The sequence below is a fragment of the Eucyclogobius newberryi genome, unplaced genomic scaffold, assembly GCF_026437365.1.
Source record: "Eucyclogobius newberryi isolate DKJ021-1_F unplaced genomic scaffold, fEucNew1.0.hap1 SCAF_6, whole genome shotgun sequence".
Taxonomy (NCBI): Eukaryota; Metazoa; Chordata; class Actinopteri; order Gobiiformes; family Gobiidae; genus Eucyclogobius; species Eucyclogobius newberryi.
In genome coordinates, this window is record NW_027316278.1 from 35,323,767 (window position 1) to 35,467,945 (window position 144,179).

The 144,179-nt window shown below is 44.2% G+C and overlaps 4 protein-coding genes and 1 non-coding gene across 5 annotated transcripts; 2 read left to right on the top strand and 3 right to left on the bottom strand.

Moving 5' to 3' along the window:
- Nucleotides 1-42,422: 42,422 nt before the first annotated feature.
- mak16 (MAK16 homolog (S. cerevisiae)) lies at nucleotides 42,423-52,492 on the bottom strand. Its single transcript, XM_072433458.1, has 10 exons — nucleotides 52,320-52,492; nucleotides 51,510-51,559; nucleotides 51,328-51,437; nucleotides 51,114-51,178; nucleotides 48,619-48,770; nucleotides 48,409-48,463; nucleotides 48,230-48,304; nucleotides 47,999-48,112; nucleotides 46,002-46,067; nucleotides 42,423-42,816 (listed from the first exon to the last, which is right to left on the bottom strand). Exons 1-10 carry the CDS (start codon nucleotides 52,332-52,334, stop codon nucleotides 42,574-42,576), a joined length of 945 nt encoding a protein of 314 aa, XP_072289559.1. The 5' UTR covers nucleotides 52,335-52,492; the 3' UTR covers nucleotides 42,423-42,573.
- Nucleotides 52,493-54,628: 2,136 nt separating this feature from the next.
- On the bottom strand, nucleotides 54,629-54,729 carry LOC140347646 (small nucleolar RNA U13). The gene has a single exon (XR_011924394.1). It is a non-coding gene; the product is annotated as a small nucleolar RNA U13 (small nucleolar RNA).
- Nucleotides 54,730-55,815: 1,086 nt separating this feature from the next.
- LOC140347349 (flavin-containing monooxygenase 5-like) lies at nucleotides 55,816-67,541 on the top strand. The gene is made up of 9 exons (XM_072433765.1): nucleotides 55,816-55,954; nucleotides 64,173-64,361; nucleotides 64,428-64,583; nucleotides 64,649-64,801; nucleotides 65,505-65,701; nucleotides 65,964-66,099; nucleotides 66,630-66,849; nucleotides 66,941-67,013; nucleotides 67,120-67,541. Exons 1-9 carry the CDS (start codon nucleotides 55,823-55,825, stop codon nucleotides 67,469-67,471), a joined length of 1,608 nt encoding a protein of 535 aa, XP_072289866.1. The 5' UTR covers nucleotides 55,816-55,822; the 3' UTR covers nucleotides 67,472-67,541.
- A 3,410-nt stretch (nucleotides 67,542-70,951) lies between these two features.
- LOC140346855 (spindlin-Z-like) lies at nucleotides 70,952-88,639 on the bottom strand. Its single transcript, XM_072433069.1, has 7 exons — nucleotides 88,509-88,639; nucleotides 86,260-86,611; nucleotides 83,881-83,929; nucleotides 83,237-83,334; nucleotides 80,674-80,829; nucleotides 79,597-79,830; nucleotides 70,952-73,437 (listed from the first exon to the last, which is right to left on the bottom strand). Exons 2-7 carry the CDS (start codon nucleotides 86,306-86,308, stop codon nucleotides 73,241-73,243), a joined length of 783 nt encoding a protein of 260 aa, XP_072289170.1. The 5' UTR covers nucleotides 86,309-86,611; nucleotides 88,509-88,639; the 3' UTR covers nucleotides 70,952-73,240.
- Nucleotides 88,640-100,200: 11,561 nt separating this feature from the next.
- LOC140346962 (hippocampus abundant transcript-like protein 1) lies at nucleotides 100,201-120,610 on the top strand. Its single transcript, XM_072433253.1, has 12 exons — nucleotides 100,201-100,446; nucleotides 102,789-102,875; nucleotides 104,716-104,778; nucleotides 106,049-106,176; nucleotides 110,839-110,953; nucleotides 112,351-112,557; nucleotides 112,689-112,802; nucleotides 113,235-113,306; nucleotides 114,065-114,177; nucleotides 119,291-119,388; nucleotides 119,598-119,734; nucleotides 120,370-120,610. Exons 1-12 carry the CDS (start codon nucleotides 100,390-100,392, stop codon nucleotides 120,577-120,579), a joined length of 1,401 nt encoding a protein of 466 aa, XP_072289354.1. The 5' UTR covers nucleotides 100,201-100,389; the 3' UTR covers nucleotides 120,580-120,610.
- Nucleotides 120,611-144,179: the final 23,569 nt, after the last annotated feature.

Here is a 144,179-nt window from a genome sequence, read left to right on the forward strand (position 1 = left end):
GGAAGAAGTACTGCTAAAGGATACAACAACAAAGACATCTCATGGCCTCATGGGCTTTGTGACACCTGAGTGGATCGGGGATGGAAGACGTTCTGGACGGCGTGGAGGAGCAGCCTTTTCTGCCTGCACGTGCCCGGAAACGTAAAAAGTCCCTTAGCTCGTCCGAGGGTTCTGGGAATGAGCAGCAGGATGAAGCTGAAGCTATTGATATCCGGGGTGAGAGCAGAGACTGTAAGGTGATCATAAAGCTTGCACAGGATAGTGCATCCTTTAAGGAGTGGAATTCAGTGGCATTGTCAAAGAGCCTAACTGTAGCTGTGGGAGTGATCAAGAGTGCGAGTGTCCTTAGAGATGGCTCGCTGCTGGTCGTGTGCAAGGACGCGGCTCAGCAACGGAAGGCGATTGGAACTAAACGTCTGGGTGGAAAGGACATTCTTGTGTCTAATGCTGAAAGAAACACGGTCAGAGGAGTTATCGTAGGTGTCCCTACGGCGACGTCTGTGGATGAAGTTAAGGAGAATTTGACGGGAGTTACGGTGGTGGACGCTAGGCGTTTGAAGGTGACCCGGTTTGGGGTAAGATGTGACAGCTTGTCGGTAATGGTAACACTTGAAGGGAGGTGCCTGCCTAGTAAGGTGTTCATTGGGTACATGTGCTATAGCGTCAGGCCATATGTTCCGCCGCCCCTGCGTTGCTTTAAGTGCCAGCGCTTTGGGCATATTGCAGCGGTCTGTAGAGGGAGGCAAAGGTGTGGTAAATGTGCAGGAGATCATGAGTATGGGAAGTGTGACGTGGGTGCAAAACTGAAGTGCTGTAACTGTGGGGAAGAACATAGCTCTGCCTACGGGGGATGCAGGTTTAGCAAAAGAGCTGCTGAGGTGCAGAAAATAAAGGTCTCTCAAGGTGTATCCTATGCAGATGCAGTCAAGAAAGTTTCAAGTAACGAGTTTAGAGTAAATATAGAGAGAGGAGCCAGCGCTGCTCCCAGCCAGGGCGAAATGAGAGAGGCCAGCGTGGCTCCCAAGAAGTGTGAAGGTTTCAAGAGTGGAGGTCCCAAGTGTGCAGGTTCCAGAATTAATGAGAATACCCTGGTTGTGGATAGAGAGGATTTTGTACTCTTTATGGTGGATGTTGTAAACTGTGCTGCTCAGACTCAAAGCAGAACTGAAAGGATCAGGATCATTGCTAAAGCTGCAGGGAGATTCCTTGGAACAAAGGAGCTTGATTGGGCAGATATAGAAAACAGGCTAAAGGCGCTAAATGGGAGTCGGAGTGATGGGGGTCTGCTTGTGGGGAGTCAGAGTGATCAGAGTGACGAGATGGGGGTGGGGGTGGTCTCCTGTCCTCGCCCAGTCTCGTAGACGCACGGCTACCAAGCGGCGACATCAGTGGACATATTAAAGCCTATAGAATGAAGCCTGAAGAATAAAGCTGTACGGTGGAAGCACCGAACGTCAAAGAAGGAGAGGAAGATGAAGAAGAGTCTCCCTGGAATAAAGCCGGTTGGTCTCTGAAACAACAACAACTATTCTAGTCACAAAGACATATCATGACCTCATGGGCTTTGTAACACCAAAGCGGAAGGAGTACTTTTACGGACTACGACAGTCTGAGGACTACGAAAAGTCTGAGGAATAAAGTCTGGCGGTAATGCAACAATTGGATGCCAACCGCCATAAAACAACAACAACAACAACAACTACGAAACGTCTGAGGAATAAAGTCTGGCGGTAATGCAACACTCGGATGCCAACCGCCATAAAACAACAACAACAACAACAACAACAACAACACTCGGATGACAACCGCCATAAAACACCAACAACAACAAGACTAAAGACATATATTAGGTGGCGCAAGGCCCCTGGAAAGTCCTGGCGAAGAAGAGTCAAGTAACGTAAAAGTCCCTTAGCTCGTCAGAGGGTTCTGGAAGTGAGCAGCAGGTTGAAGCTGCTGATATCATAAAGCTTGCACAGGATAATGTGTCCTTTAAGGAGTGGAATGCAGTGGCATTGACAAAGAGCCTAAATGTAGCTGTGGGAGTGATAAAGCATTCGAGTGTCCTTAGGGATGGCTCGCTGCTTGTCAGCAAAGGAATGCAATTGGAACTACACGTCTGGGTGGAAAGGACATTCTTGTGTCTGATGCTGAAAGAAGCACGGTCAGAGGAGTTATTGTAGGCGTTCCTACGACGACGTCTGTGGATGAAGTAAAGGGGAATTTGACTGGAGCTAAGGTGCTGGACGCTAGGCGGTTGAAGGTGACCCGGTTTGGGGTAAGATGTGACAGCCTGTCGATAATGATAAAAGTTGAAGGTAAATGCCTGCCTAGTAAGGTGTTCATTGGGTACATGTGCTATAGCGTCAGGCCATATGTTCCACCGCCCCTGCGTTGCTTTAAGTGCCAGCGCTTTGGGCATGGCAGCGGTCTGCAGAGGGAAGCAAAGATGTGGTAAATGTGCAGGAGATCACGAATATGGGAAAGTGTGACGAAGGAGCAAAACTGAAGTGCTGTAACTGTTGGGGAAGAACATAGCTCCTCTGCCTACGGAGGATGCAAGTTTAGCAAAAGAGCTGCTGAGGTGCAGAAAATTAAGGTCTCAAAGGAATATCCTATGCGGATGCAGTCAAGAAAGTTTCAAGTAATGAGGTTAAAGCAAATACAGAGAGACACACTCAAATACATTTGAAATAAATAATCTTGTTACATCAATGGAAAATAATGATTGTTAGTCATTTTTGTGTTTTGCTATGCAACTTATCAAATTGCTATACAAATGAACGGATTGTTTAGCAGCACTGCTATACAAGAGAAAATCCTTAATCTGAGCCCTGAGTGTTGGTCCATGCAGATCCATGGGCAGGAACGTGGGGGGAGAGGCAGCCTTTGCTTGCATGACAATGGGCCACACTGGACTCAATAGGTCACTGAATAGGATAGGCAAACATCCTACTGGTTTGTGTAATCACTGTTAAGAACCAGAAACTGTTGAGCATGTGCTGATTCACTGTACAGCATATGAAAGAGTGAGAACTGAATTGGTTTTATGGTTTCCAAAATAATTGGCAGGAATTAAATCTGCCGAATCTTCTTACAATCTAGTCACAGGGATCATGTAAGGCTATACAGTGAACCCTCGCTATAATGCGGTTCACTTGTCACGGTCTCGCTGCTTCACGGATTTGCATCATGCATTGTGTTCTGCATATTGGCTAAACAGTCTCTCCACGTCTTCTCTACCTGTGTGTCAATAACGTTATGGATTAATATGTACATGTACGTAAAACCGCTTGCCAAATTGAAGTTTGCGAGGCCGGTGAGAGCACGAAGGACGAAGACACGCAATGGGGCTCGTCAGGTTTAATGTACCAGCTGCTCACAGGAGGCACCGCAAGTTGTACTGTGTATATGAAAATAACAAGGGAACATCTCGAATCCTCCGCTTTATGCCTTCATTTGATCATAAGAAAAATGCGTGAACAAATGCGTGAACAGAATCCTCCGTTCTATGCCTTCATTTTATCATTAGAAATATGCGTGATCAGAATCCTCCACTCTATGCCTTCATTTGATCATAAGTATAGAAATGATATATGTATATATAGAAACGCGTGATCCGATCACCGTAGGATTGGTAGTCAAAAAGGAAATTCAGCTGGCCAAGACGGGAGTGTCTACAGAGCCACGGCGCGCGGCCAAATCTGCTGGGCTATTTGAGTTAATTCATTCATTAATAATACGATAAGGAGCTCAGGCTATGCACAGAAACAAGTCGGTTATAAAAAAAAACGTGAGTTTAATCATAAAAAGTGCATCAACACTAGAAAAGTCCAAAAAGCAGTGTGTGGGGCAAAGGGAGGCGAGGAGAGCCCGCTGCACGGAGACACAGTTTTGGTGAGGAGAGCCGCTGGTAGAGCCCGCTGCGCAGACTCACATCTTCGGATTCGTGAACCTTCGGACTAATGAACCTTCGGACTTGTGAACCTTAAAATTTCCGTGAAATTTTTTCAATTTCGGTGAAATTTCAGACTCATGAACCTTCGGACTAATACACCTTCGGACATGTGAACCTTAAAATTTCGGAATTTTTGGACTCGTGAACCTTCGGAACAGTAAACCTTCGGACTCGTGGGCAGCCACCGGCCGGTAAGAGCGGCGCGCATGAGCTTCAATGTTTTATGGAGTATTTCATAAAAAAATAAAGGTTTCTACTTCACGGATTTCGCCTATCGCGGGTTCTTTTTGGAACGTAACCCCCGCGATAAACGAGGGTTCACTGTAGTTACTTATATAGAGCTCATTCACCGACGTCAAAAAACCATGTGATCGCATACGTTGCCACCCCTTGTCCAGTGTTGCCTTTCTTTGCACTGATAGAGCGTGGAAAGTGATCTCAAACGTAAATTATGGAGCCCCCAGTGCTTTCAGATTCCACAAACTCCTTGGATGAGCTACACAGAGGTCGATATTTAGAAAAGCTGCAATCAATCAACTCAGATCCGTATTTTATGCCTAAATCACAGACTCTTCCAGATATCTCCAAGCCCACTGGTCCGATGGTTCACAAGTCCCAATTTTGAACAAAGGGTCTACGCCTAAATAAAACTTATGTTAATTCTACCGCGTTTATTCTCTGGAGCTCCAGCGCAGGTGGCAGTGCGTGAGTCTGCATGTCAGGGGTTCAGTCTCCTGCACCGGGCTGAACAGCTGTCAGCTCCCTGCGCCGCGCGAGTGAGTGACAACTGATAGAACTTCAGATCAATTATTAACATTATACAGCGGTGCGTGAGGCTGCATGCCCGGGGTTCGGTCACCTGCACGGGGCTGAACAGCTGTCAGGTCCGCCGCGCGCCGCTCCCGCCACGCGAGTGACAGCCATATATATTAGGGCTGGGCAAGTTAACGCGTTATTATCGCGTTAACTAATCACTTATTTAACGCGATCAATTATTTTAGCGCGCAGAATTTGAGCGCGTGTACATTAGAAAGACAAACGCACCGGACGCGTGTTCTCGACGCGCCGGACTCATGTCCGTAGAATACGCTCAGCAGCAGACGTGCGTCCGAGTCGTCGTCGAGTTGTGCTGTGTTGCTTTTCTCGTGGTGTAAATGGAGTTTAATGTTGGACCATGGCTTTGGTTTATACTTTACAAAGTCAGCGGCTAGGCTCCAGCCGAGGCAACCCGAATAAAAATGCTGATGCGCTTTACACTTCTTTTGAATTCATTTTGAATTTTGCACGTAAAAATGCGATTAATTGTGATTAATCAGGGAAATGATGCAATTAATCGCGATTAAAAATTGTAATCGTTGCCCAGGACTAATATATATATATATATATATATATATATATATATATATATGTATATATATATATATATATATATATATATATATATATATATATATATATATGTATATATATATATATATATTAGGGCTGGGCAACGATTACAATTTTTAATCGCGATTATATATATATATATATATATATATATATATATATATCCATCGCGCTCTTATTTCCGGGTTTCTCAGTATCCGATAGAACTTCTCTCCGTTTATCTTCCCGGTTGCTGCACCCAACTGCCACATATACCTTCACCATTTTGATTATAGTAAACGTGCGATATCATTAATGAGGTTTTGGGCCTTTTTGAACCGTGTTTCATCGTAAATCGAAGCAGACAGACTGCGGTATAGAATGGGCTTGTAGGGGGAGACACACCACTGAGGACGGACAACATGGCCAAAAGGGCCTGGGGGAGCCTGGAGGAGCGTGGGGGGGCGGTCATGTGACATCACGTGAATGACCTCAATAACACAGGGCTACTTACTCATATAACACAGGGTTAATTGGAAGATTATAGAGCTAGGTGTGTCGTCTGGTGTCGCGCTACAAAGGCTGATCTCCTGTCCACGCTCAACTGCCGGCTGCCAAGGAGAACGGCGACAACAACGAAAGTGACTTCCAAGAGTCACAACTACAGTGGGTGGCGGTAATGTAACACTATGGATACCAACCGCCATAAAACACCAGAGAACAAGAAGAAGAAGAATTTGTCTATTTGGGCGAGCGAGTGATCGATCAACAGGTCAGGGAGGAATCAGAGCAGAATCCGAGAAGGAGAAGGAAAGAAGGCAATCTGTGTGTGTGCCGGCGAGGCTCAATGAAGCTCCTGACCCGTCGCCGGGTCTCCTCATTCTCTTCACTCACCTGAACAAAAATGGCTGTCCTGACGCGACACCCTGCGTTGTTGGCTAACCAGTATACGAACATCTAAATATCGAGTTATTACAGTCCTCACTACACCCTGTTTCGACTTGTATTAAACCTGGTTAAATCCATGTTTCGACCTGATTTTGTCCTAGATTAATTCTTGTTTTAGCCCTGTTTTAGACCTGGTTAAATCCTGTTTTAGTCTTGGTTTAGAACACATCTTTTTACATGTTATATTAAAACAAGTTGAAAGATCCCATCAAAAAGGATATTATGTTTAATGATTGTTTGAGCGCAGATGATGAAATTCTGTCATGACTTTTCTGAAGACAAAAGCCCTTTTTCTTTTATTTAGATTATTTTTAAGATATAAAACTACGGAAATTAGTTGAAATATGGGTTTAACATGAACGCTATGCCTCCAACATGTTGTAAACAAAACCAAGGAAAAGTGTTTTCTCATCTTTCTCATCTTAACTTCACTTCACTTGGTTGTTGTATTTTTGGACAAAGAAGAGGCTAGAGCATGATTAAGTTCCACTCACTGGTCTCAAAGATTATCGAGAAGATCAATGATGTCTTCAGGTTACATTTTATACTTTGACTTTAGTTAGGGATCGTCTCAAAATGGGTTGAAGCTGAAAAGACGTAATATTTTTCGTCTTGGCGGGGGGTCGAACCTACATGTCGTCTTTTTGTTGCTTTGAAGCTTCAATACATCGTTGTGGCAGTAATTGTTTTGAAATGCTAAAAAACTATCAGCAACGAGCATTAGGCCAACATTAGGCGGCGAGTGCGTGCACGGGTGCGTGTGCGTACGGGAAGCACGGCGGGGAGCGGGGTGGGCGTCGCCGTCGCAGAAAAGTTGGAAAAGCTTTTTTGCGGCAAGACGTGGCGCAGCAAATGATCAAGAGATTTCGCTCTAGTAACGTGCCTACGCACTACCCGGAAGATGGACCAAATCACAGAAGACGTGAGATTCTCACTGAGACAAAAGCATGTGCACTGCTTCTGTCATTCTGACAGCATGTCTAGGTCTAAACACAGGCAATTGACAATTACAGGTTTTGACAAGAAACATTAGTTTCTCACTAGAGCATCCTCTTGAGACTATCTCAATGTGGCCATCTCACACGGTTGAATGGGATGGTCGTAGGGCCCGTGGACCATGTGGATTGAGTAAACAAACATGCGCGACAGGTGACATTATTTGGAGCGTTCATAACTTCTACTGATAAACATACCAAAGGATGTTCAGGGACTAGAGGTAAGCAGGGTCTATCAAGCTACTATTGTTTTATCAACGCGTAAAATTGTATGTGATGCCAGACTCTTTTTTTTTGTCTTTTGAAGGGGGGGGTCTTTTAAGGATCAACCTTTTTTTGATATTTTGATATGATCCCTTACACTTATTGCATGTTAGATTTGACCTTTAGTGTCTGTTTTTCCTTTATTTGCTATTTATTTTAATACTGTTAAACCAGGTCCAAAGGACTAAACTAGGATTAAACCAGGACTAAACCAGGATTAAACCATGATTCAAACCAGGATTTAAACCAGGACCAAAACCAGGATTCAAATCAGGACCAAACCAGGACTAAACCAGAATTTAAATCAGGATTAAACCAGGATTAATCCAGGCCTAAACCAGGGTTAAACCAGGACAAGACCAGAACTTAAACCAGGACAAAACCAGGACTAAAAAGGACTAAACTAGGTTCCTTTGCATATTCTTCATGCGGTCTTATCAGAACTATAAAGCCTGTGGCCTGACTCATCCGAGAGTCATTCTCAATCTGTGAATCAAGACCAGGAACTCAGATATTTATCCTACTCTGAGTGAGCCCCGCCCACCTCCTGATAAAGGGTGTTTTTGGTTTCACCAGAAACTAAACCTCTTTGTTTACTATCAGCTCTTTAATGGGCTATCAGCCACCTATTGTAGCCTGCCTTACTCTCCCTCCTCCCCGAGTGCCTGATTCCATTATAATGGAATTTCTATGCCTCCACCTCTGACTGGGGTGGATTGTTTTGGTGCATGTGCTTTTAACTCTTTACTGTGTGTCAGATTTCGGACCCCGGAAGATGAGGCCTCTGCTCCGGCCCCCAGGGAGACTCTGTTTCAGGCCATAAAGAAGGTGCTCACAGTGGACAAAATGGCATATGTAAGTACGAGACATTTTAACTGTCAAGTGCAAGTGTTTAAGGTGAATATTTCTGTAATTTCTGGACCTGTCCGTTAGACACAAGATGAATGTCTTATCTGTTCACAAGGTTCAATAAAAGCCATAGTTAGAGGCCCGTGCACTTTATCTGAAATGGGTTCTGCTTTCTGCAGGGGGGAAGTTCTGGGGCAGCTGCTGGACTGTCTCTGTCCACAAGAGGACTCTGAGGAGGCGCTGAGCCGAGCCCTGCATGTTGTGTCAGAGAGAGGACTCTTCCAGGAGGCACAAGTCCTGCTGCAGCATGAAGCCGATGTCAACTACTCCTGTGCGGACACACAAGGAGAGTTTTGGTGGTAATTGACTAAACATTTGTTATGCGCTCCAGAGGGAGCTCTAACTCTAACCTTAGCTGCGGCGAATGGACACACTGAGATGGTGAAGCTCCTGGTGCAACATGGAGCATACATTGAACATATGGTAAAGAGCCTACGATCAAGACTAATACCTGGCTCAGACTGAACAAGGCGCAGAGGCCGAAAGAATTCTCCAAAAATTTTAAATAGTGAGAGGAGCTCAGGCAGTCAGCAGATGCATTCATATATGTCACACTGCACCAAAACTGGTCCAACACAGCAGCTGCACCAGGTGTAGTCTGAGCCAGGCCTTTAACACTCTTAAACACACTGCAGCACAAAGCATCAGCTCCAACACCATGTCCTGCAGCCTTTTGGCTGTTAAAAGTCCATTATTACCCCCAGATTTCTAACTTGATTTTTAGGTTGTAGAGCGAGACTCTGGAGTTGACTGCTAACTCTTTCTCTTTGTTTCTGTGGGCCAAAGACATTGATTTTAGTCTTGTCTAAGTTCAGCTGGAGAAAGTTGTTTTGCATCCACACACTGATCTGTTGGATGCAGTGACAGAGTGAATCCACTGGTCCATATTCACCTGCCGACAGTGAAAGATAGATCTGAGTGTTGTCTGCAACACTCTCCTCCCTCCGAGTTCCCCTGTTGGAAGAGAAGTCCCGGGTCCTTTAACTTCTCTAGAGTTCCTGGGCATCACCCTCGACACAGTTAAATTCCAAGCGTCCCTCCCAACAGAGAAGCTGAACCGGATCTCCCTTCTTCTCAGTAACTTCGTCGCCGCCACATCATGCTCAAAACCGCAGCTCCTGTCCCTCCTTGGTCACCTCAACTTCGCCATGCACATCAGCTCCCAGGGGCGAGCATTCATCTCCCACTTCCTGAAATTAGCGTCTTCCGCCCAATCCGCACCACAGCGTCGTGATCCTCTGCGACTCAGACAAGTCAGAATTCCGCTTCTGGCACTCTCAAACTGGAATGGCATCACGCTCTTCTACCGAGACCTCATTTTAGCCCCAGTAGACCTCCATCTTTGCACAGACGTTGCACCATCAACCGATTTTGGGGGTGACTACGGTCACAGTTGGTTCTCTACCCCTGGCCCAACGAGTTTCTCCATTTCGTCCGCAAGTCCAGTCAGTCTTCCTCCGCCTTATTTGAGATTTGTCCCGTGATGATTGCTCCTCTCCTTTGGGGCCATTAGCCACTCCATGTGCGTGGCTATCCAATCCAACAACCTCACAGTTATCGATATTATCAACAAAGGTAGAAGCAATGCACTCTCCATTATGCCTTTCATTCGCCGTCTCACCTGGCTGTCGGTTACTCACTAGTTCATCCTCAGAGCTAAGTACATTGCCTTTCAGACATTCCACACCTGAGCCCCCCTCTGGGCAACCTCGTTCTAATCTTCCAATCAGCTATCCTGCACAGCTATGCTCCCAGGACGTTGTCTGGACTGGACTGGACTGCCTGGAACAGCTTTTGTTCCTTTCACTGTCACTTCAATCTGCCTTTCCCCTCCTTCGAGATTCTCTCTAACCAATTACATCTCGCTTGCCTTCACCTACCTAACTCTGACCCCTGGCACCATTAAAGCTTACCTGAGCGGCATCAACTTCTTCTCCAGGTTGCTCTCAGGCTCTGCTGTTCCCTTTCCGGTTCTCACACAAGCGATGATGGCCATCAAAGGCTTGCAAAGGCAGAGCCGCCCAGCGATCCGCAGGAGGTTCCACCTTACGAATGATCTCCTTCTTCGGTGCCTCATCACCATCTGGTCCAACTTCCTGCACCCTCACATCACCCGAACTCTAGAAGCCATGTTCCTTCTTGCCTTCTTTGCCCCGTCCACGTTCATCTGTGACCCTTCTCGGCACCCTTGTATCAAGGACCTCCAACTGGCGTCTAGTAATTGCTTAATTTTCCACATCAAACAAAGCAAGACGAACCACAGCAGTACCTCAACCCTGATTTCCCTATTCAAACTAAACTACGTCTTGACCCCCTTCGAAATCCTACAAGATTTCATCTCGTACTCATGACCCGTTCTTCACAACCGAACTTGGCCATATTCCGACCAGGTCATGGTTCATTCCACTTTTCAAGTCTGTTCGCTCAGTCCATCCGACCCAACTTCTTTTCCAGTCATTCTTTCTGCATTGGCACCGCTACTTCTGTCTCTAGTCGCAGAGTTCTCGACCGCTTCATTAAAATCATGGGACATTGGTCCACCTCGGCCTTCGAGGTCTACACCCGCCACAACCTCCATGACCTCCAGTCCACTCAGTCTCGCCTTTTTGAATATGTAATCCATTTTCACGTGCAACAATCACAGCCCGAACACACACAGTCTTTGTACAGAAAAGCACAAAGTAAAAGTATCGACTTTCCTTACCTTCAAGGCTCTGTATACGTCAAACTTCAATAGTTCCCCACAAGATTGGTCTCAATCCGTTCGTAATGGTCCAACGAATAAAATTCAGTAAAACAATTAGGTCCAATAATTATGTTTGATCCATGAAGGCCTCCATGTTGCAGAAAAAAAGTTGTTGTTGTTGTTGTTGTTTTATGGCGGTTGGCGTCCGAGTGTTGCATTACCGCCAGACTTTATTCCTTAGACTGCTGTTGCTGTTGTTATTGTTTTATGGCAGTCGACAGCCGAGTGTCGAATTACCGCCAGACTTTATTCCCCAGACTTTGTCGTTGTCCTAAAAGTTCCTCTTCCAGTGCTTTGACTTCCAGTGCTTTGACAAAGCCCAAGAGGTCATGAGATGCCTTTGTTATTGTAGGATAAAGTCCAACGAATACAGTCTGGCGTGGAAGAAGGCCAGCTGGAATAAAGTCTAAGGAATAAAGTCTGGCGGTAATGCAACACTTGGATACCAACCGCCATAAAACAAGAACAACAACAGTTGTTGTTGTTGTTTTATGGCGGTTGGTATCCAAGTGTTGCATTACCGCCAGACTTTATTCCTCAGACTTTGTCGTAGTCCAATAGAAGTTGTTGTTGTTGTTGTTGTTGTTGTTTTATGGCGGTTGGCATCCGAGTGTTGCATTACCGCCAGACTTTATTCCTCAGACGTTTCGTAGTCCTCAGACTCTGTCGTAGTCCGTAAAAGTACTCCTCCCATCGCTTTGGCGTTACAAAGCCCATGAGGTCATGATGTGTTTTTGTGACTAGAATAGTTGTTGTGTCAGAGACCAACCGGCTTTATTCCAGGGAGACTCTTCTTCACCTTCCTCGCCCTCTTTGACGTTCGGTGCTTTGGAAGTACAAAGCCCATGAGATCATGGGACGTCTTTGTTGTTTTACAAAGCCCATGAGGTCATGGGACGTCTTTGTCGTTTTATCCTTTAGAAGTCCTTCTTCCATCACTTTGGCGTTTCTAGGCCCATGAAGTCCAAGCGCGTTAGAACATCCTCTTGCTCCTCATCCTCGGCTCAGTCTCCAACACCCCCCACCTCTATAAACGTTTACCCAGCCCTGTGCTACATAAGTAAGCAACCACAGCCTGACACAAACCCTGTGACTGGATCGCCAGAACGTTCCGCAGATTGAACTCCCGCCCATTATTCCGAAACCACAAGGCCAACCCGGCCCTTTCCCTATCATAAGCCTCACAGCAAATCAGCACATGCTCGACAGTCTCTGGCACCCGACAGTGACCACACAGACCGGTCGGATGTTTGCCTATCCTACTCAGTGACCAATTGAGTCCAGTATGGCCAATCCTCATGCGGGCGAAGGCCCTTTCCTCCCACGCGTTCCTGCCCATAGACCCGCAAGGACCCACACTACCCTGTATGTGATAGAGATGCCGTCCAGTAACACAGTGGCTCCAAAATTCCTGCCAAAGGCCGACCACATGACTCTTGATAACAGGCTTGATTTCAGATTTGCTTAACTCAACCGCCACATCAATTGATGGCCGCCGAAGGGAACGTTTAGCCAGTGCATCAGCCATTTCGTTACCATCCACCCCCACATGCGCAGGGACCCAAATGAAGGAAACCCTCACATCCTTCCTGGACAGGGAGAGCATCAGACAGAAGATGCCATTCAACACATCCTGTCTGCAATCCGATTTCCCAGATTTAATGCTTTGCAATGCAGAAAGGCTGTCAGAGGCCACCACAATGCCGCAACACTGCAAAGCAGATTCCGCCCATTCCAACGCCAACCGTATCGCTATAAGTTCCGACGTGAAAACAGAAAGGCGATCTGTCAACCTCTTCTTGACCGCTAGCCCCAGGTCAGGCACAAAATAAGCGGCGCCAGTACGCCCACTCTCAGGATCCCTAGACCCGTCGGTATAAATAAACACATCACCTGAGTGCTTATCGATGAGCGCTTGAACGGCAAACTGCGGTGCCCTCCCAGCGACTCCTCTAAGCTTGCCATGCAAGCTAACATCAACAGGAGCCGGGACAAACTTCCACGGAGCTATAGCAGACAAAGCCACCGACGGGCTCACACGCAGATCACCAACCCCCGCAAGCCGCGCCTTCGCATTTCCTACCTGGCTGAAAATCATACCGCCAGCCTCACTCTGCCCCCCATCAACCCTGAGAAAGTCCCTCACCGGGTGAGAGCTCGTATGACCTTGCACATTCACCCAGTAAGCCAACAGAAGTTCTAGCCTCCGGAGCCGTAACGGCAATTCCCCCAACTCAACCTGCAGCGCCGAGACAGGGGAGGTCCTAAAAGCCCTACAGCAGATGCGCAAGGCCTGGGCTTGCTCCACATCAAGCTTCTTTAAGTTAGTCTCAGCCGCAGACATGTAGGCTATACAGCCATAATCAATAGCCGCCCTCATGACGGCCCGATAAATACCCAGGAGCGACCTTCTGCTGGCCCCCCAGTCCTGGCCGGATAGACAACGAAGCAAGTTATTCACCCTTTTGCATTTACCACTGACCTCATCAATGTGCCGACGCCAACTAAGCCTCTCGTCAAAGGTGACCCCCAAGAACCTCACCTCCCTGACCTGTTCGAGCACCTGCCCATGCAGTCGAAGGGAGACGTCCCTATGTCCATTGAAGAAACAGATCACTTGAGACTTCCGTACGGACAGTTTAAACCCCCACTTCAGGGTCCACTGCTCCACCTGCTGTATTGCCCTTTGCAGTTTCGCCTCGTAAAACCGGAGATTCCTCCCTCTCACCCATAGAGCGCCATCGTCAGCATAAAGGCTCCTCCCAACAGACCCATCCACGTCGTCAAAGATGTCCTTAATCATAACATTGAACAAGATAGGGCTACACACACTCCCCTGCGGGATCCCATTCTCCACCCCATAGACCCCAGAGTAAGCAGCGCCCACTCTGGTTTGGATACGCCGGCCAGACAGAAAGCTCCGGACCCAGTTAAACAGTTTACCCTTCACACCACACTTCCGCAGCTTAATGAGGAGCCCATCCTTCCAAACCATATCGTACGCCTTCTCCACATCAAAGAGCACCGCAATAACCTTTTCTTTCTGAGCCCTGGCCAGCTGGATATCAGATTCCAAACACAACACGGAATCCATGGTGTTCCTGCCCCTACGGAAACCACTCTGGTGCGCGGGAAGCAAACCCTGACTCTCCAAGAAGTAATCCAACCGCTCGGTAACCATGCGCTCCATCGTTTTCCCGAGCTGCGACGTCAAGGCAATCGGCCTATAACTTGAAGGGTCAGACGCCGGCCTACCCGGCTTCAGAACCGGCACCACCGTAGACTGTTTCCACGCAGATGGAACACAACCTGAATCCCAAACACGGTTGAAAAGACCCAGGACTAGCCCAAGCGTGTCATCAGTCAAATGAGAGAGCATGTCATAGCACACCTCATCTTTACCCGGGGCTGTCTGTTTCACCTTAGAAAGTGCTCTCCTTAGCTCAAACAAACTAAACGGAAGGTCAAGGTCATCTTGAGTCGAAGGCTGGTGCCCAATCAGCTCAGAATTCTGGGCCAAAGTACTCTCCCTGTAGTGCCTTTCCGCAGGTGAGAGATTGTCAGAGCTGTGCACCGACACAAAGGTGCTGGCCAACAGTTCAGCTTTGTCAACGTCGCTGACTGCTTCAACACCATTCAGTATTAGGACCGGGGTCCCACGACGGCGCTCAACCCCATGCATCCGCTTAATCATCCCCCAAACATCCCCGAGACGCGTTTCTCTCCCAATTTTGGAACAATACCGCCTCCAATAGGCACTCTTGGCCGTTCTCACAGTTTTCCGCACAACAGCGCGGGCCCTCTTGTAGTCAATGAGGGCACCCTCAGTGTGGGCAACCCTTAGCCGGCGAAACGCCGCATTTCTCGCCCTAACAGCATGACCACATGCTTCAGTCCACCACGGCACCCGCTTCCTATGTCCACTACCACCACTCTTAGGAATCGTGCCTACCGCTGACTGCGTGATGAGCGAGACAATTGCACTATTGAGATCATCCACCTGAGTCAATCCTCCTTCCTGCAGAACCCTAGAACCATCATCAGCTTTCCTCAGGAAAGCCCCCCAGTTCGCCCTTGCCAACTGCCACCTCTGGATCCTCGTCCCCCTGACCACACAGCTCCCAAAGCCAATCACGGTGCGGACTAGATAGTGATCGCTACCAAAAGAAAGATTACCAAGAACCTCCCAACTACAAACACCAGCTAACTCCAAGTTCTTCCTCCCCTCAGACTTTGTCGTAGTCCTTAAAAATTCTTGTTCCATTGCTTTGGAAGTACAAAGCCCATGAGGTCATGGGACGTCTGTTGTTTTACAAAGCCCATGAGGTCATGAGACGTCTTTGTCGTTTTATCCTTTAGAAGTCCTTCTTCCATCACTTTGGCGTTTCTAGGCCCATGAAGTCAAAGCGCGTTAGAACATCCTCTTGCTCCTCATCCTCGGCTCAGTCTCCAACACACCCCAACTCTATAAACGTTTACCCAGCCCTGTGCTATATAAGTAAGCAACCACAGCCAGAACGTTAGAGACTGAGCCGAGGATGAGGAGCAAGAGGATGTTCTAACGCGCTTGGACTTCATGGGCCTAGAAACGCCAAAGTGATGGAAGAAGGACTTCTAAAGGATAAAACGACAAAGACGTCCCATGACCTCATGGGCTTTGTAAAACAACAAAGACGTCCCATGATCTCATGGGCTTTGTACTTCCAAAGCACCGAACGTCAAAGAGGGCGAGGAAGGTGAAGAAGAGTCTCCCTGGAATAAAGCCGGTTGGTCTCTGACAACAACTACGAAACGTCTGAGGAATAAAGTCTGGCGGTAATGCAACACTCGGATGCCAACCGCCATAAAACAACAACAACAACAACAACAACACAACAACTATTCTAGTCACAAAAACACATCATGACCTCATGGGCTTTGTAACGACAAAGCAATGGGAGGAGTACTTTTACGGACTGCGACAGAGTCTGAGGACTACGAAACGTCTGAGGAATAAAGTCTGGCGGTAATGCAACACTCGGATGCCAACCGCCATAAAACAACAACAACAACAACAACAGAACGTTGTGGATAGAGAGGATTTTGTACTCTTTATGGTGGATGTTGTAAACTGTGCTGCTCAGACTCAAAGCAGAACTGAAAGGATCAGGATCATTGCTAAAGCTGCAGGGAGATTCCTTGGAACAAAGGAGCTTGATTGGGCAGATATAGAAAACAGGCTAAAGGCGCTAAATGGGAGTCGGAGTGATGGGGGTCTGCTTGTGGGGAGTCAGAGTGGTCAGAGTGACGAGATGGGGGTGGGGATGGTCTCCTGTCCTCGCCCAGTCTCGTAGACGCACGGCTACCAAGCAGCGACATCAGTGGACATATTAAAGCCTATAGAATGAAGCCCTGGACTAAAACTGTGAGGAGACCTTGCTCAACACCCGGTCTGGAGAGACGGGAGATGGCGGAGGAGAGTGGATCGGGGATGGAAGACATTCTGGACGGCGTGGAGGAGCAGCCTTTTCTGCCTGCACGTGCCCGGAAACGTAAAAAGTCCCTTAGCTCGTCCGAGGGTTCTGGGAATGAGCAGCAGGATGAGGCTGAAGCTATTGATGTCCGGGGTGAGAGCAGAGACTGTAAGGTGATCATAAAGCTTGCACAGGATAGTGCATCCTTTAAGGAGTGGAATTCAGTGGCATTGTCAAAGAACCTAACTGTAGCTGTGGGAGTGATCAAGAGTGCGAGTGTCCTTAGAGATGGCTCGCTGCTGGTCGTGTGCAAGGACGCGGCTCAGCAACGGAAGGCAATTGGAACTAAACGTCTGGGTGGAAAGGACATTCTTGTGTCTGATGCTGAAAGAAACACGGTCAGAGGAGTTATCGTAGGTGTCCCTACGGCGACGTCTGTGGATGAAGTTAAGGAGAATTTGACTGGAGTTACGGTGGTGGACGCTAGGCGTTTGAAGGTGACCCGGTTTGGGGTAAGATGTGACAGCTTGTCGGTAATGGTAACACTTGAAGGGAGGTGCCTGCCTAGTAAGGTGTTCATTGGGTACATGTGCTATAGCGTCAGGCCATATGTTCCGCCGCCCCTGCGTTGCTTTAAGTGCCAGCGCTTTGGGCATATTGCAGCGGTCTGTAGAGGGAAGCAAAGATGTGGTAAATGTGCAGGAGATCATGAGTATGGGAAGTGTGACGTGGGTGCAAAACTGAAGTGCTGTAACTGTGGGGAAGAACATAGCTCTGCCTACGGGGGATGCAGGTTTAGCAAAAGAGCTGCTGAGGTGCAGAAAATAAAGGTCTCTCAAGATATATCCTATGCAGATGCAGTCAAGAAAGTTTCAAGTAACGAGTTTAGAGTAAATACAGAGAGAGGAGCCAGCGCTGCTCCCAGCCAGGGCGAAATGAGAAAGGCCAGCGTGGCTCCCAAGAAGTGTGAAGGTTTCAAGAGTGGAGGTCCCAAGTGTGCAGGTTCCAGAATTAATGAGAATACCCTGGTTGTGGATAGAGAGGATTTTGTACTCTTTATGGTGGATGTTGTAAACTGTGCTGCTCAGACTCAAAGCAGAACTGAAAGGATCAGGATCATTGCTAAAGCTGCAGGGAGATTCCTTGGAACAAAGGAGCTTGATTGGGCAGATATAGAAAACAGGCTAAAGGCGCTAAATGGGAGTCGGAGTGATGGGGGTCTGCTTTTGGGGAGTCAGAGTGATCAGAGTGACGAGATGGGGGTGGGGGTGGTCTCCTGTCCTCGTCCAGTCTCGTAGACGCACGGCTACCAAGCAGCGACATCAGTGGAAATATTAAAGCCTGTAGAATGAAGCCTAAAGAATAAAGCTGTACGGTGGAAGCACCGAACGTCAAAGAAGGAGAGGAAGATGAAGAAGAGTCTCCCTGGAATAAAGCCGGTTGTTGTTGTTGTTTTTTGTTTTATGGCGGTTGACATCCGAGTGTTGCATTACCGCCAGACTTTATTCCTTAGACTTTGTCGTAGTCCTAAAAGTTCTTCTTCCAGTGCCTTGACTTCCAGTGCTTTGTCCTCAGACTCTGTCGTAGTCCGTAAAAGTACTCCTTCCATTGCTTTGGTGTTACAAAGCCCATGAGGTCATGATATGTCTTTGTGACTAGAATAGTTGTTGTTGTTTCAGAGACCAACCGGCTTTATTCCAGGGAGACTCTTCTTCATCTTCCTCTCCTTCTTTGACGTTCGGTGCTTCCACCGTACAGCTTTATTCTTTAGGCTTCATTCTATAGGCTTTAATATGTTGTTGTTGTTGTTGTTGTTGTTGTTGTTGTTGTTTTATGGCGGTTGGCATCCGAGTGTTGCATTACCGCCAGACTTTATTCCTCAGACGTTTCGTAGTCCTCAGACTCTGTCGTAGTCCGTAAAAGTACTCCTCCCATTGCTTTGGCGTTACAAAGCCCATGAGGTCATGATGTGTTTTTGTGACTAGAATAGTTGTTGTGTCAGAGACCAACCGGCTTTATTCCAGGGAGACTCTTCTTCACCTTCCTCGCCCTCTTTGACGTTCGGTGCTTTGGAAGTACAAAGCCCATGAGATCATGGGACGTCTTTGTTGTTTTACAAAGCCCATGAGGTCATGGGACGTCTTTGTCGTTTTATCCTTTAGAAGTCCTTCTTCCATCACTTTGGCGTTTCTAGGCCCATGAAGTCCAAGCGCGTTAGAACATCCTCTTGCTCCTCATCCTCGGCTCAGTCTCCAACACCCCCCACCTCTATTGCACTTTCCGCACCGGTTGTTGTCTGAAACAACAACAACTATTCTAGTCACAAAGACATATCATGACCTCATGGGCTTTGTAACACCAAAGCAATGGAAGGAGAACTTTTTCGGACTACGACAGAGTCTGAGGACTACGACAAAGTCTGAGGAATAAAGTCTGGCGGTAATGCAACACTTGGATGCCAACCGCCATAAAACAACAACAACAACAACAATGAAGCCTAAAGAATAAAGCTGTACGGTGGAAGCACCGAACGTCAAAGAAGGAGAGGAAGATGAAGAAGAGTCTCCCTGGAATAAAGCCAGTTGGTCTCTGTGAGGACTACACACAGATGCAACACTTGGATGCCAACCGCCATTATAGTACAAAACTGTGAGGAGACCTTGCTCAACACCCGGTCTGGAGAGACGGGAGATGGCGGAGGAGAGTGGATCGGGGATGGAAGACGTTCTGGACGGCGTGGAGGAGCAGCCTTTTCTGCCTGCACGTGCCCGGAAACGTAAAAAGTCCCTTAGCTTGTCCGAGGGTTCTGGAAATGAGCAGCAGGATGAGGCTGAAGCTATTGATATCCGGGGTGAGAGCAGAGACTGTAAGGTGATCATAAAGCTTGCACAGGACAGTGCATCCTTTAAGGAGTGGAATTCAGTGGCATTGTCAAAGAGCCTAACTGTAGCTGTGGGAGTGATCAAGAGTGCGAGTGTCCTTAGAGATGGCTCGCTGCTGGTCGTGTGCAAGGACGCGGCTCAGCAACGGAAGGCGATTGGAACTAAACGTCTGGGTGGAAAGGACATTCTTGTGTCTAATGCTGAAAGAAACACGGTCAGAGGAGTTATCGTAGGTGTCCCTACGGCGACGTCTGTGGATGAAGTTAAGGAGAATTTGACGGGAGTTACGGTGGTGGACGCTAGGCGTTTGAAGGTGACCCGGTTTGGGGTAAGATGTGACAGCTTGTCGGTAATGGTAACACTTGAAGGGAGGTGCCTGCCTAGTAAGGTGTTCATTGGGTACATGTGCTATAGCGTCAGGCCATATGTTCCGCCGCCCCTGCGTTGCTTTAAGTGCCAGCGCTTTGGGCATATTGCAGCGGTCTGTAGAGGGAGGCAAAGGTGTGGTAAATGTGCAGGAGATCATGAGTATGGGAAGTGTGACGTGGGAGCAAAACTGAAGTGCTGTAACTGTGGGGAAGAACATAGCTCTGCCTACGGGGGATGCAGGTTTAGCAAAAGAGCTGCTGAGGTGCAGAAAATAAAGGTCTCTCAAGGTATATCCTATGCAGATGCAGTCAAGAAAGTTTCAAGTAACGAGTTTAGAGTAAATACAGAGAGAGGAGCCAGCGCTGCTCCCAGCCAGGGCGAAATGAGAAAGGCCAGCGTGGCTCCCAAGAAGTGTGAAGGTTTCAAGAGTGGAGGTCCCAAGTGTGCAGGTTCCAGAATTAATGAGAATACCCTGGTTGTGGATAGAGAGGATTTTGTACTCTTTATGGTGGATGTTGTAAACTGTGCTGCTCAGACTCAAAGCAGAACTGAAAGGATCAGGATCATTGCTAAAGCTGCAGGGAGATTCCTTGGAACAAAGGAGCTTGATTGGGCAGATATAGAAAACAGGCTAAAGGCGCTAAATGGGAGTCGGAGTGATGGGGGTCTGCTTGTGGGGAGTCAGAGTGGTCAGAGTGACGAGATGGGGGTGGTCTCCTGTCCTCGCCCAGTCTCGTAGACGCACGGCTACCAAGCGGCGACATCAGTGGACATATTAAAGCCTATAGAATGAAGCCTGAAGAATAAAGCTGTACGGTGGAAGCACCGAACGTCAAAGAAGGAGAGGAAGATGAAGAAGAGTCTCCCTGGAATAAAGCCGGTTGGTCTCTGAAACAACAACAACTATTCTAGTCACAAAGACATATCATGACCTCATGGGCTTTGTAACACCAAAGCAATGGAAGGAGTACTTTTACGGACTACGACAGAGTCTGAGGACTACGACAAAGTCTGAGGAATAAAGTCTGGCGGTAATGCAACACTTGGATGCCAACCGCCATAAAACAACAACAACAACAACAACAACAACAACAACGGACTACGACAGAGTCTGAGGACTACGAAACGTCTGAGGAATAAAGTCTGGCGGTAATGCAACACTCGGATGCCAACCGCCATAAAACAACAACAACAACAACAACAACAACAACAACAACAACAACTATTCTAGTCACAAAGACATATCATGACCTCATGGGCTTTGTAACACCAAAGCAATGGAAGGAGTACTTTTACGGACTACGACAGAGTCTGAGGACTACGACAAAGTCTGAGGAATAAAGTCTGGCGGTAATGCAACACTTGGATGCCAACCGCCATAAAACAACAACAACAACAACAACAACAACAGAACGTTCCGCAGATTGAACTCCCGCCCATTATTCAGAAACCACAAGGCCAACTAGTATCCAAATCACCTCCATTGCTCCAAACAATCACATAGACCAGAGCCAGGATGTCCCAGGTGCGGAGGGGGGGTATTCGGATGCCTCTTGGTCTCGAGATCAGCTTTACCTATCATAAGCCTCACAGCAAATCAGCAGATGCTCGACAGTCTCTGGCACCCGACAGTGACCACACAGACCGGTCGGATGTTTGCCTATCCAACTCAGTGACCAATTGAGTCCAGTATGGCCAATCCTCATGCAGGCGAAGGCCCTTTCCTCCCACGCGTTCCTGCCCATAGACCTGCAAGGACCCACACTACCCTGTACGTGATAAGAGATGCCGTCCAGTAACAACAACAAAATTCCTGCCAAAGGCCGACCACATGACTCTTGATAACGGGCTTGATTTCAGATTTGCTTAACTCAACCGCCATATCAATTGATGGCCGCCTAAGGGAACGTTTAGCCAGTGTATCAGCCATTTCGTTACCATCCACCCCCACATGCGCAGGGACCCAAATGAAGGAAACCCTCATATCCTTCATGGACAGGGAGAGCATCAGACAGAAGATGCCATTCAACACATCCTGTCTGCAATCCGATTTCCCAGATTTAATGCTTTGCAATGCAGAAAGGCTGTCAGAGGCCACCACAATGCCGCAACACTGCAAAGCAGATTCCGCCCATTCCAATGCCAACCATATCGCTATGAGTTCCGACGTGAAAACAGAAAGGCGATCTGTCAACCTCTTCTTGACCGCCAGCCCCAGGTCAGGCACAAAATAAGCAGCGCCAGTACGCCCACTCTCAGGATCCCTAGACCCGTTGGTATAAATAAACACATCATCTGAGTGCCTATCGATGAACGCTTGAACGGCAAACTGCGGTGCCCTCCCAGCGATTCCTCTAAGCTTGCCATGCAAGCTAACATCAACAGGAGCCAGGACAAACTTCCACGGAGCTATAGCAGACAAAGCCACCGGCAGGCTCACACGCAGATCACCAACCCCCGCAAGCCGCGCCTTCGCATTTCCTATCTGGCTAAAAACCATACTGCCAGCCTCATTCTGCCCCCCATCAACCCTGAGAAAGTCCCTCACCGGGTGAGAGCTCGTATGACCTTGCACATTCACCCAGTAAGCCAACAGAAGTTCTAGCCTCTGGAGCCGTAACGGCAATTCCCCCAACTCAACCTGCAGCGCCGAGACAGGGGAGGTCCTAAAAGCCCTACAGCAGATGCGCAAGGCCTGGGCTTGCTCCACATCAAGCGTCTTTAAGTTAGTCTCAGCCGCAGACATGTAGGCTATACAGCCATAATCAATAGCCGCCCTCATGACGGCCTGATAAATACCCAGGAGCGACCTTCTGCTGGCCCCCCAGTCCTGGCCGGATAGACAACGAAGCAAGTTATTCACCCTTTTGCATTTACCACTGACCTCATCAATGTGCTGACGCCAACTAAGCCTCTCGTCAAAGGTGACCCCCAAGAACCTCACCTCCCTGACCTGTTCGAGTACCTGCCCATGCAGTCGAAGGGAGACGTCCCTATGCCCATTGAAGAAACAGATCACTTGAGACTTCCGTACGGACAGTTTAAACCCCCACTTCAGGGTCCACTGCTCCACCTGCTGTATTGCCCTTTGCAGTTTCGCCTCGTAAAACCGGAGATTCCTCCCTCTCACCCATAGAGCGCCATCATCAGCATAAAGGCTCCTCCCAACAGACCCATCCACGTCGTCAAAGATGTCCTTAATCATAACATTGAACAAGATAGGGCTACACACACTCCCCTGCGGGATCCCATTCTCTACCTCATAGACCCCAGAGTAAGCAGCGCCCACTCTGGTTTGGATACGCCGGCCAGACAGAAAGCTCCGGACCCAGTTAAACAGTTTACCCTTCACACCACACTTCCGCAGCTTAATGAGGAGCCCATCCTTCCAAACCATATCGTACGCCTTCTCCACATCAAAGAGCACCGCAATAACTTTTTCTTTCTGAGCCCTGGCCAGCTGGATATCAGATTCCAAACACAACACGGAATCCATGGTGTTCCTGCCCCTACGGAAACCACTCTGGTGCGCGGGAAGCAAACCCTGACTCTCCAAGAAGTAATCCAACCGCTCGGTAACCATGCGCTCCATCGTTTTCCCGAGCTGCGACGTCAAGGCAATCGGCCTATAACTTGAAGGGTCAGACGCTGGCCTACCCGGCTTCAGAACCGGCACCACTGTAGACTGTTTCCATGCAGATAGAACACAACCTGAATCCCAAACACGGTTGAAAAGACCCAGGACTAGCCCAAGCGTGTCATCAGTCAAATGAGAGAGCATGTCATAGCACACCTCATCTTTACCTGGGACTGTCTGTTTCGCCTTAGAAAGTGCTCTCCTTAGCTCAAAAAAACTAAATGGAAGGTCAAGGTCATCTTGAGTCGAAGGCTGGTGCCCAATCAGCTCAGAATTCTGGGCCAAAGTACTCTCCCTGTAGTGCCTTTCCGCAGGTGAGAGATTGTCAGAGCTGTGCACCGACACAAAGGTGCTGGCCAACAGTTCAGCTTTGTCAACGTCGCTGACTGCTTCAATACCATTCTGTATTAGGACCGGGGTCCCATACTCCATTTTTCTTTTTCATTTGCCCATATCAAAGAGAATAGAATTTTCCCCGCAATGTCCTTGCTACAGAGGCTAACAGGAAGTGTTAATTTTTGATTGACACCAAGATTAGCCAATCAGGACGTTTTTTGGCCGTTCTATGGCCCAGTCTATGTGACAACATAGAGATGCAAATTATAAGTCCCACCCTTGCTAAACCAACCAGTTAGATTACAGACTATGTTTGATGCTACAGACAAACAGCCAATGGGTAGACGAGCACGGGGATGTGTAAAATGTATGGGGTTTCTCCAAAAAGTTCCACTTTAGAGCTGTGCTATGGTTCTGTGCGCAAAACGTGCTCTCACAACAGAAGTTTTTTTTTAATTTATGGAATATGAATTTCAATAACATAATATGGTGTCTCTGTGTAAAGAAATGGATTCCCTTAGTTGTAAGCTTTCAATAGAGCCCTCATTGATGTATGTAGGTCAAAAGTGATCAAATGTTTTCAAAATGTGTCCAATTTGGACAGATTGGACAAGGAAATGGTTCTTTTATCCAACGCCTGGATAAAGTATTACAAAAAGTGTGGTATAATACTTGTTTCTACAGATAATGATCTCACATTTGAAACTTAAGTGGCTAACTAGTTTTTGTAATGATATATAGTGTATTTCAGGCCTCACTTACAAAAACAGCAGCTATAAACACCCTTAAAAATTAGGCGAGGATAAAGAAAAACCTTTTTTTGTGGATGTTCCAAGATGTATAACTTTTGTTCAGTCAGACTTAGAGTAGTTCTGACTGTTGAGGGTAAAAATAGAGAATGTTACCTTTACACAGAGACCAAGTTTTTGTATATAATCCACATACTTAAAAAACAAGTATGGTTTTAATTTGGAGAGGCGTCTTTAGAGACAGTTGGACAAAAATCCGCCTAAGGATAACAGGTTAATAAATAATGTCCTTGCTACATCAAACCTCGGGTTGTGGTCCTTGCAAGTGAATGCCCTGAACTTTGTCATTAAAGAATAATGCAAACTCATTACACTTGGATGTAGAAATGAGTCCTAATGGCACCTGAGCTGGAGGGTTTGTCAATCTGTTTATTTTGGCAAACAGGACACGCAAGTTGTTACTGCACCTTCCAATTATTTCAGATAAAATATCTTTCCCTAGTTCTACATAAAATGAGGTTGTACATGTATAACTTATCTCTGTACGTGTATTTTTGAACCTGGAGCTTTGACTTGCACCATTTCCGTTCGGGCCCGGCGGCACTCCCTTTACTGTGCCCTAACCGAATCATAATTTCTCCATGGCGCCTTCTGCTTATTTAAAAAAAATGTTTTGGGGCAATGGCGTCCAGAACATTCAAAACACTAGATGTAACAGAGTTCAACAAATCATTTACATTAGAAAATGAGACATTTTCAAAGTTTATCATTTCCATAAACAGTGCACCTGTGCTGTCATTTATGTGTCTCCTCCGAACAACTGCAGGACCAGCCGGTGGTTTGGGAAAAACAGACATGCCAAAGAAGACACAGAAATGATCAGACAGAGCAGCACAGCAGGTTTCAGACTAGTTTCAGTGGGACTGGGCCTTATCTTTTCACAGGGAAGGTGAATCAAATTTCTCAGATTGGGCAGGCAGCCTGACTCGCATTTTGTTTTACCATCTGTATGATATGACTACAGAAATAGCACTAGGGGGCTATTTTTACACAGGGCCCCAGCTTGGGTCGATTTTTAATATTACTGTAAATCCCGGCAACGCTGAGACCCAGTGCATCCTATCAATGGGAGATATCAGGTGAAAGGTGAAGGGTGATGGGTGGTGGGGCTTTCAGGCTGCGAAATAGACGGGGGCCCGCAAGCAGTTGAATCTCCGGCGGGCCCGCGGATTACTAGTTAAATCTTGATTTAACTAGTAATTTGGCCATATTCGGGGCATTTTCATCACTTAAGTTTTGTTTTGACAGACATGCCCACTTCGCACGTCTTCTCGCTTCTCATTGGCCGAGCAGACTGCTCGGCCAATGAGAAGATATTACATCACGGAGACCCCGTGATGTAATATCGATGAAAGCAGGCATCTCATTGGCCGCTGCGTTCGTGTTGCGTTCACGTGTCCTCGGAAATGCCCGGTCTAATTTTTGGGGCAATGTATATATGTTAGTAGTTTATTTTGTAGGACGTGTGAAGTATCTGACCTGTACATTCTGTTCTCTGAATCCCCCTCGGTTTGTTTAACTATTCTACAGTCTGTAGGAGTACTGAGGTGCCTGTGGTAATTTATTGCTAGGAGTAGCAACAGGCGAAGCGATAAGCCGAGGAAGGAAATATAGGTCTGAACATCTGTACATTCTGTATGTTCTCATTCTGTAACTTTCCCCTGGTGCTACCCAAATATGGATATTCTTTACATCTTGTTCTCTTATTGGATGAACCGTTGGTACATGGATGGGCTCATACCTGTCAGATATTATTTATCGGCCTTTGTGCGGTTTCAGTATATAAGGCGAGGTACGCCCAGAGACGGGGTCTTCTGATCATCTGCGGACCCGGGCGCTGTTTTCTGCTGTCCTGTATTTGACACTGCCTTCTCTGTAATAAACTAACTCGAAAAGTTGCAGAGCTTTGTCAGCGTGAATCCTTTGTCTACACCCGACGCCCCAAGCGCGCATCGATCCATCCACCATACGTGATTTCGTATATTCCACAAGATCTCTTTGTGTCAAATGCTGTATACAGTATTTATTTTGTATATAAGAAACATTATTATATTGAATTAAACAGTTTTAAAGATCATGATCTCTGGTTTATATGATTCAGTATTTGTGCTCTTCATATCAAATAACAGATAAAAGTACTTTAAATTGGTTTAAAACAACACATTTATCTTGTTCTTATGATGCAGTGATGCCGCGCGTGCTTGTGGACCCCTGAAATTGCTTGGGGGCCCCTAACTTTGAAAATCTATTTCTCAGCCTGGCTTTTGTTGGTGTAGCGGGAGCCGGGAAGAGTTTGGGACCAGGTGAAAGGCGAGGGAGCCCCTGGGTGAGGGTGGAGATGGGAAGGAGAGTGAGGAAGTGGGAGTAGATGTTGCAGGAGGGACCCAGGGCTGCTCTGAGTTTAGGGACGATGACAGAGATGCTGCCGGGCCTGTCACAGATGGGTCCAGGTCCTATGATGAGGATGGGGAATAATTTGAATGACTCCTGCGCTGGCCGTGGTGAAGTGTTGTGGTGCTACTGCTGATGAGTCCTTTGCTGGAGGCGGTGGAGGTGGTTGCGGAGCAAATGGAGCTGAATCCTTTGCTGGTGGTGGTGGATCGGCTGCCGATGAATCCTTTGGTGGAGGCTGTGGTTGTGGTGCTGCTGATATTGAAACATTGGCTCAGTCTCTGGATGATAGAACAGGAATTCTGCTCAGGACCCTGTTCAGGCCCAGTCCAATGCCTGATCTTTACATGCATTACGTGACTTATCGCAGCGTAGAGTAGACACACCTCACAACCAGCGCTGCAAAAGTTAGCTTTAAAATTATTGTTTAACCCGCCCAATCCCAAAGAGGAAGAACAAAAGATGAGTAAACAAGGAAGACACAAATCTGATAACACTACCGGACCAAAACAAACAAAGCTGACGGTCCCATTGGAAAACAGCCCGCATCACAAGCTAACAAAGCTGATGTGGCCATATAGCATTTTGGGCAGTCCCTTGTTATGTGTGAGCCTGGAGTCTCGTTGGCCATTCATTCCGGCTGCCATTCATAAAAGTGCCTCCCTGGTTGTTATGCCCTCTTTGGCCTCTCGTTTTGTGCCCGCCCACCGGCATTACACTTTCGTGTTCTCCCAGCGCCATGGCAGCAGGGACAGTCACTGTCTTAACCACGGATCCAGGCTGCGTGCAGATCCAGGTCACCCACTACGTGTAGTTGGAGATGTTAATCAACAACTTGGGTTCGGGAGCAGGACTCCTCCAGTAACCACGCCCCACTCTTTAACCACACCTCTAATTACCCAGAAGTCCTATTTATAAGGCCTATTCACAGCATCTCTTGTTGTCTCTGCTCTCTCGACAGAGACACTCAGTCAGCAGCGCGTTCGTTCGAACAAGAACCATGAACCGTTTTCTTTCAGATTCTGAGCTGTTCCTAGTCTGAACATTCAGTCAGTCGTGTCTCCAGTAGTCACGTTACCCAGAGGACTCACCACCGCGTGATTCCACAACCTCCGAACACCATCATCTCCTCCGTACACGCCTCTCTCGTGGACCCCACCTCCGGGCGTCTACACACGAACACGACCTCTACTCCTCAGCAACAGCTCGCTGGAGCAAAGTCACAGCTCCCTGCGGGCAACCTTCACACCTCTAAGGCTCACACACACGCTTACATCGCCTTCCGGCTTCTGCCATAATCCATGCTAGCGCTGCCCATTCTCTCTTTCACCCCTCATCATCATCATTGCGCCGACTCATGCTAGCATACTACTTCGACCCCTTTCGACTCTGCATTCATCCCTCCCTCATTCATCCCTCCCTCAATCACACATCCCTCCCTCAATCACCATCCCCAGCCTCGCTCGCTTTGAGCCCTGCCGGCAGCCACGCTCATGCCAACCACACTCACGGCAACCACACTCACTCCAAACGACTGCGCCAGCCACGCTCGCTTCAAGCATGAACATTGCCAGCAGCCACGCTCACACCAACCCACAACGGGAATCACGCTAACGGCAACCACACAAACTCCCAACCACGGCGCCACGCTCGCTCCGAGCACAAACCTCGCCAGCAGCTTTGCTCGCCCCAACCCACGGCAGCCGGCCACACGCTCGCCCCGACCCACCCACGGCAGCTGGCCACATGCTCGCCCCGACCCACCCAAGGCAGCCGGCCACACGCTTGCTCCGACCCTAGGCAGTGGCCACACGCTCGCCCCGACCCACCCAAGGCAGCCGGCCACATGCTCGCTCCGACACACGGCAGCGGCCACACGGCAGCGGCCACACGGCTGCGCGCACACGGCAGAGGCCACGCGGCCACACGGCAGCGGCCACACGGCAGCGGCCACACGGCAGCGGCCACACGGCAGCGGCCACACGGCAGCGGCCACACGGCAGCGGCCACACGCCCGCTCCCTCCCTCAACCACTCATCCCACTCATCCCTCCCTAAATCACCCATCCCATTCATCCCAGCTTTGGGGGTTCTGAATCGGCTGGGCCAATTACCCTAGACAGAGCCCCATCCTGAGTCTCTACCCAGCCAACTCTTGTCGCTCCATCGTCGCTCCATCGTCGCTCAATAATCACTATTATCAATAAACACTAGTATCAAGAATATGAAAATTCCATTGTTGTGGCGTGGTCCTTGCTAGTGAAGTGTAGTTGGAGATGTTAATCATCAACTTGGGTTCGGGAGCAGGACCACGCCTCAACCTCTACTCCTCCAGTAACCACGCCCCACTCTTTAACCACACCTCTAATTACCCAGAAGCCCTATTTATAAGGCCTATTCACAGCATCTCTTGTCGTCTCTGCTCTCTCGACCCCACCCTCCCACCCCATGTCTCTATCATCTCCACCTTAACACATCACTATCTATGGAGGGGGGGGTTCTGAATCGGCTGTGCTGATTACCCGAGACCAGAGCTCCCAGTCAACTCTCGTCGCTCAATAGACGCTCCAACGTCGCTCCATTGTCAATCCATCGTCTATCCATCGTCACTGCCTGAGGAGAGTGGCCTCCTGACTGAGGGGAGTGGTCTCCTGCCTGAGGGGAGTGTCCACCATGAAACAATTAGTAAAAACAGCAAAAATATAAACTAGTATAAAATAATGCATGCATCAAAAATAAGTGTTACTAAATAAAATAATCTAGTCTAAATACTTCGACTTTATACACAAACTTTACAGTATGGTCAGAATCATGCAAAATTAGCAGTGCAAATGTTTGTTGTGCAAATGCGGTCCAAATGGTTGGAAAGAAACTGCTGACAAAAACCTCTGCCGTTTTTATTATTGCTCATTGTTTTATGTTGCATCGAATCACCAAAGAAAGTTCCTGTTTGTGAATTTTGTTAATTGGCAGTTACAATAAACCTTTTCTGATTCTGATTATCTTATCTGTATGACTGTGGCGCCCAAGAGGTAGGGTTATTCATTCATTCATTCATTCACTACCGCTTGTTCCCTTTCTGGGTCGCGGGTGACTGGAGCCTATCCCAGTGACTTTGGGGTACATCCTGGACAGTGGCCAACTCGTCGCCGGGTCAACACAGAAACATAGACAACCATTCACTCTCACATTCACTAGGGCCCATTTAGAGTTGCCAATTTTGCCTTATGTCTTTGGATGGTGGGAGGAACCCATGGTAACACGGGGAGAACATGCACACTCCACCCAGAGAGATCTTGTGATGTTGGTCTGGTCAGGGAATCGAACCGATGATCTCCTTCTTAGGAGACAGAGTTATGAAAATTCTTTATTTTAACAGATTTTAAATTAAACAGATTTTAATGATCAAAGATTCTAAAAGCAGACCGTAAAACATGCACTCTCTCATTCACATACAAAACCTGGTCTTTAATAGAAAAATATTTAGAAACTAGCCATTGATGCCCTAATGAAAGAACAGTCAAATAGCACACCACGGATACAGAGTCCGACCCAATTAGTCCATAGGACACAGTGAAACGTGCCTGGAGGGCCTTAAACTGCTCAAACAGCGCGGGGGAGCGGGATGAGCGAAGAGGTGATCCTTGACAGAAAGAAGGGAGGGGGGGAAGGAAAGGAGGAAAGGGGAGCGCTGTAGCACTCTAGAGGCGAGACACAGCACAGTAGATGGTCCGAAGCGGCTAGTGCGCACGGAGCAGCGCAGGGTAATAAACCAAATGAACATTCGTGCCAGGGTAACCCAGATTTCTCATGCAGTGCCAAGATCAAAGCGCAAACACTTGTGCGTATAGTTTCCGGGCCTTAGGCCGTTTGAACAGCAAATTTCACTGTTTGAAACGGCAATATAGACGGTTTTGAACTGGTGGCTCTGCATTGAAGCGGCCCACTTGTGTGCCAACGTCAGGTGAAAGCCAAGAGAAAGGCCCAGGTGAGGAGACGTCCCTAAATTACCTTTGCGGCAACGTGATTGGCCAGCTGGCGGATGTGCGTGCCACTACATGACCACTGATATCATGAGCTAAAATCCCTTTACAAGAGATGAAAGTGTGTGTTCTATCTACACTAGATTGTCTTGTGTTTGAACCAGAATATCAAGAAAAATATCCCATAAAACCCTGTAATACGGTATTGTGTTTCTTACAGTAAGCCTAATTGAGCCTATTTGAGATGCCTTCCCAGACATTAGAGGCGTTACCTTTGGTAATCAACGGTAATCAACTTTTTAATAAGTACTGCTGAAAATTGGTGTGTTTTTATCGTAATTTCTTACATTATCAAGGCATCACAACTGAAAGGTTACATAGAAGTCATAAAGATATTTTACCTCACCCATCCCCCCAGCACACGGTCCCCCTGCCAACCACTGACTGTCACAGCAGCACAGGTGAGGAGTGAGCTGAAGAGGATTAAAGTGAGGAAGGCAGCAGGACCTGATGGCATCAGCCCCAGGCTCCTTAAGTCCTGCGCAGATGAACTGTGTGGAGTTATGGAGCATGTCTTCAACATGAGCCTGAAGCTGAGGGTGGTACCACAGGTCTGGAAGACCTCCTGTCTGGTACCTGTGCCTAAGACACCGCGCCCCAAAGACCTCAACAGCTTCAGGCCAGTGGCTCTCACCTGATGAAGACACTGGAGCGGCTAGTCCTGGACCACCTCCGCTCCACCGTGAGCTCAGCCATGGACCCGCTGCAGTTTGCATATCGGTCTGGCGTCGGAGTGGAGGACGCCGTCATCTCCCTGCTGCACCGCTCTCTCTCTCACCTGGAAAAGCCTGGCAGCTCTGTGAGGATTCTGTTCTTCGATCTTTCCAGCGCCTTCAACACCATCCAGCCGCTGCTCCTGAGGGACAAGCTGGAGACGGCTGGTGTGGAGTATGACCTGGCAGAGTGGATCCTGGACTACCTCACAGACCGACCCCAGTTTGTGAGAGCCCGGAACTGTGTGTCTGACACTCGGACCTGCAGTGTGGGGGCGCCCCAGGGCACTGTCCTCGCGCCCTTTCTCTTCACCCTTTACACTGCAGACTTCAGACACGACACGGACTGCTGTGTCCTGCAGAAGTTCTCTGATGACTCTGCCATCATCGGACTCATCACGGACGACGATGACGCGGAGTACAGAGGACTGGCGCAGGACTTTGTGGACTGGTGTCAGCGGAACCACCTCATCAACGCGGGGAAGACCAAGGAGATGGTGGTGGATTTCCGCAGACGCCACCCCACTGCCCCCTCACCAGTGAACATCCAGGGACGGGACATTGAGAGAGTGGACTCATACAAGTACCTGGGTGTTCATCTGAATCTGAACCACAAACTGGACTGGACTCATAACACAGATGCACTGTACAGGAAGAGCCAGAGTCGGCTCTACCTCCTGAGGAGACTCAGGTCTTTTGGAGTGACAGGGCCACTCCTGAAGACCTTCTACGACTCTGTGGTGGCATCAGCCCTCCTGTACGGTGTGGCCTGCTGGAGCAGCAGCATCACAGAGAGGGAGAGAAAGAGACTGGACAAAGTCATCAAGAAGTCCAGCTCCGTCCTGGGCTGTGCTCTGGACTCGGTGCAGGAGGTGGGGGACAGGAGGGTCCTGGCTAGATTCACATCTATGCTGGACCATGAGTGTCGCCCCCTGCAGGACACTCTGTCCGCTCTGGAGAGCAGCTTCAGTGAGAGACTGATCCACCCTCGATGTGTGAAGGAAAGGTTCCGTAGGTCTTTCCTTCCTGCTGCTGTCAGACTTTATAACAGAAACTGTTAGTACTGAACACTCGCAATACTGACCTAACCTAATACTGATGTGCAATTCTGTCATATTTGCAATTACTGTGAAATTCATGTGCAATCTATGTGCTGTCGTGACACATATTCATGTGCAATTACTGTCGTGATCACATGCAATGGTATTATTTATTTATTTATTTGTCTATGGGAGTTTTTATTTATTTATAGGAGATCTTCTACTGAAAGTGTTTTTCAGACTTCCTATAAGTGATCTGTTCTTCTGTATCTACCTCTGTATCTACCTGCGTTGCACCAATGAAATTTCCCCATGTGGGACAATAAAGGAATATCTTATCTTATCTTACCTGAGGGAAGTGTTGAATCTTTTGTTTAAAATATGGTAAAACATTTGGCATTGCAAAATTTATTTTCAGATTGATAATAATATTACGATTTACATTTAGGTATTGTTTTATAACAATGTATTGCTTTATTGTTTAAACAATGAAACACAAGTTAGTTTCCTTTAGTGGTAGCACCAGATATTTATACCGACAGATGGCGCTGATGAGCTGCGTTCTACAGAAACGTGTGTTTTGAACTTATTACTGCTAATAAGTACACGTTGTAGGAATGACGATTCTGCTCCCTCTTAAGTAAACCAGTCTAACTGAAATATTGTACAGACATTTCTTATTACTAGTCAAAGTGGCAGTTAGAATCCACAACAGGAGGGGTGGTGAGATAGTTTTGATGGATCAGGTGCACTGGCTTTTTCATTTCAAAGTAAACCAAAACTGCCTGTTCAAACGCTTCACAATCAAAGTCCTGGTAGTCACTTTATACCTTTAAGCTGGAGGTGTTATCCTATGTTTTTTTGTGTCAGTGTATATGTGTGTATATGTGTGTGTGTGTGTGTGAGTGTGTGAGTATGACTGTGTGTGTATGTGTGGGGAGGGGGCGTCGTTATGCTGCTGCTTCCAAAAGCACAAATATCTCCACCACTTCCTCCTTCTTTTCTCCTGCTGCTGTTCCATCTGACCTGCTATCTGCATTATCCGCTCCAAGATGCTGGTGTTGTCTCTTGTCTCTCCGCAACTTATCTTTCTCCAGTTCAAAAGATCGTATATTCCAATCTGGTCTGAGCTGCAGCAAGCTCCTCCAACAGCTGCTGCTGCCTCTCTATTGTCCTCAGCTGGTCTACCTGATATCCCAGCGTCTTAGTTGTGGTGTTAGTCAGCTCTTAACAGGCTCTGCCCTATGTCTTTGTATTCTTCTACCTCTTCTTCTACTTCTTCTTCTCCATCTGTATCATCCATAAAATGTTCGTGCCCGCTCGCCATGGTCTCAGCAGATGTGTGTGTCCGTAGTCTGGCTCACGTGTGTTCTGGTTGTTTGAGTCCTAAAGTCGGTCCCAAGTGGATTGTGTTACTTTTAATCGCGGTTGGCAGCCTACTGTAGTTGCACGTCTTCAAAGTACGTGTTTCACGCAATACCGTAAAAAAAGGAGAGAGAAAAGAGAGAGCAAGTGTGTTGTTTTTGTTTTTGTTTTATGGCCTTTGGTATCCAAGTGTTACATTACCGCCTTGTTGTTGATGTTGTTGCTTTTAATGGCGGCTGGCAGCTAACTGCAAAGGTGCATTTACCGCCATCTACTTTATTCTTTCGACTTCAATCTTTCAACTTTTCCCTTCTTCTTCTTCTTCTTTGGTGTTTTATGGCAGCTGGTATCCAAGCATTACATTACCGCCAGACTTTATTCCTTAGACCTTATTCCACCTGGCTTTATGGCCTTCTACGCCAAACTGTATTCTTTAGGCTTTACCCTAGCCCCCAGCAGCCATTCAAGTCAATGAGAGCTGCTCAGTAGTGCATGTCGCCAGTTAGCCTTTAGAACTCTTTGAACACTGCAGCCCAGAAGTGACGTAGGTCTGCGTCCGGTTAGCGTACCATGTGATTGTACTGACCAATCAGAGAGAGTTACTAGAGCAGCGCAGAGCAGTGTGAGATAAAGTGAAATATTAAACAACTGGTTTTAAGAAAACTGAAGGATTTTGAACCGGAAAAAATAAATCTATTTAATTGCCATGGCTCAATAGTTTAGAGTTATTATTCAGTGTTTTGTGGTTTATCGCAAATAAAATATAAAACCATAAAAAAATGTCTCGTTAGTAAACATTTTCACTGTCAATGGAAATAATTCTGGTCCTTATTAAGTACATGGAATGTATGATCTAAAATTGATTTCTTAAATTACGGATTTTTAATCATATCATTCTACAACATGTCGAATGTATTCAGATGACATGTTTATCTACATGCAAAACATGCTAAAGTCATGATTAAGTCCGTATTTAGGTTTCTTGTCTGTGTAATACAGATAACAACACTGATGGACACGAAACATAACATCGATTAGTTTATACCTGGCAAAACATTCCATTTCAGGGCCGTAGCCAAGGGGGGTTCGGGGGGTTCGAACGAACCGCCCATTTGGGCCGAAAAGGTCCGTCTTGAGGGACCACAGATATTAGCCCTTCGGGATCGACGCCCGCACCGGTGCGTTTTGAAACTTGGTCGGCTTTAGGACCGCGCAGCATGAAAACTAAGTGACGTAGACGGCTGCCGTCGACGTCAAAGAGGAAGAACGAACGAGAGGAATCATGCGTTTTTGAGTAGTTTTGGAGAGTTTTAGTATTTCAAGTATTTCATTGTCAGTAATATAGTTGTTGTGAAGCAAAATGAGGGGCACACTTCATGTTGATCAAGTTTAGTCCTGGTTTAGACCTGCTTAAGTCCTGGTTTAGACCTGGGTTGGACCTGGTTTAGTCCTGGTTTAGTCCTGGGTTGGACCTGGTTTAGACCTGCTTTAGACCTGCTTTAGTCCTGGTTTAGTCCTGGGTTAGTCCTGGTTTAGTCCTGGTTTAGACCTGGTTTAGTCCTGGTTTAGACCTGGGTTGGACCTGGTTTAGACCTGGTTTAGTCCTGGTTTAGACCTGGGTTGGACCTAGTTTAGACCTGGTTTAGTCCTGGTTTAGTCCTGGTTTACACCTGGTTTAGTCCTGGTTTAGACCTGGGTTGGACCTGGTTTAGTCCTGGTTTAGACCTGGGTTGGACCTGGTTTAGACCTGGTTTAGTCCTGGTGTAGACCTGATTTAGTCCTGGTTTAGACCTGGGTTGGACCTGGTTTAGACCTGGTTTAGTCCTGGTTTAGACCTGGGTTGGACCTGGTTTAGTCCTGGGTTAGACCTGGTTTAGAGTTCCTTCTGAACATCACTCACATGGAAGTGCAAGGCCTGTGATGTGGCTCTCTGTGTCATTTTGGACAGAAACGGTTTTGAGAAGTAGCACAAATAGAAAAACGCCTGAGGATTTACCTACTTTTTATTGTAAATAGTGGTTTATTGCTTGTATATATCACAAGAATACTTTTATATGTTCATTTTTGCACCTTGTGGTTCAGTTTGAACCTTTTTAAACGCTTGGTTGAGCATGTTTGAGGGTTTTACAATGAAAAAAACATAATTTTTCTAGACGGACTTTGTGTTTTCTGCGTGTGTTTAGGTCCAGTATGTTGAAATAGTATGTCAAAGGGAAAAACTAACTAACAGATCATATAGGTGAGGTTGTGCTGAAAAAAAAAAGATGCCCAACATTGGTCTGGTAAACATTTCTTAATGTAGTATATCAGGGCAAAATTGAAGGTACCCAAAAACGGCCAAAAAAGCTCCGGACCCCAAAGGGTTCCAGTTTGACCTTGAGCATGTGGTGAACGTGTTCGCAAGGAAACATCCCAGGAGACTGGAGCTGGAACAGTCCTTGCTCAGACCAGAACAGAAGTAAAGTGTTGGATGCCCCGTGAAGTGTTAGCTTTGTTCAGATATTTGTTTAACCGGCTACTGTTGTAGTTTCTGTGTGAAATTACTGTATATGTGTATTTGTTGGGTTTTTTTTGTGATAAAACATTATATGTATACATGTAAGTTATCTACCTCATCATACTAAAAAGGTCCACCTTGACACAAAAAGAACCCCCCCATAGAAATCCTGGCTACGGCCCTGCATTTCCATAGCATTTATTACGTTATCTAGTTTTTCAGGCATAACAATTTCAAGACATCGCTTCTGAGTAATAGATCCGCGGCCCTCAGGTCCGTGGTGGTCATTAGTTTGATGATTTGTTCAGTTATTAAACTCATGGATCATAGTTTAACGCTTGTAGCTTATTCGCATTTTTTCGGCGATTTGAGAACGCAGGCGGAAGTGCGCATGCGCACTCCCCCGTGCGGACTGATACAACACACACGTGCGTTTGTTTATTAGCGCAACGGAACGCATCGCATCGCTCGTCTCCCGTAGATTTCTGTCCACTTCTGCGTCAGCTCGAACTGTCTTTCTCCGTCTTCATTTTGCCCCGTACACTGAGGGAACTATATTATGATAGATCCATGCGCTTAGACACGCGGAAACGTGGGGACGAACCGCACGCGGCTGCAGGTGAGCGATAGGTGCGTTTTATGATTGATACGTGGCAGGACAAATGATTTAGCCACGCCACGAGGAAATATGATAAAAAATTTGCTGAAAAAAATCGTCCATTCCACCTTTAACAAATTAACTTTTAAACACTTTTTAAACATTTTTTCTTTAAATAAAACTTGCAAATAAAATTAATTGTTGAACAAATTAATCAACACAAAGTCAGATGGCCTTATTTACAACTTTCTTCAATATCATCATCAATCAGATGACTATTCGCAGGAGTCTCATTTACATTTTAATTGTCATTACACTTGGAAAAATAAAGGTTGCTGTGGTGTTCATCATGGTGTATTTGATGTGTTATTCAAATTGTACCGCTCTATTTGACGTTCCATTCCATTTTTCGTTTTTCTACTTGATGACGGTTCCTAAGTACTCTCGTCACCGTTCCGACTGCACATTTGATGATGGTCCCTAAGCACTCGCCTCAGCTCCGGCTGCACATTCGGATCCATGTAAATCGCTGCGCCCAAAATACACATCTGATTGTTAAAAACGAGGTTGTAGTCACTTGGCAGTGTAAATATGAGTATTTTGGCATGTGAATGATCTGCAAAGACTTTTGCGTTTAGGAGCTATTGACCTCGGAAGTCCGAATCTGACGCTAACTTTACCGCACGTGGCTCCTCCCGCTTTCAGACTCTCGATCTGAGTTGCAGCGGGACTCGTCATGACAACACAGCGTCCTACATGTGTCAGGCCGTTATTGACGATCGACTGACGACTGATCAGTACTTTTAGGCGCTTTGGTTATACATGTGAACACACATTTTTGTATCGCAAAAGCTGCGATACAAGAACGCTTTTTTCTGACGAATGCATCGCATTTGAGAGAAATTGCGTCGCATTTTGCGATGCGATACTGCTTATTCTGAACCCTGAAATGCGTTTTAAAGACACCTGAAGAATCTTAAAATTGGAAAAAGTCAATGACCCATAAAAAAGTAAGAATTGCCGCCATATCCGACTTTTTTGAAAGCTCTACGTGCCCTGTCAGCCGAACACGAGCAGGTTTTAGTTACATTGCGCTCTAGGGAAAAAAAGCTTTCTGGACGCATGATGCAGTACCAATGGAGTGGCCACTGGGGTAGTCTGCGACATGCTGCGGCTAGCCATAGCCATACCCTATCCAGATATGTTGTTGTTGTTGTTGTTGTTGTTTTATGGCTGTTGTTGTTGTTGGTGGTGTTTAATGGCGGTTGGCATCAGAGTGTTGCATTACCGCCAGACTTTATTCCTTAGACTTTGTCGTAGTCCTAAAAGTTCTTCTTCCAGTGCTTTGACTTCCAGTGTTGTTGTTGTTGTTGTTGTTGTTGTTGTTTTATGGCGGTTGGCATCCAAGTGTTGCATTACCGCCAGACTTTATTCCTCAGACTCTGTCGTCGTAGTCCTCAGACTCTGTCGTAGTCCGTAAAAGTACTCCTTCCATTGCTTTGGTGTTACAAAGCCCATGAGGTCATGATATGTCTTTGTGACCGGCTTTATTCCAGGGAGACTCTTCTTCATCTTCCTCTCCTTCTTTGACGTTCGGTGCTTCCACCGTACAGCTTTATTCTTCAGGCTTCATTCTATAGGCTTTAATATGTCCACTGATGTCGCCGCTTGGTAGCCGTGCGTCTACGAGACTGGGCGAGGACAGGAGACCACCCCCACCCCCATCTCGTCACTCTGATCACTCTGACTCCCCACAAGCAGACCCCCATCACTCCGACTCCCATTTAGCGCCTTTAGCCTGTTTTCTATATCTGCCCAATCAAGCTCCTTTGTTCCAAGGAATCTCCCTGCAGCTTTAGCAATGATCCTGATCCTTTCAGTTCTGCTTTGAGTCTGAGCAGCACAGTTTACAACATCCACCATAAAGAGTACAAAATCCTCTCTATCCACAACCAGGGTATTCTCATTAATTCTGGAACCTGCACACATGGGACCTCCACTCTTGAAACCTTCACACTTCTTGGGAGCCACGCTGGCCTCTCTCATTTCGCCCTGGCTGGGAGCAGCGCTGGCTCCTCTCTCTGTATTTACTCTAAACTCGTTACTTGAAACTTTCTTGACTGCATCTGCATAGGATATACCTTGAGAGACCTTTATTTTCTGCACCTCAGCAGCTCTTTTGCTAAACCTGCATCCCCCGTAGGCAGAGCTATGTTCTTCCCCACAGTTACAGCACTTCAGTTTTGCACCCACGTCACACTTCCCATACTCATGATCTCCTGCACATTTACCACACCTTTGCCTCCCTCTACAGACCGCTGCAATATGCCCAAAGCGCTGGCACTTAAAGCAACGCAGGGGCGGCGGAACATATGGCCTGACGCTATAGCACATGTACCCAATGAACACCTTACTAGGCAGGCACCTCCCTTCAAGTGTTACCATTACCGACAAGCTGTCACATCTTACCCCAAACCGGGTCACCTTCAACCGCCTAGCGTCCACCACCGTAACTCCCGTCAAATTCTCCTTAACTTCATCCACAGACGTCGCCGTAGGGACACCTATGATAACTCCTCTGACCGTGTTTCTTTCAGCATTAGACACAAGAATGTCCTTTCCACCCAGACGTTTAGTTCCAATCGCCTTCCGTTGCTGAGCCGCGTCCTTGCACACGACCAGCAGCGAGCCATCTCTAAGGACACTCGCACTCTTGATCCCTCCCACAGCTACAGTTAGGCTCTTTGACAATGCCACTGAATTCCACTCCTTAAAGGATGCACTATCCTGTGCAAGCTTTATGATCACCTTACAGTCTCTGCTCTCACCCCGGACATCAATAGCTTCAGCCTCATCCTGCTGCTCATTCCCAGAACCCTCGGACGAGCTAAGGGACTTTTTACGTTTCCGGGCACGTGCAGGCAGAAAAGGCTGCTCCTCCACGCCGTCCAGAACGTCTTCCATCCCCGATCCACTCTCCTCCGCCATAGGCCTTTGTCATTGTCCTGTTGTTGTTGTTTTATGGCATAATAGATCCATGACTTTACCCTATAGACTCCATTCTTCAGTTCTTCTTCTACTACTTTGGTGTTTCAAAGCCCACGAGTTCAAAGCCCACGAGTTCAAAGCACAGGAGTTCCAAGGCCAAGAATTCATTGAAGGTGACCCGGTCTGGGAGAGACGGGAGATGGCGGAGGAGAGTGGATCGGTGGTCGAAGACGTTCTGGACGGCGTGGAGGAGCAGCCTTTTCTGGCTGCACGTGCCCGGAAACGTAAAAAGTCCCTTAGCTCGTCCGAGGGTTCTGGGAATGAGCAGCAGGATGAGGCTGAAGCTATTGATATCCGGGGTGAGAGCAGAGACTGTAAGGTGATCATAAAGTTTGCACAGGATAGTGCATCCTTTAAGGAGTGGAATTCAGTGGCATTGTCAAAGAGCCTAACTGTAGCTGTGGGAGTGATCAAGAGTGCGAGTGTCCTTAGAGATGGCTCGCTGCTGGTCGTGTGCAAGGACGCGGCTCAGCAACGGAAGGCGATTGGAACTAAACGTCTGGGTGGAAAGGACATTCTTGTGTCTGATGCTGAAAGAAACACGGTCAGAGGAGTTATCGTAGGCGTCCCTACGGCGACGTCTGTGGATGAAGTTAAGGAGAATTTGACTGGAGCTAAGGTGCTGGACGCTAGGCGGTTGAAGGTGACCCGGTCTGGGGTAAGATGTGACAGCTTGTCGGTAATGGTAACACTTGAAGGGAGGTGCCTGCCTAGTAAGGTGTTCATTGGGTTCATGTGCCATGACGTTGGGCCATATGTTCCACCGCCCCTGCGTTGCTTTAAGTGCCAGCGCTTTGGGCATATTGCAGCGGTCTGTAGAGTGAGGCAAAGATGTGATAAATGTGCAGGAGATCACGAGTATGGGAAGTGTGACGTGGGAGCAAAACTGAAGTGCTGTAACTGTGGGGAAGAACATAGCTCTGCCTACGGGGGATGCAGGTTTAGCAAAAGAGCTGCTGAGGTGCATAAAATAAAGGTCTCTCAAGGTATATCCTATGCAGATGCAGTCAAGAAAGTTTCAAGTAACGAGTTTAGAGTAAATATAGAGAGAGGAGCCAGCGCTGCTCCCAGCCAGGGCGAAATGAGAAAGGCCAGCGTGGCTCCCAAGAAGTGTGAAGGTTTCAAGAGTGGAGGTCCCAAGCGTGCAGGTTCCAGAATTAATGAGAATACCCTGGTTGTGGATAGAGAGGATTTTGTACTCTTTATGGTGGATGTTGTAAACTGTGCTGCTCAGACTCAAAGCAGAACTGAAAGGATCAGTATCATTGCTAAAGCTGCAGGGAGATTCCTTGGAACAAAGAAGCTTGATTGGGCAGATATAGAAAACAGGCTAAAGGCGCTAAATGGGAGTCGGAGTGATGGGGGTCTGCTTTTGGGGAGTCAGGGTGATCAGAGTGACGAGATGGGGGTGGGGGTGGTCTCCTGTCCTCGTCCAGTCTCGTAGACGCACGGCTACCAAGCAGCGACATCAGTGGAAATATTAAAGCCTATAGAATGAAGCCTAAAGAATAAAGCTGTACGGTGGAAGCACCGAACGTCAAAGAAGGAGAGGAAGATGAAGAAGGGTCTCCCTGGAATAGTAACATAGCAACAAAGTCTAAGGAATAAAGTCTGGCGGTAATGCAACACTCGGATGTCAACCGCCATAAAACAACAACAACAACATAGCAACATAGTTGTTGTTTCAGAGACCGACCGGCTTTATTCCAGGGAGACTCTTCTTCATCTTCCTCTCCTTCTTTGACGTTCTTTATTTTTTGTCTGTATAGTCCACCACAAAGTACAACTACGATTAGTCTTTAGTCGCAATTAGTTGATTTATGGTTGTGTGTCAGTAGATCTAGCCTGGAATTAAATGTTTTTTTTTCAGCACAATAAAAAAACAAAACAAAGTCCCTTTCATTCAAGTGTTTTACGAGGATATTACTCAAATCCAGCCACTGGGCAAGATATTTTATTTATTTTCTCGTCATAGACTTTCCAGATCCAATTTTTACAGCTTTTATTTCTCGTCTATCAAAAAACAACCTCCAATTTGAATAATATAAGTCTGAACGGTTAGACAACGGATTTATTACCAAGATATTGTAAGCACAACTGAGAAAACGTGTAAAATAAAAGATGATTTGAGTCTGTGTCTGTCCCGATTGACTGTCCTGCGACGTGGGCTTTGACTGACAGTCCGTCCTGGCGCCTGATTGGCCAGTTTTACGTGTTCTTGCTCTTGGAGACGGGCTCGGTCTCTCGCTCGTACTCTATTTCGACGTAAGCTCGTTTCCTGCGGGGGTCAGCGCCGTTCGCGGGACCTTTGCCTTTGGACAGCTTCTTCTTCTTAGGTTGTAGTCCAGTGTCTTTTTGTAGTTGGGTCTCCATTTCCTCCTCTTCTTCCTCTTCACTCGATGTTTCGTCCTGCTCTTCCTCGTCGCTGCTCGTTTGCAATTTGTTCATTTCCTGAAAACAAAAAGTACATTTGTAAAGACCGCTTTTGATTGGATGTTCTACTTGAAACATTTAATCATGCAAAAGTTATTATTCAATAGCAATAGTTAATAGCATGATTTTATACATGGAAAGCTAAATTAAAATATTGAAAGTCTAAAATTTTATTTAGATGCCCAGTAAATTAACTTTTTTGATTTAATGTAATGCTCTGTCAATTAAAGACATGCTCTGCCGATAAACTCGCCGACTTAAAACAGGGTGTGCCAAAAGCTTTAAAAACTATTAATTATCACATATATCTAGGCCAGTGCTTCTCAAACTTTCTCGTGCGCCCGCCTTAAGAGATACAAAATTAATCCATGCCTCGAGAATTTGTATTTTTTGCAATGCAAATGATGTGTCACTCGCTCTCCCTCTGTTTATAACAAATAAAACACCCTGACGATGTGCTCAGTGCTTCCATATTCTCGATAATGTATGAAATGTATTTCTGAAGTGTGTTTTAGGCTCACAGATTCATTATAAAACCACAGTAAAAGTTCACTCAGGGGAGGTTTCATTTCATGCGCCTCATGGAAGGTGCATGTAATGCGCATGCTCCTGAGCCCGGCCGTGTGTGGACAGGTTTCACTATCTTCTGCCTTATAATTGTGTAGGGGAATGGAGATGGACATTCCACGGCCAGATAACAGAAAATCTCTCTTTGAACATTGGGGGTTTTTCGTTCTCCCTCTGTCCCTCACCGCAGGGGAGCCGCTGTGACTTGTGTGATAAAAAGACCTTCTTCTCCCCACAGTCTTACAGGAAGACGCCCCGATGAACTGTTTTATGTGATTATGCCATGAATGTTTTTCGAATCAACTCATGTTTCACCTTGTGTTACGTATTTTTCCACTGTTTAAGGTTTTATATTCCCAATGCTTTAACTCGATATTTTTTATCACAGGTGAAAGAAGATGTAAAATGTGTCTACCTCAAGAAATAATGTGCACAAACTGCCAAAAGTGTTTAACGTGTAAATGTTAAAACAGGGTTCAATGTTTTTGCCATTATTATTTACGTTACTCCAGTTTTATTTTCTCGGTCAGGAAAATGTTAAACAGGAAGTTTTCGCAGTAGCGCCCGCCCCTTTCGCTCCCAGCATGCCCTGCGGGCCAGGTATCAAAAGGACGCTCCAAGCTAGAAACGCTTTTTTTTGTTCTCCTCTTGTTCTCTTCATCCCCTTTGTCCTCTCTCTGAAAGCTGTCTCCACGGACAGGCCTTTCACTTTTCCTTTGTCTCAACAAAATCCGTCCGTCACGTGGTCGACAAGGCCATGCCAGTCTAGGACTCTGAAACCACCTGAAACTACCTGGAACTACCTGGAACTACCTGGAACTACGCTTAAGCGCTAAACCGGACAGAGACTTTCTTTGCTACTTCGTTTCTTTTCTTTTTGAAGTAATCTACGCAGTTTACGTGGATCAGCGCTACGTCCTCATCTGAGTAAAGGCCGCGTGAGGAGCTAACACACCGCTAAAGCGTTCTACCGCCAAGGAACTCCCCGACATCGCCTCCGCTGCCGCCGCCGCTTCAAGGAGGTCGCAGCCTCCTCCGCTCCACGGGACGCATCGCTCCCCGGCGCAGCCTCCTCCGCTCCCTGGCGCCAAGGACCCTACAGCACGTCGCAGCCTCCTCCACCACACGCGACGCATCGCTCCCCGACCGCCGCCAGCTCCACGGCCGCCGCTCGCTTCACGAACCTTCGCCGCCACACCGCTCCACGCGACGCCCCGCTACGGACCTCGTCCGCGGACAAGGACCAGTCGGACCGAATCTCTACGGAACCGTAAGCCGAGACAACTGTGCGGTTCGCTTGTGGCGTGATTTGGGTAGAGCTCAGCTGTCCCTTCCCCCTTTAGCTTCTCACTTTCCCTCTTTTTGATATAGATTAGCATAGACACGTTTGGTTATCAAAGGCAAAACCCTGGTTTAACATTATCTGCATGAAATCTGCTGTTAAATCTGATATAACATCACCTGTGATTTACCTGTGCGCATTTCTGCTCCGGTGTTTTGATTACCCTTTTGATAAATAAACTACACGAAAGAGTTATTGACTATTGTTTGTTTGATTAGACTATGTGTAAGTCCCTGAATCGTGAAACACCCTTCAGACCTTTTTAACGAGCGCGATTAAGGACCGTATCTTAGCTCTTTGGGTTTAACCCTGGTGCCCCGTCTTGTCTCGTTTCTGCTAAGAAATCTTCCTTAATCATAAACTGAATACATGTAGTTTTGAGACCCTACAATTGTGTATGTAGAATCTGGACGATTAGATTTCCAAGTTAAAACGTTTCGCAAATCTGGATTTTCAATCAAAGCAAGAGGTTATAAGTAAAGAAAGACCTACACTGGAGGACGGGTTGCTTTAGTTGGAGCTATATGTCTAAAAACGCTCGCGTCACTTATTATTATTAAACACATGGCCTAATGGTTAGCGACACGGCCTCAAAAACCAAAAGAAAGTGTGTTCGACTCCCGCTTGTCCCCCAAAAAATGTTGGGGTGCCTCACTCGCCCTGAACCTCACCGCACGTCACTGGATCAATGCAGAAAGGGAGGTGGAGGAGCGCGGAGGCCGAAGCCGCAGCTTGTCCTAACCTCGGGCCAGACGTGTGTGAGCTCGGGGCAGCTCCGCTCCTCTGCTGTTGCTCAAAACACATCTGCCCAAACTTCTCACTCCCCCCCTTGGCACATCTCTTTGCCCCTCCCTTGGAGAAGCTCTGATCGAGGCACATTAAACTCTTATATCTTCAGCCAACTCTTTCCATGTCTTCTCCTTTCTGCTGAACTTCTGGTCGACTAAATCACCATTGTCTTAGTGGTCCGTCTTCTTCTTGCTAAATGTTTTTTACATGTGGTTTTTCTTACTCACTGCAAAACTTACAAAGCCGATAATTTATTAGGGCTGGGCAATATTGGCAAAAATTGTATCTCAATTTTATTTTTTACTATGAACAATATACTCGCTATCCAAATTTAGCATATCTTCAAAATAACATTCACAATATCATCTAAATTTTCGATATATTGCCCACATCTGCAGTATATATTACTACTATGTTCCTTAATGTGTTGAGTGTAGATAAATCACATACGCACTCTTCTGCTGTATACATGTTACACTGATGTGATATGACTCGTTTTGTTCACCTCGAAGTCGCTGAGGTCGCTCTCATCCACGTCCTCGTCCGCCACAAACTCCCTCTTCCCCACGTCCTGAAACAACAGTTTGGATTTTGCATGTTATTATTTCACGTTTTATTTCATTAATTTAAGATTCAACACAAAAACCATCTCAAAACGTACTATAAACAAGGCCAAAATCCATATAAATTACACAAAAGATATGATTTGACAATTAAACGCATGTAATCTTTGTTTTGAAGGGAGTTCTTGTCATTTACATCTGTTTTATTCAATCATTATTTTCACAAACTGACACTTGACTAATATTTACCACTGGCACCAACCCGCACTAATATTAAAACATTCTCCGTGATTTGTAGAAACGTATTTTTATTTCGTCCTCCCCTTTTAAAAATGCCAAGGAAAATCCGTGAAGCAACAAATTCTTGCCTAAAGGGCATTACCGATTCTTCTTTGACGTTTTGATTTAATAGTGCCGCCGTCTTATGTATAAAAAGTGTTTTAATCTGTATAGTCTAGAGAAACATAAAAGTTTACCTCCTGAGTCTTCCTCCACATTTATTCTCTTTCTAAGTCGAGAGTTTTTAATAAGTTGTTTGACGAGCCCGCCAACGTCAAAAAACGAAGATCCAACAATAAAAAATAAAACGCTTTTTTTTCAGTTTTCTCGGATTTTCCGCAGTTATTTTGGAAAAAACCTCAATAAAAAGAAAAGATTATTTTGCACCAGCAACTCCGACACAGAGATCACTTGCATCAGAACGTCAGAGCTTTAAAACTCTCGCAACTCACGGCTTCCTAGATCTAACATAGATCCATGAGATCGACCGGTAGATTAACTTAAAGGATGCAGGGTGGGCGTGGCTTTGGCTTGGGCTCGTGTTCGAACGAGGAAATGAGGAATACGTGTCTTGACCGATTATATCAGAATCATTTTGTCGTTGCCATTTAAGTAGCACAAGTTCTACTCATGTCGACATGTCGAGCTCGTCTGTGGAGTCACTCGTTCTCATCTGAAGGCATTGTAAGGCTACTACCTGTCCCGATGAGTTGATCTGAGCTGTGTGTACACAACTCGAGCTTGTGAAAGATTCCTACGCCAGAGCGTAGGAATCCTAACCCTAACCCTAACCCTAACTAAATCACCGTGACCAAATTTAAGCTAGCTCAGTAAGACATTTTCATTCATTGCGCACTTTGTGTTTCTGTCAAGACTCAATAAAGCATATCAAACAGACTTGTTTGGTCACGGGATGATTCATTTTCTGAGAAGCTCTCAGTCTGGGACTACTTTCTGTCTGATCACTGTGAGTTCCACCTTCCATTAAACTGTTAGTTTATGACATTGCAACAGTAGCGGTCCATCTCTGAAAGCTATTGAACGAATGTTTACTTTAAAAACAAATTACAATGGATGTAAGGGTGTTAAAAATTAATACAGGCCGTCATAGTTAATTCATTCATCAGGCTTAGGGTTAAGGCAATCACTTTTTGTAGTCTACTTTAAAATATTGTGAACTGGCTGCACACCAGTGATGCATCTATTATCTTACATCATTGACATTTTGCTGGAGCCATCTTTTTTGAAGGCATTTTTGTACACCACTCAGTATAATAAGGGTTATTTTCAATTTCTTGCATTGATAACTATAATTATGTAGATAATGTAGAGGTGGTAGTAGGGCCTATATTCTAAGAATCCAAGAGATGTATTTAGAATAAAATGTTATTTTTGAATTCAACTCCGACTTCGGGATGGTAGAAATGTGATTTGATCACGTAAAAATAAAATGTTATTTTTATTCCGTCCTCCCCTCTTAAAATATGCTAAGGAAAGTCCGTGAAACAACAAATTAAAAAAACTCTCGCCTCACACCACTTAAGTTGTGTGGTTTTGTTTAATTTTATTTATTGCTATTTGGTTTTGGGACTAGTAAAATTAAACTATTACTGTCAAACGGTTTATGAAAAGTGCTCTATAAACCGTGGATTGGATTTACCTCATCATCTTCCTCTTCCCCCTCCACTTCCCCCTCCTCTTCCTCGCTCTCCTCGTCCTGCTGCTCCAGAGCTCTGTCGAAGGCGTGCACCGGGAAGTTATAGATGTCTCCGTACTGAAAACCAAACAAAAACACCACATTTAGCATGCAATTCTGACGGTCTAATGTTCTTGGTCCCGTCCTGGTCCTGTCCTGGTCCAGCTTCAGTCACGGTCCAGTCCTGGTTCGTACCGTTCCCTGTTTGAGTCTCTCTAGCAGCTCCTTCTCGATGGCGTTGTCAAGTTGTGCAGCGATCAGGGCCTTTTCCTGAAACACAGGCAAAATTGTGTAAACATTTAGTCCATGTTTCGAGAGAATTTCATGATTATTTCCCCATCTTTTTCCTTTTTTTTTTTTTTTATAGCACAAACCTCTTTTCGTTTCTCTCGCTGCTCCACTTTGCGACTCAGAGGAACCAGCTTTCTCCTAAAACACGTTAGAAACAGTCAAAGTTTAAATGATTATAAAGTTAGAGTTTTGAGTATAGACACACTGTTCTGCAACTTTTCCTCAATAACTTTATTTATTTTGAGACTAAAATCAGGAGACTAAAATCAGGAGACTAAAACCAGGGGCCTCACCGTCTCTTAAGCTCCAGTTTGCGCATGCGGATAAGATACTGCGTGATCTTGGTGAATCGCTGTTTGCACTTGTGCCGTATGAAGCGGGCCCAGTAGATCAGGTTCTCGTCGATCTGCTCCAGAGCCTTCTCATAGTTTCTGCTCAGCTTCACCTGAAACACGCCTCATCCTCAGTCACACGGGATCAACAACCACTGAGAGTTTTAAACCGTCTATAATGCTCATCTATGCATTAAAAGGTGCACTATGGAAGTTTTCTCCATGAAATGTCATCACTCTTCAGGAATGTTCCGCAGTATGGCATTATATAATTCACTACATTACAACTATTCAAATACAGCTTTTTATTTCTCAAAAATACACAAACCTACATTTTTACAATGAGCTCCGATTGTCTCCATGGAGATAGACAAGTTAAATGCCATACTGTACATTTCCATGGAGACCAACAGGTTACAATAGTGCACCTTTAAATCACCACATACGAGAAGAACAAACAATAAGTGATGAGGATATATTAATTATTAATTCATATTTATAGTGTACCAATTTTCAAAAAATTTTGAAATATTTTTGGGATAAATAATGTTGCACCTCTCCTAGAACCAACACCTTGTGCTGTCGCAGAGGCAAAACCCAGGATTATGAGGAGTTCGGGGAGGCCATGGAGGAGGACTATCGGTCAGCCCCAAAGAAATTCTGGCAAAAAGTCCGGCGCCTCAGGAGGGTAGAGCAGTGCTTCACCAACACTGTTTACGGTGCGGGTGGAGATCTGCTGACCTCGACTGGGGAGGTCATCGGTCGGTGGAAGGAATACTTTGTGGATCTCCTTAATCCCTCTGTCACGTGTTTCGAAGAGGAAGCAGAGACTGAGGACTCGGAGGCTGACTCGTCCATCACCCAAGCTGAAGTCACTGAGGTTGTTCGCAAACTCCTCGGTGGCAGGGCTCCGGGGTTGGATGAGATCCGCCCTGAGTACCTAAAGTCTCTGGATGATGTGGGACTGTCTTGGCTGAGACGTCTCTGCAACATCGCGTGGCGGTCGGGTACAGTGCCTCTGAACTGGCAGACCGGGGTGGTGGTCCCTCTGTTTAAGAAGGGGGACCGGAGGGTGTGTTCCAACTACAGAGGGATCACACTCCTCAGCCTCCCCCAGGATCTGACTGGGACCTTACCTCCCCAGGTAAGGTCTATTCCAAGGTGCTGGGGAGGAGAATCCGATCGATAGTCGAACCTCAAATTCAGGAGGAGCAGAGTGGTTTTCGTCCTGGTCATTGAACACTGGACCAGCTCTATACCCTCCATCGGGTGCTCGAGGGTTCATGGGAGTTTGCCCAACCAGTCCACATGTGCTTTGTGAATCTGGAGAAGGCTTTCGACCGTGTCCCTTGGGGGGTCCTTTGGGGGGTCCTTTGAGGGGTGCTCCGGGAGTACGGGGTCCGGGGCCCTTTGCTCAGGGCTGTCCGGTCCCTGTATAACCGGAGCAAGAGGTGTGTTCGCATTGCCAGCAGTAAGTCAGACCTGTTTCCAGTGCATGTTGAACTCTGCCCTTTGTCACCGGTTCTGTTCATAGTTTTTATGGACAGAATTTCTAGGCGCAGTCAGGGGTCAGAGGGTGTCCGGTTTGGGGACCACAGGATCTCATCTCTGCTGTTTGGAGACGATGTTGTCCTGATGGCGCCATCAAACCCGAACCTGCAACATGCACTGGGACGGTTTGCAGCCGAGTGTGAAGCGGCTGGGATGAGAATCAGCACCTCCAAATCCGAAGGCCATGGTTCTCAACCGGAAAAAGGTGGCTTGCCCTCTCCGGGTGGGTGGGGAGTCCTTGCCCCAAGTGGCGGAGTTCAAGTATCTTGGGGTCTTGTTCACGAGTGAGGGAAGGATGGAGCGTGAGATTGACAGGCGGAAGTGATGCAGTCGCTGTGTCGAACTGTTGTGGTAAAGAAGGAGCCAAAAGCAAAGCTCTCAATTTACCAGTCAATCTACATTCCTTGCCTCACCTATGGTCATAAACTTTGGGTAATGATCGAAAGGACAAGATCGCGGATACAAGCGGTGGAAATTAGTTTCCTCTACCGGGTGGCTGGACGCTCCCTTAGAGATAGGGTGAGGAGCTCAGTCACACGAGAAGAGCTCGGAGTAGAGCCGCTGCTCCTCCACGTCGAGAGGAGCCAGCTGAGGTGGCTCAGACATCTGTTCCAGATGCCTCCTGGGGAGGTGTTTTGGGCCCGTCCCACCGGGAAGAGGCCCGTGGAAGACCCAGGACACGCTGGAGGGACCATGTCTCTCGGCTGGCCTAAGATCGCCTCAGGATCCCCCCTGAGGAGCTAGACTAAGTGTCTGGGGAGGAGGAAGTCGGGGAGTCCCTGCTTAGACTGCTGCCCCCGCGACCTGGCCCCGGATAAGCGGAAGAAAATGGATGGATAAAGTTGCATATCGACCTCGAGTTAAACTGATTTAATTGAGAGAAAAAATAAAAAAGCATGTCTGACCTTTTCCCACATTTTGGCGGGAAACGCAGCCCTCTCGATCACCTTCATGTACAGGAAGCACTGACCTGAAGGATAGAAACAGTAGTTATGGCAACGACGCTGTCATTTTAAAAGTCATTTCACATTTGTCTGATACTTACACCTAAACTAACTGGTAGTACACACTAGTTTTAAGAGAGTTAGTAGTAGTAGTTAAGAGTAGTCGTTGCAGTACCTTTCTCCTCCCTGATGGTGGCATACTGGCTGTTGGCGAGAGGGCACGAGGAGCGGTTGCACAGGCCGGTGAGGCTGTACTCATTTCGACAAAAATTCTGACTTTTTGTTCTAGAAAAAATTAGAAGCAAAAACTAGAAAATTGTTCGTGATTTTTAATATACTGATATTTCAGAGACTCACTTGACTTTGTAGGAACAGAATTGTTTGTTTCCGATGATGTCCCAGATCACCTGTAAAAGAAAGACGTCTTGAAAGTTCTAATTTAGCCCTGGTTTTGGTCCTGGTTTAGGCCCTGGTATTTGCTTTTCTATTACAAAAATGGAAGAATACACATTTCTAGCCTAAAAATTGTATTTGAGCTTCACTGAAGTCCTGACATGAGAACACATTTTCAAGTGCAAAACATTGTTACAGAAAAATATCTCAATATACAATACATAACAAATGTATGTGACTCACACAAAAACATCCAACGCAGGATAGTACGCATGATAAATATTGAGCCAAAAAATGTATTATTGAACAAGAATACAAAAAGGTGTCAATAATAATCTGCTGTTGAATTAACAAATGCGTAAAATCTAATGTTAAATGTGTTTAAAGCAGCACTGATGTCACTCACCTGCATCTGGGTTTTGTCTGGGTTTCTCCAGTGAAATCACATTATTATATTCTCTCCAGTACCTTGAAACTTTTACCTCCGTTTAGGAATTTAGAATAACTTTTAAAGGGTCTATTCAATGCAACTTTTATACAGTTCTGTCACAAACACGATCCGTCCACGTGTGAGCAATCCACAGTATTGATTTATTATGGTTTAATATTGATCCACATTTAGGAAAATCCTATTTAAAATGATCCATGAGGTCATAATTACTTAAATAAACTGATGATTTTTTGCTTTACTTTTCATTTTACTTACTTACCAGCTACACACTTAGCTTTAGCAATAGCAATAGCCTTTATCTGGTTTAAACTAGTCAGACTTACGTCGTCATGCTGCATTTTAGCGTTCTGTTGTCTCTCAAACTCTTCCCCCGATATCCGATTGTAAATCCACCGTTTTGTTGAGTATTTAAGTCAAATTTGTGTTTATCTTGACTCGCCGGTGCCACATGTGAGTTCAGGGAGACGACATTTCTGTTTGCGGCGGAAGTCTCGAGCGTCAGCTAAATGTCGCGAGAACACGTCATTTCCGGGATAACTTGTAGTTTCTCCAATTTGTTATCGCTCATCTTTAGGGTTATTTTGATCTGCCTTTTATATATTTATGTTTTTTGATTTTGGAATATTATGTATTATGATTATTTAATAAAACAGTCTGTGAAATGAAAATAAAATGAATGCACAAACAACAAATTAAAGGAGCACCATGTAACAATTCACTGTTCATGCTGGACCATGAGTCTCACCCCCTGTAGGACACTGTCCACTCTGGAGAGCAGCTTCAGTGACAGACTGATCCACCCACCCTGTGTGAAGGAGACGTTTCGCAGGTCTTTCCTTCCTGCTGCTGTCAGACTACAACAAACACTGTTAACCCTGAACATGTGTCATTCATCTTCATAATCATGTGCAATACTGTCATATTGATGTGCAATACTGTTTGGTGCAATATTCTCCCATATAACAGCTGTAAATAAGAGTGTCACTATTGTTATTATTGTATAGTATAAGAGGTTTTTATAAGAGTGTCTTGGTGTTGCAACACTGGAATTTCTCCGTTGTGGGACAAATAAAGGCATATCTTATCTTATAAGATAAAGGTGGAGATGTAATTATTTATTTTTTTGCATGCACACGTTCTTTATTTTTATTAGTTTCAAGATGTCTTGTTTTTAGAATCTGACACCCCACAAACATTTTAATTAGTAATTTCCGATAGATGTATGGCGTTTTTATCGCCAGAACGAGTCCCACAGTCATTTGCAGCAGTCCCTCCCACGTACTGCTCAGCACTGCTGCTGGAGCGTCTCATGCATAATCTGTGATGATGCTCTGTGAGGACAACATCCAAACCAGTGCACATAATAATGCACATAACAACGAAATTGCTTATTTTTTGTTATAGCTAAGTTTTCGATCTGAAGTCTCACTGTTTTTGAATGAAATATCCAAAATAGAAATCCACAAATGGTACTCCTCCTAGTTATTTGTTTGGTTTTGGCTCCACAAACTTGTTTTATTTCATGGTTTAAAATCCTTTCTACTGACAACAATCATGCTTTTTAAATTGAATAATTGCACCACTTCCTAAAGCAATTTTATAAACTTTTGTTTTTTTGAGACAGAGAAGCCGTAGAACTTTTTTGCCAGTTTTTGTTCCATGTAAATAGGCCCAATAGTCACAAGCATGAACATACATGAAACCATAAACCAGTTCCACACACCTGACAGCTGCACAGGGAATTCTCAGCTCAGTTTTAGGGATTCTGGAATGTTGAGATACGTGAAACGTTCCACAGTAAGACAGGCTTTCTCCCTCTTTTCTCTCTCTCTCTGTCCTTCCCTTTTTTTTTAACGGTACGGCTAGGGTGACCAGATTTTAAAATTTAAACACTGAGACACACCCGGGGGTTGGGATGGGAAGTAATAATAAAGGTGTTGTAAAAAAAATTGTACGGACTCGATCATTCATACCTCTTTCACGACTCACATGTGAGTCAGTGTATAATCTGAGAGTCTTTTATCTGTGGAAATGAGTGCATCTTTTGTGTTTTGGTTATTCTGAAAGCCAGATTTTCTCTATTTTGGCTTAAGAAACAACAATATATTCCCTTCTTGACTGTTGGCAGGTCTCAAAGTGGGCAAAACTGGGACAACTGCGACATGTCTTGAAAAAAACTGGGACAAATCATCTGCTGGGACACGGGACACAGGGCTCAAAACTGGGACTGTCCCGGGTATATAGGGACGTCTGGTCACCCTAGGTATGGCGTAAATCACATACTTTGAAGACGTACAACTACAGAAGGTGAAAATGCACCTTTTCAGTTGGCTGTCAACCGCCATTAAAAGTAACACCACCACCACCACAACAACAACAACAACAACAATAACAGTTGAAACGTATCTCCATGGAGAGGTGATAGTGCATCTTTAAAATACAAGGGCATCAAAATGTGAGAATTTCGTGCAATATATTGTGGAGTGATTGCGCAAATTAAATTACAGAAAAATTTCAATTTGCTGGTAATGGAATCTTGTCTTCGTGTTGCGTATTAAGATTCATTTTCCCTGATAATAATGTTTGACACTATCCTTCATTTTAATACATTCTTACTGGTGATCCCGGTCGGGGTCAGAAAGGCTGAGGCGCAGCTGCGTAACATGATTGGCCCGCACCCATCACGAAGTCTCGTGAACAAACCAATCATCATATCAATGACCGTAGAAGGATCAGCCTTTTAACATGGCGCTGGGGAATATATTTAGCGCGCACAGCGGGCTCACTCACGGTCTGAACATGTGCACACGCACTTTTCTTTTTTTTATCACGCCGTTTCTGCTGCTGTTTGGTGAAATGCGCTACGTGACAGAACGAAGCGCAAAGTTGAGATAAAACACGTGTAAAAGAGCGGGGAAAGGTGGGGAAAGTTTGTCAAATGCATCATGGGAGCTGCTGCTGTGAGTGGCGACCATGGAAGTGACTAAACACTGACCTCTAGTGTTTTATCTTACTAACATATTTATACAACTTATTAACAGAAACTGGTTGTTGTTTTATTGAACAATGTGTTCTAGCGGGAGTGTGATTTCTGACCCGGTCAGTGCTGTGACACACTGGGAAAACTGTTGTTGTGTCCTTAGGCAAGACACCCACTTGGAGTGTGTGAACGATTGCTAGTGGTTTTTCAGGCTTTTAACCACTGACTGTGAAGTGAAAAACAACAACATATGGAATTGTGAAGCAACTTTGAGCTGTCACACACACTATCCTCCTTATTCCATTATTATGACTGTAAATCCAGATGATGACTAATGAGGGGAATATTTCTACCTTTTTTGCATTTCAGGTAAAACTTTGGCAAAGACCATAAATAAGCTGATTGAAGACCCAGATAAAACTTGTTGCCACTGTCTCACTGTCTGGAAATAGACCCACCACTAATGTAAAAGAAAAGACACTAACCACTAAACTGGTCTGATCTTGAAGGACCCTGACACTCCCCCTCACATGTGGTACTCATTAAACCAACCCAACAACTGTTCAGCCGGCTCAAGCCCAGAAAACTCACCCAGAATCACGGACAAAGGGCATTGCATCTGGTGAACCATCTGCATCGCTCACTCTTTATCCAGGACGTGAGTGGACTTTATAAAACTGGGGGCCAAAAGTGTGAACGCAAGTTACATTAAGGTTTTATAAGGTTACATTTGTTTAGCCCTGGTCAACATGATGGCAAAACAGGTTTAAGTCTCAGAATAGACACTTGTAACTGCACATTGTGAGCTCTACTCTTTGACCACTTGACTTCTGCTTGGACTCCAGGATGGTCAAGCGTGTGGCAGTGATCGGCGCTGGTCTCTCGGGTCTGAGCAGTCTCAAAACCTGTCTGGAGGAAGGACTGCAGCCCACATGCTTCGAGAGCAGCCATGACATCGGGGGACTCTGGAGGTTTAAAGTGAGAAGAATCTATATGTTGTTTTTTTCACCAAAATACTACATTTAATTGAGTCCAAAGCATCACATGGTCGATCTTTTTGGCCTGATACGTGAGGCTGATTTTGATAATCTTGCCTAAAATATATGATTTGATATTACAAACCTATACTACACAGTTCTGTATAAGAAGGTTTATTAAGTTATTTTTTAGATATTCTCAACCCTGTTTACTACTGACTCATAAGAGAGCAGTGTAGTCACATTTGTGCAATGTCATCGTCGTGTTTAAGTGTTAAAATAAATGTTTCCTTTAAGCAGTTAAGGCCCAAACCAAATATCACCCTCTACAGACAGCAGCAGATTTGAAGTGCTTCTGACTGGTCGGACAATTCACGGAACTAAAATGCAGATAAACTTAAATATTAAAAAAACTAAAACATTTTTTTTTAAATGTTATCACAGAATAAGCATATTTCTTTAGGTTTATAACTTCACTTCCTGTTTGAAATTGGGAAATTACCCAAAAAACACTGGGCAAATCTAATAATCTAATGTCACAATTTTTTAATTTGACAAATAGAAATATATGAGAGCAGCTTTATTTTGTTAATTTTTTGTTTAGAATGTCAAAAAAGCAGTTTTGTGTAATTTATGCATAAAGATTTATATGTACAACAGGTATAAATACACCAAATAAAGTCAAATTTAGAAAATCGCTAAATCCTGTCATAGGCACTTTAAGGCCACTGCACTAAAAACGGCAAACTTTAGAAGAACCCTGTCTCATTGTCCAAGTTCGTGTTTCAGTCCATTCTCACAGTCAGTGTGGCGGTTTGGATTAGGTCAGGGGACACACTTTGTTTAGCAACGCGAGTCGTCATTTTCAAATGAAATAATGCCACAAACGACACACACATAGAGATCAAAACTAGATTTGTTACAGGGCCAAAGATGTCTTACCTGGCTAAAGCTTTTAAGAATCAGAAAAGAAAAAAATATTTGCCTGGTCCATGTGATCAGACATTAATTTTCCTCTTCTTCCACTTCTTGGATGTAGAAAATTGTGAGGATTCAAGTAGTTGACAATTGCACCTAATTTGGTACTAGGAAGTTTAGTGTATGAATGCCATGAACTAAACAGTATCAAGTTTGATTACAGCCCCAGATTGTATCACAATTAAGTTTGTGAAGCGGTTGTAAAGGGGTTCTGAGGGTCCGATAGTGTCTCTACGGCCTTAAGTGGATCCTAGTGGTCTATATAAGCGATCCAAAGTGAACCATGAGAGGTCTGGTGTCCAAAGTGGTCTCGCTTTTGCTCCTGGAACGCTTTTGAGCGAGAGGACTGGACAAGAGAGAACGCAATCACAGGTGAAAACAAGAGGACAAAAAGCAGATATGACAAGACAAAATAATACTTTTATATCTGTCTGGCGATGGTGACTTTATTGCTGAACCTGTTTCCTGTTTATCGACGCATAACACTTGTGTACAAATATTATATTTCCAATGCATAATGTATCTTATTTTTAATTGAATACCTACATTACAATTTTGCAGAGGTAATAAATAACATGTCATGAATTGAACAATATCAACAATAAACAAGGGGATTACACTTTTGTGAGGCATGCAATGGAGCACCAAAAAAACTTCGACGTTGCATGTAAAAATGTTGGACATAGTCAGATTGTGTCAGTCTCAGGGAGGAATAATATAATTGTAATTATTTTTTTAAAATGACTAAAGCAGGAGCTAGAGTTGCTTCACTTACAACAGTGATTATGGTTCTTGGCTAGAAGGGAAACAACAGTCACAACCTCGAATATCTTTGCATTCACAAAATATAAGATATGATTAACATTTACTTTTACATTAGGAATATTTTACAAAAGACAACCACCGTCTAATATCACTCCAGAATGTTTGACACATATTACACATTCAAGAAAAGGTGCCCTAAAGTTTCATCAGGGAAATCCTGAAAGGCACACTCTGTCTTTTTTCAATTTAAATCAATGTCAATTAAATCTATTAAAATATGTTTCTTTGACATTAGGTGGAATAGGGCATTTGACATATTTGGAGAAGGTCTTTTCCAGCCAGCACACAAGGCTGAATTAACAACACATTCAGTTTATTCTAATGATGGAACAGTATGGATTTGAATGTAACTGTAAGAAATGTGTTATTACATTATACATTTTAAACTCTGTAAGGAGGATGTAACATTGGAATGAATAATGGAATTTTGGATAAGATGGATTGAGGCTGTGGGAACAGCTTTACAAATGTTACGAGATTCTCTGTGTAACACAATCTTGGTTCAACAGTCCATCATTACAGTCAATTATATCAGTTGCAAACAGAATTCCCCTGTTAAATCAGGCTTGAATAGTGATTATTGATGTTGATTAGTATTGACCTGTTGTTCCACAGAACCAACCCATGTGGAGTAAAGTCCAAAAACGCAACTGTCTCTATTTTGACAGAGCAAACGGAATCTTGGTTATCAAAGGCATACTACAGGAACAAAATCTAGACTGCCAAAATTATTTTAAAAAATTGGTTTGTAACCAATTGACACTGAAAGAGGCCAGGGCATCTAAAGCATTTTTGTTTTTGGGATCTCGTTAAGGCAAGGTAAGGCAAGTTTATTTGTAGAGCATAATTTCTACACAAGGCAATTCAAAGTGCTTCACACAACAGGAAAATATGTGTTAAAATCACAGACATGACATGACAGAAATCACAAGACGGGTTTAAGACACAAAAAAAAACGTTTTTAGCTTAGATTTGAACATTGTCAGAGTAGAAGCCTGTCACACATCTTCATGAAGACTGTTCCAGATTTTAGCTCCATTAAACTGAAAAGCAGATTCCCTATGTTTAGTCCTGACTCTGGCACCAGCAGGAGGCTGGTCCCTGAGGTCCACAGAGTCCGAGTTGGTTCATATAGCACTAACATGTCCCAGATGTACTTTGGTCCTAGGCCATGGAGAGACTTGTACACAAGCAAAGTTGCTTTAAAGTCTATTCTCTGAGCCACAGGGGGCAGTGCAGAGACCTGAGGACACTTCCTGGTTCTAGTCAGGACCCGAGCAGCAGCGTTCTGGATGTACTGCAGCTGTTTTACAGCTCGTTTGGAGAGGCCAGTGAGCAGGCCGTTACAGTAGTCTAATCTACTGTAGACAAACTCATGGATAAGTCCCTCCAAATCTGGTTTACTATATTTTTGATGTTTTTTAGATGGTAAAAAGCTGCTGATGTTATTGATTTGACGTGGCTGTTAAAGTTCAAGTATGAGTCCATTATTACCCCGAGATTTCTAACTTGTCTAAAATGATGATTTCAGTCTTGTCTGAGTTCAGCTGAATAAAGTTGTTTTGCATCCACACACTGATCTGTTGGATGCAGAGACAGAGTGAATCCACTGGTCCATATTCACCTGCCGACAATGAAACATAGATCTGAGTGTTGTCTGCATAATTGTGATAGGACACAGTTACCAATTTCAACAAAGTACTTCCTGTCTTCCAGATAGGACCTTAACCAATTTAGGGCAGTGCTAGTGATGCCCACCCAGTCATCTAGTCTCTGTAAGAGGATCCCATGATCGAAAAGCAGCACTCAGATCAAACAGAATTAAGACTGAGGCGTGTCAGTGTTCAGGCGGATGTCATTTGTTACAAGAGCAGTCTCAGTGCCGTGATGAGGTCTAAAACCTGACTGAAAAACGTCAAATGAGTTGTTTATTAGAGGAAATCTGTGAGCTGTTGGTAAACAACCTTTTCAAGGACTTTGCCCCAAAATGGCAGATTAGAGATGGGCCGGTAATGACTCAGTACTGCTGCATCAAGACTGCTTTTCTTTAGGAGAGGCTTTATGGCCGCAGTTTTCAAAGGCATTGGAAATGTTCCAGATTGAAGCCACATGTTGACTATGTGAGTTAGTGGTGCTAATAAGCTGTTCAGCACAGACTTCAGAAATCTAGTGGGTAACACATGGAGGCAGCATGTAGATGAACTCAGACTGGTGATGATAAGATAAGATAAGATAAGATATAAACAAAAACTCCTATAGACAGAACCTCTCATTTCTTAATAAGGAATGGAGGGGAAAAATAAAGATGAAATAGAAAAAAAAAAACAGCTAGCGTAAGACAAAATAATACTAATAATAATGGTAAAGTAAACACTCTATTTACATCAGTTATATGCTCATAAATGTGACATTATTGCGTCTGAGTACGACAGTTATTGCACATGAATATGACGGTATTGCACATTAGGCCGGTATTTCACATGGTTAAGTCAGTATTGCACGTGTTCAGGGTTAGCAGTGTTTGTTATAAAGTCTGACATCAGCAGGAAGGATAGACCTGCGAAACCTCCTTCACACTCCTTCATACAGTGAGGGTGGATCAGTCTCTCACTGAAGCTGCTCTCCAGAGCGGACAGAGTGTCCTGCAGGGGGTGAGACTCATGGTCCAGCATAGATGTGAATTTAGCCAGGACCCTTCTGTCCCCCACCTCCTGCACCGAGTCCAGAGTGCAGCCCAGGACGGAGCTGGACTTCTTGATGACTTTGTCCAGCTTCTTCCTCTCCCTCTCTGTGATGCTGCTGCTCCAGCAGGCCACACCGTACAGGAGGGCTGATGCCACCACAGAGTCATAGAAGGTCTTCAGGAGTGGGCCTGTCACTCCAAAAGACCCGAGTCTCCTCAGGAGGTAGAGCCGACTCTGGCTCTTCCTGTCTGTGTTTTGAGTCCAGTCCAGTTTGTGGTTCAGATGAACACCCAGGTACTTGTATAAGACCACTCTCTCAATGTCCCTTCCCTGGATGTTCACTGGGGAGGGGGCAGTGGAGTGGCGTCTACGGAAGTCGATCACCATCTCCTTGGTCTTCCCCATGTTGATGAGGAGGTGGTTCCGCTGACACCAGTCCACAAAGTCCTGCGCCAGTCCTCTGTACTCCGCATCATTGTCGTCCGTGATGAGTCCGATGATGGGAGAGTCGTCAGAGAACTTCTGCAGGACACAGCTGTCCATGTCGTGTCTGAGGTCTGCAGTGTAGAGGGTGAAGAGAAAGGGCGTGAGGACGGTGCCCTGGGGCGCCCCCACACTGCAGGTCAGAGTGTCAGACACACAGTCCCTGGCTCTCACAAACTGGGGTCGGTCTGTGAGGTAGTCCAGGATCCACTCTGCCAGGTCGTACTCCACACCAGCAGTCTCCAGCTTGTCCCTCAGGAGCAGCGGCTGGATGGTGTTGAAGGCGCTGGAGAGATCAAAGAACAGGATCCTCACAGAGCTGCCAGGCTTCTGCAGGTGAGCGAGAGAGCGGTGCAGCAGGGAGATGACGGCGTCCTCCACTCTGATGCCAGGCCGGTATGCAAACTGCAGCGGGTCCATGGCTGGGCTCCCGGTGGAGCGGAGGTGATAATCAAGATAATCGAATAGTAGTTTCTATTGTGACTTTCTCAAAATGTTAAATTAAGTTTCACTTTCTGTTGTTAACCAGAGAAAAACCAGAGACCTGTGATACCACCCTCAGCTTCAGGCTCATGTTGAAGACATGCTCCATAACTCCACACAGTTAGGACTTAAGGAGCCTGGGGCTGATGCCGTCAGGTCCTGCTGCCTTCCTTACTTTAATCCTCTTCAGCTCTCTCTTCACCTGTGCTGCTGTGACAGTCAGTGGATGGCAGGGGGACTGTGTGCTGGGGGGATTGGTGGGTCCGGGTGGAGTGGGGAGCTGATGGGCCGGGTGTGTGAAGAGGAACGGGTGTGGGCCATTGTCCAGCTGTGGAAGAGGGAGCATGCAGCTGTGCAGGGGGAGGGGTGGGCGATTGATCAAATCTCAGGAAGTAAGAATTTTGCTCATTAACCCACTGTAGGTCCCCCTCCGTCTGGGCAGGGGGGATTTTGAAGCCCGAGATGGTTTTCAGGCTCCTCCACACTCCCTGAATGTTCTTCTGCTGCAGCTGCTCCTCCATCCTCCTCTTGTAGCCGGGTTCCGCCTGCCTGGTCTTCCTCCTCAGCTCCTTTTGCACAGTCCTCAGCTCCTCCTTGTTCCCTGACCTGAAGGTTCTCTTCTTCTCCTTCAGCAGAGCCTTCAATTCACGGTTAATCCACCGCTTGTTGTTTGGAAAACACCGCACTGTCCGTGAGGGAACAGTGTTCTCAAAACAGAAGTTGATGTAGTCCGTGATGCACTCTGTGATGGTGTTGATGTCCTCGCCATGTGGGTCATAGAGCTCAGGCCAGACAGTGGTGCTGAAGCAGTCCCTCAGAGCCTCCTCGCTCTCAGCAGACCACCTCCTCAACACACGGGGCACCACAGGCTGCCTGCGCACGATGGGTTCATACACAGGCCTCAGATGTACAAGGCTGTGGTCCGAGCTGCCCAGGGGAGGGAGGGGGGAGGAGGAATAAGCCTCCTTGGTGTTGGCAAAAAACAAGTCCCAATGTTCTATTGTCTCTTGTGGTGACATACTGGGTGTATGTTGGCAGAACAGAAGAGGGAGAAGCGTGGTTAAAGTCACCAGAGACGAGGGAGAGCGCCTGTGGGTGCTGTGTTTGCAACCTGCTAGTGCAGGAGAGCAAAGCTTCACGAGCATCATGTGAGAACTCAGATAATGGCAGATAATATGGCCCCATGCCAATAGCCAACAGTTCAATGTCTTTGTTACACAGCTGCTCCTTCACTGTGCAATGTCCGGGCTTGCACCATTTCGTGTTTACATACACAGCCAGGCAGCCCCCCCTCCTCTTACCACACTCTCTCGTTCTGTCCGCTCGTTGCAGATGAAAATTGTTCAAACCGACAATAGAGTCCGGCATTTCTGCTGTTAACCAGGTCTCTGTGAAAAGCAAGACACTGCTGTCCCTATAAATCCTCTGGGACTGCACGAGGCTCACTAGTTCCATTGTTTTATTTTGGAGGGATCTCACGTTACCCATGACGACGGCGGTCATCATGGGTAACGATCTCCTGGACAGTTTTGTCAGTTACAGATGCAAAGTGAGTTAGCTCTAAGTGTCTAGGTGGTTTTAGTATAATTTTTTGCTTTGTGGGATTTATAGCTTTTGTAATGCCCTGAACTTTGTCATTAAAGAATGATGCAAACTCCTCAGACTTGGATGTGGAAATTAGTTATTGCGGCAACTGAGCTGGAGGGTTTGTTAATCTGTTTACTGTGGCAAACAGGACACGCGAGTTGTTACTGCAGCTTCAAATTATTTCAGAAACATATCTTTCCCTAGTTCTATATAAAATTAAGTTGTACATGTTCAACTTCTCTTTGGAAATCTCTTTTTGAACCTGGAGCTTTGGCTTGCGCCATTTCCGTTCAGCCCGGCGGTACTCCCTTTTCTGTGCCCTGACCAAATCACAATTTCTCCATGGCGCCTTCTGCTTATTTTGAATAGTTTTAGAGAGTTCAACATATCATTTACATCAGAAACATGAAACATTTTCAAAGTTGATCATTTCCATAAACAGTTCTCCTGTGCCATAATTTACGTGTCTCCTCCGAACAACTGCAGGACCAGCCGGTGGTTTGGGAAAAACAGAAGAAACAGAATTGATCAGACAGAGCGTTTACTAGTGCGTTTTATTTCTCCAATAAAAAAAAGAAAAATTATTGACTTGGCTTTTTTAATGTTGCTATCTGAAACAAAAAGAGAAAGACTTTGGGAAATTTTGTGTTTAGATGAAATTAACTAAATTAACTTAAATGAAATTGTGAGATCTCTTGAGGGCCAGTGACATAAAGACATTTTGATGCCAACGATACGTCTCTCTACGTTAAGCATTGTTTCAGCATCTAGTGAAACCCAAATATTTAACCTCAGAATGAATATATATGGATTCTGTAGAAGCAAGAATGGATTGGGAACAGTTCACACTTTTTAAGGTTGAGATACAGCCCTGATGCTTCAAAAAAGGCAAGAATCCGTTTTAGTGCAGTGCACAAGTGCATAGATTTATCTTCTAAAAAACTGCCATTATCATCCGCAAATGACTAATCTTAAATTAAAAAAGTGCATAATGCTTCTGAGATCACAGCCAAACACAATACATTACATAAAGAGCGGTGAAAACAGGGCGTATAGACACAGAGAACTGAAAGAAATGGAATTGGAATTGATAAACATAATTTTTCGGAATTGGTCGAAACGTGGCTTATGAGCGCAAGTTAACGCTCTCAACTTTTACTTGTATTTTGTCCTTTCCAGGAGGATCCAGAGACGGGCCGGGCCAACATTTACCAGTCCTTGGTCGTAAACAGCTCCAAAGAGATAATGGCCTTCAGTGACTTCCCTCCTCCAGCCGAACTGCCCAACATGATGCATCACTCCGAGGTCCTTGGTTACCTCCGCCTCTTCGCCAACCACTTCAGACTCCTGCCTCACATACAGTTCAAGGTTTGGGGTTGTGTAGGTTTTGTTGACCATTAATTTTGTTTAACGTGTTTCTTTCTGCATATCCAGACTACAGTGCAAAAAGTAAGACAGGCACCGGATTTTGCCTTGACAGGCCAATGGGAAGTGGACACGGAGAAACAAAACGGACAGAAGGAGACCCACGTTTTCGATGGAGTGATTGTTTGCACCGGACATTTCACAAAACCACATCTTCCACTTAAGGTACGAGCGGTTTTAGAGTGATCGTTTTGAACAAAGTTATGGGATCAGTAGTAAAAGGATTCTGTTTCATTTTAGGCATTGAGATGTTTAGGGGCAGATATTTCCACAGCTGGGAATACCGCAGTGCAGAGGGTATGCAGGGGAAAAGAGTGGTGGTGATCGGGATTGGGAATTCTGGGGGTGACATTGCAGTGGACATCAGCAGAGTGGCAGAAAAGGTATTGAAATCTAAGCTCTTCATTTTACTTAAAGGGGCGCAGAAAATGCAAAAATCCAGTATTGAAGAAGACTGAAGATGCCAGTGACTTCTTGGTATCAAGTGATTAGAACTGCATTTGAATGAAGACTCCACGGAAAAATATTGAGAAACAGCTCAGTAGTGCCACATCAAAAATCAATTTAAGCCCGTCCCAAAAAATGTACAGAGCTTTCGGAATGTATTCACAGCGCTTACATTTTTGAGTGCCTGCAAAGCCGCGGCGCGGTCAAATGGCCCAGCAGTTTCAGGAACCGCGGCACTGCCATATAGCCTCATGGCTAACCCTAACCTTAACCCTAACCTTAACCCTAACCCTGACCCTAACCTTAACCCTAACCCTAACCTTAACTCGGCGTGGTCTAAAACGGCGCGGTCAAATAGCGCAGCAGTTTCAGGAGCCGCGGCACAAAATAACATGGCAGTTTCAGCCGTGCGCCGCGGCTCTGTAGACACTCCCTAAATTTTTCTACATTTTGTTATGTTACAGGCTTAATCCAAAATGGCTAGAATTCATTATCTGCCTCAAAATTCTACAAATAATATCCCATAATGACAACATGTAAGAAGGTTGTTAGAATTCTTAATTCATTTATTAAAATGAAGAAAAAAAAAAGGAGGTACAAATATTTTTCACCACAGAATGACTTTGTCCCGGGGCACAGGTGTATCTGAGTACCAGGAGTGGTGCGTGGGTCGCGGGTCGAGTGGGACCGGGCGGGCTTCCTGTAGACGTTGTTACCTTATCCCGGATGCAGCAGCTTTATGGCACAATCTTCCCAACGTGGGTCAATAAGAATATAGAGAAGATGCTGAATGAGCACTTTGACCACACTCTATACGGTCTCCAGCCAAAACATAAGTAAGTCATCATTTAAACAGAATATAATCTCAACACATCTTATATTATCACAGTTCATTTGCCCTTTGTATTTTGAAAAACACAATGGAAAACATGTGCAAAAAAGCTCTAAGCACATTAAAAATAACCAGATACAGTAACAAAACAATGAATAAGTTGCCAAGAAACAAGCTAAAATATTTAGTTGATAAAATAATATTGTTAAAATGCAGGCCTACATGTAATACCTTCATTAAATAATGCCAATTATGTTGTGTTTGAGTTTCTTTGCGCAGATCCCTGTGGTGAATGACGAGCTCCCAGCGCGGATCATTTCAGGGCGTGTCCAGATCAAACCAAACGTCAAAGAGTTTTCTGGCTCCAGTGTTGTCTTTGACGACTGCACTGTCATTGACAAGGTATTTTATAGCACTGCACAAGGAAAACACATGGATAAAATATACTCAACTGATTGTTAAGTCCTCCAGCCAAAATTGTACTGAAAATTACTACTCAATGTACTATTTAGTTTTTAACACACTCTTAGAATAATTTGAAATCAGTCTTATGTACAAAACTGGATCTTGTGATAAACCGCTTTGTAACGTAACATAATCCAATCTCTTGTTACATAAATAGAGGTTGATATGAAGCCTAGAGGTAAAGAAGATAAATAAATGCAAAAATATGACAATAGTTTGTTGTTTACTCACCGCGCCACACAATAGATAAAAATAATAATACACAATAATAAAATCATTTTGTGAATAACTGAGATGATTGAAGTATAATTTGGTGCTCGTTGGTGCAGTGGTTGGGGGCATTGCACAAAAAAAGAAAATAGTATAATTCAGACACTGCCTCTGGACCCAGAACCAGGGTTTTCGTCAGCCCCAGGACAGAGACGATGAGGTAACGTGAGCCTTCACAGTGCGGCGTGTACTTGTAGGTGGATGTGGTGATCCTTGCCACGGGGTACGACTACAGCTTTCCCTTCCTGCCTCCGGAGTTGCAGAATAAAAGTGGCTACAGGGTCCGTCTCTACAAACACATCTTCCCTCCATCGCTGGCTCATCCCACTCTTGCTGTGGTCGGCTTCATTCACGCATTAGGAGCCATCAATCCCATGGCCGAGATGCAGGGGCGCTGGGCTACGAGGGTCTTCAAAGGTGGGCTAAAAAAGTGCTTTTACGTACATCGACCACACCAACCATACCCAACATTATTTTCATTTTGATGTTTCTCTTTGTGGTGTTAAAGGCATCATAAAACTACCCTCAGAAGAAGCTATGAGCAGAGAAATCGATAAAGACACAGAAAACATGCACCGGTGGTAGGAATTTTGTTGTTGTTGTTGGTTAAATATTGTCAGTTTAAGCAGCTTAACCCTGTGGAAAATATAGAGTTACAGCAGTGTTCAAGTCAGTGTCTGTCTCCAGGTTTTCCTGCTCGGAGCGTAACCCTCTTCAGGTGATCTACATCCCTTACATGGACTCTTTGGCTAAGCAGGTCGGGGCTCGTCCTGACTTCTTGCGGCTCGTCCTCACTGACCCTTGGCTGGCGCTGCAGGTTTGGTTTGGCCCTTGCACGCCGTACCAGTACCGCCTGACCGGGCCGGGACGATGGGGTGGAGTGCGTCAGGCCATCCTCACCCAATGGGACCGCATGCTTCAGCCATTCAAAACCAGAGTGGTACAAGAGCAGCAGAGGAAGTCCAAACTGAAGTCCTCTGTCCTACTGTCAGGAGCTGTGCTAATGTGTTTCCTCGTGTACAAACAGCAACTTCACTGATGTAATCATTTTTACCCTATTTGAATGCCTTTTAGAAAGCCTAAATGTTTAATAAAGTCTCTTAATTTAAGCCAGTAGCCACTGTAGCCAATGTTTTTTATGTAAAATGCAATGGCGGGCCGTGGGTCTGGGGCTTGGGCCCTCAGTGAGGTCCTACACAGTCCCACCCGAATCAGTCCACCACTTATTACTATCATTATGATGCCATAGCTCTAGACACTATACATTCAGACAAACGCAGTTTAACCAGGCGTTGCGTCACCTTGACCGCACCGTTGTCCGCACCGTTGTCCGCGCCGTTGTCCGCGTTGGAACTTTGAAAGTGGGCAACGAACCCTTCTATGACAGGCTTTGCAGCGTCCGCGTCGGACGACCTCTCCTTACAATGTCTAACTTTTCTTGAAAAGTTCGTCTTGAGAAAGGCGTTTTAATTATATCCTCAACCAAATCTATATATTTTCCTCCTTCCGCCATTGTGGGTTGAAAAAACAGCTCATTAGTAGGTGGATTAATTTGTTTATCAAATTCAGTTTCCTCATTCTGAGGTTCTGCATAGACCCGCCCACAGGACCTGCCTCTCAATATTGGTGATCCAATCAAAAGACGTGCACGTGCTACACCTGCTAGCTGGCTCCTGTGTAACAGCCAGCAGATGTACAATAGCCAACTCTAAAGCTGATTGATTGACAATAAATGTTAATTTCCATTCACTTTAAGCTACAAGCACCCGCACTGTTGATTCTGAAGGTCTGCGGGCAGATTTTAGATCCCTGGCAACACATCATGGCTGAATATGATTGGAGAAAAGATCTAACTTAAAGACCAGCCCTCCAAATCTCAACCTGGGGCTGGAAGCAGTGCAACCAAAAGGAAAGCCATGAAATGAAGAGTATAAAACACTTACTATGGAGAATAATTTTATACTTTTTAAATATATATATTTTTTAATTATATCCTGATTATGTTTATGCCAGCTGAGAAGGCCTTGCTGGCCCTGACGGCCCACCACTGGTAAAATGTATTTTACCGCAACATGTATATGTTGTAAAAGCAGCACTTTGGGTCAAAATGAGACCGCTGTGTGCTGTCTGCATCTAATTATGTGTATTATTCTCTGAAACAGGAAGTGCGTTGTTATGTTGTTTACCATGACGGTAAATAGTAGCATTTGCTGTTTATCTGTCAGATTGCAGATCTGCTTCATGGTCCATAACTACTCCACATAAAACAACAACTGACCCACAAACTAAATACATTTTTTTTTTTTAAATCATGAAGAAAGTGGCACCATTATTCAACAACAAAGGCTTGTTGTTGATAGGATTTATTTTTATTTGGTGGGGCATGTTAATGAACACGCCAGATTGTAGCCATGTCTCACATCCACTCTCAGTCATACACCAGCAGTCCAGCACATGGACACTGGAAGTGAGGAGGGTAAAGTGTCTTGCCCAAGGACACAATGCTCTACCGCCCCCTTGAGGCACCTGCAATCTAACAAATTGGTATGGCCAATTTTCAAGCATTAGATTAATATGACAAGTATGAGGAGACAATCCCTTACTGTCTGACGCTTCAACAGGACTGCATCCCAGGTGTGTAACAAAGTTTTTATTGATTGATTGATTGATTGATTGATTAAATTAACAGGGACATTGCACAATAAGTATATTACAAAGACCAGAGATGTCTACAAACAAATTTATATCTGTAGTCCCTGGGCAGAGGCAAAGTTACAGCATGTTCACAATGTGCATGTAATCCATAAAATGGCCCATTCATAAAATACAGTATTTTAAAAAAAGAAAGAAAAAAAGACAATCACCAACAGTCAATCACCAGCAGAAGAAGCATCTCATTCGCAATCCAACTACAAATTTAAATATTTACAATTTACACCAGACAGATCATTAGTGACTTAGGCTCCCCAACAGTTTAGGGTGAGGAGTTTCAGACTCCTGCTGCTTTTACAGAGAAGCTTCTGTCCAAATGTGGTGGACCTAAAGTTCACAGTCGCAGTATCTGCCAAAAAAAGTTTTAAAGGTTAGACTAATATTTGCTAATAGGATGACATTTTCAAATATTAACATTTTATATTTCTTGACAATAATACAATGATGATGTGACATAAGTTTCGTATCTAATATCTTGAGTGCTTGTTTAGCTGCATCTGTACTCATTTGATGTAGAACAGAGTAATATTAAATAAAGTTAAAGTTTTAATCATTTTAGATATGTGCTTTTTAAACAGAAGATTAACAGAACCAACAAATTACAACTTTTCTCCCTTAATGACAATTTTCCTTATTGAAAAATACATTCTGACCATTTTATTGAGATTTAGTGTCAGACATGATTACATCATCCAGTCTGAAATCTTCTTCATTGCACATTGGAGCGCAGGTGCAGCTTTCTGGCTGGATTTGGCATGGACATATTTGACAGAGTCGTCTGTGTACATCTGTGTGTCTCCCACTGTCCAAAGACATGGTCAAAATTGGCAACTCTAAATTGGCCATAGTGAATGGTTGTCTGTGATGTCTATGTGTTGGCCCTGCGAGGAGTTGGCCACTTGCGACCCCCAGGGAAAAAGCGGTAGAAAATGAATGTTTGGATAAAAGAATGCTATGGTTTACCGTGTTGAACGCTTTTTTTAAAATCCAAAAATATGGCACCCACCACCCCCATTTATCCAACATACATTTGAGCTGTCCAACAAAAAACAGCGAGTGAGTCTTCTGAAGCCAAATTGGAGAGGATTCTGTGAGTGTTCTCCATAATTTAAGTGATTCGTTAGGCCACCACCTTTTCATCTACCTTTGATATTACGGGTAAGATGCTCACTGTAGTTGGAAAGTTTGGCCGAGTCTCCCCCTTTAATATAAAGTGAAATCACTGCCCTTTTCAGACAGTCAGGAAAGACCGCTTCTTTAATACGGTAATTGACTAACAGGTGGTTATAGTGTCCGTTTTGATTGTACATGAGTCTAAACCATAGACATCTTGTGACTTTGAATTGTTTTGATTCCTTGATCTGAAACCTCACGAGGGTTAAAAACAGGTTTATTTGCGTTGTGATTTAGTAGCCAACCACCACAGCAAGGTCATTTACAAAATTTTCAAAAATAAGTATTTATATTCAGCGCCTGAGTTTACTTTGGATAATATTCTATCTATGATTTGCACATATAGGATTAAGATTTTGATTGACAGTTCCTTATGTTTGAAGTCCGCTGCACTTCCCTTCTCCATTGTTATTCTGTCTCGGACACCGCCTTCTGCTCTGTGAAGAGGTGTGAGTGATGATCCCGCATCCTAGTACGATTTATATCCGGGTAAGAGAAATGTATCCAGGATAAATTCAGTTCTGGTGTCGGCTGAAGCTATACGATTATTTTGTCATCTGTTCCAAAACCTGAACCAAATCTTAACCAGAACCGAACCAGATTCAAAGCTGGACTAAACCAGTACCCATGACTCTTCTTTAGTGAAAAACAGTTTTATTTGTGAATATTTTTCTGTACAACACTTTGTGAACTTGGCACATTTTAAAGACGATAATAAACAGATCAGCCACAAACAGCGAAAAGAACGATTAAAATTATATAAAATTTTCTACACGAGACAAAATCTGCCAAAAAGAACCGACAACACACATGCACGCACCAATGTACAGTAAATACAGGAGAAAGGCATGCAAACGCACCAATCAGGACGCAGAACCGCTGACTGAGGCCCGCCCACGAGTCAAACCCACCAGAGGTGATTTAGACCAAAACCAGGTCTAAATCACTTCTTGTTCTTATTTGGTATGGATTGAAATTGACTTTTGCAGAAGTGCTTCATGTAAAACAGAAATGATAAGGTAAATGTTTTGTTTTCAGCTGTGACCAAAAGTTTGAGGACATTCAGACATTTGCAGATTTACAGTCATTTAATCTAGTTTTATTGAAGATGTGACTTTTGTGTTCAAAACCTGAATAAAGATGAAATTGTATTTTTCAAAGCAATTTTTCACAATCTTAACATTTTGAAATATTCATGGGGTTCAACATTCTGATAACTTTTTCCCCATTCAAAAGATACATTTTGTGCTGCTATTTTACAGTATTTTTTAATCGAAGGATTTATTATTTCTATTGAAAATTTGACTCTAATCTGAAAAAATAAAAACAAAATAAAACAATAAATCCGTGTTAAACTCTAGTGTCCTCAAACTTGTGGTCATAAACAAACAGTATTTTGAAATAAAGGCCTCTAAATCACATGCACTGTCAAATTTTCCATATGAAAAAAGTAAAAATAAACCAGAACGAATCAGGATGCTCCAGACGGCGCTGGAGGGAGTTCTGTAGAAGGGCGAGGAGAGTGAGGGCTCATGGGAAACGTAGGCCGAGCAGCAGCAGAGTCTGTATTTTTTTGGTCCGTTTGTTCCTTCATAGACCCCAAAAGTCTGCAGCGAGGGAGGAGGTCTCAGGAGCAGAGTCCAATCCCAACCGCCATTAAAAACAGGAACAGTTTTCATAAAGAACCTCTAATCGCTGAAATGTCATTTAGACCCTTTAAAAGTTTGTAAAGAAAAACTGCTGAGAACAGAGGCAAAAGTGAAGTAGAACATAATGCGATTTCACTGGAGAAACTGGGATTAACCCAAAAGCGGACATTTTTTTTTTTTTTAAATCCAGGTGGTTTTTGTCACAATAAAAGTGGTCAGACACATGTGACATAAGAGCTGCTTTAAAAGCATCTAATACAGGATTTACATTTTTTTTTTGTGTATTTTAATACAATTTTGTGACTGATTTTTAGGTTTTAGTAGACAAAATTGTTTTACACTTAACCACAAATTATACTAGAAACGATCTCCATCTTTAGCAACAGAAAAGCAAATATTTATACACTACAAATTCAAAACGGCAGATGTTTTGGAAAAAACAAGAGTTAGTTTGTAGATCTGATGCGAGTTAATCTTTGATAGGACGTTATGGTTTACTTCACATTTGCCTTTTTTTTTAACATTCTGATGATGAAGAAGACTATATTCAAATATAACAACTTAGAATAAGCTGTGAGGTTCAAATCAGGGACTAAACCAGGACTAAAACAAACCAGGGGCCGAAACCAATCACACACCACGTTCACAAATAGATAAAGTGGGTAAAACGTCTCTCCCAAGGACTTAACAGAACACACCGGTCAGATGGGATTGAACCACCAACGCTTTGGTGGAACTTTTTGTATTGTATTAAAAAATAAACACGTTACAAGTCAGGTCCGTGGAGTTTACCTCACTAAAATCAAGAATCCTTTTTTAGAGTTGGTTTAGTAAAGACCTGGTTTAGACCTGTAGTCACTCTTCAGTCCTATTTTAGACATGATTTGGTCTAGTTACGGAATAAAAATGGAACTTCGGTGCTACAATCTCGTCTCCTGGAGGTTGTGGGTTAAAAGCTTTGTGAAAACCCCCAAACTCAGATACTAAGCAAATAAATAAATCTGTTTACAATAGTAGTATATTTTCAATTATTATTTTAACAATATGAATTTTAAAAAATTACTATAAAGAACATTTGTCTTCCACATACTGGGTTTGACTTCTGAAGTCACTTTACAAAGCTACATGTTAAAGTATATACAAATATATTTTGAATAATTATTTGAAAATGTCACCACTAATGAACATGAGAATAGAGGCTCTTTATAAAAAATGTGACATAGTTGCAGGTTTGGTCGGCTCTGATCTCTTTTAGAGTCCATCTGCAGATGTTCTTACGACGTTTTGACCAGGTCGTAAACGTAGATGTGGAAGTCGTCATCAAACTTGATGAAGTAAACGGAGGGTTTGGCCTCCACTTGGTGAATGACCATCCCCGAGCGCTTGCCTCCATCTTCTTTGGCGTACTCCACTTGTTTGCCCACCAGACTGTCCACCACCTCCCCGGGCTCGCGCTCCGCACTGCCCTCGTCTGGAAAGCACAGGAACAGCAAGTTAGAACCATATACAAGGATTATTCACTCACTGAGCTGGAGATACTTCTGTGCCACAGCTGTCCCGGGGCAGATCGGGCAACTCAACTGGCCTCTTCCAGATCTATAACATGAGCACAACCAGAACTGAAATGTATTTGCTTCCATATCCATGGGATCCATCCTATTATTTTATTCCTGACCCATGCATACTGGATTTGCAACTAGGGCAGTTTTGGCTCTTATGAACAAATAGATCTGACTTATAAAGACTGTTAACTCAATCCTCTTCAGTTACAACAGCACAGGTCTGCGTTAACTTTCTAGTTAACACTACGGGACCAAAACAAACAAAGCTGACAGTACACGACCCCATTGGAAAACAGCCTGCATCTTAAGCTAACGAAGCTAACAAGGCTAACATGCCTAGCAAACCGGAGAAACGGACTCCCTCCCCGCCAGAGAAATGGGCTCCTGCCGGCCCAGATAAAGATTCTCACGACTTCTTTGCATCGGAAGGGGGAGAGAATATAACTAATCGTCAGTTATTGCTGATGATAATCCGAAAATTATCCGAAATAAGACGCAAAATACAGCTTGATATGGAGTGTTTTAGAGCCAAGCTGCCATTAGCCTGGCCGTATCTGCTGCAGTAGCAACCAGAAGTAGTAACCAGAGTACGGATGGACAAAGTTGAGCACCGAGTTTCAGATAATGCGGAAAATCTGCAAGGTCCGAGATGAAGGTGGCAGGGTGACGACGCTGGAGTCGGAGCTTAATAATATAAAAAATACGATCCTGGATTTGGAGTTCAGACCGACCTAACCTGAGGATTGTGGGCGTTGAAGAAGGGGAGGAAGGAAATTATTTCTGAGCTCCTTGAAGTTCCTCCCATGACAATCGAAAGAGAACATCGCCTGGGCAGACCAAGACCAGCAGCTGATAAACCACAAGGCCTCGTAATGAGGTTTCTTAACGATTGTGTGAAGGAAACGTGTCTTGAAGGCTGCAAGGGTTAAAGGAGACCTCCAGTACAAAGGCGAGCGCGTCTTCTTTGCTCCAGATATTCCATACAAGGTTTGTCAACAACGGCAAAAGTTCCACCACATCCGTGAGAAGCTCAGGAAGAGAAAATTGAGACATGGATGTGTGTTCAGAACACCAGGGGAAGCAGAGGTGCGCTAAGAAAGATGCAAAACACAGAACTGAACAGTACAAAGGATGGAGCCATCAGCTCCATCCTTTGTACTGATTGTGGTCACATGCAGGAGACAACATAGACGGGGGTTGCAATTTTGATTTCAAACCGCATAGCTTTTGAACAGAATTTTGAATGTAAGGATAAAGAGGATGTATTAATTATCTGACTTCACGGGAAACAATAAAGAAAATACTCTTTACCAAAAAAGAACAATGATATCATGAAAGTGGATCAAAATTTTCTAAATCACTATCTTGGAAACTTAAAAAAACAACAAGCTGAAAAAACAGTTTTTAAAATAAGGGACAGGCAAAATGATGTCATCTTAAATAAACAAGACCAATTCAATAAACATTTGAATCCTTCCATAAAAACATTTTTCAAAAATTCCAGATGACAAAGAAGATGATATAAATTCTTGTCTGGACACCCTCAATTTGCCTATGTCAGAAGAACAAAATAAAAAATAGGAGCTGAAATAACAGTTTTGGAAATACAAGGTGCAATCAAAAGATTAAAGAACAATAAATCTCCGGGGAGCGACAGGTTCACCTCAGAGTGGTATAAAGCTTTAAAAAGACACACTTACTGCTTTCTTTTGGCGACTTTTAACTGGGCAAAACTCAGACCCCTTCTAGTTGGAAAGAGCCATCATATCCCTGATACCAAAAGAAGGGAATACTATCGTATATACACCTCAAATTGTGTCCAAAAAGAATGGAACAAATACTCGCAAACTTAATCCACAATAGTAGAAAAAGCTTCAGTTGTAGTCATCTGGACTCAGTTAGAAAAAAAAAGACGTTTCGACTCTCATCCAAGAGTCATTGTCAATAAAATAATTTAGGTCGAGAACTCCGATATTTATACTATTCTGTGGTAAGTCCAGCCCATTGGGAGGAGCCTTCCCGAAGAGGAAAGAGTTGTTTGTTTCAACAGAAACTTACCCTCTTGGTATCTACCGAGCCTATTCAACCCTTTAATGGGCTATTAGTCTCCCCTTTGTCTTTGTGAGACCCTGGCTCACCCAACCTGAGTACCTGATTAGCATCTAAATGTCCTGGTACTGGTCCTCTATCTCTCCAGGGGTTCAGGATCCCATTGTAGACTACAGGAAGATTGAAACTTAGACCTCCGTTTCTGTTTAAAGAAGGTTTTTCTTTTTAAACAAAAATAGCTTCCTTAACTTCTCTTTCAAGCCATCTTTTCTCCCTGCTTAAAACCTTCACCTCACCGTCTTCAAACGAGTGATTAGAGGCTTCAAAATGGAGATGCACGGCGCTCTGTGGTCCTGAACTAGTATTTCTTCTGTGCTGATAGAGCCTCTTGTGTAGAGGCTGTTTAGTCTCACCTATGTAATGTTCTTTACAACTTTCTTCACTGCATTGGATAGAATAAACTACATTGCTCTGTTTTTGAGTCGGCAACTTGTCCTTAGGACGAACCAGTTTTTGTCTTAAAGTGTTTCCTGGTTTAAAATAAACAGGGACTTCGTGTTGTCTAACAATTCTCTGCAGTTCTTCCGACAGGCCAGAGACATAAGGGATAGAAACACCCTTCCTTCTCTGTTCAGTTTCCCTTTTGTCCTGCTTCTTGGTTCTCTTCACTCTGTTGAGGGCCCAAGCGGGGTAACCACAGGCTGAGAGGGCATTTCGGACATGTTTTTCCTCTTTTCCTCTTCTTTAAACAGAAACGGAGGTCTAAGGTTCAATCTTCCTGTAGTCCACAATGGGATCCTGAACCCCTGGAGAGGTAGAGGACCAGTACCAGGACATTTAGATGCTAATCAGGTACTCTCTTTGTCTTTGTGAGTCAGGGTCTCACAAAGACAAAGGGGAGACTAATAGCCCATTAAAGGGTTGAATAGGCTCGGTAGATACCAAGAGGGTAAGTTTCTGTTGAAACAAACAACTCTTTCCTCTTCAGGAAGGCTCCTCCCAATGGGCTGGACTTCCCACAGAATAGTATAAATATCGGAGTTCTCGACCTAAATTCTTTTATTGACAATGACTCTTGGATGAGAGTCGAAACGTACAGATGACTACAACTGAAGCTTTTTCTACTATGGAACACGCTTGGACGAATGAGGGATTACACCGACTTAATCCACAATTTTCAGACAGGATTCATTAACAAACGACAAACACAAGATAACATAAGACAATCCTTACACAAATACAAAAAGTATTTAAAGTGCTGAACAAAATTCAAATCAATGATTTAATTATAAAAATACTGGTGCTCTTTACGATGGTCCAACATAAAACATTTAAATCAATGGTCATCCAACAGGTCCACTGCTATATATTTGGAACAATTGGTTCGATTTATTAGACAAATCAAAATCAATTCACAGAGTTACAATCGATGGGACGGAACACAAAATCGCCTGCTGTGCAGATGATGTTGTAATATATTTGACCAAACCAGAAATTTCCAAACCTAATGTGATGCATTTTCTCCAAATGTTTGGATACAAAATTAATGTAAAAAAAAAAAAAAAAAAAAAGAAATTCTGTCTTACTGGCAAACCCCCTCTGCCGTTTAAATGGGTAGGTCTTTCCAAATGTCAAAGGGAATCTCTTAGATATTTAGGTATGGTACTCCATAGGACATTTCAACTATTCTGGAGAAAAATTGTATCCCTCTTTTTATTAATATACAAAATGAATTCATTCATTCATTCATCCATTTTCTACCGCTTGTTCCCTTTTGGGATCGCTGGAGCCTATCCCAGTGACTTTGGGCCTTAGGCGGTACACCCTGGACAGGGGCCAGCTCGTTGCAGGGTTAACACGGATACATAGACAACCATTCACTCTCACTAACCCATTCAGTACGGGCAAATTAGAGTTGCCAATTTTGCCTAGCACATGCATGCCTTTGGACGGTGGGGGAAGCCAAAGAACCCGGAGATAACCCACGGCAACACGGGGAGGACATGCAGGCTCCACCCAGGGAGATCATGTGATGTTGCTCTGGTCCGGGAATCGGACCCAAGATCACTTTCTTGGGAGGCGAGAGCGCTAACCCCTCTGCCACTGTGCACACTAATGTAAAAAGAATCTTGAAAAATGTAACCTTATCCCATACATAAATCTATGGATTGAAACTGTAAAAATGAACCTTTTGCCCTGGTTTCTCTATCTGTTCTTCAGATTTCCATCCCCAACCGGCTATTTGATGAATTGAATAAATAAATCTCAAGATTTATATGGCAAGGAAAAAAACCTGTATCAGATTTAAAACTTTTGCAGTTATCAAAAGAAAAAGGAGACTGGGGTTTACCTTGTTTGAAAAAAATATTTATTTCAGCTCAGATCAGAGCCCAGCTGTACAGGTGTGACTTAGAATATGAAGCTCAATGGAAGAATACTGAGAGTAATGTTGTGCCGGGGATTCCTGTACAGGCCTTACTGGCAGATGACAGGCAGTTGAGTCATTTGGGGACGATGGAGAAGCCTTGGGTGAAATCTGTTCTTACAACATAAAAGGAGCTAATCAAAACACACAAACTAAACAAAGATGTTAAAATCTTAAAATAGTTGATTTACGATAATAATTTCACACCTAACATCACAGAGTCATGTTAGGTGGTGCTACTCTTGTTTGGCCGAGCTGTCATCAGTCGCCAAAAAAGTCCTGGTTTTTCATAATTTAAGAAGTTTGGACGCTAACGCTAACTCCGCATTGAAAATGCGTCAGAGCTAATTTGCAGCGTTTTGTTTACTAACACTGGGGTCTATGAGTTTTCTTGGATAATCTGAGGTAGTTTAGAGCAGTTAGGAGTAGGGCTGGGTATCATGGCCAATTTCCTAAATTGATTTGATTTCAATTCATAATGTCCTGAATCGATTAATCACGATTCGATTCGATTCAATTCAATCTGCTCTTAAATAATGAAAATGGCTCAACTGTGTTCCAAATACAAATGTACTTTATCTTTTCTTGTCACCATAAACTGGTTTTAAGTGCAAACTTGTGAATTGGACAGTTTAAACTTCAGCTGTAAACAAAACTGTCTCAAGTCTCAAAAGTACAATTTTGAAACATAAAGTAGTTTTTAGACCTGCTTGTGAGGCTCAGTTCAGTGTGACGTGCATCAGCTGCATTATCTCCACTGCACCAACCATTATTTGTAGCGTTGTCCGTCACGACTGCTGGGTCTTTGCTGGCCCCCGTCAACATTAGCTATTATTAGGGAGTGTCTACAAAGCCGCGGCGCGCGGCCGAAACTGCCATGTTATTTTGTGCCGCGGCTCCTGAAACTGCTGCGCTATTTAACCACGCCGTTTTAGACCACGCTGAGTTAAGGTTAGGGTTAAGGTCAGGGTCAGGGTTAGGGTTAACCATGAGGCTATATGGCAGTGCCGCGGTTCCTGAAACTGCTGGGCCATTTGACCGCGCCGCGGCTCTGCAGCCACGGCCATATTATTAGCGGTGTGGCTCGTCAGGGTGGGTAAATCTTTGCAGGCAAAAGTTGCGACGGCTTCTGTTATCTTTAAGACCCGCGGAGAATCGGCTGGTAATGTTAGTGATTCCCTCATTTTCATTTGTTTTGCCGGACGGCTTGTTTTCGGAAGCTAACGTTAGCGTAGTGTGATACCTGGTCAAGTGGTTTCTGAGGTTTGTAGTATTTCTACAATAACTGACCTCCGCTTCGCAGATTTTGCAAACCACTTTGGTTTTATCCGGCTCTTTGTTTTAAATACGAAATGGTTCCAGACGTCAGACTTGAGTTGGGACGGCTCGCTGAGCCAAGTTTTACCTGCGTCTTGCACGCTTGACAAGCGGACGTAAACGCGCCACTGCTGCACCACGCACAAGACTTCATGGGGAAAAAAATCAATCTCATGCCGTATGAATCGATATTGCAAAATTTTAATTACATCAATCCAAAATCGATTAAATCGTTTTTTTACCCAGCCCTAGTTAGGAGTTCCCCGGTAGGACTCACTGTTGTCGGGCATGATGCGCAGGTCACCCTCCTTGTAGTCGTCCAGCAGCTGGTACATGTAGAGCACTGGGTCCTTCTCGTAGGTGATGTAGAACCAAGAGGTCATGATGGGCGCACGGGCCAGGACCATCCCTCTCCACTCCTCCTTTGGACCCTCCTCCGTCTCAAACATGTGCTCCACCGCTTTCCCAATCATCGAGTCCGCCAACGGAGAGTCCGAGACGCGCGCCGGGGCTGAGACATGAGAGAGACAAGAGTTTTAGTAGTTCTAGCTTTATCCTGGGTTCAGTCCTGGTTTAGACCTTGTTTGTCCTGGTTTGGTCTTGGAAGCCCTAAATCCTTAGTGGGGGCAACGTTATCAATGCTGATATTTCTAACATGCACTTGAACCACACAGAAATAACACATTAATTGCATTTGCAATAAATCCTTGAGCGCACAGACAGAGAGGCGCTCTCATTTGTAATGTAAAGCAGAACTCAAGTTTGTTCTCAGACCAAGGCCGTCACAAAGGCTTTTTTGCGCGCGGGTCCTGGTTTTGACCACGCTCCGGGTCCTGGTTCTGGCTGCGGGTCCTGGTTCTGGCTGCGGGTCCTGGTTCTGGCTGCGGGTCCTGGTTCTGGCTGCGGGTCCTGGTTCTGGCTGCGGGTCCTGGTTCTGGCTGCGGGTCCTGGTCCTGGTCCTGGCAGCGGTCCAGGTCCTGGTTCTGGCCGGTGTCTGGGTCCTGGTTCGGGCCGCGGTCAGGACCTGGTTTTAGCCGCGGTCCGGGTCCTGGTTCTGGCCGCGGTCCGGGTCCTGGTTCTGGCTGCGGTCCGGGTCCTGGTTCTGGCCGCGGTCCGGGTCCTGGTTCTGGCCGCGGTCCGGGTCCTGGTTCTGGCCGCGGTCCGGGTCCTGGTTCTGGCCGCGGTCCGGGTCCTGGTTCTGTCCACGGTATGGATCCTGGTTTTGGCTGCGCTCGAATCCTGGTTTTAGCCACGGTTCGGTCCTGGTTTTAGCCACGGTTCGGTCCTGGTTTTAGCCGCGGTTTGGTCCTGGTTTTAGCTGCGGTTTGGTCCTGGTTTTAGCAGTGGTACTGACCCACTCTGTCGGGCAGGATTTCCAGGTTGATGACTCTTTCGTCGGAGAACAGTTCCAGGCCGTAGATGCAGTCGAAGCCATCGTATTTGATCAGATACAGAGACGGGTTGACGGGGACCTGGTCCAGAACTGTGCCCTTCCACAACGAGGTCTTACCTACGGCACAAAGAACTTCAGATTATCACATGTCCTCTGAGAACTGAACCTGCCTGTGTCTCCATGAGGTCTTATTCTGTGTAAAAGTTTTAAACCTGTAGTTTAGAAGTCTACAAACATGTTCTGAAATGCATGGGATTCTTGTTGATTTTAATTTCAGTTTCTAGATTAAATCAGGGAGTAATTCTTTTCTCCAGAAGCCACATTGGGATATCAGCATATTGTGGAGGACCGGACCCGTTTTCATACTGATACTAAATTTGCTACTAAGTTTTTTCTTCCTTTCTTTTTATGGCTTCAGTTATTTTTCAGTCTTCTATAGGTTTTGCCGTTGGCCACCATTTGAGAACCACTGCTCTACACCAACTTGATCAAGCAGCAAACATTTATTTTTTCACAATTATTACTCCGATTTAGATTCTTTGGCCTGCAAACTATACTCTCAGACATAGTGCTCTGAGCATCCAACACAGCCACAGGAAGCTCCTTTTAGACCAGCCGCTTTGAGGTGCTTTTTGGTTACCCCCCACGAGACCGAAGGTTCGCTAGTCCGAAGGTTCACAAGTCCGAAGGTTTTAAAAGGTTCACTAGTCCGAAGGTTCGCTAGTCCAAAGGTTCGCTGGTCCAAAGGTTCGCTGGTCCGAAGGTTCGCTGGTCCGAAGGTTCGCTGGTCCGAAGGTTCGCTGGTCCGAAGGTTCACCATAGGCTAAAGTGAAGGTGCAGACAGCATCGGGATGTAGTCAGTCTGTAAAATGCGCACGAAGCAGAAGACACACACTGGGGCTCATCACAACGTTGTGTACCAGCTGCTCACAGGTGGCACCGCAAGTTGTACTGTGTATATGAAAATAACAAGGGAACATCTCGAATCCTCCACTTTATGCCCTCATTTGATCATAAGAAAAATGCGTGAACAGAATCCTCCACTCTATGCCTTCATTTGATCATAAGTATAGAAATGATATATGTATATATAGAAACGCGTGATCCGATCACCGTAGGATTGGTAGTCAAAAAGGAAATTCAGCTGGCCAAGACGGGAGTGTCTACAGAGCCGCGGCGCGCGGCCGAAACTGCTGGGCTATTTGAGTTAATTCATTCATTAATAATACGATAAGGAGCTCAGGCTATGCACAGAAACAAGTCGGTTATAAAAAAAAACGCGAGTTTAATCATAAAAAGTGCATCAACACTAGAAAAGTCCAAAAAGCAGTGTGTGGGGCAAAGGGAGGCGAGGAGAGCCCGCTGCGCGGAGACACAGCTTTGGTGAGGAGAGACGCGAGTAGAGCCCGCTGCGCAGACTCACATCTTCGGACTCGTGAACCTTCGGACTAATGAACCTTCGGACTAATGAACCTTCGGACTAATGAACCTTCGGACTAATGAACCTTAAAATTTCGGTGAAATTTTTTCAATTTCGGTGAAATTTCAGACCCGTGAACCTTCGGACTAATGAACCTTCGGACATGTGAACCTTAAAATTTCGTAATTTTCGGACTCGTGAACCTTCGGACCAGTAAACCTTCGGACTTGTGGGCAGCCACCGCTTTTTTGGTCAAATTCCAGATCTGTCTGAAACAACAAGGAGTTAGTTTGGACTAGTTTTTATTGAGGATAACTACCAAGGCAGCGCTTCTATTCAGAGCGATGCGAGTGAGGAGAGAGACGCAGATGAGTTGCATTGAAAACACGAACGAGAGCACGCTTTGTTTCACTTATGAAGGATGAGGTGCACTTGGATGGAGGAATAGAAGAAACAGTAATCAGGCTGGGCATCTCTGGATTAAATGTTTCTGGACGTGTTTAAAATGTGACTTGTGAACTGAATCTGTTTTTTTTTTTAATTCAAGGGACAAACATTCTGCATTATGTCAATAGTTTGTTCTCTTGTGGTACCTTTGCTTTAGTGTCTTATGGTTTAGACATCGCAGATCTGGGGAATTTGAAACGTTCTTTTTCTGTAGGGAGTGTCTACAGAGCCGCGGCGCGCGGCCGAAACCGCCATGTTATTTTGTACCGCGGCTCCTGAAACTGCTGCGCTATTTGACCGCCGTTTTAGACCGTGCCGGGTTAAGGTTAGGGTTAAGGTTAAGGTTAGGGTCAGGGTTAGGGTTAAGGTTAGCCATGAGGCTATATGGCAGTGCAGCGGTTCCTGAAACTGCTGGGCCATTTGACCGCGCAGCGGCTCTGCAGTCACGGCCTTTTTTGTAAGGCTCTGAGAAGACAAGCTCGCAGACAGTATGAATGACTGAAGCTAAAAACACCCCCTGCTACTGTATATTTTTTCTCTTTGTATAATATGTGTAAGCTCCTGAGCCTGTTGTCTCTTGTGACTTAACATGATTTTTTTTTTTTTAAACACAAATCTACGGAGATACAAGAGGATGGGAGGGCATCTGACTCTTACTGCCTTCCTTCCAGATGTGTTGGATTCTGCAGCCCACAATGTTCCTCCTCTGAGTCTGAGCCAGAGCTTTACTGGCACCAACACCGGTCTTCTGCTTCCTAAAAGAGACAGGGAGACGAAGAGATGAGACAAGGAGAAAGGTTAAATTCTAATTGGCAAAGATAGTTGGGAATAACAGCATTTAAATGAAATCACATTAAGCCATTAAAAGAACTGTACCCGATTTCTCTCCCATGTAATAAAACGGTTCCTTGTGTCATACTTTTGCCCAAATAAAACTGTTCTATAAAAGGCCTTACTCTGGTCTATTAAAAAAAGAAGACCTAGTGCACATTTAGATGTTATGTTTATTTTACAAAATCATAGAGGAAACATTTCTCTGAGTAGGACTCCCTTGATCAGCTCCCATTTCACAAGTAAGAAATGCAGTTCGAGCGATGTTCAGGGCATGATTTCAAGTCAGAGATGGGAAAAGTCCCAGCTACTGTTGCCTGAAACCCACCATAAGTTTGGAACTCTGCAAACAAATATTTTCAATAACGAGTAACTCAGTTAGTTTCCTGAAATGATTGACATGTAACTTAAACTAAAACAATTTGTAAACTAACACACTTGTATAGTTTAGATTAGTTAATAAAAGTTACTTGTGAGGATTCTTCTTCTTCATCATGTTGACAGAGACTCCAGAGTGTCCTGCACAAAGAGACAGACAAGAATCACACCTACAACCTTCGGATCCAGTCCTGGCCCACAATAGGGGGTCCCCTTCAGAAATACATCAAATCACATTTCCACTAATTTGGTGCAATTTAAGGGTAATTTTCGCAAGGATAGCGAAAAAATAAATTGCACCCTTAAAGCAGTGATTTTCAACATGGGGGTCGGAAAATGATTTCAGGGGGTCCCCAGATGATGAGGGAAAATTAGAAATTGACACCAAAGCCTTAACCTGTTACCATCCGCCTATTTTGCCCTGTGCACAATGGTTGGACATACCCAAATGGCATTACTTAATTAAGCCCACAAGTGAGTATGATGCATCATTAGAAAGCTTAAACATACAAAATACATCCTTTTTTTAGTCTCACCTGAATATTGTCAATTTGTAAAGGTCCTAAGCAAGACATACTTCATTGTGCTTATGCTATTCACTGTACATGCTGTTAATCTTGTTGACAACAACTGTGTAAAGTTTCAGATCTCTAGCAATAGGCATTTTGGTGCTGTTGACCTTTTTGTATCAAAAAGTATATTCGGAACAAGTTATCCAAATATGTGCCAACTGTGCCAGACTGTTTTACTACAGTTTTAACTCTTCCGTGATCATAAAAAATACATTTTGATGTTTTGTAGACCACAAATACCTATTATAACTGCTAAAAACAATGTATGTAAATATGGGTTTACCCATGAATTTCCCATATAGGATGTGAAAAATATATATATATATATATATTTTATTGCATTTTTTTTATTGTATAATACATCTAACAAAATGCGCGTCCAAAAGGCTAACAAAATCGGAAAACGTGATGCCTTCCTGCATAAGTCTAGAGAACTCTCCGTCTGGCTGTTTCCTAAAACCCACCCACCGTTCGAAAGCTTGACTCATTGACTAGAATAATATGTCAATCAAAATCTTCTACGTCATCTTTACACGGCGCTAGGTGCAGATAAACAACATGGACCCGCACGCAATGGCGGCGCATATTTTTTTTCCTGAGGCTGTAAAAAAAACAAACCTGTGGACAAAAAAATGTGTGCATGGTCTCATTCTGTAGCGAACAGTGTGAGGAAAACATCGAACGGAACAGTTTCTTTCCCTCTGCCGTTGGACTCATGAACACTTCTTAAACACTGTCACTTTAACCATAATTTAATCACTCACTGTTCACTTTCTGCGCTACATATGTGATTAAACAGTCAATGTGTGTACATCTTTTTGACTTTATATAGGTTGTTTTATCATTGTTAATTTTTTTATGTTGCACTGTATCACCAAAGCGAGTTCCTATGTTTGCGTATCCTGATAATTGACAATGGCACTAACCCTTTTCTGATTCTGACATTCTTCAAATGCAGTAGTTAATGTAGATTATTTGTTGGGCAACCAAAGTCATTTAAGACTAAAATAAAATCAAACAGTGGTCAATTAGTTAAGGCACAGTACACATATGCCAGGCTCAAAGTGCAGCCTGCCGCAGTGTCGCGAGTTCGAATCCCGACTCCGACAGTTTTATTTCCTCCCTTCTCTCTCATCCCCATTTCACACTGTCCTTTCCTGTCTAATAAAGCCTACGGACAAAAAAAAAAAAAAGAATAAATAAATAAAAAAAAGACAAGGCTCCATTATTACTTTCGGGGAAGCCTAATTACTATGTTTGGGAATCACGAATGCCAATGGTTGTTTTGGGGTTGCGACAGAAACATTTTGAAAACCACTGCTTTAAAGAGTGCAATGTTTTGTGTTTCTGTGATGTGTTAAGAATGATCAGGTCATTCATGTTGCAAGTGCTCGTCACACCTTTTAGTTGCTTATTTGTCCTGTGTAAACTAATTAAAGCCGGCTCCTCTAAATCAGGAGAGTTAGAATATAACTTTACATTTTATACCTTCATTATAAATGATAATAACATGAATTTATTGTTTGGCCACCAGGTGGTCCATGTGAGAGCACAGGGCTAAATGTATCAAAATGGCGATTTTCAGATACCAGCCAATCAGACTGTCATCAAAATCATCAAAATTTGGAGGCCCCTGGCCCTGGATGAGCCCTTGGATGAGCCCCTGGATGAGCCCCTGGTCCGGACCCTGGTTCGGACCCTGGTTCAGACCCTGGTTCAGACCCTGGTTCAGACCCTGGTTCAGACCCTGGTTCAGACCCTGGTTCAGATCCTGGTTCAGACCCTGGTTCAGACCCTGGTTCAGATCCTGGTTCAGATCCTGGTTCAGATCCTGGTTCAGATCCTGGTTTAGATCCTGGTTCAGACCCTGGTTCAGACCCTGGTTCAGACCTCTCTCACCTCCATCGCCCTGAGGTCTGGGGACTGAGTTTTTGAACGGCGTCTTCATTTGAGAAACTCTGCTGCTTGTTTCCACAATGGCCACGGTAGGCGCTGTTTCCACGAGAACCACAGGAGGAGGTGCAGTTGGAAAGCACGGACAGCAGGGGGGTGGAAAAGGGAGCTCCGGACGGTATGTGTGTGTGTGGGGAGGGCAGCAGAGCCGTGGAGGCCGAAGGGGAAACGGTGAGGGTTTTTGGGGCAGAGGAAGAGGAGGAGAAGGGGGTGGAGGTCTCAGGATTTAGACCAGACCCGGAGGGGAAGGCATCCACACCAAAGGTAACGAGTAACTCCCGAAGCACAAAGGTCCGACCTGAAATGAAACAAAGATTAGGTTAGATATAATGTGTGTGTACAGGATTCTGTAGTGGTCATGATCATAGTTGGCTGCTCTGTCATATTTGGGGATTTCAACAGATAAGAGCAGTACCAATACATGTGCAAATGAGTATCTTAGTTTCAATATGACTGTAATTTTGAGAGTAGCATTTGATTTTTGATACTTTTGACAACCCTAAATGAAGCTGCAGAGGTCTCCGTGTACCACCTGAAGGAGCTTGTGTACCCACACTTTGAGAAATACTCAACTAGAGCATGAGTGACAGATGAGCGCACTGTGTAAACAACCTTCTTGTCTTCACGGATACATTATAGCTATACCTTTATAGCCACAGTTTGGCATTAAACCTATCCATCTCCAGGACGGTAATGACACCTGGCCACGTATTTGAATTAATAATTGACCAAATACAAAAACGTATCAACCTGAAACATCAAAACAAATAAGTACCAAATAATTCTATAACTGATTTAGAATGCATTATTTGTTTGCAAAAGTATATCGTTTCTCCTCTTCTGCAATGACACAAAACAAAGTGTTATAGATGCAGGCTAATGTAGGGCACTGTGGACGCTTTTAGGTTTAGGTCATGGAGATGTAATAAAATGGCATAAAGCTTAATCTCTAGAGACAAGTGGGTGACTATTGACCATACAAAATTAAAGATAAGAGACTTTTAATACTAGGGCTGCACAATACTGGAAATAATTGCGATATGCTACATATAATTTTGACACAATCATTCCAGTTATATGACAACAAATGTATTCATGCCTTAATGTAGTGGTTCCCAAACTTTTTCTCCCAGTCACCCATATTTCACCCGAGGATACATTGGGGACCCAATGCTTATAAGAGCAATGTAATTAATTGTATGATTAATTATAGATGTTATAGAACAGTAATGAACATAAAATACTTAAAAAAGCTATTAACATGCCATTTGTGCATTAACAATCACAAAATCTAGTCATGACCTCTTTTTACGGAAAATTCGGGTCCCGACCCCAAGGTTTTGAATGACTGCCTTAATATAAAAGACAAAATAAAACAAAATTTAACACAACAAAACTGAGATAAGAAAAATCATGGCTCAAATCATTACATTTCCGTCAGATAATAATCGTATTAAGATTGCATGCGATAACATTTTTTAGAGAAAAGATACATAGTACACCTTTCAATCCAAAATCCAAAATAGACACACTTAATCTTAATATCAGCCTGTATAACAGACAGAGAATGTGTCATTTCATTTTGGGAATATTTAGGACGATATTTAATCTTGCCATAAACAAGTGTGAGTAACACTATGAAATCAGTCGACTTCTATTCCAGGCCAAAGCAACAACAACAAACAGCAGGAGCTTTATCATCACATTCTATTGATGACAGCAGAATCTAGCACAATTTTCATGTCACCTGTGTTTACTCTCCGTTTCCCCGCGTTTCGTGACCTGATTCCCGGTAAATTGCCAGTAAATCGCGGCGGTTTGCCCGTGTTTGTCTGAGGCTCACCTGTGCGGCGGAGGTGTGTGCGCTGTCAGCTCGCGTCTGCAGCAGAGGTCACGTTTCTCTTTAAAACTAATCACCACCAAACTGCGCTCAGTCTCCGGTAACGAGCAGCCCGGGTGATAAGCGCGGTGCTGCTGCAGCGTCAGCCCGTGTTCACCCGTGTATACCGATCCCGCAGCGCCGTGCACAGAGCGGGGAAGCGGAAAAAAGCCCCGCTGAACAAAGGGAGCGGGAGTTAGCCGTGTTGTTAGCCGCAGCAGCTAAAGCGAAGGAGCTAACGGAGGCTAACGGGGCTAAAGGCCGCTCATATCGGGACAGGAGCCGGGGCAGGGTCCAGCAAGGCTCCGTTACTTACCGTGCACCGTGCAGAGGCGCCGCAGAGGAGGACGAGGCCGAGCAGAGCCGCCGCGGAGCTCCGGGATCGATCCGCGGTGAAGGAGCCGAGCGCAGGGACCGGACACGGAGGAAGCCACGTTTCACAATAAAAGTCCCCCAGAATTTTAAAACGTTCCAAATATAAACCTTTTAAAATAAACAAATACACTCTATATCTTCAACATTCTGATGAAAGAGAATTTAATAAAACACACACCTCAACCATGAATGTTTTTAAAGAAGATAAAAATATTTTTTTTAAAAGGCAGTGACTACAGAGTAGTCAAATAGCCCAGTAGTTTCAGGAGCCGCGGCCTCATGGCTAACCCTAACCCTAACCCTAACCCTAGACCTAACCCTAATCCTAACCCGGCGCGGTCAAATAGCGCATCAGTTTCAGGAGCAAGGAGACCAAGCAGTTTCGGCCGCGCGCCGCGGCTCTGTAGACACTCCCTTTTTAAAAACTATTATGTCATGAAAACAAAGTATGATTAAGGTACATGGAGAGAGTGGACTCAAATAAGCACCTGAACCACAAACTGGACTGGACCCACAATACAGACTGTACACACTGTACAGTGAGGAGACTGAGGGGCCACTCCTGAGGAGACTGAGGGGCCACTCCCACTCCTAAAGAGACTGAGGGGCATCAGTGTGGTCAGCTGGAGCAGCAGTATCACAGAGGGAGAAGAAGAGCCTGGGTCCAGAAGTCCAGCTCTGTCCTGGGCTGGGCTCTGGACTCAGTGCAAGAAGTGGGGGACAGAAGGGTCCTGGCTAAACTCACATCTATGCTGGACCATGATGTCCCTGGAGGACGTTCTGTCTGCTCTTAACACCAGCTTTGGTTTCTCAGTACGCACAAACCACAGTTTATTGTTTCCATATACTTTATTCACACTATCAGAATCAGAAAAGGGCTTATTTCAACATAGAACAATGTAGAATTATAATAATAATTGTTTTGAAAAAAGTATTGACTATGCTAAAATAAGAAGAAAATAAAATATATGTAGAAAAAACTTAAATACAGGTATACTTTTTTGTAATTGACTTACTGTAATAGCTCTAACTCTAGCTAGCTCTGTAATCATATATATATATATATATATATATATATATATATATATATATATATATATATATATGTGTCATATATACCATATATACACACAAACACACACACACACACACACACACACACATTTGCACATTTGATGGCTTTCCCCAATTAGAATAAAGAAATCCAAAATTTGCCCAAAATATTCAAATGTTGTATGCTTGAGGGCGGTGTAGTCCCTCATTCGCCCAGAAGGGTTCCATTGTAAAAAAAAAAAAAAAAGAAGAAAAAAAAAGAGTTCAGTGTAGTCATCTTGATCCTGTTCTGAAAAAAGTGATGAAAGTTGAAACATCTTGTTTTTCAAAACAGGGTCCAGAGGATTTCACTTGAATTGTTTTCTTAGTTACATACTTGACGTTTTTGTTTTGTAAATATATTTTTCTGTTTTCATTCTGTGTTTAAATAATTAGAGAGTGAAATATTCTATGATTAAATTTTTGGAACAGCGCTTGGATTTCTTCATTTGAACCATGTGCTGTGATTAATAAAGTTTACTGTTCTCCAGTGGTGCCTTTATTGTGAAAAGTACAAACAGGAAGCGTCGTTAGTCCGTGTCCCGCCTTTCTGCTGTTTTGGAAAACATCAAACTCTGCATCATACTTTAATTTCTCTCTTCTACTCCCGCTCTTATTTCCTCTCCCCCATCTCTCTCGCTCTCTCTCTTCTTCTTCTTTTCTCTCTTCCTCTCTCTCATTTGCGCTCTTTACCTTTCTTTCTTTCTACCCCTCTCTTCCTCCTTTCTACTGTTTCTCTCGCCTCCTCTTCTCTCACTCCTCTCTCTCTCACCCTCTCTTTCTCTCACTCTCTTCTTTTATTTTCTCCTCTTTGATTTTAGCGCTTTCATTTCTTGATCAATAAATTTTAATTGAATAAAGTTAATGCTGCAAACAAAATGATAAGACGATATCATACATTGTATAATCTTGATATCTTAATAGACACCTATTTTAATAAGGTTGTATATTTTTCAATCCTTTATTTATCTTGAATAGAGTTTTAACACTTGCTATTCTGCCACTGATGTTTTTCCCTGCAAAATGTATTGGTCAATTAGCATTAAAAGTCTTTTAAAACATTTAAAACATCTCCTCTCCAAGATTGTGCTTGTGTTTCTTCTTATCTGTTGTTGTAATACTATACAACACCAGCAGGTGACGCACAGATTCAAGCTGTTGGGAGGGAATCAGTTTAAGCACATGGAACTACTGGTTCCACGCTACAAATTAGGCCGCAAACATAGGGAGTGTCTACAGAGCCGCGGCGCGCGGCTATTTGACTGCGCCGTATTAGACCGCGCCGGGTTAGGGTTAAGGTTAGGGTCAGGGTCAGGGTTAGGGTTAGGGTTAGGGTTAGGGTTTAGGGTTAGCCATGTGGCTATATGGCAGGTTCCTGAAACTGCTGGGCCATTTGACCGCGCCGCTCTGCAGCCACGGCCGCAAACATAACATTAGGTTAGCTGTAGGGCTGGAACGATTATTTGACCAAGTTTAACAAGTCGCCAACTAAAACAATTGCAATTGTATTTTGATGTTGTTCATGTTTAAGTAAATGCAGTGTTTGGAAGAATACTTTGGAAATGTATTTAGTTACAGAATACATAAATACCTGCTGTAAAATGCCTATTATCTTACTTGGTCTAATCAGAGTAATGTACTCTGAATGCTAAGAATATATTCACATTTTGTTGCATTTATAAGATAATAAAAACTTCATCACAAATTAGAGAAGGGTAAAATGCCCCCTCACTATAGGAGTTGTGTTTGTTATTCAGTGCTAATTTTAACACAAAGTTAAAATTTCATGATCAAATACCACAATATTAATGTAATGATTTGGAAAAAGTAAATGTATTCTAAATACCACCAAATGAAAGAGGAACTACCAGAATACAGTTACTCCAAATTAGTATTCTGCATACATATTTTTGGTGCATGTATTCAGTTAGACACACATTTTCCCAAAACATATAATGATTATATTTTAGATTTCACTGAAACTGTTGCCTATTTTTTTGCCACTTTGAATATTTTGGTGATGTTTATAATGTCACTTCCTGGTTGGACATGAGCAGCAGATGTGACAGAGGTAATTCCACAGCTGTTACCTAGCAACTGTATTGTAAACCAGGGCCAAAATCCGTCTAAATTCCACACTACTTATAATGTAACAAAGGGTAATACCTGACCACACACTTATTTTGCTAAATTGGCTGTTTAAATTGGCGGAAAAAATGTGTCAGTTGTGTGTAAAGTGTGCCTGAATTTTGGATGTGATGTTGCTTATTGATGACATCACCAGAGTGAAACATGAAAACCGTCATATTTCACCAATGAAACACATGTCCAACTAAATTTTAGATTTATTTTCATCAATGTCCTTTCTTTATATTGCTTCTTAAAAATTGGTGCTCTCATGACCTACTTTGGTTGACATTCCTCCTGTTCAGACTCAGAGAGACACTGACGCACTCCGACCGGGCGGGGTTAATTTTTTGGCCTGAAGGTTTTATTAGACAGGACAGTTCAGCGCGAAATGGGGATGAGACGGGAGGACATGCAGCAAACCTTCCGCGCAGGGACTCGCTATAGCTGGGCGCGCGTGGAGCCTGGCATAATGTGCTGCCGTCTTAACCGCTCAACCACCGGGCAGCGCTGCGGGGTTCATTTGCACTGGACGCTCCTGTGGCCTCTGGAGCTCGACAGTGACCGCACACTTGCATGTTCCAGACGTTTTTGAGAAAAGTTCATATTAATAAAAGTGTGAAAATGTGCGTAGAGTCGGGGCTAACGTGTGTGACACCTCAAGATGAAGACATTGTGGATTGTGGTGGGACATGGTGGGATGGACTTTGGAAATCTTAATAGAAGTGATGGTATAGCAATAGGAGAGTAAATCATAACAGTCAGCAAACAGTGTTATTTTTATGTAATAAATAGGTTGTGGGTGGTGGAAACTACAGTAACTGATTACAAATACTCATGTTAACACAGAGACAGAGACACACAGACAATCATTCACTCTCACATTCATTCACTAGACAATTTACCTCCCACATGCATGTGTTTGGACGGTGGGAGGAAGTTAGAGAACTGTAATTAGTTATATTTAAAAACCCTTCTGAGCACAGCACAACCCAAAGTCGTTCCATGCACATTCTCACTGCTGTTTCTGCTTCTTTTCACACCTAAAAATCACACATAACATCACTGCAGCGCCTGCTCTGAATGGCCAGCACTGAGAGGACATGTAAGTTGAACATAAATCTATTTTTTTTGGTATAAAACAATTCTTTTGCCACAAAAGAAGAAGAAAAAAAAAGGCATTTTCATGCACGATATCTTGAGACTGGCCAGGAATTTTACAAATGTTTTCAAATAGTTGAGTAGTTGTACTTCAAAGTACTCTAGGATATATTTAGCAAAAATGGACACTTCTTGAGAATTTTTTTTTTTTTAAAGAATTGCAAGATTACACCTACAGGGACGTGCATTCAGGGGCGGCAGGGGAGGCAGGGGGGGAAATTAAAAATAAAATATAAAAAATATTAATATTTTGTCATCTGGTATGTATTATAAACCCACTTTCCGTTTGAATCCACTATCGAACAATATTATGTCAAATAAGAATGTTCAGATGCCGTTCACATACAGGGAGGAGGCTGCTCCTGCTCAGCCGCTGGAGCACGCACACACTCCTCACAAACTGAGCTGGTGCAATGCAAAATGATGTGTCACTCTCTTTCCCTCTGTTTATGACAAATAAAACACCCTGACCATGTGCTCAGTGCTTCCATATTCTCGATAATGTATGAAATGTATTTCTGAAGCATGTTTTAGGCTCACAGATTCATTATAAAACCGCTGTAAAAGTTCACTCAGGGGAGGCTGCATTACATGCGCCGCATGGACGCGCATGCTCCTAAGCCCGGCCGTGTGTGGACGGGTTTCACTATCTTCTTCCTTATTATTGTTTATGTAGAATCTGGACGATTACATTTCCAAGTTAAAATGTTTCACAAATCTAGATTTTCAAGCAAACCAAGGCGTTATAACTAAAGTAAAATCACTTATTGATTATATAGCCAAATGGTGAGCGACACGGCCTTAAACACAAGAGAAAGTGTGTTCATCTCCTGCTTGTCCCAATTTTTTTTGGTGCCTCACTCGCCCTGAACCTCACCGCACGTCACTGGACACCTACACATATGTACTAAGGCTGTTGAGCACTACTTATTGCATGGATGGAAATGGGCATATGAACTTTAGGAACACAGTATTTTCTGTCGTAACTCACACTGCATCCAGAGCAGACATAGGGAAAGTTTGACAGCTTCAAGTGCAATAGAAATTACCATTTACCATTTTATGTTTTACTGAGTAGATGTATCTGGGTAAACTGAAGGTGTTACTTGCTTGTCTTCGTGGAGACACATACGTTTAATGTCATACTGTGGAACATTCCGACCAAAGTAATAACATCCTCATGGATGTGTTAAAAGGGCAGCTTTTAGTAGCCTTTTTTTTTTATAGAAATTGAAGGAAAAATATTACCTTTCATCCAGACAGTGTAACTTCAAATGCCAATAATTATATTTCATATTTTGTTACACTTTCTGTTCAAAATATAACTAAATTATGTCATGCTATGTTAATTATGTTTCAAAATCAGTTGAGCACAGTACCCCCTTCTGGACAGTCGAAGTAAATCATATTACAAGAAGTCATTTCCAGAAAGGCCGTGGCTGTAGATCCGCGGCGCGATCAAAAAGCCCAGCAGTTTCAGGAGCCGCGGCACGGCCATATAGCCTCATGGTTAACCCTAACCTTAACCTTAACCTTAACCCTAACCCTAACCTTAACCTTAACCCTGACCCTAACCCTATCCCTAACCCGGCGTGGTCTAACCCCGGCGCGGTCAAATAGCCCAGCAGTTTCAGGAGCCGCGGCACAAAATAACATGGCAGTTCCGCGGATCTGTAGACACTCCCTTCTAGAAAACTGAAATTCAAAGCAATTATATATGTATGTATGTATACACAAAATACAGCTTTCATTACATTCTGAGGGCACTTTACATGGATGTTAGTGATGCATCGGATGGGAATCAGGGCAGCTCTGATTTTCTTCTTTACCTTTGTGTCTTTGGGGTTTTCCATCAAGGGCTTTTTCTATTGAGCTTTAGCCCACCATTCACTACTGGGGTCATTGATAACAAAACATGAAAGTGCCTATGTCAGGTCAGACAACTCATTGAACTAAAATACAGTTAAGATGTATATAATAACTGTATTTTAGTTCAATCCCCAGAATAGCTAATTTTTTAGGTTTATGATTTCACTTCCTGTTTGTAATTGATGACATCACACTAGGAAATTATCCAGCAAACACTGGGAAAAACGCATCTAATGCCATCATTTTTTATTTGAGAGATGAAAATATGTGAGAGACGCTTTATTTTGTTGAATTATTTTTAGAATGTCAAAAATGTAGTTTCATTTGTGTAAATTATGCATAAACTTAAATCTAGTGTGATGTCACTTCCTGTCATTTTCTACAGATTTTTCAGCGTTTTCTCCACAAACACCTGCTCGATTGGTGTAAAATTATTTATCTTTTTAATTACATTCTAATGGTTTAGAACTTGAAATTATTACAGATCAGTTAAACAGTTAGGAGAAAAGGCAATCACTAAAAAATGGCTGACACAAACATCACCAACGACTAAGGACTGGACTGACATTGTAACCGACATGAAACAAATGGGAAAAAATGACATTCGGACTTAAATTAGAAATGGACAAATTTGACTGACCGTGCAAACTGCGGGACTCGTTTTGAATTCATCTGTTCCATAATTGAGTTTATGTCAGTTGATAATTACAGTTATAATTTTTAGTTTTTCATAACAAAAGGGACCACAAAAAGTAAGAAAGATGGAAATGAAATTAAAAGTTATAAAATGATTAAAATGACACGTAAACAGTTAAATCTGATGCAAGTAATCTGATTTCTTTCTGATCTTGGTCCCGCTCATTTCTCTTATCTGATTTTGTGGTTTGCGTGCCGTTTGAAAAATCATAACGGCCCAGAAATCAGATTTATTTATGCACAAATAAAACATAGCCACTGATAATAAGGTGGTTTTATGTTTTTAACTAAATACATCTGTAAAAGATACAGGACAATAAGATTACTGAATGCGATGATGTCATTCTCTTTGATGGCGGACAAGAGGCAGTTTGTCTGTGTTGATTACATTTCACTTTAACTAAAAATATCCAAAAAAACTAAACTAATAATAAAAAAGAGTGACACATTTGACCACCCGTTATTTCCGTTACCATTCCTTCCATTTTTTTTTTATGATACTTTTACTTACTGCAATGGAGCTCTACACTGACCTCCCACCGCCTGATTAATCCATTTCTCTTATAAACTTTCCCCACAAAAAAACAAAACAAATTAAATGTTTGAAAGTTTGCTTGGAGCTAATCAACTGTATGATAACTAAACTAAACCATAAGACCTATAATTTCATTCCAAATATATTTCTAAAACATAATAAATCCAGTTTCCAAAGCGTTTGAAAAGTCTATGGCAAAAATGGATATGACTAAGAACACTTTATTGATACTTAAGGGGAATTATTCAGTTGCTGCAATTCCAATAACTAAGAGTGTATTTGTTCTTTTGTATTTCATTTTACCTGTTTGCCTGTACTTGTAGTGTTCCTTTACCCTGAAATGTGCTAAAGTTATTCCATTACATACATTTGGTCGTTCATCATTAATAGTTTAGTCAAGGTTAATGAGAAAAATATTTTTATTCAACTATCCAATGATTTAATTAATAATGAATTACTATCACAATGGCAGTCTAGGGTCAGAAAACATTTTTCTCCCACTACTTCCTTCCTCCTTCCAAGTAGCTGCACTGTAGCATTCAACATATGCAGATGATACTGTTATTTAATGTTCTAAACAGGGAGGCAGTTGCTCAGTGGTAGAGTGCTAGTCTTCTGATCCAAAGGTCGGCGGTTCGAACTCCTTGGGAAAGACACAAAATCGCCCCCAGTGTTTGCGTACATCTGTGTGTGAATGGGTGACTGGTTCCTTGATGTAATGCTTTGAGTGCCTTGACACTATATAAATGTGACCATTTACCATTTAAACCCAACATTTCTGACATCTGAAATCCCTTATATCATGGCTCTTGTCCAAGCAACTGCTCAACAGTCATAGTCTATGCTCTTCCTTTCAAACTTAAATTCTTAGATTGAACTGTTAAATTTGTAGAACACATCTTGGCCTTTGGCTGGCCTGATACTCAGATTTCTCCTTGGCAGAATATTGCAAATAAACTTAACTACTTTCTAAAACTATTGCCCTAATCTCTTGACTGCTTTTAACTTTCCAAACAGGAAAATTATTATTTCTCAACTGCTACTTCCCATCCTAGATTATGTTGTATATCAACATTGTATTGTCTCTAAACACTTAATACTGTCTGTAACGGCCTGTGCAGGTTCATCCTTTGCTGCCCTTTTAGGACACCACTGTGCTATGTATGAAAATCTGTCCTGTCTACACAGCACAAAGACATACGCACTGGCTACAATTTATATTTAAATGCATCCACCTTAGTTTCCCAGTATATTTAAAACTATATTCAATCCCGTTTAGTTTTATTATTCAGTCTTATTGAAGCTCTTCTTTGATAAATGTGGGAGTTAGGTTAACCTCTGAGGTGTGTGTGTGTGTGTGTGTGTGTGTGTGCGTGCGTGCGTGTGTGTGTCCCCGATAAACAAATTTCAAAATCACATTGTGTTTCAATTCACCTGTCCCTGAAGTTCTTTGGTATTTAATTGGACCTGTCCCATTATGTTTCATTTTACCTTGACCGGTTGTTCTTTGGTGTATCTTTTTTCCTATAGATCTTTTCTGTATTATGTTTCTGTTGTTTGTGCGTTGTATTCGACCAGAGTTTTATAGAATTGGTAAATTGATGAGAGGAAAATAAATACAATCAAATGTAGGATATGCAGATGACCTCTTCATGTTGCCATGGTGACAGGAATACGGGCTAAGGTGTTATCTAAAAAAACCCATGTGGGGGCATCTCTGCAGGAGCATCTCTGCAGGAGCAGAGACGCTTTGAACGTTGGAAAGAACTTCTTCCATCAAATGACTTCTTTTGGATTAAAATGAACTCAGAGAGTCGCTTTTTCTCCAAGACAAAGCTAAAACGCTTAACAGACTATGCCTCTGAGGTGTGTGTGTGTGTGTGTGTGTGTGTAAACGATCATCTGGTTCATCAGACATTGTCCATAAACCACAGTTGGTAAAGTATTCATTCAATTCCAGAAAAGGGGTCAATGTCACGGTTACGTTCTCACAAACCTTCAGATCAACAAGCAAATTATTTTTTAGAAATTGATTAATTTAGATATTTAATTATAAGAGTTGTTAATTGTGCCCCAACTTACTCTTAAAATATGATAACAAACATACCCACACAATATGTGTTATGTTTGAATTTGTGAACAATTCAATAATCATTATCAACCTTGAATGCCCCCCCCCCCTTTCATAAGTGGGAGGACCTTCATAACCTTACAGTACTTGTACTAGTAAGAATACCCTACACAAACCAAAGGCACCGGAGAAATCATCAACATTCTCATCTGTAGAGGAAGCATTTTTCGACATGCAGCAAAATCTCGGAGCCGGCATTGGAACCCAGGCCGCTGGCACATGTGCTTTTATGCTTTAACTCTTAAAATAAGTTAATTTGAGCCCAACATCCGTGTAAACACAACATTTAACCCTTAATAACCTTGAGCAGACAGATCAATGTGGATAAATATCAAGGCCAACTGACTTAATGTGTTCGGTCATTAGAGCAGGTACAATATATTGAAGTATCTTAATCTAAAAATAAATGTTATGCACTCTTCTATCATAAGTGAGGGAAGCATGGAGCATGGGATTGGCAGGTGGACCGGTGCAGGGTCTGCATGCTGTTGCTGTTGTGGTGACAAAAGGAAAAGCTCAATCTACATTCCTACCCTCACCAATAGACTTTGGGCAATGACTGAAAGGACAAGATGGCGGATACAATGATACAAGTGGAATTGAGCTTCCTCTGCAAGGCGGCTGGGCACTCACATAGGAGGAGCTCAGAGTAGAGGTGATGCTCCTCCATGATGCTCCTCCTGGAAGAAGTGTGTGTGGAAGAGTTGGAGGAAGTGTGTGTGGAAGAGCTGGAGGAAGTGTGTGTGGAAGAGTTGGAGGAAGTGTGTTTGGAAGAGCTGGAGGAAGTGTGTATAGAAGGGCTGGAGGAAGTGTGTTTGGAAGAGCTGGAGGAAGTGTGTGTGGAAGAGCTGGAGGAAGTGTGTGTGGAAGAGTTGGAGGAAGTGTGTTTGGAAGAGCTGGAGGAAGTGTGTGTAGAAGGGCTGGAGGAAGTGTGTTTGGAAGAGCTGGAGGAAGTGTGTGTGGAAGAGCTGGAGTAAGTGTGTGTGGAAGAGCTGGAGGAACTGTGTTTGGAAGAACTGGAGGAAGTGTGTGTCGAAGAGCTGGAGGAACTGTGTGGAAGAGCTGGAGGAAGAGTGTGTTGAAGAGCTGGAGTGTGCATGGAAAGGAAAAGTCTGGGCCTTCCTGCTCAGACGGCTGCCCCCTGCTCTGAATAAGTGGAAGAAGATGGATGGATAAAACAGCAAACTCTATTCAACATAAATTACTGGTGGATTAAGGCTATAACTGACAGATACATTTATAATAATTTCTGGCTATTTAAATAATGAAAACAAGTCATGGTGTACCCCGTGTTACCGTGGGTTCTCTCCAGGTTCTATGGCTTCCTCCCACTGTCCAAAGACAAGCATGTGTTGGCAAAATTGGCAACTCTTGGCCCTAGTGAATTAATGTGAGAGTGAATCTGTGTGTCTATGTCTATGTCTGTTGGCCTTAGGCAGGGCCCTAAGTCACCGGGATAGGCTCCAGTCACCCGTGACCCCTAACGGGAATAAGCGGTAGAAAATGAATTAATGAAAATATAGTCAAACTAAGGACTAGCATGACTGATGTAAATTCAGTAAACAGGGGTTCTCAAACTTAATAGTATGAAAACCGGACGCAGTGTAGTGCTCCACAATACAATTCAGAAGTTCAAACTATATTCATTACCACATTTGAATGAAGGACGAATTTCCTCTATTTCCTTGTATTATTGATATAGCTGTTTCCATCAAAAACCCCAGTTGAGAACCACGACGGTAAATGAATGACACTGGGGAATAAATCAGAGTTTCATCTGTTTCATGTCCAACCAGGAAGTACAACTAAACTTCAACAAAATTATCAAACGAAGAAAAACAGGGCACGATTTTTAATTAAACCTTAAATATGATTATGTTGACTACATTTTGGTGAAATGACCTGACCTGGCATTTGCACTTTTAATGGTTTTTTTTTATTTATTCTTTATCAGACTTTAATATTAAGCTCCGCCCGCCCAGCACACTCCTCCGGAACGACCCGGGCGGAAGTGCGTTCTGCTCGATCAGAGTCCCTCCACAGCTCGTCGTCCCTCCTCCTCCCCCGACCCGCTGCTGCTTCAGACTCTGCTCCTGCGGCTGTGGCACGGATGAGAGCAGGCACAGAAGCACGGACTGACCCGTTCCACGCTCCACGACCCACGGCCCTCCTTCCTCCGCACGCACCGCAGAAGCAACGGAACCATGTGAAATGCTCTGCGGGAAATCAGCGTCCGAGGCCGGCCACAGCATGTCGGTCCGCCGCCCGGTATGTCAGCCGCTTTAGGTCGGCTCCGGTGGTGGCTTAATCCCCGGGCAGACTCTACGCACTTGGCTTAACTTCCTCCTCTGTCTTTAAACTCTCTTCATGATCACACATCTTCATTTTTAAACAAGCTAAATGCTACAAACATTAGCGGCTAAAGGATGCGTTAGCGTTAGCTCCAGTTTGAAGTTTTGAAGTTTTTCTTACGCGAAAAACGGCTTTAACGCCCACTCATGCATTTGACAACATTATTCATTCGTTTCCATGTCAAAGCATTTACGCTAACAATTTAGACAGCGTTTATTTACGTACGTGTTAAGACTTAAAAAAACATTTTAAACCGGTTTCTCTTGTTTTTAACCATTGCCATATTATGACGTTTATACTGAATCACGTAATTTCGTTCTAATTTAAGCCGGAGACAAACATTAAATGAATTACATTTAATGGCATTTGTTTGCTTGACGAAATAATCTGGAACCCTTCTTAAAAACTGGCTACAAACCATCCAGCAGATCCTATAACTGACATTGTCAATATATTTAAAATGGTAAAATTCCTAAAATCTGCCTTTTGTAATCTTCTTGTTAAAAGGTGGTGATTCAAGTGAAGTTAACAATTACAGACCGAATTTCTAAAGTTTGAGTCACAGCCAGAATTCTTGAAAAGCTTGTCAGCATCAGATTAAACACATTTTACACACTAACGATATTTTATCTAAATTTCAGTCTGGTTTAAGAAAGCTGCTTTTAAGGTTCTAAATGATTTCCTGCAAGCTTTAGGTCTGAAAAAATATTGTGTTGCCCTTTTAATTGATTTATCAAAGGCTTTTTACACTGTTGATCCTCTGCTTTAAAAAAAAAGGTTAGACCACTATTTTCCCCCAGTTTTCATTCTTCTTAAATAACGTTACTTCCTGGTTGGACATGGACAGCAAATATGATAGATATAATTCCATAACTGTTACCTCAGAATCAGGAAAGGTTTATTGAATCACAAAACTAGGAACTTGTTTTGGTGATTCGGTGCAACATAAAACACTGGCAGATAAAACAAGAAAAAACATTTAAATCTACTATAGGATAAAAATAGGCTTACTATGTATGCAAAATTTACCGTTGAATTTACAGATGTAGTGCAGAACGTGAACAGTGAGTGATTAAATTATAGTTACAGTGACAGTGTTTAAGAAGTGTTCATGAGTCCAACGGCAGAGGAAAAGAAACTGTTCTTGTGGTGGGAGGTTCTGGTTCCGGATGGAACGTAGTCTCCTGCCTGAGGGGAGTGTCCTCCTGCCTGAAGGGAGTGGCTCACATAGTCCCTGTCCAGGGTGAGTAGGGTCGGCTGTGAGCCGACCTGTTCGTCCCAGAGCCCTGGAGACGTACAGGTCCTGCAGAGATGGAAGTCTGCAGCTGATCACCTTCTCAGCAAAGCGCACAATGTGCTGTAGTCTCTGTTTGTCCCTGGCTGGGGCTCCAGCGTACCACACGGTGATGGAGGAGGTGAGGATGGACTCAATGATGGCTGTTTAAAACTGCATCATCATTTGCGCTGGCAGTTTGGCTTTCATCAGCTGGGAGAGCTTGTCCTGGAGCAGAGCAGGGAGGATGGTGTTGAATGCAGAGCTGATGTCCACAAACAGGATCCTGGCATAGTTTCCCCGCAGAGTCCAGGTGCTGCAAGATGAAGTGGAGTGCCAGGTTAATGGTGTCGTCCACGGACCTGTTAGCTCTGTAGGTGAACTGCAGGGGTTCCAGCAGGGGGGAGGTGAAAGATTTGAGGTCATGCAAGACCACGCATTCAAACGACTTCATGACTACAGACGTCAGCGCCACAGGTCTGTAGTCATTAAGTCCAGTGATCCGGCGCTTCTTGAGGACAGGGACAATGATGGACGACTTGAAGCAGACTGGGGAGGGAGAGGGATTAAGGGGAGCAAGTTTGTCCTGTCTGTGTACCGTATGCTGTCTATTGTATTGTATTGTATTATATTGTCTTTGTGTTTTGGACCTCCTCGAAAACAAGGGGCTTTCCACATAATGGAGTAATAAGTCAATTTTAATATCAACATGTTTGCATATTTGAGTAGTCTTTATGGCGCCAATGCTCCAACAGATTCTCCATCGAAACAAAGCTTAGTTTAGCAAACGGTGACGCATGTAGGTTACAAAAGATCACTCTGGTGACTTGCAGTTCTCCAAAGGTGACCTACTGCGTAAAGTGCATTTAAAATGTCCAAAATATAATTTAATGATCCACTGGTGTTGTAGACTAACTATTAGAGCAGACAAAAGCACAATAGGTCTTTAAAAAAAAAACATTTGGAAAACTAACTGTGTTTACAGCGGAGCCGAGCCACAGTGACACACGCTGTCATCATCATCTTCCTGGAGTTCTTCGCTTGGGGCCTCCTGACCACGCCCATGCTTACGGTCAGTGTCTCAAAGTGCAGGCTGCGAAATAAACGGGGGCCCGCAAGCAGTTGAATCTCCGGCGGGCCCGCGGTTTGAAATAGGAGGGGGCCCGCCGTGCCCCTCCTCGAAAAAAATCAAGATTTAACTAGTAATTTGGCGATATTCGGGGCATTTTCATCGCTCAAGTTTCGTTTTGACAGACATGCCCACTTCGCACGTCTTCTCGCTTCTCATTGGCCGAGCAGAAGATTTACATCACGGAGACACCGTGATGTAATATCGATGAAAGCGGGAATCTGATTGGCCGCTGCGTTCGTGTTGCGTTCACGTGTCCTCGGAAATGCCCGGTCTAATTTTCGGGGCAATGTATATCAATGAATATATGAAATCACGTCCTACAAAATAAACCACTAACATATTATGTTCGTGGCTTATTTTGTAGGACGTGATTTCATATATTCCACAAGATCTCCTTGTGTCAAATGCTGTAAACAGTATTTATTTTGTATATAAGAAACATTATTATATTGAATTTAACAGTTTTAAAGATCATGATCTCTGGTTTATATGATTCAGTATTTGTGCTCTTCATATCAAATAACAGATAAAAGTACTTTAAATTGTTTTACATGCTAATAACCAGGTTTAAAACAACACATTTATCTTGTTCTTATGATGCCATGCCCGATTGTGGGCCCCTGAAATTGCTTGGGGGCCCCTAACAGGCTGAGAAATAGATTTTCAAAGTTAGGGGCCCCCAAGCAATTTCAGAGGCCCACAAGCGCGCGCGGCATCGCGGCGTCATAAGAACAAGATAAATGTGTTGTTTTAAACCTGGTTATTAGCATGTAAAACAATTTAAAGTACTTTTATATGTTATTTGATATGAAGGACGAGCACAAATACTGAATCATAAACCAGAGATCATGATCTTTAAAACTGTTTAATTCAATAGATACAAAATTATAGATACAGCATTTGACACACGGAGATTTTGTGGAATATATGAAATCACGTCCTACAAAATAAACTACTAACATATATACATTGCCCCGAAAATTAGACCGCGCATTTCCGAGGACACGTGAACGCAACACGAACGCAGCACGCAGCGCGCGGCACTGCTCGGCCAATGAGAAGCGAGAAGACGTGCGAAGTGGGCATGTCTGTCAAAACGAAACTTAAGCGATGAAAATGCCCCGAATATGGCCAAATTACTAGTTAAATCTCGATTTTTTTTCGAGGAGTGGCACGAAGGGCCCCCTCCTATTTCAAACCGCGGGCCCGCCGGAGATTCAACTGCTTGCGGGCCCCGGGCCCCTGTCTATTTCGCAGCCTGCCTAACTTTGAAAATCTATTTCTCAGCCTGAAGTGGTTGGAAGAAAGTAAAAGGACTTAAAAGACATATTCTCCATTATTTGTATTGTTAGCCTTTTGAATATATTTTTTTGAAGACACGCACACATCCAAAGTCTTAAGTAGCGTAGACTACGAAGGTAACAATAGGCTAAGAATGAAGTCTGCACATCTTAAGCTTCCAAATGTATTATCAGGTGAGTCACGTTTCCGGTGTGATGAAGGGCTGACGCCTGAAACGTCACTCACCTGTCCTTAAAAACAGCACCTCTAGATCATGACTTGGGGAAATTTGAAGCAGAATGTGTTTGTGAGGCTCGGTGAAGGAGCAGAGAATACAAGCTCATAAACAGGATTCATGAAACGTGTGAATGAAGCCAAACTCCAGCTGTGTTTTTGATGAGGAAACAATGTTAGAACAAGGTTAAAAGAGAGAAAAGAGTCCTTTTTAATACATGAAGTGAAAGTCCTCTGTGTCCACTCACGTCAGATGTTCTTTCAGGTTCTCAATGAGACGTTCCTGCAGCACACATTTCTCATGAATGGACTGGTCCAAGGAGTCAAGGTCAGGACCTACACAAACTGCATCCGGTGTATCTGGTGATTTGTATCGTCGTTGTGTGAGCTTGTGCCTTAATTGTGCCTGAATATAAACGGGGCAGCAATTTTTAAGGCAAGGATTGCAATTAGATTTGTCTGAAAATTGGAATTCTGTTTATTTAAATCAATCAAAATGTCATTATAGAGCACATTCAAAATAGCCGCAGATTACAGTATTAAAAACTGAATTTACATTAGAATAAAACCTTAAATGTTGAACTATTAAACAAACCTGAGGTCTAAACTACAGCATTAGCAGCTTTCTTTCAATGACAGGGTATTTTGTTATTCTCATACATAAATCATTGCAGACTTTGCAACAATTTGATGGCTATATATTGTGCCGGAATATATTTTAAGGTTTTGAAAATGACTACCGTACTTTTCAGATTTTAAGCCGCTACTTTTCCCCCCCACGCTTTGAACCCTGCTGCGCATACAACATTGCCTCTAATGTTTAGATTTTTACTGGCTAGTAAAAATAAAAAAATTAGCAGAAAGCGCAAACGTTTGACACACCGTAGAAGACGTCAGTGGACAGTGGGGACACGACGTGTGTATTTTAAGCTTGAAAACGCTGTGTGTTTTATTACAATCAGACTCCTATTCAAGGAGAAATGAGTCTAATGAATCTAGATGCAGCAAAACGCAAAGACGCATGTGGAGCACGGACATGCGATACACGGGGGTCTGCAGTTTAGAACCTGCCGCAGTGAAATGAGACTTCCCACGAGTCAGAAGACAACCCTGCATCACTGCCTTGGGACATATTTCTGTGTAAATATCTCATGTTACAAACACTCACTTGATAAGTACGAGCTCAGGAGCCGATGAACCGGATGTGAAGACACAGACACAGCTCAGACAGTGGGGACAGTGTGATGTTTTTTTTCTGTTTAAGCTTGAAAATGCTGTGTTTTTTTACAATCTAACTCTTATTCACTGAGAAATTAGTCTAATTAGACTCATGGCGTAGCGGACCGTGGGTGCGTCGAGAGACCCCCATTTCATTAGACAACTGCCGCATCATTACCCTGTACTATACGTGTAAATATCTCATGTTACAACGTGGGCACCTGCGGCTTATTGAATTATTGGTGCGGCCCGTATATGTACAATTTATTTTTTCTTTGTCAATTTCGTTGGCCTGGCTTTTATTCTTGAGCGCTCTATAGCCTGAAAAGTACGGTGGTCACTCCAGCATTGTTAGAATTTGAACATAATTGTTTCCTCAGGGTTTCCTGTCCTTCCTCTCTGCGCCTCTGATCGGCGCTCTCTCCGACATCTGGGGCAGGAAGTCCTTTCTCCTGATGACTGTGTTCTTTACCTGTGCTCCCATCCCCTTCATGAGACTCAGCCCCTGGTAAAAGCTACACTGAAACACCAATAAAACCAAGCTAACAGGCTAATGCATGGATTTCCCCCTGTTCTGGGAAATGTTGTATATTAGGACTGTCAAAGTTGAAGCGCTAACTCCTGCAATGAATCATAGAAAAGTTACACAGATTATTGACGCAGTGTGTTTTGACCAAAGGTGCTAGACTTTGATTGGCTTTGATTGGCTGGATGTGGACAGGAGGGCAACAAAGTGTCCAGCAGCTCTATACAGTCTGTAGGTTTAATGAAATATGACACATTTGAGTTTGTTAGGTTTGGGAACAGTTCCTTTTGCATAAGGCTTTGCCAACTCTCATTTGGAAATAAAAATTGCACTTTTCGCTCATCAAGGGGATTCAAAGGGCTCCAAACTTGTTTTTAGAATAAGGGATTGCCCTTATTCTTTTTTTTTTTTTTTTTACAAACTTACTTCCTGAGTAGCACTTCCATCAAATACTTCAAATCCTTTTTCAAGATTTTGTGCCTGTTGGCTTTATTGACAGGAAAGTAGTGTGAAAAGGGGGATGAGAGAGAAGGGAGGACATGCAGTGAATAGTCGGAGTCAGGAATCGAATGATACTGCGGCCGTCTGCACCTGGAGCCTGGCATATGTGTGCTGTGCCCTAACCACTCAACAGCCGGGCAGCACTCTTTTACCTTTTTACTTGAATAACACATTTTATAATGATCACTGCTGGTATTTTTAATGCTGTATACAGCCAATCATGTGTTAGTAAAACATGCGCAAAGTTTTAGTGTTTTATGTGGAATTGAAAATCTCCTAATTTATGTTTATAGCATTTTAATTAAATTGAAAGTTGTATTAAAATCAGGTTTTATTTATTTTTTGACACCTTGCGCAGCTCCTTTGATTTCCTGTTCCCTCTTAGTGCCTGGTATTAACTGGTATGAGAGTGCATTTGAGTGTGAGCCTTGTGATCCACATGTGATTCTGAGCCAGAGTATTAAATTAACCCTTTCTTTGCCCACAACTTTCTGATCAACTGTAATTACAATAAGCTACACAGCGCTCCTGAATAAAAGCTGCGCAAAGAATGTACAAAGAAAAAATGAATTGTACATATACGTTTTAACATAACACTGTAGTATGTAAAGCAATGCAACATCACGGTAGTGTACTATACGCACGCTGGTTGTCTTTTGAAGCGGGGGTCTCGCGGCGCCCCCACCTGCACAACGGACTAATTAGACTAATTTCTCAGTGAATATGATTTGGATGTAATAAAACACAGCGTTTTGAAACTTAAAATACAGAACATGACGTCCACTGTCCACTGACGTCTTCCACTGTTGTCTTCTTCTACAGTGTGTCAAATGATTGCGCTTCCTGCTAGAGTGCCGTTAGCCAGTAAAAATCTATAAAATAGATGCACCGTTTTATGGGCCTCAGGGTTCAAAGCGTGGGGGAAAAGTAGCAACTTAAAGTCTGAAAAGTACAGTACACACACCCCTTCAGAATCCAAAGGCCAAAGTGAAGAGCTGGTGACTTTACAGAATCTGTTTTGCCCTGTATTGTCCTCAAAATATGAAACTGATTTGTTATTTAAAATATTTGTTATCCTCGGTAAAACATACTAAAATACATTTTATAGCAAAGACAGGGGCATTGTTAAATCAAAATGTAAAAGAATTTGATTTTCATTAGGCCAAGAAGAAAACAATTGTGTGTTTCTGGTAAGGGATCATCTCAAAATGGGTTGAAGCTGAAAAGACTTAATTTTTTTCGTCTCTCTCTGGACCCCCTCCCCCTAGGGATGCATACCTAAACCCACGATCAGGTTCAAGTCCGGATTCGAATCCAGAGGTTTAGGTTCAGGTCCGGACCTAATGAGTCCGGTTGAACTCATGCCATTTTTGCATAATGTTATAACAGCATAACACAAGCTACTTCGCTAAATTAAGTTGAAGACACTTGAACAAAGACGACAATCAAACACAAGGCTTAACTGCAGATTGAAATAAACTCAATTTATCTGGTTTATTCACTGTTTTTAACAGAAGTTACAACTTACAAATCACAAGCTAGGAGGTAGCTAACACACATTCATGTGTTTTACTCTTTTACTAGAGGAACAACTTCTGAACAAGAGCAAGTTGAGTATTGGTATTGGGGCGGCTGTTTCAGCTGATACTATGTTTGTCACGTGTAATACTGGTTTGACTGGGCTGTTCCCCACACTTGAAGTTTAATGTCTTTAGATACATTTCCTCTCTTTAATTTTGCAGATCCATTGGCATCAAAGTCAGGTAAAAACCTTCAAAAACTAGCATAACAGTCAACTAGAACCACTATAAATCAATCAACTTATCAGTATCAAAAATAGAATATGAAAATGTTTTACACAATACATCATATTAGCAGCATTAAACACCAGCCCATATTTAACAACTGTAGAATACAAATACTATTACAAAATATAAGCTCTAATTAATGAATCCAGCAATTAAACAATATTACTTTGACTTAGTGTTTACTTAGATGTATAAATATGTATCTGGCACATTAACCCACCTAAATAAATGCTACATCACACCACAGCATAATACAGTTATCTCATTCAAATTGTAGCGACCCTAGTCTCTAGTGCGCGTGCGTGCGGTCTCTAGGACGGAGCTAAGAGCGGCTCAGGAGATGAGGTACTTTCTGATGTTCCTGTTCCATCACCATGGTTACGGCCAACATTAACCAACTCTGTTCAAGAAATAAAGTGACAACTTGTGAGCACTAAACCAGCATTACTGACCTGAGCGAGAAGTTACAATATTTACACCCAAACCAAAGCACCACCCGCTCCTTTAACAAGCGTTAAACTAACTCACGGAGCGGCACAAGCGGCGACGCACGCGGCGGCTTAAAACTATTCAATTAAGCCAGCGATCTTCCCGAATGTTCGGTCTCTCTCGTCTTTAAACTCATTGCGCCGGCTTCAACTTCTGCCGCGCGGAAGACGCCTGCGTCGCTGATGCTCCGGGCGCGCCATTGACAGCGATATCAGTGATTACGTCTTTTCCAGCGCGAATTTCGCGATCTATGGAAGGTTTAGGATGGTTTAGATTCTAGAACGTAAAGGATATAGAATGTGAGTGGTAGATTTTTAATGAGTCCAGAACCGAATCACCGGGGATTCGGTTTTTTTGGACCTGAACCGAAACGTTTTTACAAGTCCGGATCCGGTCCGTCGTAGCGGTACGCATCCCTACCTCCCCCCCAAAAGACTTTGTCTGGCTTCACATAAAATTTTACGCGTTGATAAAACGATAGTAGCTTGATAGACCCTGCTCACCTCTAGTGAACATCTCTGAACATCCTTTGGTAAGTTTATATTTAGAAGTTATGAACTCTCCAAATAATGTCACCTGTCGCACATGTTTGTTTACTCAATCCACATGGTCACGGGCCCCAGGGGCCCTACGACACATCCCATTCAACCCAAACTGTGAGATGACCACATTGAGATGGTCTCAAGAGGATGAAAGAGTGAGAAACTAATGTTTCTTGTCAAAACCTGTAATTGTCAATTGCCTGTGTTTACACCTTACGTGCTGTCAGAATGACAGAAGCAGAACACGCGCTTTCGTCTCAGTGAGAATCTCACGTCTTCTGTGATTGGCCGAAACCTCATGCGGGTTTATTTTGTTTCCTTCTTCCGATCAGTGCGTAGCACGTTACTAGAGCCAAATCTCTTGATCATTTGCTGCCCCACGTCTTGCCGCAGAAAAGCTTTTCCAACTTTTCTGCACCAGCCGCGACGCCCGCTGCACGCCCGCCCCGCTCCCTGCGCGGGCCACGCGGCAGCACGCACTCGCCGCCCAATGTTGGCCTAATGCTCGTTGCTGATAGTTTTTTAGCATTTCAAAACGGTTACTGCCACAGCGATGTATTGAAGCTTCAAAGCAACAAAAAGACGAAAAATATTAAGTCTTTTCAGCTTCAACCCATTTTGAGATGATCCCTAACCCGACCGAGCTGGAATCGAGAATGTCAAATTGTGAGAGCGAATCCAAAAGCTGAGGGGAAAAAAATTATCTGCAAGATATGAAATTGATCTATGTTTGCAGATGCTCTTTTTGGGCAGCGTGCAGCCATGCCATGATAATATAATAGATCCATGGGCGATATGCACGTTGACAAAATGTTGTCTGCTAATGGTTCTTTTCCTGTGTTTGGACTGGTATAGATGTAGACAACTGTTTTATTCAATATCTGCATACCAATGCGAAGCGCTCACTTCTGAGAAAAGAAAATTGTCTGCAAAACCTGTGCGAGGATTTTAAAATGTATAAAAAAAATCCGACCTACCGACCTGGATTTTTTTTTTTTTTTCAATACCGGAAACACGCCTTTTTTTTTTTGGGCCTTAATAATACACTATTCATAAACTATCAGTTGCAGACCTATCGATAGTTAATAACTAACACAGAAACCTGCAGTGTAATCTTTATACAAGGGTATAAAGTAATGTTTCTGACCTTTTTGTTGTTAATTTTCACTTTCTTGATACTTGAACAAAGACATTTACAGACATGTTTTTCATAAACATTTCTGAAGGATCCAAAAAATAATGATATTTTTGTCACCCACATCCTGGTTTTGTTTCATTTGTATCCTTGGTGTTTTTGTGTTCAGGTGGTACTTTGCCCTGATCTCCGTGTCCGGGATCTTCTCCGTCACCTTCTCTGTGATCTTTGCCTACGTGGCCGACATCACAGAGGAACACGAGAGGAGCACCGCATATGGACTGGTCAGTACCACACGGACTAGACCTGGTTTAGTCTCTGGTCTAGTCTCTAGTTTAGAGCTGGTCTAGTCTCTAGTTCAGACCTGGTCTAGTCTCTAGTTCAGACCTGGTCTAGTCTCTAGTTCAGACCTGGTTTAGTCTCTGGTTTAGTTTCTGGTTTAGTCTCTGGATTAGTCTCTGGATTAGTCTCTGGTTTAGTCTCTGGTTTAGTCTCTAGTTCAGACCTGGTTTAGTCTCCAGTTTAGAGCTGGTTTAGTCTCCAGTTTAGAGCTGGTTTAGTCTCTAGTTCAGACCTGGTTTGGTCTCTGGTTTACTCTCTGGTCTAGTCTCTGGCCTAGTCTTGCTTTAGACTTGCTTTAGACCTGGTTTAGACCTGCTTTAGTCTCTGCTTTAGATCTGCTTTAGTCTCTGCTTTAGACCTGGTTTAGACTCTGGTCTAGACTTGCTTTAGACTCGCTTTAGTCTTTGGTTTAGACTCTGGTCTAGACTTGCTTTAGACTTGTTTTAGACTTGCTTTAGACTTGCTTTAGACTTGCTTTAGTCTCTGGTCTAGTCTTGGTCTAGACTTGCTTCAGTCTCTGGTTCAGTCTCTGGTTTAGCCCTGCTTTACACCTGGTTTAGTCTCTGATCCGTCCTGGTCCTGTCTCGTGTGTTCCTGGATCATGTGATGTCAGATGATGTGTTTTACTCAGACTTGCCTCCAGCTCTGTGGGAAACACAGTTGTCCCGTGGCTCAGTGGTTTAGTGCTTCTGCCTCACAGCGAGAAGGTCAATGGTCCTGTTCTTGTGTGGAGTTTGTATGTTTGGCCTGCATCTGTGTCTTGATTTTCTCGACCGATGTGATGCAACACAAAACACTGAACAATAATAGTACAGTACGGTTCCACTCAGGCCTGGGCAACAAGGTGAGACATTGAATCATGAGCTAATCACTTTGACTATCTGCTGTTTTATGATGATCTTGTATCTAATGTTACTGAAATGTGTTGAGTCCACCTCAGAAGCATTTACTTTACTCTTACTTTAAAGGCAGTATAAAGATACTTCATGAACATGAATCTGGATGAAATCAAAATCTGCTTCTGGCTCCAAGAAAAGTGTGGTATTCATTTTTTGGCATATTGCTCAAATAGTCAAAGAATTTACTGTCTTCAGACTAAAAATGTATTTGGGGAAATTTCTACTAAGTGAAAGTAACTAACTTAATTTTAAATTAATGTAATTTTAAGGACAAAATATTAAATAAAAAATTAGATCTTTTCAATGCATAGACACAAAAATGAGAAACTAAATTATATTTGAAGTAGCAGTGCAAGAAACATATTTTATTCAATAATGGTGTTGGCTTTGTTGCACATACTTCTGTTTCTTTAGTCTGATAGAAATATTGTCTCCCTCAGGTCTCTGCGACTTTTGCGGCCTCCCTCGTCACGTCTCCGGCCATCGGAGCGTTCCTCTCTCAGCGATTTGACGACAGTGTGGTGGTCCTGGTCGCCACGGTGATCGCGGTGCTCGACATTGCTTTTGTCTTCTTCCTAGTGCCGGAGTCTCTGCCTGACAAAATCCGCTCCTCAAAGTTCACCTGGCAGCAAGCCGACCCATTTAACGTGAGTTGACATTTACACTGTTTTTTTTTTTTTTATAACATGTTTAGTTAAATGTTAGTATGTTTTAGAGAATTGTGTAGTCTAACCGATCCAACATGTGCGTTTGTCATCGTGTTGTGTGTTGTCCTCAGTCTCTGCGGAGCGTGGGGAAGAACCCCACAGTCCTGCTCATCTGTGTCACTGTGTTCCTCTCATATCTACCAGAGGCCGGGCAGTACTCCAGCTTCTTCCTCTACCTCAAACAGGTCAGGACTACTAGAGCTACTTCTACTAGAGCTACTACTACTAGAGCTACTACTACTAGAGCTTACTACTACTAGAGCTTACTACTACTAGAGCTTACTACTACTAGAGCTTACTACTACTACTAGAGCTTACTACTACTACTAGAGCTTACTACTACTAGAGCTTACTACTTCTAGAGCTACCACTTCTAGAGCTACCACTTCTAGAGCTACCACTTCTAGAGCTGCTACTACTACTAGAACTACTACTACTAGAACTACTACTACTAGAGCTACTACTACTAGAGCTACTACTACTAGAGCTACTTCTACTAGAGCTACTTCTACTAGAGCTACTTCTACTAGAGCTACTACTACCAGAGCTACTACTACCAGAGCTACTACTACCAGAGCTACTACTACTAGTAGATAACCTCTGTTGTGTGTTTTCAGGTGATCCACTTCACTCCGGCAGCTATTGCTGCCTTCATTGCCATGGTGGGCATCCTCTCCATCATTGCTCAGGTAAAACGGATATATAATAAAATGTACCTGTCGGTGTAATCCCTCATTCGTCTAGGCGTGTTCCATAGTAGAAAAAGCTTCAGTTGTAGTCATCTGGACTCAGTTTGAAAAAATAATAAATATATTTTTTCAAACTGAGTCCAGATGACTACAACTGAAGCTTTTTCTACAATAAAATGTACCGTTTTGTTAACATGGGCAGTTTCCACACTCATTCCAGTGTACATGGACACCTCAGCTGTGTCAAGTGTGGTGTTCTGAGACTTAAAACTGTACCACACAGCTTCTCATGCAGTTCTGTCGGTCAGTACTAGATCAGACCCCCGCTGGGGGGGTCACAGAAGTCAGAATTGGCTCCAAACTGGCGGTCCTCGACAATAATTATATACGCTTCGATAAGCTTCAGACATTGGGTTAGGGACAAGAGAGCGGATTTACACCCAAGAGAGAAAATTATTGCCTGAGCTGTATCAGAGGGACCGGTCTTGGTTGCCGCCATGTTGGGGCCAGTAACTATAAGTTATTTGTTCTTTTCTTCTGTATCTATCTCTGTATCTACCTGCGTTGCATCAATGAAATTTCCCCATGTGGGACAATAAAGGATTATCTTATCTTATCTTAGCTTAACTTCTGTTTCGGTCGCCGCCATATTGGAATCCTGACTTCCGTGAGCCAGGATTCTAATGGCAATCCAGTTCTGTCCACAGACGGTGCTGCTGAGTGTTCATATTCACATGTAGTTCTTTCTCTGTCCACAGACGGTGCTGCTGAGTGTTCTGATGAGGACCATTGGGAACAAAAAGACTGTTCTTCTCGGTTTGTTCTTCCAGATTATACAGCTGATCTGGTACGGCGTTGGATCTCAGCCCTGGTCAGTGATGCTCAACTACTGTCATTTCCTTTCCCCTCACCAAAGGATTTATGTGTTTATTCTGGCTGTTTTCAAGGTTCTTGTGGCCCTCTAAAGTGACTACATGATGTGTAAACCTGTTTTAGGATGATGTTATTTGTCCCACAATAGGGAAATTCCAGTGTTGCAATTCACGGTTCAAGAACAGCAGGAGAATAGAAAGATGCAACTAAAAACAAAATAAATATTAGCATTTTTTAAAATTGACTTCAATCTAACACAATGTGCAGGTAGAGCAAAAATAAACTCTTATGTACAATAAGTGGCTATGACCACTGTTAACAGTTGCGCTGTACTTAAGTACAGCGCAGCTTATGGACAGAATAAATACCATATAAATAGCAGTTAACCTGTTCACGCCCACCAGCGGGCGAAAACCATACTTTAGAAGTTCTATTACATCATCACTTTTATTTTCGTTGTCAATACCAGCAAGTTATACATTTTAAAGATTATTTCCTCAACAAAACAAATATGTCATTGATTTACATTTAATAATATGCCCCAATAAGCAATTACTAATAGTTTGTCATAAAGTCTCAACTTTTCATCAACATGTCTTACCTGTTTTGCAAATTATGACGGACTCGTCAGCGTTCAATCCTTCAGTAAGTGGACTCGTTCTGTCCGTAATAATCCACAGAAAACAATATCCACTTTTTTCCCGAAATGATCTGATTTCGAGATATTGTCAAGTAAACAAGATTTCCGTCTCTTCTGAGCCAGCTCGAACTGTCTTTCTCTGTCTTAATTTTGTCCCGTACACTGAGGGAACTATATTATGATAGATCCATGCGCTTAGCCACGGGGAACCGTGCTGCTCTCCTGGGGACGAGCCGACGAGGCTGCATGTGAGCGGTAGGTGCGTTTTATGATTGATACGTGGCAGGACTAATCGGCAGTCCACGCCACGAGGAAATGAGATTTGGGCCAAAAAATCTTCCATTACGCCGTTAAGATGACTTAGAAGATTTTGATTGACATATTATTCTAGCCAATGAGCCAAGCTTTCGAATGGTGGGCGGGTTTTAGCTAACACAGAATCTTCTCTATTCACATGCGCAAAGGTCACATGCGCAAAGGCTGCCAAGAGCCAGTTTTTTCGGCGTGCTGCATCACGTTTTCTGATTTTATTTAGCCTTTTGAACGTGTTGGATATATGTATTATTATACCAATAAAAATATTATTTTTCTTTTTTTTTCACCTCTATATGGGAAATTCATGGGTAAACTCATATTTACGCATTTTCACATACATTGTTTTTAGCAGTTTTAATAGGTATTAGTGGTCTACAAAACATCAAAATGTATGTTATTATCATAGAGGAGCTTAATTTGTAGTAAAACAGTTTGGCACAGTTGGCACATATTTGGATACCTTGTTCCAAATTTACTTTTTGATACAAAAAGGTCAACAGCACCAAAATGCCTCTTCCTAGAGATCTGAAACTTTATACAGTTGTTGTCAACAAGTTAAACAGCATGTACAGTGACGCGCTTCTGTCCATAGGAGTTTTGTTTATAAGAGTTTCTATTAAGAGTTGCAACGCCGAAATTTCCCCATTGCGTTGACAAATAAAGGCATATATTATCTTCTGTGTGAAACAAGCCGGACAAGGAAACATCTCTCAGAACTGTACACATGAGACTCAAATGAATTATTCACAAGTTAATACATGTTTGCAGAAGCTTTATTGAGTCAATATACAAGTCGTTTCTTAAACATAAGCACACAATGAAGTATGTCTTGCTTAGGACCTTTACAAACGGACAATATTCAGGCGAGACTAAAAAAAGGATGCATGTTTGGGCGTCTGTAGTGTAAGTTACCCTGACAGTGTTCATATGCACATCTGCAGGAACTAGAAGGCCTAAGCTTTCTAATGATGCATCACACTCACATGTGGGCTTTAATATCCTCTTTTAATAAGCAATGCCATTTGGTTACGTCCAACCATTGTGCACAGGGCGAAATAGGCGGATGGTAACAGGTTAAAGTGAGTATTATAATATATACAGTAAGATAGAATATTTATTCTATCCTCACTGAAGTCTCTTTACCAGAAATAATTATATTACACTATTGCACATGAATAGTGGCTCACAAGTGTTCAGGCGTAATACTGTTCACTGTTCAGGCGTAATACTGTTCACTGTTCAGTCTGAGAGCAGCAGAAGGAATGACCTGCCAAACCTTCACAGCCTGTGAAGCCTTCTCAGTCTGTCACTGAAGCTGTAGCGTCCTGCAGGGGACGACACAGAGCGTCCTGCAGGGGGCGACACAGAGCGTCCTGCAGGGGGCGACACAGAGCGTCCTGCAGGGGGCGACACAGAGCGTCCTGCAGGGGGCGACACAGAGCGTCCTGCAGGGGTGACACAGAACGTCCTGCAGCGGGCAACACAGAGCGTCCTGCAGCGGGCGGCGAGCGACACAGAGCGTCCCGCAGCGGGCGACACAGAGCGTCCCGCAGCGGGCGACACAGAGCGTCCCGCAGGGGGCGACACAGAGCGTCCCGCAGGGGGCGACACAGAGCGTCCCGCAGCGGGCGACACAGAGCGTCCCGCAGCGGGCGACACAGAGCGTCCCGCAGCGGGCGACACAGAGCGTCCCGCAGCGGGCGACACAGAGCGTCCCGCAGCGGGCGACACAGAGCGTCCCGCAGCGGGGCAACACTCCTGGAACGTACAGGACAGAGCTGGACTTCTTGACCCAGCCTCTTCCTCTCCCTCTGAGATGCTGCTCCAGCTGACCACACTGTACAGGATGGTCCTGGCTTTGGCTGCCCCCTTGTGGCATTTTCATTAATGGTTAAAATACATTTCTTGTGTGTATCAACAGGTTCCATTTCCAAAATTCTAAGCAGGGAGAAAAGATGGTTTGAAAGAGGCGTTAAAGAGGCAATCTTTGTTAAAAAAGAAAAAACGTCCTTAAATGTAAATTATGTTTAAAGGTCCCATAACATGCAAAATCGACTTTTCAGAGCTTTTAACCTTCTTACATTGCTATTTGTGCTTCATATATGAGTGTTTTTTTGATTGATTCCCGCAGTGTTTAGCTATATTACAGACTATCTCCTTTCCTCGAATCTCTAAACTGACCGGCGGTGGGGCAAGACCGCGTCATAAGGGCAAGCACGTGTCATCATCCCCCCTCACCCTCCCCCTATAGATAGATAGAGATCTATAGATATCTGTTCTGCGCACGCTGTAGAATAAACACCAGATTTATTTAGTCTCAAAGTAGTGTTGATCTGAAGTTCTATCGTTTCTCACTCACTGGCGCGGAGCTTACAGCACACAGCTGTGGGGGACACACTACGTCACGGGTTGGGCGGGGGAGCCAGATCGCTCTTCGCAAGGGTGGGGGCGAATATCAAACCAAGCCTTTGCATTTCCGGGTTGGTGAGGGGGTCCAAGGTCTGGGTGATATTTCTTAACTATTCAAATCAAATCAATTTATTTTTGTAAGGCCCAAAATCACAACAACAGTTGCCTCTGAGGGCCACAGGGAGAAATGAATCAACAATGTCTGTGGTGGCGAGGGAGTCAGACAATGTCTGTGGTGGCGAGGGACGATGTCCCAGGGTCCTCTGTCCTTAGACTCTCCTTCTCGGCCAGGAAAAACTACAAAAAAAACCTCTTTGGGAAAAAAGCGTAGAAACCTGGAGGAGTTCCAGTGAAGGAGAGATCCGACTCTCGCAGACGGACAGACGGACACGAGGAGACTGGAGCTGGACCCACTCTTCAGGCAGATGAGGGACCGACTGAGGCGAACTGGACCCACTCTTCAGGCAGATGAGGGACCGACTGAGGCGAACTAGACCCACTCTTCAGGCAGATGAGGGACCGTCTGAGTCGAGCTGGACCCACTCTTCAGGCAGATGAGGGACCGTCTGAGGCGAGCTGGACCCACTCTTCAGGCAGATGAGGGACCGTTGGAGGCGAGCTGGACCCACTCTTCAGGCAGAAGAGGGACCGTCTGAGGCGAGCTGGACCCACTCTTCAGGCAGATGAGGGACCGTCGGGGGCAAGCTGGACCCACTCCTCAGGCAGATGAGGGACCGTCCACACAGGGCAGGGACCACTTCACCAGGGGAGGGGCATCTGGGTCCACAGGTCCTCAGGAGTGAGAGAAAGAAGAGAAGGCGGTGAACAGTTTGCAAGTGGAATCAAAAAATAAATATTGTTTGATAGAATAAGTAGTCAGAAGAAGAAGAGGATAGTGCTCAAGCTGTCATACTTCCCCCAGCATAGTTACTCCTAGGGCAGCGTTGCTAAAGCTGTGGGTTTATGTTTCTGTTCCTAACTAGTCTGACCATAAGCGATTTCGAAGAGGAACGTTTTAAGCCTGGACTTAAATGAAGAGACTGTGTCAGCATATTTAACATGGGTCGGGAGCTGATTCCATAACACAGGAGCTTGGGAGCTAAACGCTCTACCTCCTACAGTACTTTTAGAGACTCTTGGCACCACCAGAAGGCCGGCATTCTGAGAGCGAAGAGCTCTGTTTAGAGCGAAGAGCTCAGTTTTATGCAACTATTATGTTAAGGGTGTTGCACAACCCTTATTATTATCAATTATACACTTAGGATGGACTACGAAACGTGAAAAAAAGCATGTTATGGCACCTTTTAAGATTCAACCTTCCTGTAGATTATAATAATGTTTTGAATCCCTGGAGAGGTAGATGCCCAGGGCATTCGGATGCTACTCAGGCACTCAGGAGGAGAGAGAGTAAGCCAGGTTACGGGCTGATAGTAAACAAAGAGGCTAGTTTAGTCTCTGGTGAAACCAAAAATGCCCTGTATCTGGAGGTCCCGCCCGGTGGGCAGGGCCTACTTGGCATAGGATAAATATCTGAGTTCCCGGTCTCGATTCGCAGATTCAGAATGACCCTCGGATGTGAGTCGAAACGTTTAGATTTTTTCTGAAAAAAGAGTCCAGATGATGCAACTGAATCTTTTTCTACATTCGTTTTAAAACGTTAATTGCTATGGGAACGTTGTTATATTGTCATTGTGAACCCCATGGCTTTAGACACATTGTAGTGCATGATTAAGTGTGTTGTGTTCAGGATGATCTGGGCGGCGGGGACCATTGCGGCGCTCTCCTCCATCACATTTCCTGCTGTTTCTGCTCTGGTCTCGCACTGCGCCTCGCCAGAGCAACAAGGTACTCTGCTACTACCACTACTACTACAGCTACTGCTACTGTTACTGCTACTGCTACTGCTACTGCTACTGCTACTGCTACTGCTACTGCTACTGCTACTGCTACTGCTACTGCTACTGCTACAGCTACAGCTACAGCTACAGCTACAGCTACAGCTACAGCTACAGCTACAGCAACTACTGCAGACATGTGATCCTCTCTGGTCCCAGGCGTGGTCCAGGGGATGATCACAGGGATCCGGGGCCTGTGTAACGGACTGGGCCCCGCTCTCTATGGGTTCATCTTCTTCCTGTTCAACGTGGAGCTCAGCGACGTGGCACAACCAGCCCAGAGCCCGCCTACAGAGGTAAGACGTGCAGACGAGGAGCTTAGGGTGCACTTCACAGGTCACGTGATAAACCATTAACACTCCCATGAGCTTCAGAACATGTTTGTAGATGTTTAGTCACGACTGCTCCAATTAGGGCTGGGCAATCGATCAAATTAAATACTGTTTAATAAAAATAATCGACAATGTGGGGAAAAAAGTGAATATCATGTGAATGTCATGACACAAGTTTTCTCATTATTAGAGCAGGTTATTCCAGAGCTCAGGACCGTGAACAGTTTGACCTTCAGAGAAAGGGAAAGACACTTCAGTAAAACACTTTGAATTTCAACTGATTTACAAACTATTTGATAATGTGTGAATTGAAGGCAGTTTACAAATACTTTTACTTATACTGCTATGGCGATAAGAATTACCAGAACCCCCCTGGTTCTGGTCTAACCCTCTGGTCCCGGTCTAACCCTCTGGTCCCGGTCTAACCCTCTGGTCCCGGTCTAACCCTCTGGTCCCGGTCTAACCCTCTGGTCCATGTCTAACCCTCTGGTCCATGTCTAACCCTCTGGTCCATGTCTAACCCTCTGGTTAGACATGGACCAGAGGGTCTTAACTATGACGATCCAATATTCAGGTCTAACCCTCTGGTCTCTCCTCAGACCCCGCTTGTCCCTGGGCCTCCGTTCCTGATCGGAGCTTGTGCCGTTCTCGTCGCCGTCTTCGTGGCCTTTTTTATTCCTGAAAACCACAAACTGTCGGACGCCCCAAAGCCGGGCGCTACTGCACACGCTCAGAACGGCTCGACTCTGACTCCGCCCCTCAGTGACCCTGAGGACATCGAGCCCCTCCTCCAGGACACCGTCATGTGACCATGGCCACTTGTAGTCTTAACTTTAAAGCCAATATTTATTGAAGTTACTGCTTAGGACCATTTTACAGTTTTAGGCATTTTTCTTCTGGAGTCTGAGCAGATCAGACTCCAGAACCTCCACAGCTCAGAACACACCAAACAGGAAAGAGTAGGTCAACAACATCTGTATCTGCAAAGTAAATTACTCCACGCTGACTTTATTTTGATCAGAACTTATAAATCACGGTTCTGCACATTGTTCTATAGATATTCGGACTCTGTTGACTGTTGATGCTCACTTTGTCTCTGAAACGCAGAGAGCAAAGAACTTTAAATGGACTCGTTCATGTCACAGTTTAACGTTTAATGACGCTCGGACAGGACAGACGTGAGCTCCTGTTTATTCTGTGAGATTTGAATCATTTGAAAAGTCATGTTTTGGTCAAACACCTCAGAAGGTACAACTGCATGAAGGGAGCATAACCTCTGTCTCTCTCCCAATGGACTTGTTAACTATGTAACTTTTCCGCTCGTCTCCATGGAGGATGTTTCTTGGCCTGGAATGTCACAAAACTAAACCCTTAAATATATCTCCTCGAAAAGAAATTGGAAAAATAAAGCGAAAACTGACCAAATGCAAGACAGATGAGTGTAATGACCTAGTGTGGAACATTCTGGGCAAAGTAATAAAATCTCCATGGAAACGAGTCCAAAGTCTACAGATTTCCTCATCTCAGAGAAAAAAACATGTATTTAAGAGTGCCATGTTTCTATTTCTGTTGCTTCAAACGCACATTCCTACTTCCTGTAAACGCCATCCTCTGATTGGTCGGCACAGATCTTCAAAGACGTTACGTTTCATTTAGTTTTTTTATTTTTTTACGTTTTTTTGTTGTCAAGGCTTTAAAACAGTCATGTAACACACCCAACTTTTTTAAACAAATTTTACTGTTTTTAAAGTCGGTCAAATAGCGGCGCAGTTTCAGGAGCCGCGGCACGCGGCCGGCACAAAAATAACATGGCAGTTATGGCCGCACGCCGCGGCTCTGCAGACACTCCCTTTTTAAATATGAAATTGTAGCTTTGTGCTGCATTTGAGGCTCAAATCTGCTAAAATGTGTTTTAAAACGCAAACATAAATAACATAAATGTTGATGACGTTTTTTTTGTTAGTTTTATTCAATACTAAATTATATATTCAAAACTAAATGGTCAATTAAATAACCTAGAATCTTAACTATGACTATCCAATATTCAGAATAATAAATAGTAATTTTCATATTAAACCATTAAATGATCTATAGAAAGTTTTAGATGAAGAGTTGCTTTTTAAAATGTCCCAATTTTAAACAAAATTAACTCACTTTAGTCCCAGTTTAGTCCTTTTCTTTAGATCTGGTTCAGTTCTGATATATACATTTTGTTTTCACATGGACTTTACCTGGTTTAGTTCTCATTTACTTTATAGTATTTAGTCTTGAATTGCCAAATAATAAACCTTTTTCTTTAGCAAATGTGAACCATGTCGTCCTTCACACTATTGATTAGTTCCTGTCGAGCCTCTTGAAATGCAGAGCCATAAAATGATTATCAAACGTATATTTTCTGGACGCTGCACTTTATCTGAGCTGTGCCTCCATCCGTGTTTTTATCAGACGCTGAAAGACGTCTGTGTTTGGATGAATATTAAAATGATTAAATAAAACATATCAATAGCAAGTCTTTTGTGGTTCTTGTTTCCGACACAAGGGTAAAAGGCTTATTTTGTAATTGATACATTTGGCCTGAGGTTATAGAGAAATATTACTTCAAATAACTATTGCTCAAGTGGAAGTATTTCAGTAAAATACTGCTCAAATTAGAGAAAGCGTGTGGTGTATAATCGGAAGTTAAAGGAACAATAGAGGTTTTTCAAATGTTTTAACATGCGCACAGTCACCCCTGTGTGGAAGCACGCAACAGCCCCGCTGCTAATCAACCTCAATCAATCAACCTTTATTTATAGAGCCCTTTACAACACTTTTAAGTGACCAAAGTACTTAACAATACAATCAAGGCAATATGAAACTATATGAGAGAACAAACTATACAAAATGAAGTGCCATTACATTACATAGTGTTTAAAAGCCAGTCTGAATGAGGTTTTAGCCTAGATTTAAAAAGGTTAAAATCTGTGATGGTGCGCATGTCGGGGGGGCAGTTTGTTCCAGAGTCTGGGACCAGCAACAGAGAAAGCTCGATCACCCAAGTGTTGAAGTCTGGCTCTGGGGACGTCCAGCAGAAGCTGACTTGATGACCTTAGAGCCCTGCTTGGGTTTCGGACAGACAGGAGCTCAGCCAAATAAGGTGGTGCCAGGCCATTTAAAGCTTTAAAAACATTTTTTTTTATTTTTTAAATCAATTCTAAAAGAAACAGGAAGTCAATGGCGAGTATAAAGAACCAGGTTGATGTGCGACGGATTGCATCTGTTGTAATTATAAACATTTAATTTTGTAATGCATTAATAAACCTTTCATTGTTATGCATACTGGACACACACGCACTGCAAATATATTCTTGCTCTGTCTGCTTCTGTCTGCTTTTCTCATAGACCTAAGGTCCAGGGTCTTATCTCATGACCATATTAGGATGTCCGTGGAAGGTACAGACTGGTACAGGCAGGTGCCGAGAAGATCCACCTTTTTATGAATATTCGTATTCGTGTGTGTGAGAGAGACAGCACCCAGAGCGCCGGGGCAGACTTGTGAGGGACATGCAATTTGTTAGTTTTGTAATTGTAGGGAATAAATTATTTTGATCTACACGACCACATTCTGTCTTGTTTTCTTAGTTATATTAGAATCCAACACATCACATCTCTCGTCTCCACATTTTCAGTCTCTTCTGAGCTCGAACACAGTCTTTCTTTGTCGTAATTTTTGTACTGTACACTGAAGGATCTCGCTAAACACACACTGGCATATCAACCACGCATGCACAGCCTCGAGAGGCTACAGGTGTGCAGTTGGGCGCAAGGGATGATTGACATGATGATTGACTACTCGGCTGACTCGACTCAGATTTTGCGCCAAAAATCCTCTATTATTGACAAAACCTGGTATTTTCAAAAAATAAATTAGAAAAACAAAGTCTCTGAATTAGCAGGGCAAAAAAAAAAAATCACATTAAAGGTCCCATATCATGCAAAATCGACTTTTATGAGCTTTTAACCTTACAGTGCTGTTGGTGCCTCATATATGTGGTTTTTTGATTGATTCCTGCATTTTTTAGCGAGAGTACATGTTTGTACCATCTTTTGTTCCCCGTGCCATTGAAGGTAGCGGTGACAATGTGATGTCCCGGCTTTCTCTGTTGTTGTTGTTGTTGTTGTTGTTGTTGTTTTCATGGCGGTTGGCATCCGAGTGTTGCATTACCGCCAGACTTTATTCCTTAGACTGTTGTTGTTGTTGCTGTTGTTATTGTTTTATGGCAGTCGACAACCGAGTGTCGCATTACCGCTAGACTTTATTCCCCAGACTTTGTCGTAGTCTTAAAAGTTCCTCTTCCAGTGCTTTGACTTCCAGTGCTTTAACAAAGCCCAAGAGGTCATGAGATGCCTTTGTTATTGTGAGATGCCTTTGTTGTCGTTGTTGTTGTTGTTGTTGTTTTATGGCGGTTGGCATCCAATTGTTGCATTACCGCCAGACTTTATTCCTCAGACTTTTCGTAGTATTATATCCTATAGAAGTTCTTCCTCCCCTCAGACTTTGTCGTAGTCCTTAAAAATTCTTATTCCATTGCTTTGGAAGTACAAAGCCCATGAGGTCATGGGACGTCTTTGTCATTTTATCCTTTAGAAGTCCTTCTTCCATCACTTTGGCGTTTCTAGGCCCATGAAGTCAAAGCGCGTTAGAACATCCTCTTGCTCCTCATCCGCGGCTCAGTCTCCAACACCCCCCAACTCTATAAACGTTGTTGTTGTTGTTGTTGTTGTTGTTGTTTTATGGCGGTTGGCATCCGAGTGTTGCATTACCGCCAGACTTTATTCCTCAGACGTTTCGTAGTCCTCAGACTCTGTCGTAGTCCGTAAAAGTACTCCTCCCATTGCTTTGGCGTCACAAAGCCCATGAGGTCATGATGTGTTTTTGTGACTAGAATAGTTGTTGTGTCAGAGACCAACCGGCCTTATTCCAGGGAGACTCTTCTTCACCTTCCTCGCCCTCTTTGACGTTCGGTGCTTTGGAAGTACAAAGCCCATGAGATCATGGGACGTCTTTGTTGTTTTACAAAGCCCATGAGGTCATGGGACGTCTTTGTCGTTTTATCCTTTAGAAGTCCTTCTTCCATCACTTTGACGTTTCTAGGCCCATGAAGTCCAAGCGCGTTAGAACAAAGGAGCTTGATTGGGCAGATATAGAAAACAGGCTAAAGGCGCTAAATGGGAGTCGGAGTGATGGGGGTCTGCTTTTGGGGAGTCAGAGTGATCAGAGTGACGAGATGGGGGTGGGGGTGGTCTCCTGTCCTCGTCCAGTCTCGTAGACGCACGGCTACCAAGCAGCGACATCAGTGGAAATATTAAAGCCTGTAGAATGAAGCCTAAAGAATAAAGCTGTACGGTGGAAGCACCGAACGTCAAAGAAGGAGAGGAAGATGAAGAAGAGTCTCCCTGGAATAAAGCCGGTTGTTGTCTGAAACAACAACAACTATTCTAGTCACAAAGACATATCATGACCTCATGGGCTTTGTAACACCAAAGCAATGGAAGGAGTACTTTTACGGACTACGACAGTCTGAGGACTACGAAAAGTCTGAGGAATAAAGTCTGGCGGTAATGCAACACTTGGATGCCAACCGCCATAAAACAACAACAACAACAACAACAACATCCTCTTGCTCCTCATCCTCGGCTCAGTCTCCAACACCCCCCACCTCTATAAACGTTTACCCAGCCCTGTGCTACATAAGTAAGCAACCACAGCCTGACACAAACCCTGTGACTGAATCGCCAGAACGTTCCGCAGATTGAACTCCCGCCCATTATTCCGAAACCACAAGGCCAACCCGGCCCTTTCCCTATCATAAGCCTCACAGCAAATCAGCACATGCTCGACAGTCTCTGGCACCCGACAGTGACCACACAGACCGGTCGGATGTTTGCCTATCCTACTCAGTGACCAATTGAGTCCAGTATGGCCAATCCTCATGCGGGCGAAGGCCCTTTCCTCCCACGCGTTCCTGCCCATAGACCCGCAAGGACCCACACTACCCTGTATGTGATAGAGATGCCGTCCAGTAACACAGTGGCTCCAAAATTCCTGCCAAAGGCCGACCACATGACTCTTGATAACGGGCTTGATTTCAGACTTGCCCAACTCAACCGCCACATCAATTGATGGCCGCCGAAGGGAACGTTTAGCCAGTGCATCAGCCATTTCGTTACCATCCACCCCCACATGCGCAGGGACCCAAATGAAGGAAACCCTCACATCCTTCCTGGACAGGGAGAGCATCAGACAGAAGATGCCATTCAACACATCCTGTCTGCAATCCGATTTCCCAGATTTAATGCTTTGCAATGCAGAAAGGCTGTCAGAGGCCACCACAATGCCGCAACACTGCAAAGCAGATTCCGCCCATTCCAACGCCAACTGTATTGCTATAAGTTCCGACGTGAAAACAGAAAGGCGATCTGTCAACCTCTTCTTGACCGCTAGCCCCAGGTCAGGCACAAAATAAGCGGCGCCAGTACGCCCACTCTCAGGATCCCTAGACCCGTCGGTATAAATAAACACATCACCTGAGTGCTTATCGATGAGCGCTTGAACGGCAAACTGCGGTGCCCTCCCAGCGACTCCTCTAAGCTTGCCATGCAAGCTAACATCAACAGGAGCCGGGACAAACTTCCACGGAGCTATAGCAGACAAAGCCACCGACGGGCTCACACGCAGATCACCAACCCCCGCAAGCCGCGCCTTCGCATTTCCTACCTGGCTGAAAACCATACCGCCAGCCTCACTCTGCCCCCCATCAACCCTGAGAAAGTCCCTCACCGGGTGAGAGCTCGTATGACCTTGCACATTCACCCAGTAAGCCAACAGAAGTTCTAGCCTCCGGAGCCGTAACGGCAATTCCCCCAACTCAACCTGCAGCGCCGAAACAGGGGAGGTCCTAAAAGCCCTACAGCAGATGCGCAAGGCCTGGGCTTGCTCCACATCAAGCTTCTTTAAGTTAGTCTCAGCCGCAGACATGTAGGCTATACAGCCATAATCAATAGCCGCCCTCATGACGGCCCGATAAATACCCAGGAGCGACCTTCTGCTGGCCCCCCAGTCCTGGCCGGATAGACAACGAAGCAAGTTATTCACCCTTTTGCATTTACCACTGACCTCATCAATGTGCCGACGCCAACTAAGCCTCTCGTCAAAGGTGACCCCCAAGAACCTCACCTCCCTGACCTGTTCGAGCACCTGCCCATGCAGTCGAAGGGAGACGTCCCTATGCCCATTGAAGAAACAGATCACTTGAGACTTCCGTACAGACAGTTTAAACCCCCACTTCAGGGTCCACTGCTCCACCTGCTGTATTGCCCTTTGCAGTTTCGCCTCGTAAAACCGGAGATTCCTCCCTCTCACCCATAGAGCGCCATCGTCAGCATAAAGGCTCCTCCCAACAGACCCATCCACGTCGTCAAAGATGTCCTTAATCATAACATTGAACAAGATAGGGCTACACACACTCCCCTGCGGGATCCCATTCTCCACCCCATAGACCCCAGAGTAAGCAGCGCCCACTCTGGTTTGGATACGCCGGCCAGACAGAAAGCTCCGGACCCAGTTAAACAGTTTACCCTTCACACCACACTTCCGCAGCTTAATGAGGAGCCCATCCTTCCAAACCATATCGTACGCCTTCTCCACATCAAAGAGCACCGCAATAACCTTTTCTTTCTGAGCCCTGGCCAGCTGGATATCAGATTCCAAACACAACACGGAATCCATGGTGTTCCTGCCCCTACGGAAACCACTCTGGTGCGCGGGAAGCAAACCCTGACTCTCCAAGAAGTAATCCAACTGCTAACCATGCGCTCCATCGTTTTCCCGAGCTGCGACGTCAAGGCAATCGGCCTATAACTTGAAGGGTCAGACGCCGGCCTACCCGGCTTCAGAACCGGCACCACCGTAGACCGTTTCCACGCAGATGGAACACAACCTGAATCCCAAACACGGTTGAAAAGACCCAGGACTAGCCCAAGCGTGTCATCAGTCAAATGAGAGAGCATGTCATAGCACACCTCATCTTTACCCGGGGCTGTCTGTTTCGCCTTAGAAAGTGCTCTCCTTAGCTCAAACAAACTAAACGGAAGGTCAAGGTCATCTTGAGTCGAAGGCTGGTGCCCAATCAGCTCAGAATTCTGGGCCAAAGTACTCTCCCTGTAGTGCCTTTCCGCAGGTGAGAGATTGTCAGAGCTGTGCACCGACACAAAGGTGCTGGCCAACAGTTCAGCTTTGTCAACGTCGCTGACTGCTTCAACACCATTCAGTATTAGGACCGGGGTCCCATGACGGCGCTCAACCCCATGCATCCGCTTAATCATCCCCCAAACATCCCCGAGACGCGTTTCTCTCCCAATTTTGGAACAATACCGCCTCCAATAGGCACTCTTGGCCGTTCTCACAGTTTTCCGCACAACAGCGCGGGCCCTCTTGTAGTCAATGAGGGCACCCTCAGTGTGGGCAACCCTTAGCCGGCGAAACGCCGCATTTCTCGCCCTAACAGCATGACCACATGCTTCAGTCCACCACGGCACCCGCTTCCTATGTCCACTACCACCACTCTTAGGAATCGTGCCTACCGCTGACTGCGTGATGAGCGAGACAATTGCACTATTGAGATCATCCACCTGAGTCAATCCTCCTTCCTGCAGAACCCTAGAACCATCATCAGCTTTCCTCAGGAAAGCCCCCCAGTTCGCCCTTGCCAACTGTCACCTCTGGATCCTCGTCCCCCTGACCACACAGCTCCCAAAGCCAATCTCGGTGCGGACTAGATAGTGATCGCTACCAAAAGAAAGATTACCAAGAACCTCCCAACTACAAACACCAGCTAACTCCTTGGACACAAGCGTAAGATCTATTGCACTTTCCGTACCAGCCCCCATATCATAGCGGGTCCCACTCCCATCATTCAGACAAACCAACTCCCTTTGATTGATGAAACCCTCTACCACCTGCCCATACCTATCGGTACCACTACCGCCCCACAAAGCGCTATGCACATTAAAATCCCCACACCACATGGCCTTTCCCCGAACATCCTTACCGATACTATGTAAGGACTCTAACGTTAACTCATCACACGGATTATAAAGGTTAACCACAGCTTCACCACCCAGCCAGACCCTCACCGCCAGAGCCTCCGGCGCTTTACTCACACTGACAACAACGTAATTTAGGTCATCTCGGACAAACACAGCCACACCTCCGCCTCTACCCTGCTCCCTATCATTCCTAACACACACATACCCTTGTATCCCAAAAACCCACCTAGGTCGTAACCAAGTCTCCTGCACGCACATAACGTGAGGCTTGTTCAACAAGGTAGAGACAAAATGCTTAAATTCCTGGCCATTAGCACGAAGACTACGCGCATTCCATTGCAAGACAACCACCGCCATTATGAGCCCCCGGAACCTGACGGCGCATCGGGAGCCCCCCCACTCCCACTGCCAGAATGGGGCAGGGCGCCCTCCCGCAGCGCATCCTCTATCTCCGTCCACTCGGGACCCCCAGCCCCAAAGTACTTCCCTGCAGCCTTAGCGATGATCCTAGTCTTTTTGGATCTCTTCTTGGTTTGACCAGTACAGTTAATCACTTCCACCATAAAGAGGAAGAAATCTTTCCTCTTCACAACCAGTACATCCTCCGCACCCACAGGGCCTCTGCCCGTGGAAGTCACACTCACAGGGATCCCAGTGGGGACCTCCCCCTGGCCGCGGGCAACGCTGCCCCCTCCCCTGTCGCCTAGGTCACCAGCAGCACTGGCAGCCCGCACTGCATCCACCTTCACCTGACTACCAGAGACCTTCTTGACCGCATCCGCGTAGGATATGCCTTGAGAGGCTCTAACTTTTTGCACCTCAGCAGCCCTCTTGCTGAACATGCATCCCCCGTAGGCAGAGCTATGCTCTCCCCCACAGTTACAGCACTTGAGTTTTGCTCCTTCGTCACACTTCCCATACTCGTGGTCTCCTGCACATTTACCACACCTCTGCTTCCCTCTACAGACCGCTGTAATATGCCCAAAGCGCTGGCACTTGAAGCAACGCAGGGGCGGCGGAACATATGGGCGTACGCCATAGCGCATGTACCCAACGCACACCACACGAGGCAGGATCTCACCTTCAAATCTAATCATTATCGACAGGCTGTCACACCTTACCCCATCCCGGGTCACCTTCAACCGCCTAGCATCCACCACCTTAGCTCCAGTCAAATTCTCCTTTATGTCATCCACAGATGTCGTCATAGGGACGCCTACGATAACTCCCCTGACCGTGCCTCTTACAGCATCAGACACAAGAATGTCCTTCCCACCCAGACACTTAGCTTCAATCGCCTTCCTTTGCTGAGCCACGTCCTTGCACACGACCAGCAGCGAGCCATCCCTAAGGACACTCGCATGCTTGACCACTCCCACAGCTACAGTCAGGCTCCTTGTCAACGCCATCGGATCCCACCCCTTAAAGGACGCATTATCCTGCGCGAGCTTTATGAACACCTTACACTCTGAACTCACATCCCCGATATCTGCAACCCCCCCGCCCTGCTCCTCAATGAGAGAGCCCTCCATAGACGAGCAAGAAGACGCCCTACGCTGCACAGGATCAGTGGCTCCAGGGGAGTCCTCCCCGCTGTTCATATCATCACCGACCAGGTCACGCCTCCTCTTCCTCGTCATACGGACCGAGGCGTTCCTCTATGTCACATGGCAAGGCATTCCTCTCTTTGATCTTCGGATTCCGGGACGGGACTTATGGAGAAATATGTATTGTATTGTCAGCGTGTAATTGTGAACCTAAAATAAAGCTACCAAAAGCAAATCGTATCTTCTCATCTTTTCCGATCATCCATCCTGGCCTTAAGTAGTGCTCTGGCAGGTACTCCCGAGTAGCGACTTCTACAAACCCAGAACTAGCACCTTACAGTCTGCACAGTCCGGAGTTATCTCTCCAACATTCAATGGTCCTTCGAGCCGGATAAGGAGGTCTCTGCCTGTCGGAGAGGAAAAAACACACCGTTATGTTGCCCGACCGGAGCCTATGCCTGGCAAGTGTGAGAGCTCCGAAGTTGTAGAGGAAAATAATTGCTGACTGTGGTTGTGTTGTAGAAACATTATATTGAAAAAAAGAACTGTACTAGTTCATTTTTTGGAGCTGTGAACTTGGTTAAAAACTTAGAATTATGAACTATGAACTGAACTAGTTCATGTAGAAAGTGAACTTTCCCAACACTGCCGATGGGGCAGTGCCACCTCGCCCTCAGCAGAACAAGCTACTGACTAGATGTCATCCCGGTTGTATGAAGAAGACTCAGGACACGAACGTGTTACGTCTAGAAGCACGTTTAATCCCATAACAGGAAGTCCCAACAACCTAGATGCAATGCATTCTGGGAACAGTAGTCTACCGCTAGACCTCCTCCTTTTAGCTAAAGGTATACTCTTTAAAGTAAACACAAACGTCTCACATAAACACAACTATACAGCATATTTTAGTATAAGCTTTTCTTTTCAAATTAGTATTGAACATAGCTGTATTTTACCTCAACATGTCTTTGGAACAACATTTTATGTGAACATTAGGATCTTTACAAATTCAGTCTCTCAGGAGGTCTCACCAGACGACCTGAACTAGTAATAGTCCCTGTCGGTCTGAGGTGCCTTCTGTTTCTTCTCAGGAAACCCCTATCAGTCTCTACCACCAGGGACGTGCATTCAGGGGCGGCAGGGTAGGCAGGGCCTCACCTGTCAATCTTGGGGGGGAAAAAAATAAATAAAATAAAATATTAAAATTAAAATTAAAATTCATCTGGTATGTATTATAAACCCACTTTCCGTTTGAATCCAATATTGAACAATATTATGTCAAATAAGAATGTCAAAATGTTCAGATGCCGTTCACATACAGGGAGGAGGCTGCTCCTGCTCAGCCGCTGGAGCACACACACACTCCTCACAAACTGAGCTGGTGCAATACAAATGATGTGTCACTCTCTCTCCCTCTGTTTATAACAAATAAAACACCCTAACGATGTGCTCAGTGCTTCCATATCCTCGATAATGTATGAAATGTATTTCTGAAGCATGTTTTAGGCTCACAGATTCATTATAAAACCGCTGTAAAAGTTCACTCAGGGGAGGCTGCATTACATGCGCCGCATGGACGCGCATGCTCCTGAGCCCGGCCCTGTGTGGACAGGTTTCTTCTTTGTTATTATTGTGTTTGTAGAATCTGGACGATTACATTTCCAAGTTAAAACGTTTCACAAATCTGGATTTTCAAGCAAAGCAAGAGGTGATTACTTAAGAAAGACCTACACCGGAGTTGAACGGGTTGTTTTAGATGGAGCTATATATCTAAAAACGCTGATGCCACTCATTGAACATAGCCTAATGGTAAGCGACACGGCTTTGAACGCAATAGAAAGTGTGTTCAACCCCTGCTTGCCCCAAAAAAGAATTTTTCCCCCTGAACCTCACCGCACGTTACTGTCTACCACATACGATCTGGGAGCATTGGCTGGTCTAACTACAGATCCAGTGGTTTCCTCAGTGGTAATCCACACTTTCTGTACAGATGATAGTTTTGGGAGTGGCCTGGCACGGTGTCTACGGTTGTGATGTTTTGCCTGCTCACGTCTCCTTTCCTCATCCTTTTTTAGAAAAGTCTGTAAATCCGGCCATGTAGGATCCAGCTTGGTTGTGTGTTGAGGTAGGGTAGTACGCAGGTTTCTTCCCATGAGCAGCTGTGCTGGTGAGAACCCATGTTCCAGTGGAGTGGCCCTGTAAGCCAGCAGCGCTCTGCTGTAGTCACTGTCCTTTTTCCACAAGTCTTTGATAGTGCGAACAGCACGCTCTGCCTCTCCATTTGCTTGGGGGTATCTGGAGCTGCTCGTAACATATGTGAATTGATACTCTTTTGCAAACTGTCTGAACTGCTCTGACGAAAACTGCGGCCCATTATCTGAAAACACAGTCTCTGAAACTCCATGTCTTGCAAAAGTCTCTTTGACAGCTTTAATAGTAACTTCTGCTGATGTGTGTTTGAGTTCAACTATTTCAATGTATCTGGAGAAAAAGTCAACGAGAAGAAGATACTGCTTCTTTGACCATTCAAACAGATCCATGCCGACCTTCTGCCATGGGCGGTCGGGAACAGGTGTTGGCAACAGGTGTTTTTGACATGTTTCACAATTGTTCACCATTTGACCTATTTGTGTTGAGATGCCAGGCCACCAAACAGCCTGTTTTGCCCTGGCCCTGCACTTTTGAATGCCCTGGTGTCCTTCATGCAGACGTTGTATAATATCCGCTCTCATTGCAGGTGGTATCACAAGTCTCTCCCCTTTCATGAGAAGACCCTGAGCTACATGAAAGTCCATTCTGTGTTGCCAGACTCCTTTTACTTCTGGATCTAGTTAATTTTTTTCTGGCCACTGTTAAACAATAGTCAGTTAGTTTTTTACACAGTTTGTCTACTTCCTGTGCTGCCTTTAGCTCTACCAGCCTTTTTTCTGTGACTGGGATTTGAGACACTACACAGTCCACAAAAACCTCTACCTCTTTCTCCAGCTGGAGGTCACTTAAAGACGGCAGACCCGCCAGCGGAGCTCGTGACAGGGCATCAGCGGTGACGAGGTTTTTACCAGGCACATGGACAATGTTGAATGAGAATCGATTCGTAGCAGTCTGAGGCGGAATCTCAGGATGCATGGAGGTAGGTCATCCAGGCCTCTTGTGCTCAGAAGAGGGACCAAAGGCTTATGGTCCGTAATCAGTGTGAACTGTAGTCCCATGAGGTAAGAAGAAAGTCTTTCAGATGCCCATGTTGCAGCGAGTGCCTCCTTTTCTATTTGGGCATAGCGCCTCTCTGTGTCGGTTAGTCCTCTTGAAATGTAGGTCACCAGCCGCCACGAACCGTCCGACTGTTTCTGAGAGAGTACGGCTCCAATACCGTATGGCGATGCGTCCGCAGCTACTCTTGTGTCTGCATTATTGGAGTACTGAGCGAGCACTTCCGGAGAACTTAAGATTTATTTTATTCTCTGAAACGCTGTTTCCTGCGGTTGTGCCCAAATCCACTCGTTTCTCTCTTTCTACAGCTTCTTAAGCGGTGTGGCGACTGTGGCTAACTGCGGCATGAACTTGGCAAGATAGTTAGTCATGCCCAAGAGACGGCGCACGTCCTCCACACTTTGGGGCTGTGGCAGCTGCTGGATCGCTTTTACCATGTCTGGATCCGCCTCGATGCCATTTGCAGAAACTTTGTGTCCCACAAAAATGATTTTTACTTTTTGCAAACTCACACTTCTCGTTAAGTGTGAGGCCTTCTTTTTGAAACTTTTTAAGCACACAATGTAGTCTCTGGTTGTGCTCCTGTCTGTCCCTGCTGTACACCATCACATCGTCGGCATGATAGATCACACCATCAGTCCTCCAGCATCTGTGACATTCTCCTTTGGAAATGTTCAGGTGCTGATGCTATGCCGAAGGGAAGTCTATTGAAATGAAACCTCCCAAAAGGTGTAATGAAAGTTGTGAGAGGCCTTGACTCTGGCGTGAGAGGGATTTGCCAAAATCCTGAACGAGCATCAAGCTTTGTAAACACTTTAGCGTCTTTCATCATAGCTAATGTTTGATCCACTGCTGGTAGAATGTGATGTTCCCTTTTTACAACTGTGTTCAGGGGTGTGAGGTCCACACATATTCTGGGGGGCTTCTTTGCTGGTCTAGGAATCACCACAATGCCTGAACACCACTCAGTTGGCTCAGTTACGTTTGAATAACTCCCATTTCTTCCATTCTGAGCAACTCTGTATGGCATGTCGAGCGGTGAGGCGTCCACTCAAGACGCTTTCTAATACACATTTTAAGAAATACCAACAACGCCACCTGGACATTAATGGACCCAGGACCATATTAAAACTAAGGGCGCACAGGTTCATTCACTTTGATTAAAAAAAGAGGCCATTCAGATACGTTACATTGATTTATTATAAATAGATACATTATTTTTTGTTAAGACAAAGCATTGCAGTAAAGGAGTAAAGACAAAGCATAAAGGGCATTTCAGTCAAGGCATAACGCAAGGCATCAAAGGCAAGGCAGCGACGGGCTGGTGGCTCAACCCCGAAGCTTTCTGTAAAGAAGGTAGAATTAGCTCAAACACATAATTGTCATTCTCCTACTGAGGCAGCACCTACTTTCTGTATCGGCTCATGAGTGCGCACCCTTGACGGGTGATGGCTGACCGCATCATAGCCGGCTACGACACATCGGACCCCACCTTCAACAGATGTGCCAGCCACCAAAGCGACAGACCACGAGCGCGATGAAGCGGTGTGCGATGGGGCTAGGCCACACAGCGGCACTAAAACAATCCATGCGTTAAGCGATAGACTAAGGTGGCTAGTTTTGTAACAGAGTGAATACTACCTGGCGCAGCGAGGACAGGGCGTACACAGGACCGGAAACGCACAAGCCGCAGTGAGAGAGAGAAGAAGACGAGGCGCTTTTATAAGCTTTCGCGCCACCTACTGGATGGCAAATTTTGGCACAACCCCATACTGCCACATCTGTTCTAACTGCATCTCTGAGGGGAAGGGGGACATGTCGCGGGGCAGACAGGGCCACAAGTATGGCGCCCTGCTCTAGCTCTATGTGATACGGCTCTTTCAGCTTGCCTAAACCCTTTAAACACATCGGGGTAAGCTGATCTGAAATCTGTTTCAGTTTCACTGACTGTGTCTACTCTGTACACCAGTCCTAAAGCCTCACATGCTGGTCTACCTAACAATGGCTGTACTAGACCTGACACAAGGTGGACATTTTGTGACGTAGTGCGCCCTTTTACTACCAACTGCGCCCCAAAGCAGCCTTTAACTTTAAGAGGGTAACTGCCTGGCTCTAGTAGTTTCTTTTTAGGCTTCTGCAGCTTTCCGTCCCTGTCTGGCCTGTACAGTCTTTCTGGAATAGATGTAACATCTGCCCCTGTGTCAAGTTTAAACTCAACATTTTCCCCATTTAACTTGACCTTTTGAACCCAGGGTTCAGACCTGTTTGTTCTTATTTCCCCTAAGAACACAAGCTCTTCACTGTCTGTATTACTTAGATTTTCAGTTACTTCACGTAAACCTGCTGCTTCACTTCGACAAGCTACTGCAAAATGTCCTTTTTTCTGACATTTACGACACTGCATCTTTAGCTGGGCAGTCTTTCCATGAGTGTTTACTCTTTCGTCCACAGCGACTGCACTCTTTTTAATTTGGCCTGGTTATATTTTGTTCCTTCTTCTGCCATGTCTGAGACTTGCCTCTTTTAATATTTGTTCGTATAATGTCCATGTTCAGTGCTTTTTCTTCTGCAACGCTGCTGTGTAAAATTGTCTGTTGTTTCTTTACAGTTTCACTCTGCCTGACCTTCTGAATGGCTTTGGCAAGTGTTAATTCTGAGTCCATTTGTAGTTGCTCTGACAATCTTTTATCTCTTATGCCAACTACAATTCTGTCCCTTAAAAGTTCCTCTTTAAGCATTCCAAATTCACAATTTTCTGAAAGTTTGTGTACAGCTGTGATAAAGGATTCTGCACTCTCACCATCTTGTTGACGTCTGGAGTTGAATTGCGCTCTTTCAAAAATGACGTATTTTCCCACATAATGTTGATCAAATGCTGCTTTGACCGCAACATAGTTATTTTTATTGTCTTCACTCAGTGGTAAAACAGCCAAAACGTCATCATCAGCATCTCCCATTGCATACAAGAATGAATTCATCTGATATTCCTCTGGTTTGCTGTCGAGGGCTGTTGCAATGTGAAACCTTTCAAAACGTCTGATCCACTTTGGCCAATCTGTAGGCCGTGAAAAATCAAATGTCTCTGGGGGAGTTATTTGTACAGTGGTCGCCATCTCTCTTTGTGAATCCCTGGCGTCGTCCCGTTCAGGATCTGAGTTTTCTGATGCACCGTCGCTCTGCACTTCTTCCTCCGCCGACATGTGGATGGGGCTACGCGCGCACACACCTGTTAGTTAGCACTTGTGACTGCTTTCGCCCGCACAAAAACTGCCGAAAACTTCTTGCGCAAGTTATCCGCACAGCACTGCTCCAAAAACGCCGCGGAGACTGAAAGTTCGCCACTTCTGACACCATGTATGAAGAATACTCGGGACACAAACGTGTTATGTCTAGAAGTACGTTTAATCCCATAACAGGAAGTCCCAACAACCTAGATGCAATGCATTCTGGGAACAGTAGTCTACCGCTACACCGGTGAAGGAAGGCAAGGTGGGCACGCGCTCGAGGGAGGATAATCACGCTGTCGACCTGCTCGCTGAAGACCGTTCGAGAGGAGATGGCGGGCATACGCCACCCCCCTCCTCCGTCGACAAGGCACCTTCAGGCAACCTCTTGTGCCGTCATACCGAGTTTGAGGGGTGTAGAGAGGAGACTCGAAAAGGATCCGGAGGAAGCTAGGACCTACTGCGAGGAGATCGAGTCTGGTGGTGGAGTTATCACTCTCGGAGGTTACCCAGACCAAGGAGTCCTGGCACATCCCGCACCACCTTGTTAGCCATAACAGCGAGCATCGCCTGGTGTTTAATCGTTCCTTCAAGTTTCAGGGCCAGACCCTTAACGAGTACACCCTGCCCCCTTGGGGCGTCCCTCCTCGGGGTCCTCCTCCGGTTCCAAGAGCACGCAGTGGCGGTATGTGGTGAGGGCATGTTCCATCAGATCCGGCTCCTCAACTTCGTGGGAGGAAGAGCCAGCAATGAGGCCGACGTTTTTCTCACCTGCCTGTGGAGCTTATGTCCACCAGCGCAGAACTTTGGCTTGCTCAGGACTCCACCAAACCAACTCTGCGCAACATCTGCAAGGTTCTTGCGAGCCAGTACGACCCCCTGGGATTCATTCTACCCTACACTATGCGGGCCAAAATGCTGGTGAGACACCTTTAGGACCAACCAGGGGATGGGACGACCCTAAGCTGCCGCCGGAATTATTGCAACAGGGGAGAACCTGGGAAGAGGAACTGCAGTTCCTCCCACAGCCCCGGGTACCGCGCCCCTACATGCTGAAGCCCATCTCACCGGCCGTTAGAGAGAGCACCTTACAGTCCGCACAGTCCGGAGTTATCTCTCCAACAGTACAGTCTATTTCCTTTTCCTCGGATGAGCAGATGCACGGGGCCCAGCAATGCGTCATCAGTGTTGAGTGCCGCGGCACACTTCCCATCCTCCAGGAAACACTCTGTACTTGGAACACGCCCCCCTCCCCCCTTACCCACGCCAAGTGGGAAAGGGGGGGGGTGAGAGGAGCCGCAGCCACTTTTGTTCCAACTTGTGTATTTACTCACCATGTCTTCTTGGAGAAAATGTGTTTTCGGCTGTAAATATGTGTCTCTACACTGTTTAATTTGCCGAAAGAGGACACAGTAACGCAAAGTTTGACATGGTCTATAAGAGATCTTCTACTGAGAGTGTTTTTCAAACTTCCTATAAGTGATCTGTTCTTTTCTTCTGTGTCTACCTCTGTATCTACCTGCGTTGCATCAATGAAATTTCCCCATGTGGGACAATAAAGGAATATCTTATCTTATCTTACGTGGAAGGTGTCTGGAGTTTATTTTGGGTGTTTTTGTTTGCCCACGACACTTCACTAAAGTTGCGCAGACGAAAAGACGGAGGCAGGCGGCGGTGATTCCGGGTAAAGCGTTGCTAGTTTCACGTTGGACAGGAGAGCCCGGTCCGCTGCGCTGCGAACCTTCGGACTTGTGGGGGGAACGCTCCATTCCCACTAAGAGAGCGAGAGAGCTGTACAAGCTACATGTACATGTGCGACTTCCTGACGAAGCATTTGTTATTACATTGTTTTGTGATGTTTTTAATTTATTATGATGACTGTGCAAGTGCTTGAAATGTGATTATTGCTTTTATTCTTTGATAACTTGGCAGTCCTGTGTGCCGCTGTGTAGCGACGCCTCGGCCCGTCTCCACGCTGAGACTATGTCACGGGGTGAGCGGGGGACACACTCTTGCTGAGACTACGTCACGGGGTGGGCAGGGGAGGCAGATCGTTCTTCGAAAGGGTGGTGGCGAAACTCAAACCAAGCTGTTTGCATTTCCGGGTTTGTGAGCGGGGTCCAAGGTATGTGTGATATTTCATCACATTATTTCAACTATTATGTTATGGGTGTTGCACAACACTTATTATTAACAAATATACCCTTAGGGTAGACTACGAAATGTGAAAAATGGCATGATATGGGATCTTTGAATAACAGCTGTAACCCTTGTGCACTTTTAAGGAGTTTTTAACGTCTGTTTGTGTAATTTTTCATACCTAAAGACCATAATTTCAACAGTATTCTACATTTACGGAATATATATATAAATATTTTTACACATAAAAACCCAACCAGAGAGTGAAAAACAAAAACACAAGCAGACATCAAATTAATCACGGCACATTTGAAATAAAATTGAAGGCTTTCAAATTTGTCCTTTTCCAAAAGTCTGAATGTCATTTTTCTGTTTGTCTGATGTCTGTTTCCATGTCAGTCGAGTCCTTGATCGTTGGTGAGGTTTGTGTCCATTTCTTTGTGATGGCCCTTTTTCTCCTTTATTGTCCACACAATTTTGTTGTTGCAACGCAGGTAGATACAGAGGAAAAGGACAGATAATTTATAGGAAGTTTAAAAAACACTCTTAATAGAAGAACTCTTATAAACAAAAACTCTTATAAACAAAACTCCTATAGACAGAACCTCTCATTTCTTAATAAGGAATGGAGGGGGGAAATAAAGATGAAATAAAATAAAAACAGCTAGCTCAAGACAAAATAATACTAATAATAATGGTAAAAATCATAATGGTACCTTTGGTACGTTCCAATGGTATCCAATCATTGTGTCCATGGCAGTAGTTTTAAGGCCCAAGTACATAGTTCTTAAATTGAGAGGGTGACGATGTCAAAAACAGTCTGCAGTGCATCACTAATTTCAGTATCCCTGAACGACATAACGGCCCCAGAACACGTGATAGTGGTTTGCCTCCTGCTGCCGCAGTTTTCCGACAGTCTGCATTTCCCTGTGAATAATGGACATGGGGTTTTAAAGAAACGCAAGACATTTTACCAACAAAATTCCCTCTGAACATGAGATTTTGTGGTTCTCCACTGAGAAGTACATTAAATTCTTTTATGTTTCAAGCGGAGATTTCACCCGAGGGTTCTCCGCCTCCTTCAAAAGACTCAACCATCTGTCAGTAAGGCCTGCACAGGAACCCCCAGCACAACACTACTTTCAACATTTTTCCATTGAGCTTCATACTCCGTCAGGTGGCAATTGGTTTCAATTCTTGATGTTGGACCATCGTAAAGAGCCTCAATATTTTTTACAATCAAGTTGTCTATCTGCAATTTGTTTAGCCCTTTCAATAAATATGACCAGCTAACAGAATCAAAGCTGAGCTTTGTCTTGTTTTTGTATTTGGCTCATTATGTGTAAAGATCATCTTATGTTTTTTGCCTGTTAATAAATCCTGTCTGATCATTGTGAGTTAAATTTGGGAGTATTTGTTTTATTTTTCTTTTGGACAGAATTGAGGTGTGTATATACAATAGTCCACATTCAGGGGGCATAGATAATACTTTGTCAAATCTGGGATCTGAAATTTTTATTTGTCTTGCATTAAAACATGGGCTCCATCACACAAACAAATTACATTACATAAAAACAGAACATGTAGGACATAAAACAAAAACCGTCTACAGTATTTTGTAGATTAAGCTCCTGGATTAGTTTTAGGATTGACTGATGTTAAAGCGGCACAGATTGTAACAGCACATATTCATTATGTAGAACATGGCTGAGGTCAGAAATTATGTTTTTGACCCCAGCCCAAAAAGAAATGTAGGGGGTTCATTCAGGCTAATATTATGTGGTTTTAGTGCCCCCAAAACTGTATTTTCTGTACATCGAGTAACCCTCCAAAGGCAAAGAGGGACTATGGCCTTTTTGCCTTCTGAGAGAGCTTTTCCCTCCAAAAACGTTGAACAGAGCAGCTGAGGTGGTAGCATTTAGTTACATTTACTTTAACAATAAATTGTACATCTCAGTGCTTTGATTTAAAACAGTGACAAAACAAACATGGAAACATTTTTGTAGAGAGTGAAAGTCAGTCTTACCTTTTGCTGACACCTGCCTCAATGAGCTGTTTGTCCTGCAGTTTCTCTGCTTTAGCTTTGTAGATGAATAAAACCTCTGAGCCACTGCTACACTGACCACAATTAATTGTATGAACGATCATGTGCTGTTGTTGTCTATTCTACATTAGTTAAACTTTGCTTTTCAGCACATGTTCTGAATGCTTCTTTTTTCCAGTCGATCTGCTCCTATTCATGCTCTTCAGTTTTTGCAAAACCTCAGTTAAATGATGTAGATAAGGCCACTCCATGGTAAAATCGCAAAATCGAGTGCTGTCCCCTTTAAACACAGCGCACTTTCTACGCTCCCGCCCACTTTCTACATGCAGTCAATCATACACCAGTTCAACAAAAATATCCAATGAAACTGGTAAAGAGAACAAGCATCCAATCAGAGATAAGAACGGCGCAGAGGAGACTGACCCTCGGCTCTGCACAAATTACACGTTTGAAAAATTTAAATATGAAAAGAACGATATAAATAAAGTGAAGCCACAGCAGGATTCGAACCCTGGTCCCCTCTTACTAAATGCTCTATTTAATGAGCTTATTTCTTGAGGTGTGAATGCAAGCCCCACCAGCCAAGATGGCCGCCCATTCAAGTCAATGGCAGCTGCTCAGTGGCGCATGTCGCCAGTTAGCCTTTAGCTCTCCGGGCAACACGGCCCAGAAGTTCCGTAGGTTTGCGTACCATGTGATCGTGCTGACCAATCAGAGAGTTACTAGAGCAGCGCAGAGCCCTGTGTGAGATAAAAGTGAAATATTAAACAACTGGTTTTAAGAAAACTGAAGGATTTTGAACCGGAAAAAAGTAAATGACTGGAGCACGGGGGTGAGGTGAGAGCACGGCGCGCGGGACGAGGAGAGAGTAGCTGCCTCTGGGTCATTATAAAATCAAGCTGTTTTCACTCATGGATGTATTAAAATATGAGCTTCACCTTAAAGTGTTTACAATACATCAGAACATTTTCTCATGCAATTTTGTTTTTATATGTCAATTTAATTATATTATATACATAGCGCTAAACTGTACATTTTGTATTGTATTTACTAAAATCTATTTATTGTCATGGCTCAATATTTTAGTGTTAATATTCAGTGTTTTGTGGTTTATTGCAAATAAAATACAAAACCATAAAAAATGCTTAGTTTGTAAACGTTTTCACTGACAATGGAAATAATTCTGATTCTTATTGGAATGTATGGTCTAAAATTGATTTCTTAAATTACGGATTTTTTATCTGCCAAATGCCTATCATTCTGCAACATGTCAAATGTATTCAAATGTTTATCTATCTACAAAACATGCTAAAGTCATGATTAAGTCAGTATTTAGGTTGCTTGTCAGAGAACACACTGATGAACACGAAACCTAATATCGATTAGTTAATACCAGGAAAAACATTGCCTTTCCTTGTTTTCCTTCCGTAGCATTTATTACGTTATTTCGTTTTTTAGGCATAAACATTTCAAAACATCGCTTCTGAGTAGTAGATCCACGGCCCTCAGATCCGTGGTGGTCATTAGTTTGATGGTCTGTTCTCATGGATCCATAGTTGTACGCCTGTAGCTCGCTCACGGCATCTCGGCGCGTTCATGGCATCTCGTGCTGATTGGTCTAGATGGTCACCGCTCTGACCAATCAGCGCACGAGCTGGGCTAGAGCTGCGTGCTAGAGCGTAGCCGAAGCTAACCTGTTACCATCCACCTATTTCGCCTGTGGTTGGACATACCCAAATTGCATTGCTTATTAAAAGAGGATCTTATAGCCCACATGCAAGTGTGATGCATAATTTGAAAGGCCTTCTAGTTTCTACAGATGCGCAGATGGTGGCTGCCCACGAGTCCGAAGGTTTACTGGTCCGAAGGTTCACGAGTCCGAAAATTCCGAAATTTAAGGTTCACATGTCCGAAGGTTCATTAGTCCGAAGGTTCACAAGTCCGAAATTTCACCGAAATTTTAAGGTTCACAAGTCCGAAGGTTCATTAGTCCGAAGGTTCACGAGTCCGAAGATGTGAGTCTGCGCACCGGGCTCTACTCGCAGCTCTCCTCACCAAAACTGTGTCTCCGTGCAGCGGGCTCTCCTCGCCTCCCTTTGCCCCACACACTGCTTTTTGGACTTTTCTAGTGTTGATGCACTTTTTATGATTAAACTCACGTATTTTCCATAACTGACTTGTTTCTGTGCATAGCCTGAGCTCCTTATCGTATTATTAATGAATGAATTAACTCAAATAGCCCAGCAGTTTCGGCCGCGCGCCGCGGCTCTGTAGACACTCCCGTCTTGGCCAGCTGAATTTCCTTTTTGACTACCAATCCTACGGTGATCGGATCACGCGTTTCTATATATACATATATCATTTCTATACTTATGATCAAATGAAGGCATAGAGTGGAGGATTCTGATCACGCATATTTCTTATGATAAAATGAAGGCATAAAGCGGAGGATTCGAGATGTTCCCTTGTTATTTTTATATACACATTACAACTTGCGGTGCCTCCTGTGAGCAGCTGGTACATTAAACGTGACAAGCCCCAGTGCGTCTCTTCGTGCTTTGTGCGCATTTTACTACATCCCGATGCCGTCTGCACCTTCACTTTAGCCTATGAGGAACCTTCGGACTAGCGAACCTTCGGACCAGTGAACCTTCGGACCAGTGAACCTTCGGACCAGTGAACCTTCGGACCAGTGAACCTTCGGACTAGCGAAATTTCTGACCAGTGAAACTTCCGACTAGGGAACCTTCGGACTAGTGAACCTTTAAAACCTTCGGACTTGTGAACCTTCGGACCAGTGAACCTTCGGACCAGTGAACCTTCGGACTAGCGAAATTTCTGACCAGTGAACCTTCCGAAACACAATCTTATAAGTCAAACAGGTCATTTGTTATGTTCGGAGAAATGCGCCGGACGAGCGTTCATGTGAATAAATAAAACTTTGTTTACTTGACAATATCTCGAAATCGGATAACTTCAGGAAAAATACAAGTGGATATTGTTTTTCTATGGATTCTTACGGACAGACTGAGTACAAGAATGTACAGAATAAATGTAGATTTGTCCGTCATAAACAGCAAACAGGTAGGACATGCGTTTGTAAAAGTTGAGACTTTCTCACAAACTATTGGCAATTGCTTATTGGGGCATATTATTCAATC

Coding starts and splice junctions, on each gene's coding strand:
- LOC140347349 (XM_072433765.1), top strand. CDS start 55,823: ATGGTCAAGCGTGTGGCAGTGATCGGCGCTGGTCTCTCGGGTCTGAGC. Junction 64,362..64,427: donor TGCCTCACATACAGTTCAAG/GTTTGGGGTTGT, acceptor CTGCATATCCAG/ACTACAGTGCAAAAAGTAAG. Junction 66,100..66,629: donor ACTGCACTGTCATTGACAAG/GTATTTTATAGC, acceptor GTGTACTTGTAG/GTGGATGTGGTGATCCTTGC.
- LOC140346855 (XM_072433069.1), bottom strand. CDS start 86,308: ATGAAGACGCCGTTCAAAAACTCAGTCCCCAGACCTCAGGGCGATGGA. Junction 83,335..83,880: donor AAGAAGAAGAATCCTCACAA/GTAACTTTTATT, acceptor TGTCTCTTTTAG/GAAGCAGAAGACCGGTGTTG. Junction 80,830..83,236: donor ACACATCTGGAAGGAAGGCA/GTAAGAGTCAGA, acceptor TTTGTGCCGTAG/GTAAGACCTCGTTGTGGAAG.
- mak16 (XM_072433458.1), bottom strand. Junction 51,179..51,327: donor CACCATCAGGGAGGAGAAAG/GTACTGCAACGA, acceptor TCTATCCTTCAG/GTCAGTGCTTCCTGTACATG. Junction 42,817..46,001: donor GCGACCTCAGCGACTTCGAG/GTGAACAAAACG, acceptor TTTTGTTTTCAG/GAAATGAACAAATTGCAAAC.
- LOC140346962 (XM_072433253.1), top strand. CDS start 100,390: ATGCTCTGCGGGAAATCAGCGTCCGAGGCCGGCCACAGCATGTCGGTC. Junction 113,307..114,064: donor TCCTCTCCATCATTGCTCAG/GTAAAACGGATA, acceptor CTCTGTCCACAG/ACGGTGCTGCTGAGTGTTCT. Junction 119,389..119,597: donor CGCCTCGCCAGAGCAACAAG/GTACTCTGCTAC, acceptor CTCTGGTCCCAG/GCGTGGTCCAGGGGATGATC.